This window comes from Dermacentor silvarum, chromosome 11 (genome assembly GCF_013339745.2).
Source record: "Dermacentor silvarum isolate Dsil-2018 chromosome 11, BIME_Dsil_1.4, whole genome shotgun sequence".
NCBI classification, from domain to species: domain Eukaryota; kingdom Metazoa; phylum Arthropoda; class Arachnida; order Ixodida; family Ixodidae; genus Dermacentor; species Dermacentor silvarum.
This window is the reverse complement of record NC_051164.1, coordinates 66,863,500-67,000,999: the sequence shown is the minus strand read 5'-3', so window position 1 is coordinate 67,000,999 and position 137,500 is coordinate 66,863,500. Positions and strand designations below refer to the sequence as shown.

At 48.5% G+C, this 137,500-nt stretch overlaps 1 protein-coding gene across 1 annotated transcript; it reads left to right on the top strand.

Moving 5' to 3' along the window:
- The first annotated feature begins 59,675 nt into the window (after positions 1 to 59,675).
- LOC119432637 (glutathione hydrolase 1 proenzyme) lies at positions 59,676 to 126,998 on the top strand. The gene is made up of 7 exons (XM_037699796.2): positions 59,676 to 59,833; positions 62,618 to 62,838; positions 75,177 to 75,372; positions 87,753 to 87,925; positions 96,878 to 97,167; positions 113,949 to 114,136; positions 126,651 to 126,998. Exons 1-7 carry the CDS (start codon positions 59,676 to 59,678, stop codon positions 126,976 to 126,978), a joined length of 1,554 nt encoding a protein of 517 aa, XP_037555724.2. The 3' UTR covers positions 126,979 to 126,998.
- Positions 126,999 to 137,500: the final 10,502 nt, after the last annotated feature.

Genomic DNA, 137,500 nt, shown 5'->3' with positions numbered 1-137,500 from the left:
TAACATAATAGCCACTGACGCTTCTATGAACGACGATAAGGCGGGCGTAGGCATTATCTCGATGTCGCTTCGCTGGTCATTCTCCTTGAGACTGCCAGACTTTACTCCCGTATTTGAAGCTGAGCTCTTAGCAATTATTCTTGCACTGCGTAAACTCCCTTTACATAAATCCAGCGAGGTAATTATAACAGATTCCCGTTCTGTCTGCTCTGCGCTTACAGCTTCAACAAATTCGCCGGCTCTAAAGACGTTTCTAACATTAGTTCCCCCGCAGCTGAATCTTGTAAAATTATTATGGGTACCAGGACACTGCGGATTACATTTAAATGAAATGGCCGATTCATTAGCGCGAGCATCCCTGAATGGACCAATAATATCGGTCCTTCCTGTGGTGGCACAAATAACCGCGATCAGATATCAGAATTTTTCAATTCGTAGAGATATAATTGAAACAATAACATTATGGACTGAATTTCAACACCTAAAATTTCCGTGGAATATACATTGGTGTCCATCAAGACAATCGGAAGTAACAATCACAAAATTACGCTGCCGTGTCCCGCCATTAAACCTATATTTACACAGGGCTGGTCTGGCGATATCGCCGCTGTGTCCATTCTGTCTAGAAATAGAAACCATAGAACACTACTTTTTATTATGTCGCCGGTATAAATTACAAAGAAAAAGACTTCTTAAAATTCCGCTCGCTAAATTAGGGGTAAATTTAACACCAGAAATAGTACTCTCTTTCGGTGCCTCGGTATTCGGCTTTAGCCACAGGGACGTGTTTGATACCGTTTGTAGTTTCATTCAATCAACTAAACGAATAAAATTTTAAATCCATACTTTTACAACTAGAGACATAGCATGACAGTTATATTATAAAAAGTGCAGTATAGGAAAATTATTCTGTCTGTTCTGATTACTAAATTGCACTGTAACCGTAGTTTCAAAAACCGTATCTAAAAGTTCAGGTGCCCAATTCTCGGCCAATCCCCCGGAGTGGGTACGAGCCATGTGCTGAGGATATAATCATCATCATCATCATCAGATTCGGACCTTGTGCCAGACCTTGTGTTGGCGGACCTTGTGGCTGGCGGGCTCGGTGCTGCGTGTTCGGCTCTGGGGGTTGCGGCCAAGGATTGAGTAGTTGCTGACTCTATTTTTTTTGCTTGTTCACTGTTTTAGTAGAGTATTTGTTGTTTAATAAGTGCTTTTTGGCTAATCAGACCAGACAGATGCCATTTTCGTCACCAGGGCCCGGGGCTTTCCTCTGGTCCGCCTCTATTCCCTCGCAGGATTTACCTGTGGATTTGTTTCTGCGCAACGGCGTCAGATCAGTTCCCGTGGCTATCGTCCCAACCAATGATGGCTTCATACGGATGAAAAATCCGAAAGCGATTCAGGCGGAACTGTGATCGGCGACAGCCCATTTCCTGAATATCACAGAGGTCCGCCAGTTTGGCAGAGGAGGTATTCTATGCTTTTCCCCAGACCAGCCCTGTGTACAAGACCTTCTTAAGTGTTCCACGTTTGCTTCAAATCCGGTCAGGGCATTCATTCCACCTCACTTGGCGTGTGTGAAAGGGTTGGTGCGTGGCGTTGATGTTAACATGACACCAACAGAAATATTAGAGATGTTTTCACCAGCAGGTGCAATTTCAGTTTATCGATGCGGACGTGTGGTAGACAAGAGCAAAATTTCTACTGAATCGGTCATTGTAACGTTTGCAGGTACAGATAGACCAACAAAAATTAAGGCATGGCCCCTAATCAATCTAGTGGAACCTCTATCCCCTCGTCCTCTACAATGTGTAAAGTGTTTGCGCTACGGACACACTATGAGAGGATGTAGGTCTGCTCCTAGTCCTAGGTGCCGAGTTTGTGGGGAGGAACACAATTCTAGCGAGTGCACCAGCAAGGAAGAAAAGTGCTGCCTCTGCAATGAAGGTCACTCTGCTGATGATTTGAATTGCTCGGCAAGGGCACGAGAAATACAAGTTCTAGAAATCATTGAACGAAGACGTTGCTCTCGTCAAGAAGCCATATCTGAAATGCAGGCTAGAACGCAGGGATACGCAGCTGTCACAGCCCGTCATACAATCGCCACGGAAGCGTCTCTGTCAATTGCTATTGCTGATGCAGCCGAAAGGGCAATGGAGAAGGCAATGGAGCGACTAGCTGGAAACCTTTGTGAGTCCTTGTCACAAATCCTAACTGACCAGATGGCGCAGATATTCGGAACAACAGCAGCTATTAGCATGACTTCGCAAACTACTGAGTGTCCACGAACATCAAATGAAGAGGTAGCGCCTAAACTCACGTCCCAAGATGGTCAAATTGCTGGTCCATCTGTTGAGGTAAGCAAGAATCACAGTGAAGGCATCAGTGCGGAGGCAGAAAGCTCAGATGAAATGGACATGAACCCCCGAGCGCTAAAGCGATCTAGATCCCCTTTGTCGAAAACAGCCACTTCACTTATTCACTCAAAGACGAAAAAATACCTCAAAGACAACCTTACAAAGAACGATTTCTTAAAAGACAGCATTTTAAGCAAAGCAGTGACTGAGTCAATTCTTTCGCAACCATAGGATTCATCTAAATTCTTCATTGGAATTGCCGATCCATTCAATCTGCCATAACAGATTTATTGTATTTGGCATCGAAATTCTCCCCGGATATTATTGCACTGCAAGAAACATGGCTTTCAACACATCAATCTTTTCATATAAATAACTTTCGATCTTTCCTATTAGACCGTCCTTCGAAACGCGGAGGGTTAGCGTTTTTCATTAGTAATAGAGTTAGTCTTAAGGTGAAGATTTCATATAAACATATGTCCCCTGAAAGTGAAATTTTTGCCTTAGATGTAACCTTACCGGGCTGCCTACCATTCACTTTAGTAAATGTATCTTTCCTGCGGGAGTGCAAGACACTCGATGTTTGGATTTCGCGGTGTCGTCATGGTGCAAGGATAAAATCCTTGTTGGAGATTTCAACTCCCATCACACGTGTTGGGGTTTTCGAACAGATCAATGTGGCAAACGTTTGTGGGATTGGTCAATAGATAACCATATGACTTGTCTCAACACCAGAATTCCTACATTTATTTGCAATCGGTCGCGCTCAGCCTTAGATTTAAGTTTCATAAGTTCATCTCTCACTCGTTCATCTTGGGCAGCCTTGGACTGTGCCACCAACAGTGATCACTGTCCAATAATATTTGAAATTGCTTGCCCGTTAATACCATCGTGCTCTCAGATCCGAGTATTCGTAAACTACAATAAATTTAGAAATGATTTAAAAGCACATTTGGCTCACCATTCTGAGGAGCGCGAAGAAACAAAACCTATGAAAATTTGTGCTGTAACCAAACGATCATACAAAGAAGCTGAATTTATTTTTGAGTCTGCCAAGAGAGCCTCTCATAGTCCTTGGTGGAATCCAGACTGTACACGAGACTACTGTACGAAGAAAAGCAGCTTGGAAGAAACTACTTTATAACCAGTCCCCCAAAAATTGCGCTGATTACAAATTTTACGCTGCTGTATTTAAACGCACAGTAGCTAAATCTAAAGAAGATTATGATAGGAAACACTATAATTTCCTTTCAAATCCGAAAAACAAAAAGGCGCTGTTTAGATATATGTGAAATCAAAAAATTCTGCCACCACCAATTAATATTGATTATGTAGCTCTATCATCTGATGAAATGATAAAATCACTAGAACAGATTGCAAAAGGCCTTGAGCGTAGATTCATGTCGTCTATGTCACATAAATTGCAAAAACCAGCCCTACCGTCAGACTTTAACGAAGTTACTGTGCCTGAATTAGCTCAAGTAATTCGAAACTTACCCTTGTCAGCTCCAGGTCCTGATGGAATTACAGTGCATATGATAAAAATTTTATTCGAAATATCTCCTTGTGACCTCCTAAGCATTATAAACTATTCTCTAAACAACGCCTGGATACCATACGATTGGAAACTAGCTAAAGTAATCCCGATACCCAAAAAGCAAGGATTAGGTTACACCATAGAAAATATTAGACCTATCTCTCTTACTTCTAATATGGTCAAACTCATAGAGAGGATTCTACATTACAGAATTACTGTCTGGATGTCGGATAATTTAATATTGAATCCAAATCAAATAGGCTTCAGAGCTGACTGCTCTATATGGTGTGCCCATGCTGATTTAGAGAGCCGCATACAACTCGCTAGAAAAAGAAGACAATATTCTGCTTTAGTGACATTAGACATAGCTAAAGCATATGACTCCGTGGAACATACAGTTTTACTGAGTGTACTACGGAATCATAATGTCCCAAAATATATTATTGTGTGGTTGGCAGAATTTTTGAGATCAAGAGAATTTTATTGCTTTAAGGATGGCTGCTCTTCCTCTAAATTCAAACAGACTCGTGGTGTCCCCCAAGGAGCAGTCTTATCTCCAATATTATTTAACATATTAATGAGCTCCATTCCAGCCAATCAGGACGTGCAAGTTTACGTTTATGCAGATGATATTGCATTCTTCGCGGCCGATAACGCTATATATTCTTTATACCAAAAATTGCAGAGATACTTGAGTATGCTTGAGGTATGGCTTCAATCAATTTGCATGACATTAAATGTAAGTAAAAGCGCAATATTAGTGCTCCCACTAACGGATCCGGTTTCAGTCTCTATAGTTTACAATTAAGAACCAATTCCCCAGGTTGAGTCTCTTAAATATTTAGGTATCACTTATGATGGAAAACTCAACTGGAGTCCACATATATGAAATGTAGCATCTAAGGCACAGCGTGCTTTAGGTTTACTACGCAGACTGAGCAACCGAAAGTATGGGCTACGCAGGGACGCTCTCACAATGATATACAAAATGTACATGCGTCCAATATTGGAATTCGGCTGTGTATTATTCTCAGGAAGCCCTGCTTATAAAACTAAGCCTCTGGTCCTTTTGGAGCGTGAAGCCCTGCCCCTGTGCCTGGGACTCCCTAGGTTTGTAGCAAACAATGTTCTTTATCAGGAAGCGCGCCTACCAACGTTGTCCTGCAGATTCAGCATCTTAACGATACAAACATTTCTAAAATTTTACAGTTTTCCAATTAGACGATCCGAGTATGTATTTATAAACGATACAAACTCCTTCTTTTTAGCTCATTGGCCACGTTTTCACACCCCACAGATTATTTTTGTACAAAAACAATTATACAGTATAAATGTAAAAATTCGAGACGTTATTCCATCACATGACTCAAATCAGAATTTAAAGATTGAATTCAATGAAATTTTCCCACAGAACCCTAAGTTTCATTCAGTCAGGTTATTAAATAATATATTGCAAGATTACCTTGCGCACGTACACACAATTAAGATAATAGCCACTGACGCTTCTATGAAGGACGATTAGGCGGGCGTAGGCATTTTCTCGATGTCGCTTGGCTGGTCATTCTCCTTGAGACTGCCAGATTTTACTCCCGTATTTGAAGCTGAGCTCTTAGCAATTATTCTTGCACTGCGTAAACTCCCTTTACATAAATCCAGCGAGGTAATTATAACAGATTCCCGTTCTGTCTGCTCTGCGCTTACAGCTTCAACAAATTCGCCGGCTCTAAAGACGTTTCTAACATTAGTTCCCCCCCAGCAGAATCTTGCAAAATTATTATGGGTACCAGGACACTGCGGATTACATTTAAATGAAATGGCCGATTCATTAGCGCGAGCATCCCTGAATGGACCAATAATATCGGTTGTTCCAGTGGTGGCACAAATAGCCGCGATCAGATATCGGAATTTTTCAATTCCTAGAGATATAATTGAAACAATAACATCATGGACTGAATTTCAGCACCTAAAATTTCCGTGGAAAGTACATTGGTGTCCATCAAGACAATCGGAAGTAATAATCACAAAATTACGCTGCCGTGTCCCACCATTAAACCTATATTTACGCAGGGCTGGTCTGGCGATATCGCCGCTGTGTCCATTCTGTCTAGAAATAGAAACTTTAGAACACTACTTTTTAATATGTCGTCGGTATAAATTACAAAGAAAAGGCTTCTTGAAATTCCGCTCGCTAAATTAGGGGTAAATTTAACATCAGAAATAGTACTGTCTTTCGGTGCCTCGGTATTTGGCTTTAGCCACAGGGACGTGTTTGATGCCGTTTGTGGTTTCATTCAATCAACTAAACGAATAAAATTTTAAATCCATACTTTTACAACTAGAGACATAGCATGACATTTATATTATAAAAAGTGCAGCATAGGAAAATTATTCTGTCTGTTCTGATTACTAAATTGCACTATAACAGTAGTTTCAAAAACCGTATCTTAAAGTTCAGGTGCCCAATTCTTGGCCAATCCCCCGGGGTGGGTACGAGCCATGTGCTGAGGATATCATCATCATCATCAGCTTGCCCAAAAAACAGGTGTCGTGTCTGTTCTCGTCTCTTACAATGGCGCAGTCGTCAAACCGCGTCCCCTTCGAAGACCCCAACGTCCCTGTGTTCATGAGACTCCGAAGTGGACGTACACTCTCGGACTTGCCGCCAGGGCCGTCCACGGACGGCGTCCAAGCCTCCGCGACAGCGCCGCTGCAGGACTGCAGCGTCGCCATTTCACAAGCCATGTCCGTGTTGACTCAACAGCTAAAGACATCCGGATTTGGGTGCGCCACACTCGCATCGCTCTCTGAGAACGAAATTTTATGTTTTCATGGTTTTAAAGATGACCCTACCACGTGGTTCACCTTCGTCAACTCGGTTGCTCACAAGCACTCCTGGGCAGAGACTACCAAAAAATCCGTTGCCGAAGGACGTCTTCGAGGATCCGCCCAAGCATGGCATCTATTCCAAGGCAGCGATTACACAACATGGTCAACTTGGAGCGCAGGCCGCGATTCCACCGCTTTGGAGTGCTTATGACGCGCGTTTCATGACGATGCGGTCACGCCGACAAGTTTCAACCAAAGACATAGCCACCTACATTTACGACAAGCTCTCCCTCTTACAAGCATGCGACCTGCCCTGATCCTCCCCGGCAGCCCGGCAGTACGTCATCGATCGGCTACACGACTCGACGCACGCGGCCATCTTGTCCCTGCACACACCCCAGGCCGACATCGCCACTTTAGTACGCCAGGCGCTGGAGTTGCAGGGCACTTCTAGTCGCCGCTCGTCGGTTGCAGCCTGCCTGCAGGAGCCGGCTACACCAAGACGCGGATGCTTTGCGTGTGGGCGCTCTGGCCATGGATATAAGAACCTACCCCCAAGCCCAACATCAAACCATGAAATTTTAAACACGCCCGCTCCCAACACGCAAGATCCACGTCGACAGCATCGGAGAACTTACGGCGCTTGTCGATACTGGAGCATACGGCGTACAGCGTACGGCGTTGCTTCGACGCCACGCCCCTGAAATTCTCCAGCCTTGGACTGAGGCACCCCTACGGGGCCTCGGGGGTAACATACTGCTGGTCGGTGCGCTGAACCTCCACCTCCACACCGAAGCCGGCATCAAAGTCTTGAACGCAGTGCCCGTCTTCGAGGACCTGTCTGCAGACATGGTCATACGGGCCGACTACCTTCTTTCAGGAGAAGTGCGGCTCACTGTGGAAGGAAGTAACGTCAGCTTTCGTTCCATGGCTCCGACTACGCATCCTGCTCAAGCTTCCCAGGGTGAGCAGACTACGCTATACTTACACTCTCCGCTATACTCGAAAGGCACGAGTCGCTCTTCGCTGATACTACTGCTCAGCTACCCGGAACTAGCGTGCTAGAGCACCATATTCCAACCGATAATCATCCGCGAGTGTCTACGCCACTGCGAAGATAGGGCGAACGAGAGCGGACTGTAATTGACCAACAGGTACAAGAAATGCTAGCCCCTAGCGTCATCAGGCCGTCTTCCAGTCCGTAGGCTGCCCCTGTCGTCCTAGTCCAAAAAGGACGGGAATCTCCGATTCTGTGTCGACTACCGAGAGTTGAACAGACACACTATACCAAACTCATAGCCACTGCCACGTATTGACGATGCCATTGACGCCGTACGGAATGCCAGGTTATTTTCGTCTCTAGATTTGAAAGCGGGATATTGGCAGATCAACGTGGCTGAAGACGAGAAGTTTAAGACGGCCTTCCGGACGCCATCTGGCTTATACGGATATAACCGGATGCCTTTCGGATTGCGAACAGCCCCAAGTACTTTCCAGCGCGCCATGAACACCATGTTGGGAGCATTGATAACCACGCATGCGCTGTGTACCTCGACGACATTCTAGTTATCGGGGAAACCGAAAAACAACACCTGCGAAACCTCGACGAAATACTGCAGAGGTTGCATAACGCCGGTTTTCGACTTAACCGCGATAAATGTCAGTTCGGATTGAGTACAATATCTTATCTCGGCTATAAGACATCGCGTAACGGTGTACAACTCATATCCGAACGTATAGACGCCATAGCCAAATATCCCGCACCAACCTGTCTTAAACAGCTCCAAGTATTCCTCTAAATGGCTTCGCACTTGCGCAAGTTTGTCCCGAACTTTGCTTCAACAGCTGCTGCCCTCACAGATTTGCTAAAGAAAGTAGCTGAATTTCAATGGGGACCTTCGCAAGATAAAGCCTTCAGAACCCTCAAACACCAGCTGACACAATGTCCGGTGCTGTGTCACTTTAATGAAGATTGGGTGACAGAAGTACATACTGATGTGAGTCAGATTGGCATAGGGGCAGTTTTGCTTTATCAAGGTAGTGCATTGGGCTTGGCCCCCTATCCTGTCTCCCCTTGGTTTTCCTTCTTCTTTTCCTCACGCCACAATTCATTTGTTTAGCAGCCTTGCTTCAGCTTGACACAGATGAGCGTACACAGGTTGTCGCTTATGCTAGTCGTGAACTCTCAGACGCGGAGCGTCATTACCACTCAAACGAACTGGAGTGTTTGGATGTAGTTTGGAGCGTGGACGACAAGTTCCGTTGGATAATTCCGCGATTGCATGGATGTTTCAAAAACAGTACCTGAAACACAAGTTTGCCCGATGAATTGTTTGGCTACAGGACTACACATACGACGTGCGTCACCGTGCTGCAGCACAAAATCAGCTTGCGGACGCTATATCACGAAACCCAATCGAGGAAGCCCAATCCAGGAACCGAGAAAGTTGGATCATGTTTTCTTAACAAGACCTGACAAAGGTCCAACACGCCGACAAAGGTTTGGTATCCCTTATAGACTCTATTACTGATACGGGACGCAACGCCAAGTTTGTTTTACGCGATGGTGCGTTGTATCGTCGCCATTGGGCCAATAAGAGAGACGAACGCTACCTTCTGGTTATTCCTGGTCCCTTACGATCAAGTATTTTGCGAGCCATCCACGACAACCCCGAAGGAGGCCATGTCGGCTATCGCGCAACCTTACGCAAAACACAAGAACGATTTTGGTGGCCGAGAATGGACAAGAACGTACGTTCGTACGTCGCCAGCTGTGAGGTATGCCAACAGCACAAACGGCATCCCGTAGGTCAACATGGATTTCTTATGCCCATTACGCCTTCTGAGACGGTTTTCCACACGTTGGACATAGACCACATCGGGCCTCTTCTATTGTCGACAGCGGGTAATCGCTTCATTATAGTGGCGGTGGATTACTTGTGCAAGTTCGTAGAGGTCGCTGCCGGGCCTTCGCTTGCCGCCAGCAAATATCATCCGATTCCTGCAGGACCGCTTCGAATGGAGACACGGCCTTCCAAAAAAGTTGATCTTCGACCAGTCGACCACCTTCCGCAGTCGCGAGCTCCGCACTTACCTACAAAAAGCTGGAGTTGCGCATCACTTCGCGTCTGCCTACCATCCCCAAGCGAATGGTCTGACGGAAAGGTCAAACCAGACTTTAGGAGCTCGACTCGCACCGTATTGCAAGAATCACAAGCTAGGTGAAGCGGACTAGGAAGACCATCTCCAAGCGGCTGCATACGCAATAAACACGGCTTTACAGAGCTCTACAGGAACTTCCACATACGAGATCGTGTACGGCCAACTACCAAACTGAGCGCCACATTCGCCTTGGACACGCCCATAAAAGTTGGACGTTCCGTGGCACGACAGACACTTTTTTCACAATACCCGAACCGAGGCGCGCAGGAAGATTGCACATGCGCAACATACACAAAAACGGCATTACGACCGACGCCACCGTCCGGCACCACAGTACAAAATAGGCCACGAGGTGTGGGTACAACGAGGTGCACCGTCTTCTTCAAACAAACTGCACAAAGCACGAAGGGCCTTTCATTATTACCGAGCGCCTGGGCGAGAACACTTGGCGAGTACGGTCCATGGCTTTTGACTCGCGCATCGACAAAAGAAAGCGAAATAACTTTGCTGTGCATGTGTCATGCATTAAGAAGTGCATCCGTCGACAGGCAACGTGGCATCATGTGCTTTTCTTACAGGAGCAAGCCAGTCGCAGCGTGGCCGAGTGTAATGAAGAGTGGGTCCATGGCTCGGAGCCGGGATGATAGAAGTGAAGGACGAAGTAGAATATAACAGCTTGCCCAAGGAACGGGTGTCGTGTCTGTTCTCGTCTCTTACAATATATATATATATATATATATATATATATATATATTATGCGTTTCGAGTTTTCTCTTGGCTGGCGGCGTGGGCTTCGCATTACAGAACATAAGTTAACCGCCATGAGCTCTCTGGACGGCCAGGGCCAAGCCGTCAGGCTCGGCTTGGCGGTCCCTACGTGGGACTAGCCGAGTGACACGGGGTCTCCCCTGCGTCTTCTCTGGCCCATAATTAAGGTATTTCACTCACTCACCGCCATGATGTACACCAAGTGCAACAGGGAAAGCGATTGTAGTAGCGCTGTAGGCATCTGATATCAGCTCAGCTTTAGCTGCTATGACTGCATAGAAGGCCGTCTGCACTAGACAGCCTGATATTCCCCAAAAGCTCATGGAAGAATTCGCTACTGTATTAGATGATACAACTTTCTGGCGCTGAGGGCCACTAAGGCTGACAGCCGAATTAGCTTAGCGCGCTTTCGCGCAAGCTGGGGGTCGGTAGTTGCCGAAGAGATCGCTGCGTGCTTTGTTTCTTGGCGCCGTCTTTGCCGTATGCTTCGCATCATTCCAAGGTGAGCATTCCGCGAAGATGACTTATTTTGCTTAGTTAAATGAAAACGAGATGTTTCCTTTGCCAATTGCGGTGCTCTTATCAGCCTATATTTGGAAAAATGGAAGGGGTAGGCAAAATGGAAGGGGTAGGAGAAACAAAAAGAACAGCCACATGCGCGAGCTGCAGGAGCAGGGCCCGCGATCGCTTAGAATTGAGCAGCGCGCAGAAGCAGGCGGGTGTCAAAGACTCAACGCGTGCATCGGCGCACAATTGACACACTATGTGTGCCGTGTGCGGGCATGAGGTGAAGTAGTGCGACATATCGTCGCACACTGCTCCGCACATGCACAAATTTCAAGTACGAAGATTGAATCGGTATAAATATGAAACAAAGTGCCCGCGTCCCGTAAATAGATGCCCGAGCAATCTATGCGGCGGGAACCAACCGGAAATTATATGTATGCTAGGAATCCATCAGCAAAGGCTGGTGTTTCGGCCCTCCCTTTGCCAGTAATAGTGCCACTGATTCCTCGCAATACCATGAAGTCGCGAACGCACTGTTTTTATAGAGGATATGGTTTCGCGAATCTGCCCCGACCTTGCCGCGAACTACGCAGCCGAGTCCGCCAGCTCATTCCCCACCACGCCCCAGTGGCCAAGGACGTGATAAAGGCGTACCCGGCGGCCCCCACAATCCTGCAAAAGAAGCGCCTTCTTTCAACGCCGAACGCGTGAGTTCGTGTCGCGGAGATGACATAACGTGGACAACAGTGAAAGACAGTCGGTATAAATGTGTGCCGGCGCTCCCACCGGCAGTGAGTCGAGGAACACGAGCGCCTCGGCGAAGGCGACCACCTCGGCGAAGGCGACCACCTCGGCGCTATATGCACTTGTCGCATTTACAACCTGGAATCTGCGTACTGCAGCCAAGCGTCCACGAGGGTCAAGTACGACAGAAGCCGCTCCCGCTAGGCACTCGTGAATGCGCCGTCCGTGTAGATGTGGTATATGGAAAGGGCAGCGATTCGAGCAGCCTGGCAGGACTAAGTCGCTTGAAAGGGAAGCTACATAGTTCTCGTGGATGACGGGACCATGGGTCGAACGGGCAGTCGATACCGCTTGGATAGAACGTGTCAGAGCCATAGTGTGTTACTTGTCGTAGCGTAAAGAATGAAAACTGGGCGCTCAAGCGGTCCAATTCCACTGTGGGCGGCGGACAGCTTGACAAAATATGCAGTGCCGACGTTCTGGTTGTGTGATACGCTCCGGTTAAAGCCACCAGTAGGGAACGTTGCACCGACAGCACTCGGGTGTGAAGGTGCGTCGTCGGGAAAGTGGGCCACCATACCGGCGACGCGTATGCAACCGCAGGCAGCAGAACCTGTCTATGTAAACGACGTAAAAGTACTAGACGCAGCGTAAAATGCCTGCGGATAAAATTTAGCAATCGGGAGATCAATATCTCGGCTTTAGTCTTAAGATAGTCAACGTGGGCGGGAAAGTTCAGTTTGTCATCAAAGACCACACCGAGTAGCTTAATGTGGTCCTGATGTTTTATAAAGGCGCCGTCCAATGGGATTGACGAACGGCGCTTAGAAGTACCAATGTACCCGTTGTTGAAAAAGACAAAAAAAAAAGATTTTGGAAGACTTATTTTACCTTTTTTTTGGCTGGCCCAATCAAAATTCAAGGTTAAAACCGATTCCATTAAAGCCTGCAATTGCAATCGCGACGAACCGGAAAGCAGGACGATGGTGTCATCCGCATATGCCTGGATGTGAACACCCTCGGGCAATCTAAGACTAAGCAGGGAATTAATTATTAAATTCGATAGCAGGGGGCTAAAGGCGATCCCTGCGGACTGCCAATTGAAGGGCGGGCCGAGACTTCACCTGTCTTTATGCGAAGAACCACCTTGCGGACAGTTAGGAAAGACTGAAGAACGTTCGCAGGGCAACGGTGTTTGCCTAGAAAAAATAGCACCGCTTCATGCCAGATGCTATCAAATGCCCCAGTGAAATCCAAAGAAATTAAAACCACCGGCATCTTCGCAGCCTTCTACACACAGAGTCGCTGTTTTAGGGCGTACAGGGCCACAGGGGCGCTCCGTGGATTTGTAAAACCAAATTGATTTTCATGAATTAGATTATAAGAATGGAGAAAATAATAGAGGTGGAAATTTAGAAGGCGTTCTAGAATTTTACCGAAAAGGGAATTCATAACAAGCGGACTATAGGCGGAAGGACGGTGAGAGGAACGGCCAGGTTTCGGTGTAAAAATAATGTGGCTATCCAGGCAGAAGGAAAGTTGCCCGAGCGAAGGGCTGCGTTGAAGATATGCAAAAATAATTTGGGGTGGTGATGAAAAAGATTTCGCACAAACATACCGGTGAGCCCATCCAACCCTGGTGCCGCGCGTAAAGTTCCCCAGAAGCATTGCATGTTCAATCTCAGGTAATGTAAACGGGTGGTCATCTGGGATCGCCGGACAGGGACAGCCCGCGAGCGCACGAATTCGACTATGAAAGTCGCTATCCACTGCGGGGTCATCTAGGGCAACGTGCGTGTGCAGCAAGAGCTCTGCTGAAGCCTGAACAGAAGTGGTGAGCGTGCCATCCGGGGTCTCGAGCGGGGGAAGCCGTGTTGGAGAGCGCTACTTTGCGAACGCAATTTGAAAAGGCCGGCCGTAGAGGTTCCTGGATGTCATGTCAACGCGCAACGCGCGATCAGCAGCATCCTTCGCGTGGCGAATGCCGCACTTATATGCCGCGAATGCTGGAGCGTATTGTGCCCGGAAAACCTCGCGCAGGTCCGGATCGCGTGCGCGCTGATATCGCCTGCACATCGCGCGCACCCTCGAACGCTCCTCACTCAATTGAGGCGTCCACCAAGACTTAGTGCCCTCACCAAGAGGTCTCCCCCTACGCATATACTTCTTGCACAAAGCGCGATATGCAGCATAAAAGCAATCCACCGCGGCGTCCAGCATCCACGCCGAGGAGAACCTGCAGCGACAGATGCATTCGAACCAACGGTCGCGACGAAAAACCTCCAGCATCCGAGCACGTGCGTAGTTTGTAAGTCGCTTCTCAGGCACACTCGCGGCATCCCTCAGCGAGAACTCTATGTACCTGTGGTCTGACAAAGTGTCTTCCTGAGAAATAAACCACTGATAACCATTTCTAACGAGTGAGATGGACGCAAGAGTAACGTCAATCCACGACCGCGCGTAGGGTGTCTCAAACGTTGGGATGGAGTCGGAATGGTTGAGAATGTGTAGGTTGTTGCCACACAAAAATTGCACAAGCTGCGCGCCGCGTTCATCATCGACCACAGGCCCCCATAGCGCGTGCTTGGCGTTAAAGTCTCCACCCAAGACAAAACTGGACAATGCAAAACGCATGAAAACCTGGTTTAGCTCATCGAGAAATGGCTTTATGACGGTGAGGCGGAGCGTATACAGCAATGACAACAAATGATAAGCCAGCACCTTCGCAGTTTACAGCCACTACCAATTGAGACACGTATAACGGGAATAGGTGGAAGCCCGGAGCCCGCGCTAGCAGAACCACACGCGGGTGCTCATTTGCATGGAACTGAATGCAACGCATTGAGTACATTGGGAATCTTGTGGTGGCGCAGTGTAAGAGTCTGATATGAGCGCAAACGAAAAGTCGCGCGCGAGCATATGGTGTACAAGAACCTTGGTGGCATCACGACAGCTGGCGAGGTTTGCCTTTAGAAATTTAAGAGTATGCATGTCAGCCATGACGAACATAAGGGAGCCGGCTCAAGAAATTCAGGCATGTCAGCCGCGTCCCAACCCACCGATACGCCTGCGCGCATTCGGTGCACGGGCATTCGGTGCGAATGCGGGCAAAACTCCGAGCTCACACTACGCACCCCTCGCCCGAACGCGTATTTCCATTTGCTAGTAGGTACAGCGTTTGACCGCTGGCGCCACGCTGCGCCGCTCGCGCGTACCATGTTTCGAGCCACCGCCGTTGGAACGGAGGAGGCGTTGACGGAGAAAACGCTGGGCTGGTGGTGACTTAGCCTGCTGTTGGGATCGGTGGTATTATAAACGCATCACTGTTTTGATGATCCAAATATAATCTCACTATCAGGGAGGGAGCAGTCTACCTGACTGGAGCAGTATTCCTTTATTTGGGGTGTTGCTACGCTTAGCTCCGCAACACCCCAACGACCGCCGCTTCGCGTCAAGCGACCGCGCTGGCAAACAGTGAGAGAAAAAAAAAAGGGTTAAAGCGTGATATCATAAAAAGAATGTAGCCAGAGCGGGTTTCGAACCCGCGTACGCAAGATCCCGAAACGAGCGCCGTAGCCACTCAGCCATACAGCCACGCTTCCAAGGGGTGGAAGCGTGGCTGTATCACGCACCAATGAAGCGTGGCTGTATCACGCACCAATGATATGGTTCGCACATTCGTGCGAACCATATCATTGCGTTTGAGCGCCCTCGGTGAATGGAACCACCTAGAAACGCGGTACGTGCGAACGGCGCAGCGTGGCGCCAGTGGTCAAACGCTGTACCTACTAGCAAATGTAGTGTTGCCGCCCGAACGGCGTCCACGCCAAATAGAACACGCCACAAAACGGCAGCAGAACAACAACGCAAAAAGCAGCGCGGTCCAAGCGCCAACCCGACAGCGGGGGCCATCCTTGCTGCTGCAGCAGGCGTCTCTGGCGGGCGTGGCGGCGGCTGATCTCGTCGAACACCTCCGATCGGCCACCAGAGGCAACGGCAACAGTCACGAACGCCGCGCGCAGCGAACGCGGGCAAAAGGCCGACGGCGTCGACAACGTCGTTGCTGCTGCTGCTACATGTGGAAGTTTATACAGCTGATAAAACTATTATCCTTACTCCGTATATAGCTCTCTACTAATTTGCTATCGCAATTGATGCTTCGCCTTTCAGGTGAAACTGCGATATTTTTTTTAATGAATGCCCTCGAGGCCAGCCTCTAGTCTTTTTGTGAGAACAACTCCCTGATGAGGGCCAACTTTTCCTGATGCCTTCGCTCCCTAGCTTCCTCTCGGTCATTGTGGATCTTCCACGAAACATCGCACAGTGATTGTGACGTCTTCGGCCGCTTTGCAGCAATTTTTCAAGCGGACAACTGACGCAGGGTGTACAGACGCAAAGCCGCATTAAAACATCGTAGGGTATAGCCGACACTACGGAAGCGGTCGCACGTCAAATCAACACTTCTTTGCCAGCGGCGCTAACTTGACGGCCATGGCAATGCTCGAGGTCGCGGGTTGAATCCCGACCATGGCAGCCACATTTTGACGGGCACGAAATACAAAAAACGTTAGTGCATTTAGATTTAGGTACACGTTAATGAACACCACGGTGTCAAAATTAATCCTTTCTGATCCACACCGCTCTCTCCTTTATTCTTAACGTTGCGCCTAACATTCCTCGTTTCATCGCTCTTTTCTCGCTCCTTAACATGCTCTCGAGCTTCTTTGTTAACCTCCAAGTTTTTGCCCCACATGTTAGCACCCGCAGAATGCAGTCATTGTACACTTTTTTTTTTTTTCAAAGACAGTGGTAAACTCCCAGTCAGGATTTTGTAGTGCATCCCACATGCACTACACAATCAGATGCACTGCAACCCACTTGGCGTGCATCTCTAAAGTCTCAGTGAGGTTCCATATGAAGTCCAAGTACGATAAGGTTGTGCCCCGCGCACCGTGTGCCGTGGCTGCGAGGGAAAGTGTGCGCGAGTGAGCCGAGAAATATTAAAGTCCCTATATAGGAAAAGAACGCCGCTTCTCTCTCTCTTGTATCTCCGATTGGACTATGATAGCGCGCGCTTTCACTTCTTTATATTTTGTTTTCTTCCGCCTCAGAGCCATGTTGAAAGTCACTCTCCACAGCCGCAGTCCCCGGCGGCGGCCGCGGCGGGCGCCTGGCCTGAAAGCTTCAACGAGGACTTTCTAGGCGCGCCACCGTCGACTTGCGTACGCAAGCAAAAAGTAAAGAAAAAAAATAAGCGCTTTAGGTGAGCAGACGGCGGAGGAAAAAGTAGATGGGGGTACTTTTACTATATGGGGACGTTAAGAAATATGAGCTTGATGCGCCGTCCTGCCACGCGGCCGCTGTACGAAATTGGCGGTCACGTGATCAAGTGCGCGCAAATGAGCGGAGGGGGGGGGGGGGGGCAGGAGCAAATTTCTTTCGTGCAAGTGGCATTAACCAACACGTCACAGAGTAATGAAAGGCGTAATAAATTAGTTCAGCGCACGGTAATGTTATGGAAGTGTGCGCCAGGTGGGCCAGGTGAGCGCTCGTCTCCACGTCTCCTCCTCTAGCCCAGCCGCGGTTGCGCATGGTTATCCGCATGGTGGATCGCATATGCGACCCCGACAATGGGGATAATCTGCGGCGGGTGCAATGTTTGGGCGAGCCGAGACGGTTGGTCGCTTAATGTGCGTTTCCTTCCCGCGCGCCTAGTGTTGGAGGTCGCGCAAAGTCAAGTTTCGAAGGCGCTTTGAAGTGACAGGCAACATGAAAAGTTCGCTTGCCTCTGTTTGCACTCTTCATGAAGCCAGCGTTGAGACCAGCCAGTGTTCGCGGTCATTAAGGGATATTTCATCATGCTCACCTCCGTACACACGGCACCGTACTTGTGAATTTAATTAGTATTCGAATGCTTACTACAATTTACACCGCCGATAAAACTACGACCCTAACATTCTGCAGTTGTTTAATACTTTGCTATCACTATCAGTCGGAAAGACAAACTTTATCGAACGCATTGCGACGACTTGACGATCGACCGTTGTCCGTGCAGGTGCTCCTTGAAGACCGTCCCCATCGCTCGTCAGCCCACAAAGCTGTGAAGGCACTGTTGTCTTACTTGAGGATGACTGGCCTATGTGAACGCCTTTGAATTCCCCAGGCCCTCCGCGAGCGTGCGCGAGCTCACCGTGTCCTTCCTCCCCCCCCCCTCCTCTCTCTACCTCATCTTTCTATTCCCTCTTTCCCGTCCCCCAGAGTAGGGTAGCCAACCAGACGCATTTCTGGTTAACATCCCTGCCTTCTCCTCCTCCTCCTCCTCCTCCTCCTATCACTATCAATGCTACGCGTTTCGGATGAAAGTGCCACTTTTTTCAGCCCGTCGGACCCTTGTTGATGAACGGGATGACAGCACCTTTGCCGCGCTTGTCCGTGTTCCCTTGAGCAGCATCACTTCCTACCCGGCTTCCTGTTCACGTCTAGGCGAACATTTGCCACTTAGACAGTATCTATCTATCTATCTAGCCGCCTACGTCTTCGTGCTCTCATAGTCGTATCGTTAACTAGGTATGTACCAAAATTGGCATAGTATGAGAAGACGGTATCTCGAACATAAATGATAGGTCATACATGCGTGTCACGTAGGTCATGAAACAACCACCGACGTTTAGGTGCTCTCATGGTCGTTTCGTTAACGTGGTAGGTACCAAAATTGGAATAGTATGACAACACTGTATGCCGAACATAAATGAGTGGTCATGACATGAATATCATGACATGCGCGTCCTGAAGATCATGAAACAGCCGACTAAAATGACAATGAACCAGCGAAAAAACATTAATGCTCAAAAAACACTGAAATGTGTTCGGACGTGGTTGCGAAGTGAAGGAAACACTAAAGGATGATGGTAGAAGTCATAGTCATGAGCGTGACTTAGCAAAAATGACAATGACTCAGCGAAAAAAGATTAACACTCAAAAACCACTGAAATGGATTCGGACGTGGGCACTAAGTGAAGTAAACACTAAGGAATGATCGTAGAAGTCATAGTCATAAGCATTACTCAGCAAAATTGACAATGACTCGGCGAAAAAAAGATTAAAACTAAAAAAAATGTCGCAGTTTCACCACAAAGCCGAAGCATCAATTGCGATAGCAAATTAGTAGAGAGCTATATGGAGTAAGGATAGTAGTTTTATCACCTGTAAAAACTTGGACATGCAGCAGCGCCGGCAACACGCAGAACTGTTGTCGACGCCGTCGGCGTTTTGCCCGCGTTCGCATCAAACGCGCGCGGCGTTGGTGACTTGCCGGTGCCTATGGGGGCGGCTCGGAGGTTTTCGACTAGATCAGAACGGGACACTCGTCGAGCAGCGTCGGAAGTCTTGATCACGATCTCGCCTCACAACGTTTTTATATAAAGATGCATTTGGTGCCGCAGCTAAACGTCGCCTTCCCTCTCCCCCCCCCCCCCCCCCCAACGGCCTTTCGCGCGTCGGAAGAAGTCGCGTGTTCTCTCTCTATATGGTGATTGTAAAGCAGGAAAGAGACGCTTAATTCTGCAGCCCTTCATGGCGGACGGCGCCGAACGCGCGTTTGCTCTCCGTCGTGAGTTCGCTCCCCGTGTAAGCGCGCGTCCCTCGCGCCATTTTACTCGCACATACAGCATACGGTGCGCGGCGACGATTTCATCGCCATTGACGTCATACGGAACCTCACGGTGACGGCGACGGCAGAAATCCGCTTTCGAGTGTCCATATAATTGCTATCGCAATAAAATGTCGCAGTTTCGCCCGAAAGGCGAAGCATCAATTGCGATAGCATATTAGTAGAGAACTATTCGGAGTAGTGATAGTAGATTTATCGGTTGCATAAACTTCGACATATTCGCTTACTAACTGAATTAACAAGCGTGGTGTCAGCTCGCACAAGCAAACATGAACAGTTCACACTCGATGACCGCAGACAACCACTGTCAATTTCTCAAAACGCTGGCAGCAAGCGCAGCCGCCGCCGAAGCGAGCGAAGGTTCGTGCGGTCTATCGCTTCAACGGAAACTGAGCGACGAATGCACGGCGCATACAAAGGTCAGAGCCGTGTGGAGATCGTTTGCAAGATACGGAGCGCGCGACCTCACCGGCAGCCCGTACTGGCAGGGGGGTGAATCTTCCTATACCTCCCATTGGTTTTCCTATAGCAGACGCTCAGTCGACGCTAGCGCCAAGGCGCCCTTCAGTTAGGCCCTAGCGGATGGATGACGGTCCAACGGTGGCGAAAAAAAGACAAAAAAAGAAAAGCGGTGCGATTTTTTTACCCTTCCCTTTCGCTATAGCACTTTATTTCTTACTTTTTTATGATAACGTTGTTCCGCTCGTTTCCCCTTTCCCTCTTGACTTTCCTATCCCTCTCCCATGCCTCGCCTCATCCTCCCCTCATGTCTCGCGCAATGCTCTTTTTTTATTTGTTTAGCTGTCCGCGGCGTGCTTTTTTTTTTTTTTTTTTTTTTTGTCGCGGGCGTTATCAGACGCACCGCCGGACCCAAGCGCGCGCTTCGCGCTCCTCTCCTGTCCAGCCGTGCCATTCGTGCATTCGTGCTGCGTGCTTGTGCGCAGTGGATTCTTTTTGCGTTTTCATGCAGGCAGTCACGTTCATCATTACAATCAAGCAAGCATGTGGCCAAATTGTATTAAAAAATAATTCCACTTACAACACAACAGTTCTTTGAACTCACCTTATTGTGTTCCTTTGCGAAAACCAGAATTGGAGTAGACAGTGCAACACACTATAGAATGCAACAAAACGCGAATGGCGTTTCATGTACGCACATGTGAAAAACACTTATTGTAATTGCTCTAATGGCCAATGCGCAGAATAGCTTCTCACGGCCTGCTTCTCGCTCGGTCAATGAAATCCACCTCCGTGAAGTGCGCCGAGCATATTCTGCGGTTTTTGACCTTGTCTCTGGGCAAACCCATTAGGTCCATTCTTCCAGCGTAGGTTAAAAACGCTTCCATCCTGAAGAACAGGGAAGCTTATAACATCGCAGTTGGAACATACAAAAATGAGCTCGTTTCGCGTCGCGGCAGAGTAATAGTTGTGATATGTCAACCTTAATTCTCAGAAACGCATTGTATTCACCAATTTTTACTGTAATTATGTTCTATCCCCTGTACCCACCCCTCATGTAATGTCCCTAACGGGACCCTTGAGGTATAATAAAATAAATAAATAAATAAATAAATGCTAATGCATTTCTTAGTCGGGGCATGTCAGGCGTCTGTCGGTGTCCGCGCGCCGGCAGGTGTCATCTCTCCGCTCTCACTCCCTCTCCCATAGCAACAGCTGCGGGCGCGCGCGCTTATCCTCGCCCCTAGCAACCGGAGCAGGTGCTGCGGGCGGAGTAGCGGAGAGTGAGTGGAGAGGAGGAGCGCGCTCTGGCGTGTGAGGGCGCTCGCATCGCGGTAACTCGGCGGAGCTCCCGCGTGTGTGCCCGCGATGCGAGCGCCCTCACACGAAGAGGTTCCGATGGAGGAGGAGGGCTATACGGCGGACTCTAGATTGTTACACATGTGGGAAGCGCACGCGAGTCTCTTGAGGAGGTGGAGGAAACAAAAACATAATGGAGTCCTCCGTAGGAGGATGGCCAAGCTAGAACGAGAAATCGAAACTTACACGTTGGACTTGCAGTGCAAGCAGTGGGTCTCTAGCGGGGGAGGCGGGACTCACGTGCTCTCAGCCCAAGTCCGAGCTTTTTGTGGTTAGGGACAAACCACGAGGACTACATGCGAGGCACTGTGTTCCGCCACCCCCGCTAGAGGTGAAGGTGGGGGGTATGCCGGTCGCTGAGGCCCAAACGATTAGGATTCTAGGTCTGTATCTGCAGACTAACAGGAAGAATAGGGAGGCTTTGGCAAGGCTTAAAAATACGGTCAACGCCACCGTGAGACTAATCAGGAGAATCGCCAATCGCAAAAGAGGGGTGAAGGAAAAGGAATTGTGTAGGCTAGTACAGGCGTTTGTGCTCAGTAGGATAGTTTATGCGACGCCTTATATGAAGTTGGACGCGACGGAAAAAGGCAAGGTGGATGCTATGATTAGGCAGGCGTATAAGGCGGCCCTTGGGCTGTCTAACAATGCGCCATACCGAAAGGCTGCTGAGATTAGGGGTGCATAACACCCTGGAAGAACTACGGGAGGCACACTTGGTGATGCAGCTCGCTAGGCTTTCGAAAACTAAATCGGGCAGGGACATATTGGAGAGGATCGGTATTGGGGTTAAGGCTCCTGTCGGGGACATGAAAACTCAGGTGCGGCGGGAACTCCACAAGACTTATACATAAAGCCTTTGCCCAAGAATATGCATCCGATACATCATGAGGAACGCAGGAAGGCAAGAGCTAGAGCTTTACATGCTAAGTACGGGAAGTACAACGGGGCAGTCTATGTAGACGTTGCGGAGAACAAGGACAAGGACGCATTTGTGATTGCGGTGGTGGACGGACGGGGACGCTCGATCGCCTCTGGATCGGTCAAAACCCGCTCCTCAGAAACTGCAGAGGAAGCGGCAATAGCGCTAGCTATAGCTAATACTGAATCTGACCTGATTCTCAGCGATTCAAAAACAGCCATCCGAAATTTGGCAAGGGGCAGAATATCTGTCACGGCGGCACAATTGCTGAATAGGGCCACGAGACGAGAGACTAGGGAGGTGGAAATTGTCTGGGTGCCAGCACACTCTGGGAATCCTGGGAACGAGGCGGCTCACATAAATGCTCGAGGTTTCGTCAGCCGAGCAGGTGGGCTGGTCGTTCCAGGGAGGTCCACGAGAGATGGGCTGGTGTCCTTTCACGACATTACAAACCACTATAAGCTGGAGCGGAGGATTTACCCACCCCCAGACAAGAAGATGACTAAGGCGCAGGAATGCATATGGAGAAGGTTGCAGACTAGGTCTTTTCCCAATCCATACGTGTTGAGCAAAATATACCCAGAGGAGATTAAGCCGGAATGCAGATGGTGCCAGGAACTGGCAACCTATGACCACATCATATGGGAATGTAGCATATTGTCGCCACCGGTGGATATTATGCCTGATCCTTCTCTCGAGCAGTGGGAGGCCGTGTTGGCCAGCTCAGACCCGGTCGTACAGACCAGCGTCGTGGAGTGGGCCACCCAGGTCGCCGTCAACCATGGGTTGATGGCCATCTAACACGGAATCGTCCGCACATGCTTTTTGACGAAATAAAGTTTTCTCCATCCATCCATCCCGCGTGTGTGGAGAGAGTGTAGGAGAGGGTAGGGATGCATTGCTTCGCCGCTCCTTCTCTCGCCGTTCGCTCTCTCTCCTCCCTGCGCCCCAGTCTCCCGTTCGCTCGCTCGCACGCATATATAAATGGAGTGAAGCGCGCGCTTTACTCTCGACCGTTCGCTGGCTGGGCGCCTCTCAAGGCGATGGCAGAAGTCGGTGAAGGTGAATGTCTGACGGCAACGGTACCCCTAGCAAGAAGTGTAATACAATCCAACCCGAGCATTACACCTCTCGCTGGAGGTGACGTCACTCACTACTTTGCTACTACTTTGCTCGAAGCGGCAAGGACGGCGAATACTGCGGCGTTAATCTCGTTGCTAACGTGTATGGAAACCTCATATCGCATGCCGTTGCCACCTCGCCCGTTCGAGACACGTCTCCGTACAAAGACTTCTACACCCTTGCCTACACCGGAGACGGAGTCTTTGTGGTGACCGTGTACCTCGCGCCCAACCTCGCTCGTGACGCCGTTGCCGCGCGACTGGACGCGGCTATGGAAAGTGTGTGTGTGCGCTCCAAAGTATCTGAGCCCGTCGTCTTGGTTGGTGACTTTAACGTGGACGTGAGAAAGAAGAGCGGCGAGTGGTTGGTGGAGTACATGCGGACAAAGTACTCTATGCAGTGTGCCTCCGCCGAGTCCGACAAGTGTCCGACTACCATTCACGGAAGTTGCATTGATCTCGCCTTTACCCGAAACTGTGACGTGCGCATGCTTCTCAAATACCCTTTGACTGTACACTTTAGCGACCACAAGGCTGTGATTATGGCCGTCAGGTACAATGACAACACAAACAGGTGCTGATGAATATGTAAATAAATGGTTACGGTACAAATCCTCGTCTCGTCATTAATTTACGCCATTAAAATTAGTACGCCGTGTACTCTCGGCGCAAGAAATGCATTCGCATTTCCTCACGATTCGCTTCGGGGAGGTGGGGGCAATTTTTTTAAACGATGGCGACCAATTAGCTAGAAATAAGTGCAAAGCACACACCTACGCACGTGTTCCTTGCGATACGTACATGTGGTACTATATTTATTAGGAGCTTTGTGTTCGCTGCTTGTTGATATAACGATTTACTGCATCGTTGTGGTGATTTCAAATCAGCTAGCTGCTGCCTCACCACCGGAGAGCTATGTACGACTGCGCACAATTACTATCACAAATAAAAACCGGGAAGTAAACTGCAAAGTGCTCACCTGTTCTCTTTAAGGATGCAGTAGAATTTCCCGGCGCATGGCTCACTTCGCCTTGATGTGTTCGCACACCATTGAACCACACCCGAACAGCGACAGCTGTAAGACATTGCGGGGAAAGCCGACAAACGTGCAACGGTAGGGTACCACACGGACCACACAGCTATCGCGGAAGGTGAAAACCGCAAAACTGACCGCATAATGACAGAAAAAAAATTGCTGCCGTTCTGGCCGTTATCAGCACGGCCGACGACGAGCACGCGCCGCGCCGCCGATGGTTGAAGGCGAGAGAGAAACAACAAAGTTGAGAGAGGGTTGTCAAGAAAATAAAAGGAAAAGCGATTTTGGTTTCGCATCTCATGGATGGCACTGCAATTCGCGTGGATAAAAAACCAGCGGAGTTTCCGAGGCCTGGTACTGGCGCTAAGTACAAGAACGCATTTGTTGGCAATGTAGAAGCCCCCTCCCACGCCGCCTTCCCGTTTTCCTCCTTTCGCGTGAGAGATTGCGTCGCCAGTTCCCCTTGCGCCCGGTTTCAAGATGCGTATTTGGTGCCGCAGCACAGCGTCGCCCCCCTCCCTCCCTCTTATACCCCCACGGCCTTCCGCGCGACGAAAGTCGCGTTTGCTCTCCACCGTCCGTTTGCTCTCCGTCATAGCGCTTGTCCCCCGCGCGCTTTCACTCGCACATACGGCGCGCGGCGACGATTTATCGCCCTTGGACTTTATACGGAACCTTACGGCGACGGCGACGCCGATGGCAGAAATCCGCTTGAAGTGTCCATATAATTGCTATCGCAATAAAAAGACTGAAATGGGTTCGAACGTGAGCACAAAGTGAAGAAAACACTAAAGAGTGCTGGTAGAAGTCATAGCCATGAGCATGACCGAGCAAAAATGACAATGACTCAGCGATAAAAGAACACTCAAAAGCCACTGAAATGGGTTCGGACGTGGGCACTAAGTAAGGAAAGGGCTAAAGATTGATGGTCTGAAACCACCAGCAACTCCAGATCACCCAAGCCCTTAAATAAATTCTAGGATTTTACATGCTAAAACGATAATCTGATTGTGAGGCCCGCCTTAGTAGGAGATTCCGGAATAATTTTTATTACCTGCGGTTGAGTAACGAGCACCTCAGTCCACAAGCGCTATCGCATTTCGCGCCCACTTAAACGACGCCAGGATCGAACACGCGACCTCGAGCTCAGCAGCGTAAGGCCCCAGCCACTGAGCTGCAGCGGCGGGCACATGATTGTCTTTTTTTTTCCATCCTCCGGACACGCTGCACCATCTAACGCCGCCACCGCAAAGCATGCGCGTGCAGCTTGTCCCAATATATATTCAGACAACAGTGTCTGAATGTATATGATGGCGGTTCAATTTCGAACGACACTGCAGAAATGAAAAAATAATCTGAAAAGCGGCACAAACCAATTGGCACACGCCCCATGACCCAAGCTAGCAGCAAATAGCTGCATTTTAGAGAAGCACATGTCGAGTGGCACACACCCAGCGGCCAAAGTTGACGTCACAGAAATTCATTGAAAAGCGGCACCAGTTACCAAAGTTGGCACGAAACATGGTCATTGAAAAACGACAGATGCCTAATGGCACACTCCCAGTGGCCCAAGTTGACGTGAAAGAGGTTCATTGAAGATCGGCACGTATGCAGTTTCAGATACCTATTTACCAAAGTTAGTCCGACGATTGGTTTCGTCCGTGGTTCCCTCAGGACCACAGGTACATGTGGTCCTGACGACCACATGGTCTTACCTATTAGACCCATAGTCTAATGGGTAGAGACCCATTGAACTATGGACTACCCAGTGACCAAAGCTGGTCTGAAAGACGTTAAACGTGGACAAATAAACACACAAAGACGCAGACATACCGCAAAATGGGTGCAGTTCCCCCAGAAATGCTGATCGCACTAAAAACCAGTCGCCTAATGAAGGCCACACAACGGATCCTATCGATCAACATGTTTGGCAGAAGGACGCTTTCATTCCATTCCATGTACACGCACGTGGCTAAATTGGTTCAGTCGGGTTATGTTTGTTGGGTAGGGTGGGCTCCTGTTATGTTCGATTAGGTTGCGTTTGTGTCCTTTACTGTGTCTTGTGTTCTCGCGGTTTGATATTTCTCTCCGGAAAGATTATCGTTTTGCTTGCTAAAAAAAACGATCCCTCCCGCAGCATATCCAGACCTTAGAAAAGCGATAAAGCTTTATGCATGTCGTGAGATACTGATGTCATGAAGCGCTGAACTGGACACGTATCACTCAGAATATCAGCATGCGTACTCGGGCGAGCTCCCACCGTAGGTATAAACGTCCAGTGCTTACAGAGATGTAGAAGAAGAAGAAGAAGAAGGAGCTCAATCGGCAGCCGTGAATCCTTATCGGCACCACAACAAACTGCTTATCGCCATTGGACGTGCGGAACCGGTTTTTGCATGGCGAGCTTCTGGGGGTGAGCTGCTCAAATTTTCTTTCTGCTGTCGTTTACCAAGGGTGCTTTGGTACAAGTGCACCTTGTTGGATAACTCATGTACTTCAGATGTGTCGCCAATCTCGCTTGGTTGAAACCTTGTATGCACTGCGTAATCACCATCTCCCAGTTTTTATTTTTCTCTTTTTCGCCATAGCGAAAGAATACGGTACCTTCATGTAACGTGTTCGATGTTTGATTTAATATGCCCTGTTACCTCGCCTATAAATGGATTATTGCTGCATGACCATAATTTTATGACCACCACATTTTAAGATCTGCCTATTTTTATGCGCGGTATTCTTTATACACTCGAGCCTAACAACACACCGCTGTAAATCAGTGACTTTGGCGTTGGGCGCGGATTAGAATCCCAGCCATGGAGGCCACAATTCTGTGGAGGTGAAAAGTAGAAACGCACGTCTGTTTGGAATAAGATGCACGTTAAATAACTTTAAATTAAGAAGCACGTTAAGAAAATTAATCAGCAGCCCGTCACTACGGCGTCTCTCAAAGCACTGTAGTTGCTTTGGCACGTTAAATTAAACCCCATGTTTAAATAAATAAATAAACAAATAAATAAATAAATAAAAAGTTGTCGCAGTTTCACCTGAAAGGCGAAGCATCAATTGCGATAGCAAATTTGTAGAGAGCTATACGGAGTAATGATAGTAGCTTTATCAGCTGTATAAACTTGGACATGCAGCAGCACCGGAAACACGCAGATCTGTTGTCGACGCCGTCGGCGTTTTGCCCGCGTTCGCACAAAATGCGTGCGGCGTTGGTGACTGTTGCCGGAGCCTCTGATATAAATAGGCACTTGGTGCCGCAGCTAAACGTCGCCTCCCTTCCCCCCCCCCCCCCCCCCCGGTCTTTCACGCGTCGGAAGAAGGCGCGTTTGCTCTACATATAGGTGATTGTAAAGGAGGAAAGAGACGCCTACTTCTGCAGCCCTTAAGGGAGCACGGCGCAGAACGCGCGTTTGTTCTCCGCCGTGCGTTCAGTCCCCGTGAAAGCGCGCGTCCCTCGCGCCCTTTCACTCGCACATACAGCGTTCGGCGGCGCGCGGCGACGATTTCATCTCTATTGACGTCATACGGAACCTCACGGCGACGGTGACGCCGACGGCAGAAATCTGCTTTGGAGTGTCCATGTAATTGCTATCGCAATAATAAATAAATAAATAAATAAATAAATAAATAAATAAATAAATCTGCGGCATCGCAGCGTGTGTACATGTACAGTGCGCGTTCAACGATGCATTGCATTTATTATTTATTTATTTATTTATTTATTTATTTATTTATTTATTTATTTATTTATAGCTCAAGTACCCATTCGGTGTCTTACATGAGGGCTGGGCATACCTAGCAGGTTATATTTTAGATGAATGCCTTGAACAATGAATGACGGGAGTGGTGCACCGCTTCGGCAGGTAGATGGTTCGAGTCTTTCGCTGTTCGAACGAAGAAACAGTTAAGATGAGCGGCGGTGCGAGCTGCAGGGTGATAAACAGCCTTTGAATGGCCATGAAGGCATCAAGTGCGACGCGCAGGCATGATGTCGGTCTGGTGAAGCAGCGAGTGATCAAACTTCTAAAAGAGGCATAGCCTTGCTGTCTTGTGGCGGTGCTCGAGGGTTGGATGGTTCAGAGATGACTTAAGTGACGCTAGTGTGGTAAGAGTTGTCGGAGTGAATGAACCTTGCTGCGCGATTCTGTATAGATTCTAGTGCTGTTGCCAGGTTAGATTGGTATGGTGCCACACTGAGCATGCATATTCAAGTTTGGGTTGGACGAGTGGTAAATATGCAAGTAGTGTTACTGAAGGGGGAATAAGACGAAGATTACGGTGCAGGTAGCATAGAACACGATTGGCATCATTGCTAATGTTGCATATGTGTGAAGACCAACCGAGGTTACTGGACAGGTTAACACCTAAGTACTTATAAGAAGTGACGGTACATATTTCAGCACCAGCGATAACGTAATTAGCTGAAATAAATGATTGGCGGCGGTGAAAAGTAAGTAGTGACGTTTTCTTGACGCTGAGAGGACAGTAGCCAATTAGTTACACCAGGTTTCAGTGATGTTAAGATTGGACTGGAGAGAACGAGAATCAGCGTCGTTAGTAATAGGACAATAGATTACGCAATCATCAGCGATTAAACGATTTTTCGAAGCACAACCTCTCTGTAAGTCGTTAATGTATATTAAGAAGAGTAGTGGTCCTAGGACAGTGCCTTGCAGCACGTTGGAGATAACGGGTGATAGTTTAGACGAGCATTGGTTAGCGAAAACGAACTGTTGACAGTTAAGTTGTGGATCCATTAGAACAAAGGGGTTAAGATTTAGACGCCATAGCTTTAGGAAGAGCCTTTCATAAGGTACCTTGTTGAATGCATTTTGGAAATCTAGTAAGAGGGCATCTATAGGTACGTTTTGATCAAGATGTGAGCTTATGTCATAAATGAAGAGAGAAAGTTGAGCCTCGCAGGAAATGCCTTTCTGAAAACCAAGTTGATTAAGATTGAAAAAAAACTTGCTGATGTTAGCAACTTTACAATATGAGAATAGATTACATGCTCCATTAGTTTGGAACAAACACTGGCGAGGGAAATTGGACGGTAATTGTGGCACCATGACGATTATCCTTTTTTGGCACTGGAATTATCTTACCTATTTTCCAGTCCTGCGGCAACCCTCCAGATGATAATGATTGCTGAAAGGTATGACACAAAATTACACTACAGATGTGTGCAGTGTCCTATGTACGATGTACGATGTTAATTTAAGGGATTCTGTTAGTTTGGTGATACCGTATGCTTCAAGTGTCATGTCTGGCATGTTGGGTGGTTGGGCAGGGACAGTCTGGGAGGTCAGTGTTAGGTTCATAATTGAAAACGGAAGAGAAGACAGAGTTTAGTACTTCACATGATTTACGGTCAGGAACACGGTTATTGTCGTCCTCATACAATAATAATGATTTATAGTTATTTGGGTTAATGTATTTCCAGAATTGTTTGGGATTGTTTTGCAGCATGCTAGGGAGCGTTGTTGAGAAAAAAGGTTCGTTTCGCTGTTGCGGCCAAAGAGTCAAACGCCTTTTCGCTGGTGTGATATTTTTTCCCAAGCACAAGCGGTGTTGGAATGTTTGGCTATGCGAAATAATCTTTTCTTTTTATTGTTTAGTCGTTTTAATGCGTTGTTGAACCATGGGGACGAATGTCGCTCGGTTAAGGTGATAATTGGTATGTAAGTTTCAGCCAGTTTGAGCATTATATTTTTTTAAAGCGTCCAGTTGGCGTCTACTGTGCGCTTCTGGAAATCGATAATACACCAGCTGTAAAACTCGGTAAGTTCTTTGTTAATACTGACGTAATCACCTTTATCGTAAAGCGTTATTTTTTTCTTTCTTTTTTTTTTTTTTTTTTGCTCTGAGGTAGTTGGCAGGATAATTCTACATGCCGTACTGAGTGATCACTTAGTTCTGGTAGGTGTAGTACAGAGGAACACTGTCGGGATGGGATGTTAAGATAAGGCCGGGTATGTTAGAGCACTGTTCGTTTCTTCGCGTTGGGATATATACTAGCTGCGTCACACCAAAGGTGAGGCATGTGTTAAGGAAATTACTTCCGAGGTTATTTTTAGACAAAGTGGCAGACGACATGGCGCTGCGCTCCGCCAATGCAATTACGCTTGCGACAGTGTGCCTCTTCAATTAGTCACTCCCGGACTGTCCGCAAAACATCTGCGGCTTCCGGTCTGACTCGCCTTGATACGTCACAGTCACGTGATCCAGCTTTCTGGGACTGTCAGAGGTTTGGTTCTAAAGTACAGTTACCGGAAGTCACTCTCCCGGCTGTCGTCATCTGCTCGTCATCATCATCATCAGCCTATATTTATGCCCACTGCAGGACGAAGGCCTCTCCCTGCGATCTCCAATTACCCCCATATTGTGCTAGCTGATTCCAACTTGCACCTAGTTTTCTGCCGTCCTCGACTGCGCTTCCCTTCTCTTGGTATCCATTCTGCAACTCTAATGGTCCACTGGTTATTCATACTACGCATTACATGGCCTGCCCAGCTCCATTATTTTCTCTTAATGTCTATTAGAATATCGGCTGTCCCCGTTTGCTCTTTTATCCACACCGCTCTCTTCCTGTCTCTTAACGGTAGGCCTAACATGTTTCGTTCCATCGCGCTTTGTGCGGTCCTTAACTTGTTATCGAGCTTCTTTGTTAACCTCCAAGTTTCTGTCCCATATGTTAGCAATGGTAGAATGCACTTTTCGTTTCAACGGCAGCGGTAAACTCCCAGGCAGGATTCGGCAATGCCTGTCATATGTACTCCAACCCATTTTTATTCTTTTGCAAATTTCTTTCACATGATCAGGGTCCCCTGTGAGTAATGCATTTAGCCATTTTTTTTCTTTTTCTATTGACACTTCTCTCTGTAATTCCTGTGCGGCCTTGAGAGTAAATAAATGAAATGAAATAAAATTGACCTAGATAAATGTACTCCTTTACAGACTCTAGAGGCTGACTGGCGATCCTGAATTTTTGTTCCGTTGCCAGGCTATTGAACATTATCTTTCTCTTTCTCAAACCAACTCTTACAATTTCTCGGTTAAGATCCTCAATCATGTGCCTTAATTCGTCCTCATTTTTGCTGAATAGGACAATGTCATCTGCAAAGCGGAGGTTGCTGAGATATTCGCCGTTGATCCTTACACCTAAGCCTTCCCAGTCTAAGAGCTTGAATACTTCTTCTAAGCATGCAGTGAATAGCACTGGAGAGATTGTGTCTCCTTGCCTGACCGCTTTCGATGATAGGTATCTTTCTACATTTCTTGTGGTTAACCAAGGTTGCTGTGCAATCCTTATAGATATTTGCCAAGATATTCACGTATGCCTCCTGCTCTCCTTGATTACACAATGCCTTTATGACTGCTGGTACCTCTACTGAATCAAATGCCTTTTTATAATCTATGAAACCATATGGAGAGCTTTATTGCATTCCGCAGATTTCTCGATTACCTGATTGATGACATGAATGTGATCCATTGTAGAATATCCCTTTCTGAAGCCAGCCTGTTCTCCTGGTTGACTGAAGTCAAGTGTTGTCCTGATTCTGTTGGAAATTATCTTGGTGAATATTTCATACAATACTGAAAGCAAGCTAATGGGCCTATAATTATTCAATTCTTTAACGTCTTCCTTCTTATGGATTAGTAAAATGTTGGCATTCTTCCAGTTCTCTGGTACACTTCAAGTCATGAGGCATTGCGTATTAAAGGCTGCAAGCTTTTCAAGCATGATATCTCCTCCGTCTTTTATTAAATCGACTGTTAATATATCTTCTCCAGCAGCTTTTCCTCGGGTCACGTCTTCCAACGCCCTCCTAACTTTATTACTAGTTATAGAAGGAGCCTCTGTATCCTGGTCATCACTACTTCGAATGACCGTAGCTTGGCTGCTCTGGGTAATGTACAAGTCAGCATAGAATTCTTCCGCTGATTTTACTATGTCATCGAAATTGCTTATGATATTGCACTGCTTATCTTTCAGTGCATACATCTTGCCTTGTCCCATGCCAAGATTTCTTCTCACTGATTTCATGCTGCGTCCATATTTTACGGCTTTCTCAATCCTTTCCACGTTAATATTCCGATATCCCTTACTCTCTTGTTGTTGATCAGTTTCGACAGTTCAGCGAATTCTATCTGATCTCTCAAGTTCGACACTTCCATGTTTTGCCGTTTCTTTATTAGGTCCTTTGTTACTTGGGAGACCTTACCTACTGGTTTCCTTGGTGCCTTACCTCCCACTTCAACTGCTGCTTTTAAAATCAGCCAAGTCACGGGTTTATTCGTTACCTCTCTGCTTTCTTCATCTTTCTGTTCTAAACCTACATATTTGTTTGTGAGCACCAGCCTGAATTGGTCTGCTTTTACCCTTACTGCTTCTAGGTTCGCCTGTTTCTTCTCAACTAATTTTTCTCTTTCTCTCTTCAAATTGAGAAAAATCCTAGACCTCACTAAGCTATGGTTACTGCACTTTACCCTACCTAACAGTTCTACATCCTGCACTATGATGGGATCGGCACAGAGTAAGAAATCCATTTCATTTCTTGTTTCTCCATTAACGCATTTCCACGTCCACTTCCTGTTGCTACGCTTCCTGAAGAAGATGTTCATTATTCGGAGTTTATTCCTTTCCGCGAATTCTACCAACATCTCTTCTCTAGTGTTCCTAGAATCTATGTCGTAGTTGCCAATTGCTTGCTTACCCGCTTGCTTTTCGCCCACTTTTGAATTCGCCCATGATTACAATATACTGAGTTTGCACCAGTGCTGTACACGTTCCTCTGAAACAGGAACGTCGTTCCTCATTCCTTCCCAATATTGTAACGAGTTCCCGTTACAAGTTCCTTTTGTGCGAAAGGAACGCGTTCCAGTTACAGTTCGAACATTGGAAAGTGTCGTTACATTAACGTTACATTTTATGATTCTTTAATTAAAAATATATAGTGTCGAATAATCCTCAGGCGCAATAAAATGAGCAATATAAAACTCACATCGAACTACGTATTATATGGATTTGAACATCGCCGGCAGCAGATTATCTGGAAATAAAAAGAATCCAAGGAAACGCTTCTATAAGAATTTTTTTCAGGGAGCACCTGATATACTCTAGAGATGTCTAACTGCAACTTGCTCGCCTATTACAAGTGCAACACATATGGCACTTTACACTTCGGTCTTCAAATGCGCAGTCAGGATACTGCGCTTCAGATGTGCAAATAGAAAGTTACTCACATGCACCAATATAATTAAATTTGTTGCACAAGAAACACATCGAAAGAAACAATACATAGGCGTTTAATGAATGCTAATTCAATATTGCAGTATGAGTGTAAAAAGAAAATGTCCAGAATACACATTCGCAACTTAGTTAAGTTCCTTGTTTGAACTCAGCAAGAGTTGCATCTCGATGTTGGTGCCTGACAGACGAACCCGTTTTTCAAGCGAAGCTTGTATTGCCTCACACGTGTTGGCGGTGGTGGCGGTGGTGTCACGCTAAGCCCCTATCGAAAACATGTTGAAAACTTGCGCCTCGTTCCCTTGGTATATACCAAAATTGGCATGGAAGGGTACGAATGTATGACTAAGGTCATATCATCAATAACATCATTATTATCGTTATTCGTGACGTCAGTTACGTCACGAATAACGAGAATAAAATCACGAGTGGCGCATATCCGCATTGGATATGTGCGTACGAGCCAGCGACGAGAATGAAAGGAAGGAAGGACAGAAAAAAAGAAAGAAGGAAAGAAAGAAAGAAAGAAAGAAAGAAAGAAGAAAGAAAGAAAGAAAGAAAGAAAGAAAGAAAGAAAGAAAGAAAGAAAGAAATCACGTGCGGCTCATACCGGGGCCGCACATTTGAGCTCCGCTCCCAGAGTAGAGCAGGTGCGTTAAAAGCTGCGCCGGCGCCGGATCACGTGAAGCACTCGACCAATCGGGGTCGTCTGGTGTGTCGCGGGGAGGGAAAGGAAAGAAAAGGGGCTTTCAGCGTGCTCCGCCGGGCTTCCCTCGCCTCAGATCAGTTTCGGCGTCTGGATGGGAAGGCCCGCGCGTTGTGCGTTCTGCCGAGGAACAGGCTGCTTTTGAGCGACGCTGCCGCGTACTCGCTCGTGAAAGGCTCGTCGTCGACGTGCCGATTTTAGCGGGAGAGCTTCCGAAGCCCAGGCGAAACGTCAGCGAAGAGGCGCGGATACCAAGTTGCGGCAGCGCGATGTTGAGGCCAAACATCAGCGAAGAGCCGCCGACCCTGAGTTTATGGCAAACGAAGCGGAACACCTCGGACAGCGTCGTCTGGCCACAATTACCTTCGCTTACTGCCAGGTTCTCGACAGGGGAAGGGCTGGTGATTTTTTCGTTAGCATTTCATTGGCAATGTTGAAGAGCCGTTCCACCGAAGCGCTTGAGCGCACTGCCGTGTTGTACATGAGGAAAAATTAGTTCAATCCCACGAAGTCCTTCATCTGCGACAGCGGGTAGTCAACTGGTACCAGAAAGTACCGCGACAGCTCATCCTGTGCCTCGGTTGGAAGGGTTCGGTGCCCGTGAAGACGTGAGGACTGCAAACTTTCCATCCACCGCGAAATCCGCCGAGTGGCGCTGCGATCCTGACGTCATGGTTCTTTTGTGGCAGGCCGGCATGCTGGCATGCCGGAAAGGAACTACAGGAGGGAGCGTCACGTGACAATCTTAAAGCACAGAATAAAAGCATACAACAAAGATCTCACCAAAAAAATGCACCACAGTCACGTGACAGGCAAGCTGTAGTTCTTTGCGCCTCACGTGGTCGCCCATCCGCCCTGCGTGCCATGCTGCGTACGTGCGTGCGTCTGTTCAATGCCGTGGAACGTTTACAGAAGGCCGTTCGCTCTGCCATTCCTTCATAAACGTAACGAGTTACCGTTAACGTTCCACCGACCAATAATGGAACGGTGGTGTTACTCAGTTCCCCCCAAAAGGAACTAGTTCCAGAAACGCCGTTCCTTACAACATGCACTGGTTTGCACCTTTCCCATCGCTAATTCAATATCTTCATAAAACCGCTCTATTTATTCATCATCGAGACTGGAGGTCGGGGCGTAGGCTTGTACTACCTTTATTCTATACCTACTATTCAGCTTTATGACGACGACTGCTACCCTCTCATTAATGCTGTGAAATTCATCAATGTTGCCCGCTATGTCCTTATTGATTAGAAATCCTACCCCGTATTCGTCTGCTCGTAGCTACTTGTAGATAGCCCCCTAGCCAGCGAATTCATTAGCGTCGCATCCGAGATGATGCAGTCTCAGAAGCCACGTCGCCGACAACCACAAAGCTTGCATAGTAGAATCGGGCCTATGCGCATAGAATGTGTTCGCAAAGCGTACTTTACCTCGCGCTCTCACTGTTCGTGCCACTTAAGCGTTGTAATTCCCTGCTGATTCCCTGCGGGGAATTTGAGGGGAGTTCCCACACGAACGTAAGCAATATCGCAGCCGGGCCACGTCGCTGTTCATTCAGAGAGCGTCCAACGATATCTTCCAAGCTCGTGAGTCCATCTACGGAAATACCCGACGCTCTGTCTAAGACAGAGCGCGTGTACACCGTCTACTAATCCTGCACGTCAAGAAGCAAACGCTCGAACTTGGCAACGGAAGGGTTCAACGTGTGTGAGCAGCAATCGGCGATACTCCCCCGGCTACCAGTGTTAAATAGCCACATGCAGTATGATATGCTTCCTGGCCCACCAGTTTCTAACCTGAAAAGCGAGATTCACCTGTTCACTACACATATAGCAATCTACGATGGATCATACCCATTTCATAAATCAGGTAATAGAGAAATCTGCGGAGTATAATCTACCTCTCTATATGGCTTTCCTAGATTATGAAAAAGCATTTGATTCAGTAGAAATACCAGCAGTCATAGAGGCATTGTGTAATCAAGGCGCACAAGAGGCATACGTGAATATCTTGGCAAATATCTACAAGGATTCCACAGCTGCCTTGGTTCTCCAAAAGAAAAGTAGAAAGTTACCTATCAAGGAAGGGGTCAGGCAAGGAGACACAATCTCTCCAATGCTATTCACTGCATGCTTAGAAGAAGTATTCGATCAAGCTCTTATATATACTTGGAAGGCTTAGGAGTGAGGATCAACGGCGAATACCTCAGCAACCTTCGGTTTGCAGATGACATTGTCCTATTCAGTTAGAACGGGGAGGAATTACAGCAAATGATTGAGGACCTTAACCGAGAAAGTGTAAGAGTGGGGTTGAAGATTTTAAAAAATTTGTCGCAGTTTCACCCGAAAGGCGAAGCACCAATTGCGATAGCAAATTAGTAGAGTGCTATACAGAGTAAAGATAGTAGTTTTATCAGCTGTATAAACTTGGACATGCAGCAGCACCACCAACGCGCAGAACCGTTGTCGACGCCGTCGGCGTTTTGCCCGCGTTCGCATCGAACGCGCGCGGAGTTTTTATAAAAATACGTATTTGGTGCCGCAGCTAAACGTCGCCTCCCCTCCCTCCCTCCCATCCCCCCACAGCCTTTCGCGCGACGGAAAAAGTTGCGTTTTCTCTCTATATATGGAAAGGAGGAAAGAGACGCTTAATTCTGCAGCCCTTCATAGCAAGCCCTGACCTCAGCTCAGCTAGGTGGGAGGCGGCTTTCCGCAGCCCATTCCTGGCTGAGCAACGTTGGGCTGTCCAGCAGGCCCACGATGCGGCCGGCAGGCTAGGCCTGTCGGTCCCGACGTGGGAGCGGCCCGCGACGTGCTAATACGCGTTCTGCAGGACTGAAACAATAAAAGTTATTCAATCAATCAATTCAGGGAGCACGGCGCAGAACGCGCGTTTGCTCTCCGACGTGCGTTCGCTCTCCGCGAAAGCGCGCGTACCTCGCGGCCTTTCACTCGCACATAGGAACGCTGTGAGCGCTCGGAGTGGATGGTCGCACTCCACGTCGGCTCCTGCGATTTTTGGTGTTTTCGCCGCCCCAACTTCTCCTACTTGTATGATTCTTGCACGAGTGGGTGCGGGAAGGTATCAGGACCACGCAGACATCATCCTCTACGCTGAACCTTCGGAGATTCTCCCAGGAGAGTTTTAGTTTCCCCGAACAACGCCGCTCGCCGCCCTAAGCCTAACGGGCTTAGCGCGAGCAAGGCCCCAGGTAGGCCTCGCGCCACCGAAACTGCTCCCTCGACGTGCCCCGGTCGCCCACCGACATGGAGTCCACGGTCGAAGGAGAACTGATCTCAGAGGAAGAATGGTCGGACGACTCCTGGAAGTCACCCGGCTACATCGCTCAAGAACGACGCCGCCGCAAGCTCAAGGCTCAAGGCAAGGAAGTTCCCAGCCTCAGTGCGACGGGAGTGAGCTCCTATGGCAACGGACGGAGCACATCGAACCCCAAGCCGCGCCCGCCACCCCAACGCAGACGCGCACCGCTACCTAGAATGCCAGCAGACGCTATCCACATCGTGGGACGCCCGCAGTCACCCATTGACCTCACCAAGGTGCCACCGTGGCAGCTACACGAAGCCCTGCTCAAGGCAGCCTCGTTGCCCGATCAACCACCAGCGACCCGGGATCGCTTACGGACGCATCCCACCAACAACACTTTCACGCTGAGCGTCGTGGACTCTCGGTGTGCCCAAGCCTACCTCTGCATCAAATCCATCAACGTGGGCACCCGCACCGTCGACCTCCACGTGTATGCTCCCCCTCCGGACGACGCAGTGCGAGGCATCATGTTTCACGCGTTCGACGATTTCTCGGACGAAGAGATACTGGCAGACCTCCAAGCCAGCAACCCCGACATGCCTATTGTGAGCGGCAGACGCATGGGCCAGACTAGGCACCTGGTGGTCACACTCACAAGTAAGGACCTCCCGAAATGGATATTCTATCATGGCACCGACATCAGACTCTATCCGTTATACAACCGGGTGGAGTCGTGCTACAACTGCCGCAAGGTTGGCCATCGCACAGACGTCTGTCCCTTGCCACGCAAGCAGCGATGCCGCCGTTGCGGCGAGGAGCACCCCCCACCCAAGGAGGGCGAAGCTTCAACATGCGCGCCACGCTGCATTGTCTGCGGAGGGGCACACAATACCAGCAGTTCAAACTGCAAATACCGCTTCGTCAAGAAGACGCCACACACCCCACAAACGACGCAAGCACAAGGACCTGCCCGGGTCACAGTGCGTCTCACAGCGGCAGCTCCAGCAGCCGGTCGCCGTCCCTCCGAGCACGGTCGTCGTCGTTCCCGCCGCTCGACTCCAATGGCCAACCTCAACGTCGAGCCAGCAGGTCCCGGTCCCGCACCCGCCGCTCAAGATCTCGGTCAACCCAACGAGCCCCCTCGGCAAGCCGGCTCCAGTCGTCTAGCCAAGGCCACGGAGAGCCACCCAAGATGGTGGCCTGGCAACATGGACCCCCGGCGTCGCTGGCATCAAACTCACAGGTGAGGGAGATGGCCAAGGAGAATTCCGCCTTGAGAACCCAGATTTCGACCCAGCAAGCCCAAATCTCCGCTCAGCAGTCCCAGATAGCTAAATTAACTACCTATATCCAATCCCTTGAAGCTAAGATAGACAGGGTCCTCGCCTCTCACACATCCACACCGACATCAACACCTGCATCGCATACACGGGTATCCTCATCCGCCTCCACTAGCACGGCACCACAGCCCCAAAGCTCAAACAAGCGCAAGGCAGCCACATCCACTGCCTCGCTCCATACCGAAGCGGACAATGCCACTGCCGTAACGGCGGCCATCTCCGCCCTAGAAACTAAGCTCGAGGCACGCTTTAACGTGATCAGTGAACTTATAGCCACACACCTTCAGGAATTTCACGCGTTCCGCATGGACACGATAAACACATACACTACACTCAAGAGCTCTGTGGAGGCTACACAAGCCAAACACAGCACACAGCTCGCCGCACTACAAGAAACGACAGACACCAGCCAAAACTACATATTAGAGGAAATCCGTAAGAAGCCAGCCACACACCAACGCCAGCCCACCAGGCAGGGCCTCACACAGCCACAAACGTAACATGGCCCCACGAACAACCCTGACAGTATGGCAGTGGAACTGCAGGAGCTACCGCACTAAGCGGGGGCACTTGCAGCTTCACATCCAACACAACACGCAAGACACACCAGACATCATAGCACTACAAGAGACGAACACTCCCGTAAAACTACCAGGTTACACTCCATACAATCAGCTAGGACCGGCCAACGGGCCTCACCCCAACACGGCCATCCTTGTACACCGCAACCTTACAGCCACACAACACGAAATTGAAGGTACAGACATTCAACACACACTCCTTGAAATACTGCCGAGGAGAAGGGGAGACAGCCCGCTCTTCGTCCTCAGCATATACAACTCACCACGAGACAAGGGCACTGACATCCCACTAGTCCTCCGCAAAGCGTCTCTGCTGGCCAAAGGAGCGCAATTACTGATTTTGGGCGACTTCAACGCCAAACATCTAGAGTGGGGTTACCCAAAACCCGACCGCAAGGGCACCCGATTATGGGAGACCGCTCAAGATCTAGGGCTTACTTTACTCAACGACCCACAACAACCAACACGGGTTGGTAACAGTGTGTACAGAGACACCACGCCAGACCTATCCCTTTGCAAGAATGTACCGGGCGCCCGGTGGCAGAATACAGGCCACACGGTCGGCAGCGATCATTACATTTTGTCACTGTCTTTTGAAACGGCCGCCAGCAGGGCGAAGACGGCCAAGGCCCGCATTACGAAGTGGGATAAATTCCGTCAGCTACGCGAAGAAACAGCACCCGACTCCATATTGGATCTCAACGAATGGATCAGGTCACTGAGCCGCGACGTGACTTCGACGACGTACGATGTGGTAGCGCCTCAAGAGCAGCCATCGACAGATTCCCGCCTCTTGCACATGTGGGAAGCACGTGAAAGCCTCACGCATAGGTGGCAGCGCCAACGTCACAACAACAAGCTGCGACGGCGCATAGCGAAGCTCGAACGGGAGATCGAAGCTCACACCTCTACACTGGAGCGTCAGCAGTGGGGCCAGATCTGCAACAGCCTCAACGGCCAGCTGGGCTGCAAGAAAACATGGCACCTGCTGCGACACCTGCTGGATCCCGGCAACACCAAGTCGGCGGCACGTAATCAACTGACGAAAATTATACACCAATACCCAGGCACCGACGCGGAGCTGCTTGCGGATCTCGCCAGCCGGTACATTAACACCTCGAGCCAGAGCGATACGCACTTGCCACACTACGTCGGAGCTCCCAACGAACAGCTGGACGCTGACATTTTGGAGGCAGAGGTCTGCGCTGCGCTACACAAGCTGCGCACGACGTCAGCGCCGGGCCCCGACGGGGTTACGAACAAGGCGCTGCGTAACCTCGACGCGAAGTCCGTGAGAGCAATAACCGAATACATGAACGAGTGCTGGCATACCGGCCGTTTACCTCCTGAGTGGAAACACGCACGGGTGGCGTTCATACCAAAACCGGGCAAGAAACTGAACCTAGAGAATCTTCGCCCCATTTCACTTACCTCCTGCCTAGGCAAGCTCATGGAGCATGTAATATTCTGCCGCTTACAGAACTTTGCAGAGGAACAGGATCTTCTACCACCCACGATGCTCGGTTTTCGGGCACACTTGTCTACACAGGACGTCCTCCTTCAATTACACCACGACCTCTTGCATCCAGACAGTGGTTCGAGCACGAAAGCTTTACTGAGTCTGGACGTCCATAAGGCTTTTGACAATGTGCTCCACGCGGCAGTGCTCGAGAGCTTAGCCGACTTGCAACCCGGCGAACGAACCTACAACTATATCAGGTCGTTCCTCACAGGCAGGACGGTCGAGCTCGCGGTGGGGGACCTGCGCTCCGCTCCCATCCGGCTCGGGAACAGAGGCACGCCGCAAGGCGCAGTCCTGTCGCCATTCCTATTCAACCTCGCAATGCGCACCCTCCCTCCGAAACTGAGTGAAGTCCCGGGACTCAGACACACGCTATACGCCGACGACATCACGCTCTGGACGTGTGAAGGGTCGGACGGCACAGTTGAAGAAACGCTCCAACATGCCACCGACATCGTCGTGCAACACCTGAAGGCAGCGGGATTAGAGTGCTCCCAGCACAAGTCGGAGCTCCTCCTTATCCGACCACCCGACCGAAGCAAGCACAAGTCACCCCCACCTCACATCACGATACGCGTAAACCAGCAGCCAGTCACCCACGTCGAGAACATACGAGTACTGGGCATGATACTGCAGCAGAACCGGCGGAACGGCATCACCATTGACCGGCTCCAGATGACGGTGAACCAGACCATGAGACTGCTGCACAGAGTGAGCGCGCGTAAGCAGGGCATGAAAGAAAAGGACCTGCTCCAACTCGTCCAAGCCTTTGTCGTCAGCCGTCTCACCTATGCACTACCATACCTACACTTACAGAAGACAGAACGAGCTCGCCTCGACTGCATTATACGACACGCATACAAGGTAGCCCTCGGCTTACCAAGACACACCTCCACCGAAAAACTTCTTCAACTGGGAGTTCACAACACCATCGAAGAACTCATTGAAGCACATCGCACATCACAGGTTCACCGTCTTCAAGGTAGCAAGACCGGCCGCTGGATCCTCGCTCGAATGGGCCTCAGAGCGTCCCCGATGGGCAGCGACCCCGCCACCATCCCACCACACATCAGGCGCATGTTCATCATCAAACCCCTGCCCAAAAACACACTCGCCGGCCACCACGACGGCAGAAGAAGAGCGAGGGCCCAGGCACTACACAAGACGTACGGGACCAACTCCGCTGTGGCGTACGTCGACGCAGCCCAGTACTCTGATCGACCCCACACCTACGCCGTTTGCGCCGTTCCAGGCCCAGGACTCAAGGCACAGACAACTTCAAGCTCGCTAAGCGCTGCCACACCCACCGAAGCAGAAGAAGCCGCCATTGCGTTGGCTGTGGCCTCAACTGACGCCTGTATAGTTATGAGCGACTCCAAAACCGCCATAACAAACTTTGCGCGAGGAATAGTGGCACACACTACACTAAAGCTCCTACAGTCACTACAAAACAGTGGAGAACCACGCTCAGTAGAGTTGATATGGGTCCCGGCTCACGCGGGGAATCCAGGGAACGAAGCGGCCCACCAACATGCTCGAGGATTCGTCAGCCGAGCGGTGGGCCTCCCGTACCCGGAGACCTCAAACGAAGTCCTGCACTCATATCACGACATAACCCAGTACTACCGTCTTATGCGACACACTAGGCCCGCACCACACAGTAAACTAAACAAGCGTCAGGAGGTCACCTGGCGCAGGTTACAGACATACTCATATCCGAACCCCTACGTATACTCTTACATTTACCCAGATAGATTAAGTCCGTACTGTCACCTGTGCGGCGAGTTAGCTACGCTCAGTCACATCCTCTGGGACTGCGAAGAGGATCCCCCTCCACCCGCTCTCCTGGCCTCTCCCTCACCTTCATCGTGGGAGGAAGTGCTGCTTAGCTCCAGTCCGGACGTACAACTCCGAGCCGTGGAGCGAGCCGAAGAGGTCGCCGTCACGCATCGCCTGGCGGCCATCTGGCCTTCCTGAGGAGCCCATGAACTAGCTCCCCACTCTGACGAATAAAGTTGTCTCTCTCTCTCTCTCGCACATACAGCGTCCGGAGCGCGGCGACGATTTCATCGCCGTTGACGTCATACGGAACCTCACGGCGACGACGACGGCAGAAATCTGCTTTGGAGTGTCCATATAATTGCTATCGCAATAATATTGCCACCTGTTTTGAGTCAGCATACGATCATCATTGCTTGCCCAGCAAGAACGACGAAGAAGATGACGAAGTCATCCGTCGCCAGCTGGAGAACCGTCCCTTCGTGTCTGGCATTCTTCGTGTCTGGCTGCTGGTACTGTTGATTGCTCTCGCCTTAGCGCGTGACAAACTGGTGGAGGTGCTGGGTAATGTAATCTATGCACCAAAACCCTCCGAGTAGCAGGAGCTCCAGTCCTGTACCGGTGGTTACGCCTGTACATCGCGCCAGCAGAAGGATCCGTGGACAAGCCCCTGAGTTTGGACTCCTCCCAGAGACAATGACTGCTCCGACCACCCCAACCGGTATAGAAGGAACTACGCCGATTCATTGTACGCTACTCAATTCGCGAACGCTGAATCCCTTCCACGGTGCCATGCATGAGGATGTTGAAGACTGGCTGGTGCACTATGAACGTGTTGCCTCGTTCAACAAGTGGGACGACGCAGACAAACTGAAAAACGTATATTTCAGCCTTAACGATGGCGCACGTGTTTGGTATGAGAACCGTGTAGATGCCCTAACTTCCTAGGAAGAATTCGTGCGCCGTCTTTTTGAGACGTATGCGAGCCCTGATCGCCGAAAACGAGCTGAGTTTGATCTCCAGTCCCGTATACAAATGCCGAACGAAGGTGTCGCAATGTATGTTGAGGACATGACGCGTCTCTTTCGACGAGCCGACCCCAGTATGTCGGAAGAAAAGAAGGTGCGGTACCAGATGCGCGGAGTGAAAGAGCAGCTGTTCGGCGGTCTCGTGCGCAGTCCTCCCAAGGCTGTGTCTGAATTTCTTTCCGAGGCCGTCACCATGGAACAGACTCTTCGATAGCGGGCACCATCATACGAACGCCAAGTGAACGCTGCCTCACCTACGGACTACTTCGGAGCTCTCGGGGGCCACGTCGATTTCTTTCGAGAGCTCATCCGTTCCGTAATCCGCGAAGAACTCCAGAAACTTTCGGTACCTTCACAGCCGACGCTCAGCTCTTTGTCCAGCGTTGTCCGTGACGAAGTGCAGCATGCGCTAAGAGAACCACCCTTCAACACAGAAGCTCAACCGCTAAGAACTGACAGCCCCCGTATGTCGTATTCGCAAGCTTTGCGGCAACCTGCCCCACCTTCCTCCCCGCTTCGCACCACGTCCCCGACCATACTACAGCCCGACCAAGCGGCCTCGTATTACCACGACCACCGACCGACTAGAGCACTGCACGGGCCGATTTTTTCAGCCCGGGCCCGGCCCGGGCCCGTTTTTACGTTGGGCGGCCCACCCGAGCCCGATCAAAACTTTTATGGTGAGACCCGGGCCCGGCCCTGGCCCGGAAATAATCTACGTTACCCGCCCGGCCCGGCCCGCCACCCCTTTACCTTAGGCCCGAGCCCAGCCCGAGCCCGACTCGAAACCTGCCGGAACCCGGCCCGAGACCGAAAAATAATGTTTTTCAGAGTTGAGACGCCCGAGAATAACTCGCTGCCCGTTACATGCACACCACCAGAAAGCCCGAGCCCGCGTCAAAAAACCCGAGCCCGGCCCGGGCCCGGGTCAAAAAGCCCACGCCGTGCCCGAGCCCGGCCCGAGCCCGTGAAAAAGCTGTTCTACCCGGCCCGGCCCGTGGGCCGGGCCGGGCCGGGCCCGGGCTGTGGCGAAGCTGGGCATGTCTACCGACAGTGCTCATATCAAGAGCTGGGACTACGCGGATTCTCAGCAAACTCGCCACGACCTAGGTTCGGCCAGCGTCCTCCTGCAATTGAAGAATACGTTGCCCAGCAGCGCGGATCCTCATCAGCTCGACACCAGTCACGATCCCCTCCGCCGCGGCGTTTTTCTCCGACTCGCCGTACGTATTCGAGCGTGGTGCAGGGTCGGTCGCCCAGCCCGCACCGGGAAAACTAACCACAGCGGCCTTCGGGGGCGAGGCCGCTCTGTCTGACGTGCTCAAGGACCCCTGCTGACGCGTACGCGGACCGACGATACATCGACGACGACAGTACCTGCTGATTGCGGAAGAAGAATTTCCTTGGACATTCCTGTACTGCTCGACGGTCGTGAATTGACTGCTTCAGTGGACACTGGAGTGGATTATTCAATAATCAGCGAAAAACTGGCCGCCCTTCTAAAGAAAGTGACGACGCCTTGGAATCAAACGCCAGTTCGTGCAGCTGGCGGGCACATCGTCACACCACTCGGCATATGCACGGCACGAATACAGATTCGCGGCTCTACGTTTGTTGCCCGCTTGAGCATTCTCCCTTAGTGTTCTTGAGACCTAATCATTGGCATGGACTTTCTCAGGGAGCACGGAGCTATCATCGACATTCGCCAACGCCTCATCACTTTCTCGACAAAGAGCGCCGCAGCGACGACCAACACCACCCACCCTCGAGCACCTCTTCGTGTCATCGACGACGCTGTTACGTTACCACCGCGTGCAAGTATCGTGGTTCAAGTGGCATGTGACAGACTCTTACACGGTGAAGCGGTCGCAGAAAGCAATCACTCTCTCCTGCTTTCTAGAGGTGATTGCGTAGCAAGAAGCCTTATTGATCTCCATGATGTCCACTGTGACGTTCTTGTCACGAACTTCAGCTACGAACACCACCACCTTTTCCTCGGTACTGTCATCGCCTACGCCAACCCGATCGCCGATGTCACTGAATGTTTTGCTTCCGAGGCAATCGATACTGCTGAAGCACCTCTACGCAACGTCGACATTAGTGCAACGCTTCCTGAAGACAACAAACAACCCCTGCGTGAGCTGTTGCTCGAGTTCAACTCTTGCTTTGCACGGTCGTCGAAGATACGTCAAACGTCGATTACGAAACACCGTAGCATCACCTATGACGACGCGCAACCCATACGGCAGCAGCCTTATCGTGTTTCCACGACCAAAACTCGCAAAAACACATTTATGTGCTCGTATTGAGCAACAGAAAGCGGTATCGGTAGTTTTTCATGTTGCTCTACAATTTTCTCATTGACACTTTGATAATTAGAACAGTACTTCTCGAGTTAGATAATTATTTACAATTACGTAATTAAATCTCAGTAACGAAAAAATTACTGGCGGCTACTATACTGTACAGGAAACAATACGCACTAGTTTTGCTTCGCGTAACGCCGTTCCTTATTTTTAAAATCATGCTGCGTGATAGCAGGGACACCCGGTATATATATAAATGAGATGAAAGCAAACCGAGGGGCCCGATTTCCAATCATATCATAAGAAGCCAACGAACAGTGACACCAAGGACTACATAGGGTGAATTACTTGTACTTACTAATTGAATTAAAAATGATAAATTTATAGAAATGAAAAAAGACGAAAAAACAACTGGCAGCAGGTGCATCGGGAACGATCCCACGTCTTCGCATTACGCGTGCGATGTTCGTACCACTGAACTACCGCGGCGCCGTTTTACAACTAGAACTAACCCTGGAAGTGTTATATATATATATATATATATATATATATATATATATATATATATATATATATATATATATATTGTGAAGACGAAGTGAACTTGGCCTCGGGCACTCGCAAGACGGGCGCTGGGGAAGAAAACGAGGAGGACGAGGAGAGAATAGAACAGCCGGCCCGGGAACGGGTGCTGTCTCTGTGCCTCTCCTTTACAATGGCGCAGTCGACGAAAGCCCAGTCTTAAGGCGCTCCAGCCTTCAGCACCGTGCTGCGGAGGCCTTTCGTCCTGTGGCATCTCGCCGTCCAGGGTCCGTCTGGCGAGGGAACGCCGTCAACGCTTCTCTTTTCATGGATGTCACACCTGGGACTACCTGGATCCCCGAGCTGCCAAGGCATGCCGTTCACGCTGCCTTGGGCATGGATCCTCGCCGTCGTGGGTGCCTCCTGCGGCCAGGGAACGCCATCCACGCTTCCCATGCCCTGGGTCTCTGCACCACGACACCATCGACAACTACGCCAGCACGGGACGCCGTTCACGCTCCCCTGGCCATGCTTCCGGCTACAGTGAGTTCCGCGACCGCCCCCAGCCTTCGCTCAACGGATGCCGTGCACGCTCCCTTGGCCACTGGTCTGGCTGGCCCGAGTACTGCGGCCGCTGCCGCCGCCTCAGGGTGCGCGGCTTCCGCCCTTGGCTCAACGCACGGCTCAACCGGCATCTTAACCGACATCATGCGAGCCATCTCGCTGCTGTCACAGCAGCTTTTAAAAGCGGCACACCGCCACCTCCGAAGAATACCCCCTGAAGAAGGAGCCGAATTGGTTCCGAAACGTTGGGCTAGTAAATTTCCTTATTTGGCTGGAGTCAATCTCTAATTCTTAATCAATTTTCCCAACCAGACAGGTAATTCTGTCGAAATGTTTAGCTTCAAGATATGGCTGGTTGCGGCGGGGCGACTTCGAGGTGCCGCCAAGGCATGGGAGAACTACGAGGGTATCAAACAGCGATCCTGGCCTGAATGGAGTGCAGCTCTGATCGCTGCTTTCGCCCCGCTCACGTGTGCGTGCGACGAGCCCGTCAAGCACTGCTCAGCGACGCGAGCTTATGAGATACCCAGCTTTGACGTACCAGTCGTACCCAGTAACTCCTCGCCAGGGATGCCCGCAGGCTGCCCCGCCGCAGAAGCCGGCTCCCTGAGTGTCGTCGTCGGCCCCATCGCAAACGATGGGAAGCGCACGGCGACTACCGCTCCCGCTTCGAGTCACCACCGAGCGGTAGATCACAAACCGGCATCATCGGCTCCACCACAGCCCGTAAACACATGGCAGACCACGTCAACTGCGTTGCTGCGACGACAACCCGGCTACGCTCGGAAGCAGCACCATCTTGCAGCTGCAGCTTCACCCGGCAAGGTTTTAGTAGGCAGGTTCGCAGCCTGCTCCGTGATAGACCGCGAATGCGAGTCAATTTTTCCACCGCGGGTCTCGGTCTCTGCGTCAGCGTCCGACACTACAGCATCACTCTTAGAGACCGTGACCGCTTTGCGTCCACAGAAGTCGGTGAAGCGGCTCCCGAATTCATCAATGCCGGAGCAGATGGAGGCAACGGCTCCTGTTGTGCTTGAGCAGCTATCCCCCCAGCAACCCGATATGTCCATGGATTGCAGCAGGCAGAACCGTCCGGACACGCCAGATGCTCGAATTTCAACGCAGTCATTGGCCGAACGCGTGGCTGTTGGCCCCGCGCCTCGCTGAAGGGACCGAAGGCGCGTAACACGGCTGACGTCAACCTCATCGAAGAACTGCCCGTACGCGAAAGACACGAAAGACGCACACCACGCCCAAGACGCCTTAAGACGCTAAATAGACCATTGGAAGGTACACTCGGCCACAAAATATTGCGGGGGGCGCAAGCACGTGGCGAAGCGGTCCTCCTCTCCTTCTGGCGGCGCACCCCTGGTGTCGAGACTGACGCTTGCGCGCATGCGCGTGCTTCCGTGACTGCAAGCGTGCATGTTTCCGCGCTTGTATCTTGCGCGCCGGCGATATCCGAGTGTAGCCGCGAGGTGCGCTGTGGCGACTTCGACAGCCCGCGCGGGTGCGGCCGCTTTTTGTCGAAACACGACAGGCATCACCATTTTTTTTTTTGTCGCCTGTCATTTAAAGGCATACATATGGGCGAGAAGTCAGCACAGTCTTTGCTAGTCCGTATACTAGGTTCATTACTCTGCCACGCTGTTATGCGGGAGAACGTCCCGTTTAAAAAAAAAAAAAGAACGAAGATTGGCCACGTAAAGGCGCATCGTAGAAAAGAAATGTCACAGTTTCGCCCTAAGGGCGAAGCAATGAATGCGATAGCAACACAGCAATGTCATACGAAGTAAGGTGAGCGGCTTTGGTAGCAATATGAATTGTAGTAAACATGAGCTGATTAAGTAAGCAGGTGTGCTGCGGCGTAAGTAGACCGACATGAAGAGAGACTCGATGACCACGAGAAGGCACGTGTGAAACGGTGGTGTTGGTGAGAAGCGCTGCCCGTGGGCAGCGCGTGCGAAGGGACAAACCTGTAGCGCTGCACTGCCGATCCGGGCAGCATTGCATGTGTAGCGTGCGTTGGAAAATGTGGCCCGACTATTACTAACTGTGGTGTGAGCGCGCACAAACAAACATGAATAGATCACACTGAATGACTGCAGACAACGACTGTCAAAACGCTGGCAGCAAGCTGCGGCGGCGAAGGTACGTGCGGTCTATCGCTTCAACGGAAACTGAGCGGCGAATGCACAGCGTATAAAGGTCAGAGCCGTGTGGAGATAAGAGACGGTGCGAGCGAGCGACGAGCGCGGTTGTTGGCAGAGTAGAAATGCGCCCCCCCCCCCCCCGCTCCCACCGGCGCTCGCTTCCCGCTTCCTTGCTTGCACGTGGAAGATTGAGTGCGTTCGCTCTCCGTGACAGCGTGCGTCCCCGCACGCTTCCGCTCGGGCATACGGCGCGCGGCGAAGATTTTATCTATACTGAACCTCACGGCGACGGCGACGACGACGGCGACGCCGACGGCAGAAATCCGGTGGAAGTGTCCATATAATTGCTATCGCAATAAAAAGAAATGACTTGTTGCGTTTGCGACCGGGCGAGATATATCTGTGCTCGTGTTCCGACAAAAAGCGGCCGCAGCGGTGCGGGCTGTCGAAGTCACCACAGAGCCAATCGCAAAAGGTGCACCTCGCGGCTACACTCGGATATTGCCGGCGCGCAAGGAACAAGCGCGGAAACATGCACGCTTGCAGTCACGGAAGGACGCGCATGCGCGCAAGCGTCGGTCTCGACACCAGGGGTGCGCCGCTAGAATGAGAGGAGGAGCGCTTCGCCACGCGCTCGCGCCCCCCGCAATATTTTGTGGCCGAGTGTACCATCGCAAGATACCGCAAGGGACACAAAAGGAAGCAGATGCGCAAGCAGCCATCGGCTTCAAAGCGCACTACCCTTACACCACCTTCGAACAAGGGCAAATCAGCAGCAGTTTGTATTTCGTTGAGCTCAGCGTATTCGAGTACATCCGTGAGGCTTGATAAGCCAGCGGCAACAGTGCAAAGACGCACGCAACAGCTAAGCAGAGCAGCTGTGCATTGGACAGAATATCATGCGATACGTGCCCATCGGCGCCGGGATAATCGTCGGCGAAACCTGCGACCCTCGCGCAACAGTCAGTGCCGCCCGCCAGAACAGCTTATTGCGCGCTGGACGGCTCACCAACGACGACCTGACTGCCTGGACAAGTTCCTTGGTTGTAAGCGTGCCGGAAACTTGCAGCGTGGCTGAGTGTGAAGACGAAGTGAACTTGGCCTCGGGCGCTCGCAAGGCGGGCGCTGGGGAAGAAGACGAGGAGGACGAGGAGAGAGTAGAACAGCCGGCGCAGGAACGGGTGCTGTCTCTGTGTCTCTCCTTTACAATATATATATATATATATATATATATATATATATATATATATATATATATATATTGTAAAGGTGAGACAGATATATATACATATACAGACATATATACACACAGACATATTGTCTGTGTCTGTCGTCGTCCCAACCGAGACGTCACAAGTGGTGGAGTGTGCTCTTTGGTCCTACGTCCTCTGGCCGTCCGGTCTGCCTCCCGGAGCTTCGTTCAGGTCGCCGCTAGCGCCCACCGTCAGCTAGCATGCCGCAGGACGTGCAGCCTGGCGCCCCCATTGCCACCATTCCGACATCACAAGTGCTTCCTTCCTTTATCAACAGCCCCCAGCGTGACCCCCATCTCTTCGCTGGTCTTCGCGGAGAGGATGTCGAAGACTGGCTGGTTGATTATGAGCGAGTCAGTTCCGCCAATCACTGGGATGATGTTCATAAACTCCGCCATGTCTCCTTTTATCTGTCTGGTGGGGCGAAGACGTGGTTCTTTACCCCCGAGACCGACTTGACCAACTGGACTCTCTTCAAGCAACAGCTTCTTGAAGTGTTCGGCACACCGGCCGTTCGGTCCACTCTCGCCAAGAAAAGCCTCGATGCTCGCAAACACCTGGGCGAGTCGTACACCTCGTGCATCGAGGACGTCCTTGCACTCTGCCGACGTGTGAATTCTTCAATGTCGGAATCGGACAGGGTACGTCACATTCTAAAAGGCATTGGAACTCTTGCCTTCGATGCCCTCCCAACTAAGAATCCCGCTACCGTCGCTGACGTCGTCACCACTTGTCAGCGCCTCGATGAGCTCGAGTCTGTCCGCCTACAGCCCGACATTGACGGTGCCCATTCTACGGTGGACCACGATCTACGTACACTGATTCGCGCGCTCATACGCGAAGAGTTGCAATCTATGGGGTTACCCAGCACCTCCACCACTTGTGACTTCCCGGTTGGGACGACGTTTATTAGGCCCGGGAGCTCGTCAGCGAACCAGCGCAGCATACAGGCGATGATGATGAACACATATACAGGCGAAGAGGAGGATAGGTAAAAGTGTGAGGATGATGATGATAACATACAGATGAGGAAGATGTGCGTAATGAACGCCCACAATATATATATATATATATATATATATATATATATATATAGAGAGAGAGAGAGAGAGAGAGTGCAATTGACAGTGGTCCCCTCCGGTCTGCTCAGTTGAGTCAGGATGTGTGTCGAGTGCGCTCCTGAACAACACTTTGCAATGCGGTGAACGCGGTTTAAACCATGTATCCCGGACTCTAAAGAGGTTTGACGTAATGCTAACGCATGCCTCTCGCATTTACCGCTAGATCACCACATATTTTAGTGCGAAAGCTCTACCATGCCATGTCTCACAAGGTCATTCATGGCGTCGCGATGATCTTGAGCCGCCGGAGCGCAAGTGTGGCAGGTGTGACATCACGCCACGTGATCCGCTGCGGAGAGGCGTCGCAGCTGCGCTCGCTCTTAGCCTCGCCGCTGTGGTACCACGTGACTAGGTGCGGGTTTTGTAGCGCCAGCGACATCGATGCGATCGCCCTAGGAAAGAAGACGAGGTCAGGCGATGCCACGAACGCCGCGGGAGCTTCGTTGGCTGGAAACCGAATAAATAAAAGATCAGTTGAGTTTGAGCTCCGGTGCTGGAACAACTTCTCGCTGTCTCTCTCTCGTGTGCTCTACAGTTTAACGGCTGCTTCGCCGGCGCTTGGTCGCTCAGTCTCGCCATGGATGGCGCGCTGGCTGCGCCGTCTGTGCGTGCGCTTCACCGCAAGCAACAGGCTGAATTTAATCATCCAGTAGATATAGCTAGACGGCAGGATGCGAAATCTCAAGCAAAGGCTAAAGTTGGCTGCTTAAACACCGCAGCAGAGGGAGGCCAGATTAGCACGTTATGGAGAAGTTTACCATGCGCAGAAGCGTGCATTAATGAAACCCTGTGTGCATAGTCTTTGCAAAACCAAGCCAGACAGACCGTTCGCTCATGATAACTAGATTTACACGAGTTAAAACTCAGCCAATGTTTTTATGCGCGTATTTGACATGCGCACTTTTTTGCAGAATTAAGCGCCATTTCCTCCCCAAGATCATTGTCTACGCACTTTCTCTCGCAGGCACGTGCGGATCGTCCTAACGTGGCTGCTGCCGGTGTCCCTGGCAGCAGTGGTGTTGGTGTTGGTGGTGTTGTACGTGGTCAGACAGGTTCCCCGAGTCCAACGGCAGCCACGCTTCATTTCGCAGTCACCCATGGGCGTCTATCACACCTGGGCGGCTATCACTGGCGCCGAATATTGCGCAGGAACACCCAGGTGCGAGGTTATTTATCACAATTCAAGGTTGTCATTACGACATAATTAATCGACATTAAGCAGAAATTCAGAGTTCTTACACTCTTCTCGAATGCGCTCCTTACTAGTACCGTTGCGAGGCACCAGCCACCACAAAAAAAAAAAGAAAAAAAGCCAGAAGGCAGACTTGCAGTAATACTGTTTTGAGCTTGCGTTGATAAGATAAGGCGCAACGCGATGCCTATCTGCCTATCACGCTTGCACAGATACACCAACGACCTTCCTTCAATATAACCCTCTCTAGACAGACGTCACGGGTCTTCAATCGTAGAGTGGACCAGATCGTCCGCACCCACCAAATGCACAACGCACCACGTTCTTCAACTCGCGATTGCTCTAACAGCATATGGTATATTTGTTACATATGAAACAGTTGTAAAATATGAATTTGACATTACGTGGTTCACAAATACACCATTGCAATAAAGAAAAAGAAGAAAGAAACAGCGGTGGCCTAGTGGTAGAGCATCCACCTCGTATGCGGGAAGTAGCGAGCTCAAATCCCGGTGCGGCCGGAAACCTACCGCTTTTTCTAATGGGTAGAGTTGTTCCCTGGCCTGGTGCTCGACTTTCGAGGAGGTTCGCATCTCGGGGGGTGTAAGGATGCTGCTAAAAAGCGGGAGTTCTTTAACTGTTGCTCAGAAAGCTTGGGATCGGCGTTTTCCTTCATCCTGGTCTCGCCGAACGGAACAGCTGCAAAGAAAGGGCAAAGAAACGGCTAGCTTCATGGAGCCGATGACCCTTGCTTGACGAGCGAAGCACAATGGGATAGTAGGTTGTCAGCGGCGGGTGCCTATCGCGGGGACGGCACAGAACGTGTAAACCCGTATTCATCTTGCACAGCGCGTACCGTGCCCATTGTGACCGTTGTTAGGAAATGTTGTGTGTTGGGGAGTGACAGTGCACGAAGTCAGTGTTGTAGATAAAGGGAGCGGTGCGGCAAAGACAACATCGAGAGCGAATGGGTAAGCGCAAGAAGCCGACGACGAAGAAGCTACGTGCGTGAAATCTGACGCGCCGTCGCAACAAAATACTAAGAAGAGGGCGACCATTAAGGGCCGTACACTATGGTTGACGTAGAAGAAAGGAAGGAAAAAGAAGAGATGAGGGAGAGACCTTTGAACGGCGTGGTGGTGCTGGGACACAAGTGAGCACCGGAGAAGTCAGCGTCCGCCGGGAGCGGGAATGAGCTGTCGGGCCACGGGCCCGAGCTTCCAGATTCCGGCCGAACCTGGACTGTCTAACCTCTTGAGCCAGTACAAGGTCCCATCTCGTGACAACCTGGAGTTCGCGCAAGGAGCGACCAGTACCTTCCGTCAACGACGGCTCGGCGTTCTTCACCTACGCGACCATGTGCCCGAATTGTTAGTGAGCCGCTCCCCGCTCTCATTCCACTTTCCTTGTACATTCGGACACACCTAAGAACTATAGGATTAGAATTACGGTGACCTTAATAATGAGAACTGCGTTTGTTATAAGCATTACAGAGTGTTTTTTATCCTTTGTTTGTTTAAGTATGAATATATGTAAGTATGTAAGGACCTGTGCAAGTATGTAAATTTAAGTAAGTTTAAATTAGTAAGTACAAGTGATTTCCCCTAGGTTGTCCCTGGTTTCATTGTTTGTTGGCTTCTTATGATATGATTAATAAAAATCGGGCCCCTCGGTTCCCTTTCTTCTCATTCATTACATAACGAGGGCTCGAATCTGGCAACATTGATGCCTTCAGGTAACATATGTGGTTTTATTGACCAGTTGCCATCACCCAAAAAGATACCGTGCTCGTGACGCCTGCGGCAGAAAGGATGTTCCACATCCTCCCCTAGGTTTGTGAGTGGTGGCGCTGGCTAACACTCCCAGGGTGAGTTCTAGTTGTAAAACATAAATACCCCAGAAAGTGGATAGGAAAACGGCTCCGCGGTAGCTCAATGGTGAGAGCATCGCACACGTAATGCGAAGACGTGGGTTCGTTTCCCACCTGCGGACAGTTGTTTTTTCATCCACTTTAATTTCTGTTAATTTATGACTTTCTTTAATTGAATTAGTAAGTACAATTGATTTCCCCTATGTTGTCCTTGGTTTCATTGTTTGTTGGCTTCTTATGATATGATTAATAAAAATCGGGCCCCTCCGTTCCCTTTCTTCTCGTCCTTTGTTTATGCGTACGTTTTGTTTCCATTTTCTATATGTAAATATACATTCTTCCTTCACTTCTTAAATCAAACGCTCTCATCCTTCGTTTGAAAATAAAACATGGATAGTGATATTATTTATAGTCGCTTTCCATAAACGAACTGTTACAGGAAACCATTTCTAAGACTGTAGCCAAGTCGCCCTAGCTTGGTTGTTTACATCGCGGGATACCTTGCTGGTTTACTCTTTCAATGCCAACCAAAACTGTTATCGCCCGCGGGCACGCAAAAGAATACAAGTCGCAAAAAATGGTTCAATCAAACACAATGGTGATGCATCAAGAACAGTAAACCAGTGTTTAACTCCACGTATAAAAAGAAGTATCACAAATCAAGCTCCATGGCCTAGTATACGACATGACATGAAGTATAGCCCCTAATTTTTCGTTCATCAACCGAAACAATCGTAAGTATTTCAATTTCAGGGTCTCTTCTAATATAAAACTAAATGTCCTTAAAATGTCTTGCACTGGATGTTCTTTGAACAGTCAGACGTACGTCCTTGAAAAGTCCTTCTAAAGGTATTTTCAGGATAAAACAATCGATATAATGTAGTGTCAGCAAACGCCACGAGCACGTGCGTGAATGCCTGAGTGACATGACGTCACTTAAACGACGAACTCAATAAATCTGTGTTCATTCCTCTTTCGGCGTCTGTTACTTCAGTGGCAACGAGGATAGGATTAACCCCCACGACCAGGGTAAGGCATGGCGACGCATGCCAGGTCTCCTATTTTGGACGAAGGGAACGACAAGTGGGGAGCATATCATGTGCTATCAGATGCGTTCTTCGAAGCTCATGAGATTGTCGAACCGAAAAAGCGTTGGACCTTACTTGTTGCCGCCCTTAGTACCAAGTCGGTAGATCTTCTGGCAGGCCGTTGTGCGTCTGACAAGATTCAGTATCTGACGTACGAAGATGCAGTTCAAAAACTCGCCGAGCACTTTGCACTGAAAGCCAACGAGATAGTGGAGTCTTATCGGTTTTTCACAAGGAATCAGCAAGCTGACGAGGCGACAAGCGATTTCATTGTCGAGCTACGGAAGATGGCTAACAGGTGCAATTTTGGCCAGGCGCTAGAGAGAGTTCTGCGCGACAGGCTTGTCTGCGGTCTTCGGGCTGCTGGAGTGTGTCGTAATCTATTAGCAAGGCACATGCTCACGCTGCTGGAAGCAAAGGATGCGGCACTAGCTGTTGAGGTGGCAGCACGCAAGGTACAATAGATGGGAGATGGACCAATCAGAGAGGACGTACACGCAGTACAAACAAAGCAAGAGCGGCAGAAGTTATCCTGAAGGCCGCAACCAGGTCAGATGGCAGAGTCCATCAACGAGGACCAGGCCGGCTGCCTTTGCTGCGGAAGCGACTCCCACAAGACCACCAAATGCAGGTTCCGCCACGTTGAGTGTTTCTCTTGTCGGAGGAGGGGACACCTGGCTTCAGTGTGCAAATCCAAGCCACGCCAAGAAAACGTATCTCACTGTGAGGAACCATCCTCTGAGAGCGAGGACTATGGACAGTTCCTGTTACACCTCCGTGAATAATCGACAGGACTGGCCGGGCCGATATGGCGAACGTTATAGTAGAATAGGGTGCCAGTGAAGGTGCAAGTGGACACAGAGTCACCAGTGTCAATAGTGACACGCCACCGTCGCCGTTGGCCCATGCTCGACAATTCGTCGTTTCAACTGAGTTGCTTCCTCGGGAGACTACCGGTGAAAGGACAGCTGAAAGTTCCTGTCACCTACGCTTGGAAAACCGTCAATGAGACGCCAGTGGTGCTCGGCTGCTCAGGCCCGACCCATGTGGGCGCTCAACGGCGACCTCAACGACGGTAAGCCGCCAGCTGCTGACGAAATTACTATTGCTGCTACGCTGAGGGCGGAATATGCTGATTTGTTTTCGCCAGGGTTATAGGATTAATCAAGGTGTCTCCGGTTCATTTACAGTTCCGCGAAGGAACCGTACCGCGATTCTGTAAGGCCTGTTTTGTAGTGTATGCGCTACAAGAGCCTGTAAATAAAGAAATCGGAAGGTTGGTTGACACGGGCATACTGACACAGGTCTCCAGTGCCGAGTGGGCGGCGCCACTCGTTCCCGTCGTCAAGAAGGACGGCTCCATCCGCTCGTGTGGCGATTTTAGAACGACAGTCAACACAGCATGCCACACGGAACAATATCCGCTGCCAAAGATAAGGGATATATATGCGAAGCTTAGCGGAAGTAGCTGATCTATTGTACTACATTCAGTACAACAGATTTGAAGGATGCATACAACCAGCTACCAATAGATGACGCGGCAAAGAAGCTGCTGGTGGTAAACACGCCGAAAGGATTGCATTGCTTCAACCGGCTACCGTTTGGGGTTGCGTCACCGGCGGTTTTTCAGAAGCGAATGGAAGCGATATTGCAAGGTCTACCGGGTGTACAAGTATACTTGGACGATGTGGTGGTCGCCGAGAAAAGAGGAAATTGTGACACGTTGCGCAAGGTGTTCCAGCGGTTCAGGGAAGCCGGTGTTAAACTGCACCCGCTCAAATGCAGATTTCGCCAGCCGGAGGTGGAATTCCTTGGTCATCGCATTAGCGCAAAAGGCCTGAGGCCAAAGACAGAAAACATCGACGCGCTCTTACGAATGCCTCGACCTACGGGTGTGACAGAACTACGCGCACTACTAGGTCTGGTTACGTATTACAACGCATTCTTGGGGAACTTGGCTACAGTACTTGCGCCGCTATATGAGTTGTTAAGAAAAGACGTGCCTTGGCAATGGGAAGCTAAGCAAGAGGAGGCATACGAGGTAGTGAAGCGGTTGATAAAGGAGGTGCAGGTTTTGACCCACTATGACGCAACCAACCCCACATCTTGGAAACGGACGCATCCTCATGCAGCGTCGAGGCAGTCTTGTACCACAGAGTGGACGTCGTAAACCAAACAATCGGCCGTTTCGATCTCGCACCCTCCATCCGAGCGAAATTATGCTCAGATTCAGCTTGAAGCCTTAGTGGTGGTATTCGGCGTGACGAAGTTCCACGAGTATTTGCTCGGAAACAAATTTACATTGCTCGCGGATCATAAGCTACTGTTGCGCCTTTTTAGTCCCGATAAACCAATACCACCCTTGGTAGCAGCAGGGATACAGCCTTGGGCTCTTTTACACGGTGGTTACAAGTACATATTTCAATCAGTACAAACCGGGAAAGGACATAATTGTTGTCAACGCTTTGAGCCATCTTGCCGCGCAAGTTCCACGTCATGACAGGACAGTAAAGTTGAAAAACGAACGAGATTATGTGCTGCTAGCAGACCATCTGGACACCGGACTTGTGCCGTCGCACAATTTGGCCGAAATGACGGCACGTGATGGCATGCTCAGGCCGGTCATGCGTTATGTTCGTTATGTTCGGGAAGGCTGGTCAAGGAAATTGTTGGCAACACAAAAAGCATTGCGGCCTTTGTTCTAGAAGAAATACGAGCTGACATGCAGCCACGCTATCGTTTATTGGGGCCATCGGGCCGTGATACCCGCCGCAGCTCGGAAATCAATGCTGCAGCTGCTGCACGATACCCATCAAGGCATGACTGCGATGAAAAATCTGGCTCGGGCACTTTTCTGGCATGGCAGACTCCACAAGGATATCCATAATACCGTGCACACATGTGCAGTGTGCCAGCAAAACTGCAGCATGCCACGCGCGCAAGAGCCGGTTCTGCGGCCAGACACATTTGAGCAATGAGAATCCATGTTGATTTCGCTCGAAGGGCGAATGTTGATGATCGTAGTGGATTCACATACCAAATGGATCGAGGTTGTTCCACTGAAAATAACCAGCGCAAATGACACTGTCGAAATCTTGCGGGGCATTTTCAGCAGATTTGGGTTGCCACGAACAGTTGTTTCCGACAATAGGCCCCAGTTTACAAGTAGACAGTGCCGCCAATTCATGGGAGATAATGGCATCCTGCACCTAAAATCCCCTCCATATCATCCGCAATCCAACGGGCTGACAAAGAGAGCAGTGCGCGCTATTAACGAAGGACTGCGCAAAAACGTGCATGGTACCCTCGAAAGGTGTCTGGCCCGATGGCTACTGCGCTATCGGCGCACCCCACTCCGAAACCAAAATACACCAGGCTTCACGTTTCTTGGTTTTTAACCACGATCGCTGTTAAATAATGTGGTGTCACAACCTTTTTCTGCCGCAGGTGCACTTCCTTGCAGACATTCGCACGGAGAACCTGTATGGTGCAAGAACTATGGGACAGTTGCCAGCTGGAGACCAGCAGTGATACAGAATACCAGAGGCGCCCTCGTGAGCATGGTCAAAACGGAGGGTGGCGAACTATGTGAACGTCATGAAGATCAGCTAAGGCACCACTCGGAGGGTCGGCTACCAACATCGTTGGGCGAGGAAGGTACCGATGAAAGTGTTGGCCCCGACAAACGAAAATGCAGGCCCTCTGGGGGGCTTTTCGGGTACCAGCTCCATTCCCTCGGCCATTGAAGAGCACGAAACAGGAGCTGCCAACACTAGAGTCCCGGAAGAGCATGACACGGGTACTGCCAATGTGGACCTCTGGCAATTCCAGCTCGCGGATCAAACCGGCGTCGCAAGGCGTTAGACCGTTTCTAGAGCTAGAGTTGCCACCCTCTCTCTCTTCCGTTCTTAATGAAACTTTTGCGCACACAACACGAAACCACAACGAAGAAGTACACAAGGACTGCGCTAGTCCTTGTGTACTTCTTCGTTGTGGTTTCGTGTTGTGTGCGCAAAAGTTTCATTATGATGCCAAACCAACTAGCCCGCCTATCCGTTTTAATGCTCTTCCGTTCATTTTTTTACAGCTCCCTAAACCACCCACCGTACATCACGCCCCCTTCATACATCGCACCGGTCATCCTCTTCAAGTTGCACGCGCACGTGCCCGGACCACCACTTTTCAAGCATCATTTTTTATTCGAGCATCAAGGGACTGGAACGGCCTTCCACACGCCATCGCAGCCATCACAAGCCCATCTGCCTTTACCGAAGCTGTTATCACATATCTCAAAATGAACGCCTGTATCTAATGTTCATACATTTTTTTTAACCACCCCTTATGTAATACCCCTCCAATGGGGTCTTTAAGGTAATAAAGTGAAGTGAAGTGAAGAGCTGCCCTTAGGGAGAAGGAACTGATGTAGTGTCCGCAAACGCCACAAGCGCTTGCGTGAATGCCTGAGTGAGATGACGTCATGCCCGAGTTGACTACTTAAACAACTCGAGAAACCTGTGTTGATTCCTGTTTCGGCGTCTGTTACTTCAAATATCGTCCTGAGGACGTACCGAGGAGGTCGTAAAAGCAGTCAGCACGTTTGCACCATATGAGGACGTCCTGGGGACGTCGAGTGCTGTCCGAGGCAATGGTTATGGCACTGCGCTGCTGACTTCGAGGTGAAGGGTTCGATCCCGGCCGTAGCGATCGCATTCTAATGGGAACCGAATGCGAAAGGACTCCTATACCATGCATTCGGTGCAGGTTAAACTCAAGGAAGCCAAAATTATTCCGGATTCCCCCGCTACGGCGTGCATCCTAATCAGATCGCGGTTTTCACTCGTATACACAAGAATACAATAAAATTTCTAGACGAAAACCCCAGTTAATAAAGTGAAGTAAAGCTGCCCCGGGTTTGTTGACCGTGGAAGCTGGTGCTGTTTTGCTGAAAAGGTTGCCAGAAAGAAATAAATACTTGCCAGAATGCGGGATCGAACGGATGGCTTTCTCTCTTTCTGCACGAGAGCCCGATAGTTGTTAGGCGACAGTGGGCAACACGAGCTAATGCTTTTGAAAAGTTTGTCAATATGCAACCAGAGTGAAAACCGTCGTCTATATTTTGTAACAGTTCGTGAAAAATTAAATGAGCTGGCTCTCGCGTGAAAGCTTTTTCTTGAGTCTCCAAGCTCATTAGCAAAAAGACGTGGCTATCTTCTAAAAGTTCTGCCATGTTAGAAGCATTGATGTGTTTGAGCCTTTTGCGTGGTAAGGTCTGTAGTTATGAGGGAGCTTTAGCTCCGGCTTTAAAACGGAAATCAAGTTGGTGAATGTCAGTTAGTTAATGGTCTCGGTTAGTAAACACAGCAGTAAAACAGTTATTCCGCATACTCGAACAGCTTTCAAATGCGTACCTATCGTCATTAAACAATAGTGTCATCACGTGTGTTCGAAGGACTGGTAGTCCTCAAAAAATGCTGGGGGACATTAATAAGGTGCGGCAACATCTGAAAAAGAAATAAAAACAAGATTTAGTGTTACAAATGACGTTAAAATAATCCCCTTCCAGGTTCTAGTGCTTTCCAAAACTCTTCAGTGCCGGAGCGCTTCGGGGCTCTGAAAAGGCGCTTCAACATTTTCTTTGTATTTCAAAGTGTCCTGCGGAACAACCGGTTTGATAAACTAGTTCTGCAATGAGGGCTTGTTGGTCAATTCCGTCGATAGCTCAGTTGGTAGCGTAGGAGTGCTATTGGAGAAAGGGCTTGTTGGTGCTATTTTCCTATTGTAGCACATGCTATTGTGCTATTGCAGTGCATGTGGTTGAGGATGCATGAAGGCACACGAAAGACACAGCACCGTGTCTGTGTCTTTCGTGTGCCTTCCTGGTCTTCGTAATATATACGCTACAATAGTACTCCTAAGTTAGATACATTTACGCAGGATTAAATGTGGGGCGTCTGACTGCAGAAAAGTTATTGTTTTCTTTTAGCGTAATTCAGTTTCTTTCAATGACCAAAGCGAAAAGCTCCCATGGAAGCACTCGCGAAATTGTCACAGGCCTTCATGAAGGGCGTCAACGTCAGCTTTAATATAATTCAATGTGTATTTAGGTGTAAATGGCGTATGCTGGACGGTATGTTGATTTTTAATTGAAGCCTATGGTCAATAGGCATATCGATCCAGGTTATTGGAACAACAGTTTCTTAACGCGTAATTTATTGTGAGCCTTGTGGCTCACATGCAGTCGTCAAGATAAGGCTACAGGATTAGAATTGCGGTGACCTTAATTAATAAGAACTGTGTTTGTTATAAGCAGTGTAGAGTGTTAATCACTTGGCTAACACTTGGTGAGCCGATTTTATAGTCTAAGCTGTGGTCCTTTTTTTTTCCTTCAAACGTTCTTAACGAAGACCTCTATGAATTGTAAGGTTGACGAAAGTTCTGAAATCACCATACACGAAACATTATCTTGCCACGAGTAAAATAGCTGGTAGTTTTGGCTGTCGTGCCTTTGTGTCATTGCACGTAACACGCCGCGCAGGACAACTATGTGGATAGCAGAAGTCCTTGCGGCTCCCAACATTTTGTGAGCAGGCTCGTTAACTGCGCAGGCGCATTCTGGAGATGAACGGGACCATCGCTGACGTGACGGTGGCCAGCCTGTTGTGCCAGTGCGTGATGAAGGTGCACCAGTGCGGCCTCGGCGGTGGCTTCTTCTCCGTCTACTACAACCGCGCCACTCAAAAAGCGACGGCCTTCAATGCACGCGAGTGGGCACCCTTGGCCGCCTGGTCCAACATGTTTCTGGCCAACAGAACTCTCTCATCCTACGGTGCGCGCCACATCTTTCTATACTTTATGCACGACAGTCGCGAGTTTCGTACAGCAAAACACCACTGTATAAGGACTGTCCACCCCGACATCTGTCCACAAGCAACAGGGCCATTTGATTCGTCTGCGATTCCTCAATTGGTTCGGGAGGTGCTGCACCTCGTTATAAGCCCGCTGTTCGTTTCTGCAGTACAAAATGACGTCGCCTCCTCGTCGTCATTCGTTTCACTTGGCGCAGGCTTCGTGCAGAACGAGTTCACGGCATTCTTTGCACTTGCGCTGGAGCTAGCACAGGGCTCGTGCCGGAGGTGCCGGGCCGGCACAGTTCAGTGCCAGCACGAATCTGGCACCGAACCGTGGTGGTCTATTTGACGAAGTGCAAGGCGAATTGAATGGGTGTGACGTTGTGCGAATATTCAAAAATTTGAAGTGTGAATTGAATATATATTGCTTCTCCCTTTCTTTATTATTCGTATTGAATTAGTAAACAGTATATTTGATAAGATATTCGACAGGACACGAATATTCGTATGTAACCAAATAATCGAGATTGCATTCGCGGGCTTTCGTTCTTATTCCTTAACCAGGCGGTAGAGCGCGTCGTTAGTTCCGCTCGTCTTCGTCTAACCTGCCACAAAGCCCGAGTTTTCACAGCTCCGGTACACTCGTGTCATGGCGAGCGGGCGGCACAATTAGGGCGCGCTTTCCGCAGGTTGATTACAACGATAGAAAGGTCGGGCACGAGACACGTGGCAGCGCAGAGAGCGCGAAGAGTAAAGCGTAGGAGGAGGGTGCAGCGGAAGCATGAGGAAGAACATAGTTAAGGCGGAAGGTGGGGCTAGTTGGTAACGATTTGCATAATAATACATCATTACTAGCGTAACAAGACAGAGACTAAAGAAAGAAGACTCGACCACGCTGGTAAGGTCCCGTATTCTTTCTTTAGTCTCTGTTTTTTTACGCTAGTAATGATGACGATGACCGTATGTCGGCGATGCAATGACGACGATGGTTTGACAACTGCGACATAATCACGATTGAATGACGACAGCATGAGTACGATGTAATGGCGTCGATCGAACTGCGAAGGCGGTATATGACGATGAGGGTATAACGATAATTTGATGACGTTTCTGAAACGATATCAATGGTACCGCAGAATTATGAAAACGAGGTGATTAGAACAGGATGATAATGACTTATGACGACGTTGGTACTACCATGAATGACCCCGAGGCCATACGTAGTGGTTCAAGTTAATAGGCAACAATTGGGGCACATGGTGTAATATAGATAGATAGATAGATAGATAGATAGATAGATAGATAGATAGATAGATAGATAGATAGATAGATAGATAGATAGATAGATAGATAGATAGATAGATAGATAGATAGATAGATAGATAGATAGATAGATAGATAGATAGATAGATAGATAGATAGATAAAAGGGCCTGACGTAGCCAAGGAATGTTGATCGCAATAAAGAGTGGGGCGTACAATGTGTGCGGTTGATCACCGCTACCGTTTTCTTCGTGGCCGAAGAGCCCCCCGCAGTAGCACACCCAGGATCTGTGCCAGGGGGGGGGGGGGGGGGGGGGGTGACAGTTTGCCAATACCATTTACACAGCACTAACTTCAATTTATTCACGGTAAGTTGTCAAAAAATCCGCTTTTTGCGAATGTGCAGACGATTGCGCGTCTTACATCTTAGTTGCAGTACTGAAATGCGCAAGGAAAGAAAAAAGGTTAAACGAAAGGGGGGGGGGGGAGGTTAAGTCGGCCTCAGGGGGGGTTACAACCCCGAACCCCCCCGTCGGTGCACCACTGGCCCCCCGCTAATGTACACTAGTCTGTGCAGCGTACAGCTGCTATGTCGTAGCCTGCCTGCCTCCACTATCCCATAAACTGACCCACACCCCTCACTAAAATTTGCATAGGGCTGCAGTTTCTATAGTCTTCAGTTTTGTGGAGGTGCAAATAGCATGTCCGGGACTAATCATCGGGGCCTAATCCTGGCCCGACCCGAGCCCGCATTATATATGTAAATATATATATATATATATATATATATATATATATATATATATATATATAGGGAAACCAGAAGCACAACTTCGCGGTTATCTTAGATTTATTATTTACCCAACAGTTTCGGTCGGTGGACCGACCTTTTTCAAGGGATACAGGAAATTCTCGCAACAGTCTTTTTATATCTTCAGGTAGAGAAAGAAGGCGCCAAAAAAAGTGAGAAAGGAGAGATAGAGAAAGCAAACAACAACAACAACAACAACAACAACAACAACAACAATAAATAAATAAATGAAAATCCCAGAGAGAGAGCCAATGGCAGGGAGATTACTTGTTGGTAACGGGGTTCTTCACGACGCGAGCTTGTCATTATTGGCAGTGGACAAGTGCTTGATATGGTCCCCATTATGGGTCGCTGTTAAGCGTGTTTGACATGCACATTTGTCGGACACGCCTGTAATGTTAAGTTGAACATGCCAACAAAAAAAAAGAGAGAGAGAGAGAGAGAGAGTTAAAGGAAAGACACCAAGACCTGGTCGTGCCAGACAAAGCAAAGGGCAAAACACGAGAAACACGAAATAAGAAGAAATAACCTGCAAATATAATAGTAACAGCGTGGCGAAATCAGCATGAAATTGAAAAGCAAGGGCAAAACACGAGAAACACGAAAGAAGAAGAAATAGCCTGCCAATATGACAGTAACAGCGTGGCGAAATAAGCATAAAATTAAAAAGCAAGGGCAAAACACGAGAAACACGAAAGAAGAAGAAATAGCCTGCAAATATGACAGTAACAGCGTGGCGAAATAAGCATGAAATTAAAAAAGCAAGGGCAAAACACGAGAAACACGACAGAAGGAGAAGTAGCCTGCAAATATGACAGTAACAGCGTGGCGAAATTTCGCCACGCTGTTACTGTCATATAGATCTGCCGAGACAGCCCCTCTGCGATCCGGTACCGCTTCTGAGGTCGCTGATTTTTTCTTGCGCTCCATCGTCTTGCGCCACGGGGCTCCTCGCGTTCTTCTGAGTGACCACGGCAAGGCGTTTATTTCAATGTTCTCGAGGGCCACTGATACCGTGCACAAATCTATTTCTACCTATCATCCGCAAGCCAACATCCTTACTGAGCGCTTCCACCGTACGCTGTCTGACATGATTTCCATATGCAGTCTGTTTCACACGCAGGGGAAAACTCCTAGCGCCTTAATTCCAAGGCGCTCGGAGTTTTCCTCTGAGTGTGAAACAAACTGTACATCCATCCTGACCACATTGAATGGGATAAAATTCTTCCTTTTGTGATATTCGCCTATAATACAACGGTATTCAACGGATTACCGGGTACAGCCCTTTTTTCCTTTTGTATAGACGATCTCCTTCCACCATATTCGACAAAGTTCTTTTTAGCTCCTTCTTCACCTAACACGTCCCTTCCAGAAGAGTTTGCTGCCCGAGTTGCACATTACAGTCAAATCGCCCGGCGAAGCACAGAAGCTACCCAAGCTGAGCGCAAGCGTCGCTGCGACAAGAAACGTCACGACCCTGGAGACCAAATCCTGCTTTGGACTCCCGTCCGAACTCCAGGCCTCTGTAAGAAGTTCCTGCAACGCTACATTGGCCCATACACCGTAGTGCAACAAACATCTGCAGTGAACTATCACGGCCCCCCAGTACACTCCCTCACTGACCGGCGCCGCCGGAATACAGAAATTGTTCACGTCTCGCGGTTGAACCCCTTCACTACCCGTTTGGATGATCTCTAAGCTGCGCTGCGGCCAGGCTGACCCCTTCCATGACGGGGGGAAGTTAGTGTAAGCATTATTAACCTACTTCGTCGTTTTCATCTGTACATAGCCGTCATCATCCCTGTTCTTCTGCTTCTTCGCGCATGAGCTGGGGCGTTGCCTTTTTGAAATAGAAAGCACTTGACAGCTTCGTCGGTCTTGGCCTTACAACTATATATATATATACGGTTTCAAAGCAAAAGCTGCTTAAGAACCTGATTGACAAATTTTCACCCATCTCTATATATAACGCTCGCTGTACTGTGAAGGTCCAGGGCAAAATATTTTAAAGAAGGTAAAGAAAATGACAGTCAAACCATCCGTCAAATCATTTTATTACAACAGCAATTTAATGACACTCCAGGTAAATTTCCGCCGCCACCGCCGTGGTCGGGGGCGTAATGTTCCGTATGAAGTCAACGTGCGATAAAACCCTATCGCGCTTCGCAGCGCCGTTTGCTGTAGGCGCGAGGGAAAACGCCAGAGGGTGAGCCGAGAAGGATGGTGGCTTGATGGGCGCTGTCTTCCCGCTCACCCAGTGTTGTGAGCGAAATGGATGGAGAAGAAGGGGGAACGGTGACCGCGCTAGCCCGGACGCCAGGGGTAGCACACTCTCAAGTTCAATTAATCGCCACAGAAGGTGAAAAGTTGACAGCGTGGCACTTTTAATAAAAAATTCATAGTACATCCACTCAAAATATTCCTGCGTGAGCGCAATATCTCCCGCTAGAGGCGCCGTTATAAGCGCAGTTTTAACTTACAAACTTTCTCCCGCACTAATCGAAGCGTTTTCATTACAGTGCAACGAGTACAAAATAATTATTCCTAATTATACATTGTACTCCTGAGTACAAACTTTTTTTTTCATCGTAAACACAAAATAACATTCAGAATCATCGACATCCCACGTGACCTTGGGCCTGGATTTATCATTTTTACCGTTACGGCAGGCACGGAGTCATTGGTTCGTACTCTTATGCTGGTTGTTTATTTTGTGCTAAAACCAGTGTATTGCGCTTAGATATCTGGCGCTATTTAACTTTGGGTGAAGTGACGTGTTTACGAGCGGAGATGAAAGTCTGAAAGCTGGGTTTCGAGCGTAAGCGATGCGGAACACGTCTGCATTTAAACGGGAGCCGGATTCTGCTGCGACTGAGGACGGCAATGACGGTGAGTCGTTTAACGTCACTACCTGAATCGCTATGCAATATTCGTTTCGTTAGCTTACAGGCGAAGACAACTTAACGAACTACATTCCGCATTACATATCGGCAGTCAGGACCCTCCGTTGCTGTTTCTTGTCGTTGCGAGTTGCGAGTTTGTCGTTATAGGTCGTTGGGGCGCCGTCATTATGCACACAAAATTAGGAAACCAAGATAGCGACATCAGAACTCGCGTCACATGTTTCATCTTGTAGGCGACTGAGTAGCCTAATATATATATATATATATATATATATATATATATATATATATATATATATATATATTGCATCCGCCGGCAACTTCTTTCGCGCAAGAACCGAAAAGCCCTCTGATAAATTACAGTGACAGTACTGAATTTAATGTAATAAAGAGTTGCACGCATGATAATTCCACATATTTCGTACTTGTTGTTGCCAAATGTTCTTGATATTCAGTTTGGTTTACCTTAGAGTACTTATTTTTACAGTAGCAAAACGGCGCACCACGTTCGTGCACAAAAATGCATCAGTTCTAATTGCTTTATGTATTTCATGCATTTGCTTGTGGAACCCGCATGGTGATGTCTTCTAATGTATAAATGAGCGCAAAAATATTCTCATTTGTGTTTGTAATAGTACTTAACCTGTTGACACGTATTGTAGTTATGCAGACATCAATGTCATGGACAGTAGCACTATTTATTTAATTAACATGCTGCTTAACCACCCTAGAACAAACAGTCGACATTTGCATGTGTACTGCAGTCATAAACCATTAGGTTATATATGTCACACCTTTTTGCCTTTGGTATTGCAAAATTGTGCTTTTTCAATGCAATCAAAATTTCTGTTCCAGACATGCTGTAAACAGGGTGGCACCAGTGTAAATCAAGACACTCCAAGCACTAAAGAGAAGCGTCTGCCTGATACAACAAGGCCATTGTGTGGACTTTGGCTGCTATAACAAGGTAAACAGCACCGGGTTCAGAAATAAATATGCTTGATATGCACTGTATTGGCTTGCTAGTCTTTGTTATTAGTTTGTGGATATGATCTGAATGTTTGTTCATATTTGCGGTTAAGCATTATTGGTTCAAACATTTAAAAAAGTTACATGAGTTTGGATAACCTGTGCTGTATCTCATGTGTTACTGTTCTGCCCCAACTGAGCATGCGCCAAGGCCATCTTATTCCACATTACAGGAGCCGCCATCTATACCATCAGGAAGGAGCCTGAGCCATATTGGCAAGGCTTTTACACCACGAAGAAAGAAGCGGATGCAGAAGTAGTTGGATGGGGCATAATGTCTACGGACATTATGCCCATCAGTCTATGCCAAGACTGAAAAAAGCCTCAGCCATCATTCCCCCAGAAGGGATATTGCCTAAGTCATCCAGGTACCTCAACAAAGACTTTCAAGAAATTCATCGTGTTCAGATGCACCTGCAACCCCTGAATAAGCACAGACGACATGGGCCAAAAGAGTTCTGTCAGTTTCCCCTTAACCTCTCTTTCAGTAGCCCAAAAGTGTAAAGGTACATAGCAGGAACGCTGAGCCTTCCAACAGTAAAAACGTTAAGAACCTGGTTGTTGGCAGTGTCAATCAAACCTGGATTGATACCAGAGATTCGGGATTTCGTAAAAGGAAAACAATGGGATGACTGGGCATGCGTCCTCATCTCTGACGAAATTTCTCTAAAACGAAACCTGCAGTATGACCCTAAGCATGATGTTGCTGGTTATGTTGATAGCGGCACTGAAAGTTATCTTCACGTAGCAAACACATCACTCTTGTTTCTGGTGTCAGGCAGAGAAAAGTGGCTCCAGCCTGAAGATTTCATATGTGAAAGCTCAGTTCATTCTGGACCTGTTTTGAGTTTACTGAGAGAACTAGTAACAAGCTGAAGTACTGTGGTCATCATTAGAGATGGGCAAAACGGCTGACTTCAGTGAGCGGCTCGGAACGGCTCAGCTCACTGAAATGAACCGGTTCATTTGAACGGCTCACCTGTTCACTTAAAAGTGTTACCTGTGTTATGCATATCCTATAGTTATCTGGCTTTGAAAAAAATGATATATGCATAATTTAATAACCGTGTTATTGGTATTTTCGCTATGTTTAGAGAATATTTTTATGCGTATTAAAAGCGTGAATTTTTAGTTGTAATGAAACTTTCTTTTCTGATATTGGGGATAAAATGCTTATGATACTGTGACAGGCAGAATGTGACGTACTTTTTTCAGAAAAAAATATGTAACTTCATCGTCATTACAGAAGCTTGTCTGTTTTTGTGGTACTTTCAAATCAACTTTTGTCAAAATAAAAACACAATATGATTGTACATTATGTTTCAACTTTATTCATTTATTTACATATGTACGTTCACTATAATATGAGTAAGCTGTAACGCCATGCAAAATTAATGTAGAAATCATTTCTTGAAGTACAATACAAAAATCATATGAAAGATCCACAAAACTGCCCCACGTACCTGTCGTTTTTTTTTTCTTGAGTGCACGCGCGATACTGGCGATCATGCCATCATACGCCAGGACAAAAAAAATGAAGTTCTATTACAACACAACAGATCATTGGCCTCGTTTTAATGACGTTCTAATGATACACGCTCAGAAAATGCACTGAAGTGGATGTCATGGGCGACATTTTTATGACTACACTAATTAGCACAAATGAAGACCAGGACGTAAACTGTACGCTCACCTGTTGTCTTTAAAGACACGGAAGACCATCTTCGAAGTGTTATTGAACCAGTCACGATGTGCGATCGGTGAGAGTCGTGAGACATCGTTCGAGCAACGAACGGTACCATCCTTTGCCAATTGAGACTTCTTTACTTCTCCCCTCGGTGGCATTGGGTGCCACACCATAGGACGCACCAAAAACCAACGGGACTGCTGCTCGCACCACACACTGCGAGCGAGTGCCAGTAGCGCGAGTCTGCCCACACCGGCCACCATTCGTCGGTCAGAAATCGAAACCTCGAAACCCAGCAGAAGACCCGGCTCGGACGCAACGGTTCGGCACGGCTCATTCAAGGAGAGAGAACCGGCTTCCTCACTCCGAAAGAACCTCCGCTCACTTACTGAACCACGGCTCAATCGCTCTTCAAAAGAGCGGCACAAAAGATCCGGCTCGTTCCTGAGCGCTCTCTAGTAACGGTTCCTCACGCTCATTGAACGAGAGAGAGCCCAGCCGGCTTCCTCTCTCCGAAAGAACCGCCGCTCACTTACTGAACCACGACTCCCTCGCTCTTCAAAAGAGCGGCTCGCTCCTGAGCGCTCAGGAGCGAGCCGGATCTCTCGAAGAGCGAGGGAGCCGTGGCGAAAAGAGCGGCTCTCAGGAGCGAGCCCGATCTTTTCAGCCGCTCTTTTGAAAAGCGAGGAAGCCGTGGTTCAGTAAGTGAGCGGCGGTTCTTTCGTTCTTCAGCCGAAGGCGAGGGGGTGAAGGCGACTCTTGCGAGGAAGGGCGGGAGGGCAGTTGCTTTCTCGTGCCGCTAATAGATGGCGCGGAAGTCGCACGCAGCAGAAGACACGGCTCTGACGGAACGCATCGGCACGGCTCTCTAAACGCGAGAGAACCGGCTCCCTTTCTCCAAAAGAACCGCCGCTCATTTTTACTGAACCAACGCTAACACGCTCTTTAAAAAGAGCCGCTCACAAGATCCGGCTCGCTCCTGAGCGACCCATCTCTAGTCATCATGTTAAGGCATATTGATCTGCGATCAAGTTAGCAACAATTCTGCAGTTGCGACACCACTTGGAATAACCCCACAGGATCCCTTTTGTTGAATATAATGGGGGAAAATTTTGATCCATCACACTTGTTGAAATGTACTAAGAACAACTTGCGTAAATATGATATCCACATTAGCAAGGATGTTGTTTCATAGAAACACATATTCTGTACGAGTCCAGCCATCACCTCAAACTGAAATATCTACCAGAAATCACTGACAAACATTTTAACGAAACTCCTTTCTGCAACGTGATCGTAAAATTTGCCTCGCGTGTATTAAGTAACAGTGTGTATTTGGCTGGTCTTCATTGCTTTCAACGTTCTCCCTCGTACTGCCTCACAACAGGCAGCTTTGTAGAAAGGATGGACAAGCTATTCCATGCCTTGAACAACTCTGTAGTACACAAAAAAGAGCGGAAAATCAGACACGCCATTACCTCGTCCACAGAGAACATTGAATAAAGGCTTGCGTGTTTTGTATTAAGCCCTGGAAGTTCAACTGCCCTCGCCAACTTATAATTATATTTGGATGGTGGGTCACAATCAAAGCAACCTTATTGTTGTGGAAACACCTCCAGCAATCCTTTAATTTTCATTTCTTGTTGACACAACTGCTGAATCAAGATCCCCTTGAGAATATATTTGGGCTCATCGGCAGTAGCACGGTTGCAATGAAACTTAAAATGTCCACTAATTTTCTGGCATATGCCTGCATCAGCCGATTGCTTCGCAATGCAAGTTTCTTATCTTCAACGCTGACTGTCGGTGCAAACAGGTGGGACACGCCGCCCAATCTATTTACATTGCTGGTTCTCGCTCATGACCGGACCACCTTGTGCGACAACGAACGTGAGCCGTTTACGAGCTCGCGTTATTATCTTCACCGTATCTCGACATGCAAATGTATTTCTGGTTTTGTACGAGAAGGTACACTGCTTGTATTCTGTCAATAAAGTCGCACGTTCTATTCACTCACATGTGGCTTCTTTGTATGGGCGTCAGTAGAGTCTCTTTGGTTTCTTGGCAATTAGAACGCATCGGCTACGCGGTAGCCGAGACACCGAAGCATGCTACAAGGCTAGCAGGGGGAGAGCGAAGCGTGCAAGCGTACGCTACCGTTAAAAGTGGCCATATTAGATTTAACCTTTAAAAAAGTCGCAGTTTCGCCCGAAAGGCGAAGCATCGGTTGCGATAGCAAATTAGCGACAGCTATGCAAATTAAGGATATTGGTTTTATCGGCCGTATAAACAGTTTCGCCCGAAAGGCGAAGCATCGGTTGCGATAGCAAATTAGCGACAGCTATACAAATTAAGGATAGTGGTTTTATCGGCCGTATAAACTTGTAAACATAGACACTAACTAAATTGACAAGCATGGTGTCACGCGCACACAACCAAACATGAACGCGTCTCACTCGATGACCGCGGAAACTCGCTGTAAAAACGCTGGAGTGAGTCAGCGCGGGTGCATCAGCAAGCGCATTGAGCTTCGTGCCGGCGCTCGCATCAACGCAATCTTAGGCGCGAAAGCACAGGGAGAGCGGACTCAGTAAAGCGCGGCCCCTCCACCTCCAGGGCGTTGTGCGCAACTGAAAGACTGCGCGCTTCCTTCCCGCTTGCCGCCCTTGCGTGCGCGAGCAGCGATTGCCGGCTCACCGTCGCATGCTTTCACTCGCGCATACAGCGTACGGTGTGCGGCGACAATTTTATCACCCGTGGACTCAAACGGAACCTCACGGCCAAGACTACGGCGGCGGCAGAAATACGCCTGGAGTATGCTTATAGTTGCTATCGCAATAAAAGTTGCAGTTTCACCCTTAAGGCAAAGCATCGATTGTGATAGAAAATTACTGGACAGCTCTACGAAATAAGGATATTAGTTTTATTAGTTTTATCAGAAACTTGTAAACATAGGCGTACTAACTAAATTAACAAGCATGGTGTCACGCACACAAGCAAACATGAACGAATCTCACTCGATGACCGCGGAAACTCGCTGTCGAAACGCTGAAGTAAGCGTGGCACAGCAGTAGCGAATAGACCTTCGTGCTGCCGCTCGCATCAACGTGAACTAAGCCGCGAAAACACAGCACAGGGTGGACTCTCCCAGGGGCAGATGACTTTCAAGATAGAGAGGCCCAGGCGGGGGGGGCATGGCGTAGAACGCTCCCTCCCTACCCTCCTACCGGAGCCTTGCGGCCAAGGCGGGCACGCGTGGCGGCTTGGGCCACCTGGAGTAGAGCCCCCCCCCCCCCCTCCCTACCCTCCCTCCGGAGCATGGCGCGTGACTGGAAGACGGCGCGCTTCCTTCCCGCCCCGCCCCCCCTAGCGTGCGCGCGATTGAGCCGCGATCGCCGGCTCGCCCTTGCACGCTTTCACGCGCACATACAGCATACGGCGCGCGGAAGCGATTTTATCGACCTTAGGCTTTATAGGGAACCTCACGGCGACGACGGCGGCGATGGCAAATATGCGCCTGGAGTGTCCATATAATTGCTGTCACAATAGAAACAGAAAATAAATTCATTTCCGGTTCATGTTTGAGCAGCGCCATCGCCATTTGTGAAATTACGTCTTATTCTTACGTAAGTTCCATGCGCTTCCACTGCTTATTTTTGAACCACTGAGGAAGGTAGTTGCCCGTTCTCCAAGGAGGTTCTTTATTCTGTGGCGTGGCTGAGCGCGGCCGCGCGCCCTATCTTGGAGGTAATTAGCGATGGGTACGAAGCCAGGAGCTGAGATGGCTTGGGGCGTCGTGTGCGTTTTGTTCTCGCGCGCCGAGTGTTGGAGGTCGCTTAAATTCAAGTTTCAGAGACTCGTTGACGCTAGAGGTAGCACGAAGCGTTTGCTAGCTACTGCTGACATTCTTCATAACGCCAGCGTTCTGACAACGAGCTTTCGCGGCCATTGAGTGAGTTATTTTCGTGCTTCCCTGTGCGTGCGTGGCGCGCCATGTTTGTTAGTTTAGTTGGTAAGCGAATGATCACTGCAATTTATAGTGCTGATAAAACTAGTAAATTTACTTCGTACAGCTGACTAAATATTTTCTATCGCAATCATTCTGCTTCGTTTTTTGGGCGAAACTGCGGCTTCTTTTTTTATAGTGCACACTAGTACACTAGTGCAACCCTTATTTTAATACGGGAAGAGTGACAGTGTGCCATACTATATTTATGCTATATTTTATACTATCTATAACATTTTTTTCTGTATAATATTTGTACCATGGACGACAGATTTCTTGTTCTGCAAAAAGCCGTTCGTCACAATCATCTAAGATGTAGCACCTTTTTTAATGCTTCGTTCAAGTTGCATGAAACAGACAGTGCATTTTATATCGAATATACGTACGTCGTTGTTCGCTAGAGGTCTCCACTGCACGCCATAATGCTTATTGTAACCCGCTTCCTGGTTCTTCCGCCGGACATGCTTACTGCGATGCGTGCCTTTTGCCAAGCAAATATGCAATTTAAGCACTTGCGGCAGCGCATCTACCGATTCAGACGCCTCGCCTGTCTTGACGAGAATCATGCCCTCTATCAGGGCTAAGTCTTGCCGCACTGACGCGTGGCTGTGAACGCAGGCTTCCTTGCAGCAGCTGTGCCTGGAGAGCTCATGGGCTACCGCAGTATGCTGGACAATATTGGCTCACGCGTTCCATGGCCAGAACTGTTCAAGGATGCCGAAGCACTTGCACGCAATGGATTTCTAGTCGACGCCGACTTGGAACGCTTACTCAAGGAGAATGAAAAGGCCATCATCGCTGACGAGGCGCTCTGGTAGGTCACTGTAATGGACGTTTTTCTAATGCAGCTATGCGCATACGCGTAACCTCGCCCCAGCTGCATTCCATGGCTGCGCCGTCATTACCGCAGGGCTAGTGTGCGAAACAAGTGCGTGATCCCGTGCGTGACCCGCGGCCATTTTCTGACCTTCAGGGACTGAACAGTAATAGTTTTAGCAGAGCGTTGCTTACGCTCCGCTCCGCTAACATTTCACTCACACCGCGGGCTGCATGAACTGCGTTGATTTGGCTTGTTTGACAAGCGCGTGGCCGTCTTTTGCACAGTTTGTAGTTTGTTTGTGCTGGATCACTATTGACTGCATTTTTAGATGCGAAGTATGCTCGGGGCTATGTCCCTCCCTGAATCCGTCGTGCGGCGTCCACACCCGCACTGCGCATGCGCATCCTCCTCCCCCTCCCCTGCTTGTCTCATCTCCTCTCCTCTCGACATTCCTCCTCTCCGCTCCGACGCTCCTCTCCTCTGCGCATACGCATCCTCTTCCCCCTCCTCTCCTTGTCTCATCTCCTCTCCTCTTGGCATTCCTCCTCTCCTCTCCGACGCTCCTCTCCTCTCCGGATTGCGCAACGAATGGCAACACCTGCGGCTCCATGCGCGATAATGCGAAGCAGCTTAGGTTAGAGGCGACAGTCACCAACACCGGCAACAGTCACCGACACCGCGCGCATTCGGTGCGAACGCGGGCAAAACGCCGACGGCGTCGACAACAGTTCTGCGCGTTGGTGGTGCTGCAGCATGTCCAAGTTTATACAGCTGATAAAATTACCTTGAGTCGACCCCATGGCTGCTTCGCATACTACTCAGGGCATAGAGTTTTACACTATAAAACCTAGAGGGAAATGTGGCGCTGCTGCGCCGTGGTATGTAAAGTCCCTAAATTTTTTTAGGAACTTTAGTGGTATGCAAGGGAATGCCGGTATATTGTGGATTCGGATTGGCATCGTTCTTGGAGAGCCAGAACGCCTTGAAGACGCGCCTGGCTAGCACCGTTCCATCTGTTACAATGATTCTTTTCCTGATAAAACAGGACGTAAAAAACTGCTTTAGCTTTATTATTACCCAAAAAACATGTTTTGTTTAATTTTGGGGACATACTATTGGATGCACAATTCTAGGAAACGTAAAAAGTATCAGCTGGCCGCTAAAGTTGGAGGGCAGACGACAAGATTCTCGCTCGCTTTGGAACAACTTGTCATCTGTTCTTGCTTTTCTTCGCTTGATGCTGCATTGTATGTGAGTAAACTTTATTGAGAGATGTAATATGGGTGAATGAAAGCCTTTTATATATATTTTATTTGAAGAACGCGTTATTTGTGAAGCCATATCCACGTTTTAGATGAAGCCTCGTACAACACCAGCCAACACAAGCCTCGCAGACACATATCCCGTCATTCCCATGAGGGCACGGCAGCCCTTTAAGAAACTCGCATAGACGGTGACGCCAGTTTACCCTCTAGGCGTTATAGTGAGAAACTCTATGACTCAGGGGTTCCCTATGGGAAGATGGCGTAAATTTTTTTGGTTAACAATTCGCAAGAACAGTGAGTCCGAAACCAAAATCTGCCTCCAGCAGTTAACTAGCTCCCATCAGTTAAGTTCGACTTGACCAGGGTGTCAACTGCCTCGCTTAATTTCACATCTTCTGAAGAAATCGCACAGCAGCGGCTGCGGAAGCTACAACGTGGCTCCGCTCCGGGAGCTGCAAGCGCGATGACCAGCATGTGAAGCCTGTTCTGTCAGCCCTACGCTACCAGTTTCCGACTTGAAACTTTGTGCGCCCCCCCCCCCCCCCCCCCCCGCAAGGCGACGACGTGTGGGTCGTCTCCCTCCCCCGTGAAAAAGGAGATACTACGCCTCTGACCCAGATGCATTGTGTGTTGAATAAACCAACTTGTTGCACATAATATGGTAGACATACCAACTATTGTATTAACGCGAGCGTGAAAGAACACAATTAAACACGTAAAAATAAAGCCTGGTTGTACAGGAGCGGCGATAACATTGAATAGGGATGAAGTGTGTCGTGACACTCGGACATAGACACCCAAAAGAGCGACAGACTTTTTTTTAGTTTAGGAAGTTTTTTCAATGGCATAAACAATTAAATATACGAATGCAGGCCGGTAGCAGCGATGTACATCAGTAAGGCTTGATGATTGGGCTCATAGAGCCTAGAATTATAGCCCCGCAGTCTCGTGAGATGAAGATTCACTGCTTGCAGGTAGCGTCGTGGGAGCTGGGGCGGCTTGCACTAACATTTAATAACGAAAATAATAACGAATTTAAGAACGCCTTCTTAAATGTTCCCTAGACAAATTCTTGTCCGCACTAGAACGCGTGCTCAAATTCGTTATTTTCGTTATTAAAATTATTGTTCGTGCAAGCCGCTCCTGGTTGAGGCCAGGGCGTGTCTGCAAGAGGTGTTTGACTGTAGCTGCGGGGCTGCGAACTAGTCAAGCTGTTTTGAAAAACAGATTTTAACAGCGGAGCTGTTTAAGCTTATCGTTTCCCCGCGTAGCGTTCGCAAAAACCTCGCTGAACGATGACGTCACCTGCGTTGCCTTGCAACCACCTACTACAGCTGCGCCTCGCTTAACCTAGCTGCGGCAACTATATAGGGAGCCTACATGCAACGCCGTTTAAAACGGCGTTGCATGTAGGCTCGCTAGCGCAACGCTCCTCCGCCGCCGCGCCACTGATGTCATTGCAACACCGCGTTCCAGCAGACTCGCTCCCTCCATGCGGTCGCCTAGCAATCACTTACCCAGCTTCCAAGCCATGTCATTGCTTCGCGCTGAAATTCTTGCTTTGCTCAGTCATGACAACACTTTGTAAAGCTTGGAGAAAGAAAAATACAGGAGGGAGCATTACGTTACGCAGCCAGCCTTGGCAAACGAACGCTTCTTGTAGCCAGCAGTGGTGGCCCAACACGTGACCTCTTGCGTCGAGATCACGGAGAATCGAGATTTGCCGAGACGTTTGGTTACCGGTGGTTTTATTCAGTGCGCGCTCGGCCGGCAGCTGCTCACATTCAGGAAGGGAAATAACTTTTTCTTGTTTTGTTTTCTTTCCTTGGCTTTGTTTTTGTTTATTTCAAGAGTTTCAAATGGTTTCGAATGGGCATTGAAAAAAAATCAACCAGGAGTATTAAAGCCTACCACGCGCTCTGACGTTCCCTCCGTGCTCTGACGTTTTCATCACGTGTTGGGCCACCACAGTAAGCATCAATCGCGTTGCGGTAGGCTCCCTCCTATATTTTTCTTCCTCCATGATGACAACACACTGATTTTAAAGATGATGTCACCGCGACAGCGACACGCACAACTCTCGTAGACTTCGCACTGAGTACAGCCCGACCCACATGGAGCGAACTTTCACAGCGAAATTCGCGCGGCCCGCACCAGCGCGGCGGAATACCAGCGTGCCGCCGTCGTGCGGCACCCACAAGTGGCGAAAAACAGGCGGCTGCCACCGCCACGATTTCAGTATTGCTAGCAACAGCGTGATTCCATTCCCAGTAAAATGCTGGGAAAAAATAGTTTTGTATCTACAACTCAACCATTATTCTGCAACTGAACCATATTGGTCGCGCCTGGACAGCTGTGATCAGTCGATCATTGTAAGCAATGCGAGCAGCTTTTGTCGCCATGTTTGCTCTAGGCTCTTTGGCTGGCTAGCCAATTCAAACGCAGTGTCAGGAAGTCGGACGCGACCGCGCCCTGATTGGTCCGAGCTGACAGCATTCATTCGCCGCTTCCGGCTAGCGGTTGACCGCCAGCGAACATATCTAGCCCGCCTTGATCGAGAGAGAACAGCCGCCGGCCACCGGGCGGACGCCACGCGAGGCCGTTCGTCAGTTTATCGTAAAATAATCGCTCCATGTGGGTCGGGCTCGCAGAAAATCTGGCGTCGGCATCGGTGTCGGCGTAAGCATCGGCGTCTGGCAGAAATAATCATTCAGAATAACATCATCCCGAACGACCCCGACCGGGCGGCAGGCCCTTCACGTGGCGCAAGGTGTTAGTGAAGAAAAATTGAATTTCTCAAAGTAAAATCCGTCAGAAAAATCGTAAAGCACGACTTAACCACAACCTGCAGACGTGATAGCGTCGGACTGTAATTTGAATATACGAGAAAAAAGCCTGATAAGCAGCCAGGAATCGTCGCATGCTATCGCGTTCCACTCTTAAAGGCGAAGCTTAAGCGTCCTCCAATTCTGATGGTGTTTCGCTGTACTTTGATTCTAGGCAACATTCAGGGGAATGTTGAAAACCGAGCCTTTCTAAATTTTGTACACGCGCGCGCCTCGGGGCAACAGCAAATAACTAATAAAACAATAAACAAAAGTTCCTAGGGCCTTCACATTTTGATATAAAACGGCTTAAATTTCTCCTGTTAAAATGCTTCCCAGCGATGCATTTGTGTTTAAAAGTGAAGCCGAGTTTAAGGGGATCAGTGTAAGCTTGATCTTTCTAAGCTGGCTTTCCCATGTTATGTGTTGCAGTGAAGCCTACTCATAAAGAAAAAATTACACCATGTTCCCGTAGGGGAACCCTCAGCAATATAAGCAGCCATGGGGTCGACTCAAGTTCCCATTAGTTTTCAGTTCATCGTTTCCGTTAGGTTGAGGTACGTAGCTACCGTAATATTTACCGTGCGTTGCGGGAGGAGAATGAGAGGAGCGGAGCGCGAGCGCGCGTCATTATACCGCGAGCCACAGTGGCGCCCCCCAGCGGAGTATGCAGCGCCTACCGTCGCGCCTCTAACCTACCTAAGCTGCTTCGCATTAACGCGCGCGGAGCCACAGGTGTTGCCATTCGTTGCGCCATCCGGAGAGGAGAGGAGCGTCGGAGATGAGATGAGGAATGCCGAGATGAGAGGAGATGAGACAAGGAGAGCAGGGGGAGGAGGATGCGCATGCGCAGTAGGGGTGTGGACGCCGCACGGCGGATAGGTGGATGGATGGAGGGAGGGAGGGAGTGGCATATCCCCGACCATAAGCTGCTTTGCATCTAAAATGTGATGCGAATGGTGTCCGATAACGCTACCGCGTTCCACTCTTAAAGGCGAAGCTTAAACGTCCTCCAATTTTTTCTCTCTCGTTTCACCGGCAGCAGTTTGTAATTAAGCTGACAAGATGTTATTTTCCGGTGTTTATGTTTTCAGTGCTTCCTCTTAGGTAGGAAAAGAACGCGAAATTTTCATGAGAAAGTGCTGAGCGCTGGGACAAGATGCCAGCACTTTTTGTCACAGTCTTTCTTTCTGTATCTTGATAGAATAAAATAAGATTGATTTATTGATAGATGTATTCATTGATTTATTGACTGATTGATTGATTGATGCTGGAACTGAGAAAAATGGGCAGGTATCCCCGAATGAACCACGGAAATAGTCAGGCATCGGTGACCGATGGGGTAAGTGCCGCCCTCACACGGAGTCTCCGCAACTCTTCCTGGCGGGTAAGACCGCCTGAGAGGTTTCGACCACACGGTGGGATTAAATATCGTGTGGCGCAGCTGAGGAACTCACCCTGGGGGTCACTGGGGAAGCAGGATCCAAATCACATTGTAGCCCACCGTGGGCAGTGGTGTCGGCTTGTATGTGAGCGGAAATAGGAGCTACAGACACAAGTAGGGCGATGTGGAACGGGGATAGCTGGTGTTCGTTCATGTTAAACTGCACCGAGTGACATTAATCACTGTGAATGGCGCACACCACACAGGACGAGCGAGCACAAACTACCAGGTGGTTGTTTATTGTCGATGAAACGTTGCCCTTGCATGGGCTCTAGTCAATTGAGCATATGAAGATGCCAAAGCTAGTGAGACAACAAAAAGATGTGAATAGCTTGGAAGTGAAGTACACGTTGGTGAAACAGCGGATGCAATGAATAAGTATCGCTAGGTATTTAATTTTAAAGCGAAGCTTTCTTTGCCTCTTCCTTCGACTTTCCCGCCGCCGCCCCCCTTCCCGAACAAGAAGCGGGAGGGGGGAATGTCGGATAGCGAAAAGGTGACGCGAGAAAGCAAGGCAATGCAACTACTTATAATGGAAAAATAAGACATCCACCCAATCGTAGCAATTGCTACAAAGGAACCCACACGGCTTCCTCCAAAGAAAAGCTTCTCAGTTGAAAAATTCGTCCTGGTCCGGGACGAATTTCTTCCCTTGCAATTACTTCTCTCCACCTAGCGGGTTTCCGCTGAACTATTACGTCAAACGCTACTACTATAGACACGACAGCGGTTGCCGGCAAACAGGATAAATATAAATTCAAGGTACGGTACTGTGCGTTTCTGCTATTTCTGAAAAATAAGCACAATGTAAGTTTCCCAAGTTAACAACTTGGGAAGGGCGTGCGGAAGCAGAGCTGCATTAAAGCGCACCGAGGGAAGCGACACTACGGAAGCGGTCACATGTCAAATCAACGCTTCTGTACCTGCCGCGGTAGCTTTGCGGCTTGGCATTGCTCGAGGTCGCGGGTTCGAACCCGAACCATGGCAGCTGCATTGCGACGGGGGCGAAATATAAACGCTCGTTCACTTAGATTTAGGGAAACGTTAACGAAAATTCTAGTGTCAAAATTAATCCGGACTCCACCCCTACGGTGTGCCTCATAATCCGGTTGTTGTTTTGGCATGCACAGCCCCCTAATTCATAATGGTGGTATTGCATAGAGCGCGAAATGTAGGAAAAAAGACAGAGAGAGGAGCAAAGAATAGCGCTATATTTACCCTTCTCTTGATTGATGTCTTTTTGGTCCTTTTGATTGGTCCTTTTTCGTACATTTCGTGTACTATGAAACACCACCGTTATGAACCACGACCAACTCGCCCAAGCTTCTACCCTAATACCCCTAATTCAATTAAAGTTTACTACTTCTGCCACGATGCGATGTATCATGTGATGCAATGAATATGCTCAAACTATCAGATGTTCCCAGGCAGCATATCACATGGGGCCAACTAGGGCCGATGATGGTTTTCAGCCGGCACTGGCTGGGCCGCGAAGGCCCGCCGTTGCCTCTGTAATGCCAGTGCTGGCAAAGCCACTGTAACAGACATCCAGCGCTGGCCCTGCTTTGCCGGTGAATGCCCGTTAATGGCTAGGCCGGGCGTCGCAACTGGCTATCCCGGGCCTGCTTTGCCGTGGGAGTGCCGTCATTGGCTATACATCTCTAAACATTGGTTAAGAACGTCCGTTCAAAGCTATAGGCATAGCCACATTGTTTAGCAGTTCTGATAGACCCGTAATTATCGGCCTGTCAAACAGAACGGCATTTGAATATTACTTTTCACGCAGCATTCGCTGGCCAATCCCGATTATATATGTTATACAGCCCGCAATATTTATTTCCATTTTTCACCGCACACGCCAACTGCAACGAGATCACTCTGGTATTTTTTTTTCTTATTAAGTTCTGCACATTTTTTTTCGTTTTATTACAAAGGCTGTTAACTTTCGCGTAATTGTATTTATTGTGTTGAATCATTCGATCGGACATTGTTAACAAGTGGCACAAGGGCACTCCATTATAATGCGTCAATGCGCGCTTGCCGTGTGCATCCTCGATAGGCGTAATAACAAATGCAAGGGGGTATATAATTAAAAAGCATGTGCGCTTAGATGTGCGTCGTTTAAGTAGTGTTGCGGGTAGTGAATTTCAAAATACTGCATAACCTTATGGTGCAATCATCTATACCAGTACAATAAAAGGCATTTTGGATGACTTATCCCTATATTATTTTTCTGCATAAAGTGCATATCGAACTGTGCAGTTATGTCTCCTGTGGCCAGCTTCAATATAGTTATTAAGAACAGGAATGTTCGTGGCCCGTCGCGCCATTCCGAGCCTTTCCCGGAAAACTCTGTCGTGCGTGCTTTTTTTTTTTTTTTTTTTTTAATGCCAGATGATTTTTTTCAGACCAACTGGCACAGTAGGCGTAAATTCCTTCCCGCAGAAAGAACCGGGGAAAAAAGGAAATGGCGCCATGTTGAAGAAGAGGTTTCTGCTGGGCTATTGGTGCATATTTCTAAAACAAAAAACAGCCAATAGAAGAGACAAGCCCAACGCTAACTTACAATGAAATGCTTATCGTGCACGACGCCAAATATATCTACACTGAAGAGAAAGGGGAAGGCGGAGAACAGAGACAACGCCACAAGAGATATACGGGGGTGGGATGGGGGGAGTGAAGAGAAAGGTCTTGGTCAGGCGCTCTCCGTTGGAAGGGAACAGAAAAAAAAAACAGGAATGTTCGTGGCCCGCCGTGCCATTCCGAACCTTGACGGATGGCTGAAAGAGTTGAAGTTACCGACCTAGGACTGCGAACGAAGAACGAGGCTAAGATTAAGGAGAATACAGGAAATTAGAATGGGAAAAAAAGAAAATGAACGCTACTGGATAAATATGTAAGCTACTGAATGAAATTAATTTCTGATTAAAAAGTGGCACAAGTATAAAGAAAAAAAATACTCAATGTATATACGTTTTTCAAGTAGGTGAACTCTTTTTGTGAGAGCAACACAGATTTGAATAAATTTTTGCTGACGTTTGCATCTTATATGAGCTAATAAATAAATCTATCGTTGTTTTGACTTTGCAAGGAGGCATACATAAGCTTCCTTATTCCTTATTAAATTCAGGCTCCCACTTGCACCCTCAACGACACACCTCTGGTAACTTCTTCCTCTTGTAGATAAATATCTCGGTATACACATCACACATAACATTTTTGGAATATGTATATTGAGTTTTCAATTTACCAATGCCAACCACATGTTTGGTTTCTTGCGCCAAAATTTTCTTCATGGGAAGCTTTTATAAATCTATGGTGGGTTCTCAGATCTTCGAGTACACCAGTTCTGTCTCGCAACTCTCGAAAGTGCCCAAAACCTTGCCGTCCTTGTTTTGTTACATATAATTACTCACGTGTAGCCAATGCGGCTTCTACAAAATCATCGCTTGGTTTACCTTGTCGCCATATGCGATCTCGCTTGTGTTTGTTTATTACGATTTATTTTATTACTCCCGCTGCTTAAAGGACATATTTTTGAACCTCTCACCTACGTTTCTTCTCGCAGCGGCCACGTTTGAAGCTTTCTTGTTTATGAAAAGAAAAAAAAAACTACCCGCTTTTTTATGTAAAGCCTTCGGGCTTTGATACTATACTAACATAATTAAGTAAATTAATATGTCGAACTTGAACGAGATCCTTGTACTCGCTTTTTGGGCTTCACTTATATGTTATGCGCCGCGTAGTGTATTGTCGCGAGGTTTCTTAGATACGGCTGCCGCTCCTATGTGTCTATTCATTTTTTTTTCCGAAGGGGGGAAGTTGTATTATTTAACTAGAAGCAAGAAATCCATGGGGGCATGTTAGCAAGTGATGCTGTGCGCCGGACTACCCCTTTGCGCACATGTTGTCTTGCTCTACCGTTCTCCTGGGATAATGAGTGCAAAAAAAGAAATAACGATGAAAACATTCATTGATCACTTTGAGTTGTTCTACAGGTCCATTTGTCATGTTTTACATTTCAGCTATAATATATAATAAAATCAGCACAAGTGCTACTGCTCCTTCAGCCGCAGCAGCTTTTGGGAAAAAAATGAATAAAAGAATAAAAAAACGTGCGCGTGTCGTTCTTCACTACTATCAGGCGAAGTGACGTCAAAATACCAAGAATGTGTTTCACTCTCACCACGTGTTCCCTGCGTCCCCTCGCTTTGCAGTGTCGAAGGTACGCACGGTCTATAATGCGCACAGCCGAGCCTGCGTTGCTAATCAGAACCGGATGGGTGCACAAAGAAGCGTGAATAATGCCCTGCCAAATTTGTTGCTCCCTGCGCGGACCTCGCCCGCTTCCAAAAAAACGTGGTGACTCTCGGTCTCTTGGAGGACGAAGGACCCGTACACATTCTGCTTCTGCCTGTGAGCTGTCGTAGCCCACATTTCGTGCACCATGTTTTGCTTGCGAAGCATGCATCAACTTGTCCAGCAACGTGTTCAGTACCAGCGGCTTGGTCTTCGCCACTACAAGCTTGGTTCCACACTGCTATTGGGTGAAACATGAACAACTAGCCAAACGTTGCTAAACTGCATTTACTGCGAAATAAACTCAATTATCGCAAGGTAAGTACAATTGTATTCTTTTTATTCTCAAGTATAGTGTTTCAACTAAGTGCATTTCCTACGTGTATTTTCTTTTTTTACAGAGATAATGTACGGCCACTTTTTACTATGCAGGTAGACGGTGCTGCACCGCTTCAGCGTCAGCTGAAACGCACTGTCTGTTTGAAAACACGCAGCACGGCACATTTCGGCTGGTACACTCAAGACGACCAAAGTTGGATTGTCGTAATTCCTTACTCAGGAAGTACATTCTGCGAGCTGACTGGTGTTGAGAACTTCCAGCAAAAGTATAACCTGTTGTATTGCAGCTTGCTTAGGTGTTTATCATGAAACAATGCACCCTTTCTTTGCTACCTCTGTTCTAAAAGCTTACGCATTGCCAAAGGCTAACTACAGCTACCCACAAACACTTACGAGAAGTCTTGTGATGAAGGCATAATTCATCATAATTGGCTAGTTAGAACAAATGTCGCATATTTTGATGCAGCGGCATTTCGTACCTAATTTTTGCGTATTTCTGCTTCTTTTTTTCAGCTTCTACAACTTGTTTGGATGGAGAAATCATATCTGTGGGAGGTTGCCTTCAATATAATGAACGCCATCATGGGCCATGCAGAGTGGGAACAGGTGATATGCATTTAATTTCTCAGTTTTGTGCCTTTTGCTTATATTATGCACTGCTGACAGTGTTTGGATAATAAAGGTATATGTGTTGTATGCAGATGGTGCCTGAGAGACGCAGAAATCGACATCAATCAAGCGCAAGACTTCATAAGAATGTGGCTGCCAGGCGCCGTCGACTATGCTAATAGCAGAAGGCGGCACTACGCCGAAGCGGCTCAACCCCCCGTAGCGTCATAAACAAAGTTTTCGTAGGTGGCCCACAGGATTGGGGATACGAGCGACAGTCTGTATCAACCTATTTTAAGACCAATAAAGAAATTGTGTATATTATTTGGTGATTTTATAGTAGATCATGGCATGTTGCATCGAGCTACCATGCAATATTTGCGTAATTTAAAATCGTAATAAATAACGGCATCGCCCACATACATCACAATCTGCCAATATGGCCATGCCAGTGGGTAATGCGGGACAATAAATTGACTAAAAGCGGCAGAGCCGGCTATTGACCAATACCGGCGCTGCCAGTAGGCAAGGTGGGACACTAGAATGGCAATGAACGGCAGAGCCGGCTATCTGCCTGTATTGGCGCTGCCACACAATGGCCGAAATAGGCCCTTTAGTGGCATTGCCGCGCTGGGCCATTCTTGACGCGGGTAGCGCTGCCGGTTTCGGGCCTATATTTGTGCCGGTGTTTGCCGTGATATTGCCGTGCTGGGGCCAGCCTGGTTGTGCTGCCTGGGTTATGACGTATGGCGCACAACAACGCTTCAAGCAAACACATCCCCCTGTACTACGCAAACAGCAGTGGTGCAAGCAAGGTAACATTTAACATCAACTCACAGCACTCGTGTTGGACTAAACGTTGAAGAAATCAAACATTCGCCGTCAACATCACCGCTACATATAATCAAATAAATCAAACAGCACAGAAAACTTCACTTACATCGATTCGCTTACATCGATTCTTGGTCACGGCTCTTGCTCTATATTGCTCACGGCACCCCAGGTAGAGCTGGCCGTTTCTATTTACATAAAAAAAATCATCTTTTTTCGGTATGCGCCTTCATAAAAAGTTGAGATGCATTTCCTTGTAGCAGAGACTGGTATGTCTCCCATCGTTGCCGAAGCACTGTGGAGAATTTTAAGCTCTGCCGAGGGCATTAATAACATGCGTACCGGCTGACAGCTACAATAAAAACTGCCTCAGTTAAATCGTTCCTGCAAATCAATCAATCAAACTTTATCTCTAGGGTCAAAATGACTTTAGGGCCGGGCTTATTCGCAAATGTGTAGCACTGTAGAGCATGTGAGCGAAGCAGAGGAAACGGCAGGCGCCACGTTCTCCCCCTCACAAGATGCGCGAGCCATTTGTATGAGTTCGCGAGGGGCGACTTCACTCGCTCAACCTACATCCATGTGGCGCAGTAAGGCAATAACGTCTTCCCAGTGCCGTTATCCGCGATTGTATGAATGCGATGCGTTAACGACATGACGGGACGTGCTAGTGTCGCATTCATGTGAAAGCGGTTCCCGTTAAATCGTCTCTATGTGCTCTGAGAAAAGCATCCATTCAACAGCTTTGTGGCGTATACGCAGCGAAGTGTTCTGCAGCCGATTGAACCCCGAGAACAGGACGACGATGGTCATCAACGAGACCCTCCGGATGCCAGTGCTGGCCGATACCTTGGCTACCATTGCTCGGGAAGGCCATCAAGCCTTCTATGGTGGCTCTGTGGGCAAGATGTTTGCTGATGACATACAAAGAAACGGTCAGTAATATAGACGATTATATTGTGTTTTAAGATGTGGCACTGTTTCTTATCTGTACTAAGCAACGCTGTTGCAATGAAAGTACATTGATCGAAGGTATACAGCTGTAGAAAACAGTTGCCCCTTTGCAATTTTAACACCGAATGCGTCCCTAGTCGACATATCACAGTCCTACCTCACCCTCTCATATGTTGGACACAGCTATGCTTTGAGAAAATAAACATGCGAATAACAGATACGATAATGTAGTCACAAGTTCATTGACAGTGAACACGAAAGCGACCGCTGGGTACGGGCACAGCACTCTGGCGAGCGCCGAGCGTACTCTCGTATTTTTGTGCAATGACGAGAGCTAAAGTGGCATGGAAAGGAAGATGAATACAAAAGAAGCTCACTTGCAACTGAGGTTTATCGAAAAAAAGATATCCACCCACGAGCTTTATTGTGCACGCGCTGACAACGTTTTCTCTTTAACAAAACCGAAATGATAAAGAAAATGAGGCAAGCCTCCGTGCCTTGACTTGCCGCCAGATGGCGGGAGCGCCGAATGTAGCTGGCGACTTGCTGGTCGTGCAGTTGCTTCTTTAGGGGGCCCACAGGCGCTCAGGACGCCAGGGGGAGCAGTAATGAAGACGGTCCCTTAGGGGAACCGCTGACTACCATCACCGGCAAAAACAGAAAAACGAGAAAGCGTTGGCTGTGCTATAGGTTACATAAACATGCAGGGCGGCAGAAGAAAGGAGTTGTTAGAGATTGAGAAACAGCTAAATAGAAAACAAATAGGTGTGTATGCAGTTATGTTAACACACCTTAGAGGCTTAGAAGAGCCACCAATGATTGAGCATTATGTCTGGGAAGGGTGCAACCGAACTAAATTGGAAAGAAAGGGAGGGGGAATCGGAATGCTCATACATCAGGGGGCCAAATGGGAAAGAATAAGTTCAATGTATCAAGAGCACCTTTGGCTATCAGGCACACTCAGTGGAAACAAAACTTGGCTGGGCGTGACGTATTACGGGCAGGTAAAAATTGCAAAAATGTCAAGAGTTAGTGGAATGCCTAAGTGCGGATATTAAGAATTTCGAGAATGAGGACGAAATTATCCTGTTGGGTGACATGAATGGATCTAGGCGGTTATACCGACAACAACGGGAAGTTAATGCTAGATCTCTGTGAGCAACATAACCCCGTTATCGTGAATACGGGGCCTAAATGTGATGGCAAGATTGCGTGGGGAGGCGGAAATAGACAATCGGCCATCGATTACTGTCTGATGAAAGAAGGAATTTATGATAAGTTGAAAGGGGAAATTCTCATTGACGAGGAAGGGCAAAGCAGCATAGGGAGTGACCATAAACGCATCATTTTGAAAATGGGATATGTAGTTGGGAAAGAGAGAAAGGAACGAATAATGACCAGTCCAAATTTGGACGCTCAACAAATAGCAAATACAGTCACAAGAGTCGAGAAAGAACTTGACAAATGGCCAAGCAAGTAGTGGGAATATAGAGAGCTTGTAAGTGTAATGATGAGAGAAATGAGAAAAGAAAAGCAACATGCTTGTTGGAAAGTAAAAGGGAAGCCGAAAAGCTGGTGGAGGTATGGGAGGCGATCGACGAAAGAAAGAAAGCATCACGAGAACACGGGCAGGCAAAAAATGCACAGTTGCCGCAGGATGAAATATACAGAAAATGGGAAATATACCACGGGAAAAACGCCATGGCTCAAATATTAGTTCAAGCAAAGATAAAAAGGTCGAAGTTAACGTTGGCTGTCAGTAATACGTGAGAAAAAGAAGGCTGCACCTAGAATATTTTGGAACCACATTAACTTATTAGTAGGAAGTCGGGAACAGTACAACAACATATCCTTGACGAAGATGGAAACAAGCTAGAAGGGATTGCGGCATTACATTATGTTCGAAAAATAACAGCCGAATGATTTCACGGGAATGGCGAGGTGGTCTCTGGGGAGAAAAAAAGGAATTAACGAGAACCAGACGGAAAAGGAGCTGGAGCTGAGTAATTTCCACTGGAAGAAACAGAAAGAAAGGAAAATTCCTAAACGCTCAGCCACGCGTTTAGACGAGGTTCGCGTTAAGGTGATTAATTAGCTAGGACCAAAAAGTAGGGATGCTCTGTTGAAAGCAGTAGAAAAATGCTTACAAGATAAGTGAATACCATACAGTTCGCGACAAAGTAAAATGAACTTAATTTATAAAGATAATGGGGAAAAAGATAGAATTCACTCGTATGGACCGTTGACCATTACATCGGTAATAAACAGGTGCAAGCATGGGCAGAACAAAATGGCAGATTGGGAGACCTTCAGAATTGCTTCAGAATCGGTAGGCGTCTGGACGATGGCTTATTTGTTCTCCCTCAGTGCATAGAAATTTCCAGAAAATAAAGGAGACAATTACATGTGGCTTTTTCGACATCACCGGAGCTTATGACAACGAAGAGCGCAAGATTTTGTGGGATATTGTGGAAGGGGAAGGTATAGGCAACGACTGTATACTGCTTTTGAGGGAGATTTGCCCAGATAATGCAGTCTGCGTTGAATGGAAAGGGATGAGGAGCGAGGATAAAGTTGATATCAACAAGGGTTGCCCTTATCCCCGCTGCTGTTTATGGTGTACATGGCAAGGATGGAAAGGGCGCTAGAAGGGATCAATGTCATGTTTATCCTCACATACAAACAAGCCGGCACAATAGTTGAGCAGCAGCTTCCAGGTTTATTTTATGCGGACGACATTGTGTTGCTTGCTAACAAGCAAAGTGATATGCACCGTCTGGCTGATATCTGTGGAGAAGAATGTGACAATTTAGGGTTACAATTTAGCGTTAGAAAATCTATTTTTATAGTATTCAATGAAAGCATTGAACAGACTGTTAATACAGGGCCAGGAAATACCTCGTGTAAACGAATACAAAACGAAAGTGATAGATATCTGGAGACACAGGAAAAAACAATAATCGCAAAATGGAAGATAAATGCAGCCATAATGAAACACAGAGCGCTATGGGGATACAATAGGTACGAGGTGCTCCGGGGTATGTGGAAAGGTGTAATGGTTCCAGGGCTTACATTTGGAAATGCGGTTGTTTGCTTGAAGTCAGGGGCACAATCAGTACTCGATGGCAACCAAAGGTCAGTGGGACGCCTCGCATTGGGCGCTCACGGGAAGACTACTAATGAAGCTGTGCAGGGTGATATGGGCTGGACAAATTTTGAAGCAAGGGAGTCTCACAGTAAAATTGATTTTGAAGAACTACTGAGGAAAATGGAAGAAAGTAGATGGGGTGCAAGAGTATTAGGTATTTGTACAGGCAAAACATTGACTCACAGTGGAGGAAAAGAACTAGGAAGCTTACCAGCAAATACGCGACCGGTATGGTCAGCAACACGGCAACAAAGAGCGTCAAATCATAGAAAAAATATAGGAGGCTATGGTCAAACGCAAAGTGAGGGAGGCTGAGACAAGATTATGGGTGGCGGCAATGGAAAAGAAACCTGCTATGCCTAACTACCTCAAAGGAAAAAAACTAAATCAGGAAAGAAACAATTCATGTTAACTCAAAGTGAAGCTCCTTACTTTTCGAAGCGAGATCAGGATGCCTTAGAACGCGTAGTTATAAAGCTAGGTACACCAAGGACGAATCCGCATGTGCGGGCCGGTAAAGCTAGAGACACGATGGAAGATGCTTTATTGGAATGTGAAGATATCTACCCAGCTGCCAATTTAGGCTCCTCTGGCCTCCTTAAAGCCCTTGGGTTCAGGAATAGCAGCTGGAAAGTAAACATGTCCGCTATAGAGATTAGTAAGAGGCGATTGGAGGTTTGGTGGCAGAAAAGTAGGGAGACCACAAACAACGGAGAATTACAAATACAGAGTTCCCAGTAAGGGTTCAAAACGTTTGATGCTTGAAATTCTTTGCACTGTGTGTTTTTTTTAATGTAGGTAGGACATTAGGCAAAATAAAAAAGTTGTCGCAGTTTCACCTGAAAGGCGAAGCATCAATTGCGATAGCAAATTTGTAGAGAGCTACTACGGAGTAATGATAGTAGCTTTATCAGCTGTATAAACTTGGACATGCAGCAGCACCGGCAACACGCAGAGCTGTTGTCGACGCCGTCGGCGTTTTGCCAGCGTTCGCACAAAATGCGTGCGGCGTTGGTGACTGTTGCCGGAGCCTCTGATATAAATAGGCACTTGGTGCCGCAGCTAAACGTCACCTCCCTTCCCCCCCCCTCCCCCCCCCCCCCCCCACGGCCTTTCGTGCGTCAGAAGAAGGCGCGTTTGCTCTACATATTTGGTGATTGTAAAGGAGGAAAGAGACGCCTACTTCTGCAGCCCTTAAGGGATCACGGCACAGAACGCGCGTTTGTTCTCCGCCGTGCGTTCACTCCCCGTGAAAGCGCGCGTCCCTCGCGCCCTTTCACTCGCACATACAGCGTTCGGCGGCGCGCGGCGACGATTTCATCTCCATTGACGTCATACGAAGCCTCACGGCGACGGCGACGGCAGAAATCTGCTTTGGAATGTCCATATAATTGCTATCGCAATAAAACAAGAGCTTGGTGGCGCAACCCACCACCCCGTTTCAAAGAAAACGCTCATAGCATCTATCCATTCATCCATCTATATATCCAGCTCTACGTGGGTGCAGCTCTGCGTTGGCGAAGGCGCTCGGATCCTTCGACATCGCAACTTGCGAACGTCTTTTTTAAAGCGGCAATACCGACGCCTTTTTTAAAGCGAGGCTTTCTATGTCTTACTGAATCGTCCATTAGCGCCGAAAACGCACTGTACGAAAGCCAACTTGCACAATTGAACTATCTGCGAACACAATAGAACAACGGCGCACGACATGCGTCTCGTAGAACACAACAGTTTACACTCGCAGTTTCACCGCTAACAACAATGGGAACTGCGACGCCACGCTACCCAGGCGAACTGTATAGATTGCATTATGCGCGTCACGCAATGCATTCCCGGCCGTCACCATGGGTAGGCCACAGGTGCAGTTCACGTAGAAGAGGCTCCCGTACGCGAACGTAAGCGCGAGCTCGATCGGGCCCGTAAGGCCGATCTCGTTTGTCGGCAACGGCAGAACCTCTGACCGTCTACCATAGAGATTGCAAGGCAATACGGTGCAAGTGTGGATTTGTCTGTGAATGTGTGAGTGTGTGCGTGTAATCAGGCTACATGATCTAAAATAAAGGCTATGGAACTTAACATTATGTGCCTTTATTGAACTTCAACGTCCAAAAATGCAATCGTAAACAAGCAATCTAATCACGTGCATCGCATCGGGTCGCTCAGCATTTCTTGGGTTTGTTGCGTGGTCGTTGGCTTTGGACTTTGATTCAGTTTGCATGGGAGAAAGCTTCGCATGCAACCATCTTTAAGAAAGGTGCTTTGATTTTTTATTGCGATAGCAATTATATGGACACTCCAAAGCAGATTTCTGCCGTCGGCGTCGCCGTGAGGTTCCGTATGACGTCAACGGCGATGAAATCATCGCCGCGCTCCGGACGCTGTATGTGCGAGTGAAAGGGCGCGAGGGACGCGCGCTTTCACGGGGAGCGAACGCACGTCGGAGAGCAAACGCGCGTTCTGCGCCGTGCTCCCTGAAGGGCTGCAGTAGTAGTAGAGGTTTAGGTTGGGAAAAGATGCGTATTTCTGCCATCGGCCATACCATGCTGAATACGCCGGTTCTCGTCCGTTCCTGAAGGGCTGCAGAATTAAGCGTCTCTTTCCTCCTTTCCATATATAGAGAGCAAACGCAACTTTTCCGTCGCGCGAAAGGAAGTGGGGGGACTGGAGGGAAGGAGGGGAGGCGACGTTTAGCTGCGGCACCAAATACGTATTTATATAAAAACGCCGCGCGCGTTCGGTGCGAACGCGGGCAAAACGCCGACGGCGTCGGCAACAGTTCTGCGCGTTGCTGGTGCTGCTGCATGTCCAATTTGATACAGCTGATAAAAAACTACTATCCTTACTCCGTATAGCTCTCTACTAATTTACTATCGGAATTGGTGTTTCGCCTTCCGGGTGAAACTACGACAATTTTTTAATGTTTGGATAGCCTCGCGTTTAGCAGATTGAAAAACTTACTGAGCTGTTAAAATAATGCTGCGCTCCCCCGGAGTGCACTGTTTTGGAGTGCTTAATAGTCCAGGGCCTCAGCAGCCCTGCAGCCCGCTGCGCTCTACTAATCAGGTGTTGCTCATTAATACTATTTATTCATTATATTCATTAATCATTATAATTACACTCAATAATTCGTACTAATAGTTGCTACTAATCAACAGTTATGGTAGTCAGCAGGCCAATTGGTGCACTTCTTTTAGAATAGTTGGAATAAATCTGCCTTCTTGATATATTGTCCGGGCGAGATATAATGTCCGGCTGGGCGAGACGTCCGCAGCGGACGTCTCGCCCAGCCTGGGAACATGCATCCAGTGGCAGGCACCGCGTCTGCAGCTGCATCGCCGACTACGCAGACCCAGTACGTTGCTCTACCTCAGCCGCAAGACCCCGGCAAGTTCAACGGCCTCAATGGTGTTGACGTAGAAGAATGGTTGAAGATGTATGAGCGCGTCAGCAAGATGAGCAGGTGGGATCCGGCCATAATGCTGGCCAATGTCGTGTTCTACCTCGACTAAACACCGCGAACGTGGTATTACACACACGAGGAAGAGCTCACCAGCTGGGAGTTGTTTAAAGAGAAGCTTTCCGACGTTTTTGGCAATCCGACCGGTCGACAGCTAGCCGCCAAGCAACAACTCGCCACGCGTGCCCAAACTGCCACCGCGAGTCGTATGTCTCCTACATTCAGGACGTCCTCGCCCTCTGTCATAAAATTGGCACGTCAATGCCAGAGGCGGGCAAGGTTGGGCGCATTATCAAGGGCATCGCGGACGACGCATTCAACCTTCTGGCCTTTAGAAACTTATCGACCGTCGACGCCATCATGAAGGAATGCCGCCGTTTCGAGCAGGCGAAGAGCCGCCGTATACATAATCAGTTCACACGGCTTCCAAATACTGCCGCGACCTCTTCTTGCACCGACCCAACCGACCAATCTAGCGTGCCACCACCAAGTGAAAATGTGACCCGCATTGTGCGCCGCGAACTCGAAGCAGCGTTTCCTGTCTCGCCTCAACAGACGTTTTTGACCAATACTGCTGAGACGATATTGCTGATCCAGTCCGTGGTTCGCCAGGAGATCGCTAATATGAGCCTCCCCAGCGCCTGCTCCTTGAGTCGTCCTGACACCGGCCCTGCTCCTATGCCTCGGTCCTATCACAGTCCACCCTACAGTGCCTGTTATCCCTACAGTGCGCGGAATCCATCGGACTGGCGTACACCTGATGACAGGCCGATCTGTTTCTGCTGCGGCCGAATGGGTTACGTTTCCCGTCACTGCCGTAGCCGTTGGCCGTCCCCGCCTCGAAACACATTCTGGAATTCAAGTTATCCCCGCAGTTCATCACCCCGTCGCTTCTATACGACGCTTCCGACGCCGCTACCTCTCCTCGCCGCTATACTCGCTCGCCCTCGCCTCAACGTCGCCAGCCACGTGCGCCCCAGCTTCACCGCTCGCCCTCGCCGACCTACCCAGCACCTCCACCAAAAATGTCACGGGTATAAACTATTTACAAGGTGTATTTACAGCAGATAGATAAACAGCAGCTGAGAATACAGAGAGGCTGTTTCCACGAACAGCACTTCGTCCTCTTCTCCGTGGTTGACATTGTCTGCTTTCCTACCGTAACAATATATTACAGACTCTGAGCAAGCACTTTATTTCGGGATGAAAAAAAAATGCTGCTAGCATTTTTTCTTTCATTAGAGCGCCGAAATCACAAGTGGACTGCTCAAACCTGCATGAGCTTTGCTCGCTTGCGAGCAGACTTTACTTGCACGTTCAAGGCAGTTTCCCGCTGCAGGAACAGCGCTTCAAAATGCATTCGCGTCGCCAAATAAAATTTGATGTTACATGCCGTAAACTCCTCAAAATGCACATGGCATCCAACGCACACAAGAGTGTCGCAAAAAGCACCGAGACTGCAGTGAAACGCGCATGTATACACACCGCCAAAGCACGTGAACAGCCGCGGAAAGTGCTTCGCCGCCCCATCCGCGCTGTGCGGACCGAGCAAAATGCGACAGCAGCGCCACGGGATGCGAGAATCGGTGGCGGGTTCACGCAGTCAAAGAAGTTTGAAAACTCAACATATTTTCGTAACGTTTCCACTGGCAGCATGGTCGCCCCGAGCGGTGAAAATGGAAGGAGAGGAAGCGTGGCAGCATGGTCACTGGGGAACGATTGGAACGATTCCGATTGCAGCAATCGGCAGTGATTGCTCTGGAACGCACACATACAAATTGTGGACACACGTCACCCGCGAGTAACCGTGCTCACCGCAATGGTTGTGATTTGAGTGATTAAAAATTTCAATGCCGGAGTTCTGTGTGTCAGAACCTCGATATGGTTATGAGGCACGCCGTAGTGGAGGACTCCAGAATAATCTCGGCCCCCTGGGGTTCTTTAATGTGCACCCCATCCCCGGTACACGTGATTTGGGTGTTTCTGACCTGTCTGGGGTCATGTTCGCACACTGGTAAGGAGTTCGACACGTAACGCACACTTTTGCAACTGTTTCTGGTTCCTCACCGTCACTCTACAACATGAAGCTGTAAAACACTGTCCCTCTCAAACGACAGGAATTACAAACGAGTATAGATACGAAAGAAAATTATGAGACTAGCAACAATGGATGAATCCTAATATCGGGTTCATTATTCAGGACAAGTTGTTAATGTTTTAATTGTGTTTTTTCCACGTGTATGTGAAAAAAACGTAATCGCGCGGTTGGATAAGAATGCAAAGATCATTTTTCACACGATGTCAGACGTTTGACATGTGTGGACCCAGGTGGTGTGATCACGCTCCAGGACCTTAAGTCTTACACCGTCAGGGTGGAGGACGCTATCCGGCGTGTACTCCACGACAACATCACCGTGTTGGTGCCACCACCTCCTGCCGGTGGCATCTTGGCAGCGTTCATGCTCGCGGTGATGGATAGCTACCGAAATCCCGAGGCGCCCACTGTGAAGAGCTTGCCCGACAACGACGAGACCTTCCACCGGCTCATCGAGGTCACCAAGTTCGCCTTCGCGGGGCGTATGGAATTAGGAGACCCGGACCATGTCGATATTGGGGCCGTAAGTATCACTCGCTGTATTCTTTCCTTGTCTTAATTGCCCGTATGTGCGGCGCAGTATATTTACTGAAACGTAATGAAGCAAGGAACTACAAAGGATCTTGGGTCATTGATTTACCCATAGTTCTGCTTCACTTTGTCGGAGTGATTTTAGTAACTGTTGCAGCGCGCGTGCCTGTTGTTCTTACGCCACAGCTTTATCGCCGGCATAGTTACTCTTGTGCAGTTCATACAGTTTTCTTTTTCGACGCTGTGCCCCTCTCTCGCATATTCTCTCCGTGATTATTTTCTCATTGCTCGCCACCATTCAGCTGTGTGCAGAGAAGAAAGGCTAGACCATTCCTTTATATTCCAAAAATAGAAAATAAACAAGCAATTACTAATTCTACTACCGTTTACAACACGGATTCGCGCGCCTGGTCAGCGTGTTCAAATAGCGCCCAGGCAGGCCAACGCGTCATCAGTGGAGTCCAGTGGAACTAAATCTACCAGAAATGGGAGAAGCAAACAGGACAGGCCCTGGCTGAAGGTTTATTCAAAATGCAGTCTCCCAAAAAAGAGTAGGGGGCGGAGGCGTGGGGGAGTTGGAGGCGCGCATGCATCAAAAGCTGGAATGCGATACGAGAAATACCAGAAATTGAGATCACGTGGGGTACTATAACGCTGCACCAGCGCTTAAAGGGGTCAATGTTATTTCGATAGCAACTATATTGTCACGTAGTAGTGACGGTGAAGCAAACAGTCGTAAAACTGTGTATGACGAAACTGATTCGTTATTGGGCAAACCTGTGCCCACAAAAGCAAGCTACACTCGAAGCACACCGATAGCGGCGAACACAGCCGGCGATCGTCGAAATCCGATCAGCGGCGAAGCGCGTCGGCTTTTATACATGAGTCATCGAAGGTTCCGGAGTAATCCCTGGTGCCCGCGTGTCTTCCAGAAATTACTAGGCAATTTGGGTCGGTCCTACAGTCAGATTACGTAAGCATCGCTGACAACAGACAACGGATAGAAGCATCGATAACGTTCGACAAACGTCTGATACATGCAGGCGCGTCCTGTGCCTAGCGATAACGTTTATACCCCTGACACACGGGCACTCTAAAGTCCATTAGGTAAGGGGACATCTACCGGAAAGGCGTTCCAGCGCAGTGACGCACGACAAAGGAGTATCTATCTCCCTCCCGGCAAAGTTCCTTTGCGGGAAAGTAGATCGGGCATCTACTTTTCGAGCGGAAAGGTGTACTCTCGCATACAGCGTGCACAGCTCATCAATATACGAAAACGTGTTACGTAACTTCGGTGCCCCGTAAGTATATTTTTACAATGGAAAATGTAATAATCTTTAGCGGTAATGTGATTTGTCAAACAGTAAAGATTTACTGTAGCTATGCTCTCAAAAGCTCGGCACACGTCGCTAGCGCCGCTATGTTGAATTCCGAGTAAGCGCATTTTAAGCCATCAAAAATGGGGGGAAAATGTTCTTAGGTTGTACAGTCACTAAATGTACTCTACATGTGCAGCTTCTTGTAAATGTTTTCTCTCTGGCTGCTTTAACAAGCAGCGCTTTTTTTGTTTGTTTTTTTTTTTTTATTTGCGGCGTTTGTTTGAGGAACCACCTAAAGCAGTTAGTGCGCTGCCGTGTGTCATCAGCGCAACTGCTTTCTGCAAAGAGTCCTTCAGAGTAACAAAAGGGGTTTCCTGCAAAGGACTTTACTTTTGCCCGTGTGTCAGGAATTAGGGTGAAAAGCGGTCATCGCTGAAAGATAAGTATGTACACGTGTCAATACCCTCCCCGTAAAAAGCATCGTCCCGATGCTACAAACACACACGAAAGCTAAAACAAAACCACGCATAATAAATAAAACAACAACAAAGAAACAAAGTCCCTAAGTTCGTCAGAGGGCGCATAAAGGCTAAAGACGCACCACGTGGATGGCTTCAGGTCGTGCGCGGCGCCGCTGTGATTGCGAAATGCCGTCTGGCACGACCTCATAGTCCAATGCACCAATACGTCGGATGCTCTTATAGGGTCCGAAATAGCGGTGTAACAGTTTCTCGCTAAGTCCCCGTCGGCGTATCGGAGTCCAGACCCAAAACGGTCGCCGGGCTGGTATACTCGACGTAGCGTCGTCGAAGATTGTAGTGCCGGCTGTCGGTCCTCTGCTGGTTCTTGATGCGCAGGCGGGCGAGCTGTCGACCTTCTTCGGCACGCTGCAAATAAGTGGCAACGTCAAGATTGTCTTCGTAGATGCCGTCCGGTAGCATGGCGTAAAGCGTCGTTGCCGGGTTCCTACCAGGTTGAACGGCGCCATGTGCGTCGTTTCTTGCACGGCCGTATTGTATGCGAAGGTCACGTACGGAACGATGGCATCCCACGCCTTGTGTTCGACGTCGACGTATACGTTGCCAGCATGTCGGCGATGGTCTTATTTAGGTGCTCAGTGAGGCCATTCGTCTGCGGGTGGTATAGGCGGTGCACCCGGTGATGGCTTGTTTGGCTGTATCGCAGGATGGCTTGAGTTAGATCTGTCGCAAATGCGGTGTACGTACAGTCAACCACAAAAGTTTGCGGACCACGCGAGCGCGTGGCCAAGAGCCTCTTCGCGACACTTCCGCTACGTCACCAGCGATCGACAGCAGCGCTACGTTGAAGACGCATCCCTCCTTAAATCTATGGCCTGTCTATTTTCGCACTGTGCGCAAATATTTTCTACCTATCTCTTTCAACGTGACGCGCTCTTTGTTAGCCAGGGCTACTTGCTTATATTTTGAGAGCAGAATATCAGTACAAGTAATCAGACAGCGTATTCTTCGGCTGTTATCAGTTCTATTTTCGCGTAGCCACGCTGTTTTTTTTTTTTTTTGTTTTTTTTTTCGTGAGTGCGTGAGTGAGCGGTGAGGCAGCCATGGGACACAGATGCTTAGTCAGTAGGCAGAATTTTTCCGTTCCTCCCCCATCGCTAAGTGACAGTAGCGGCCGGGATTTGATCGCCTGCGCCCAGGTTTTGCTGCGCAAAGCCCGAACCACCGCGCTGCTATAGTGGTTACATTTAGAAAAATAAGAAATAATCGGGTGCGATGACTCTTTTTATAACCCTTTGCGATACGGCGTCCTCGTTTGGGGACTCGAACTTCGGAGGCGCGTCCCACGCCACGTGTTTCTTCAAATGACCTAAAACTCAGTGTGCACATTCGTGTCCGCTTCCTGATGGGACAACTAGCGGTCAGTTAACTTCATTGTCCTGCGTATTGCTGCAGATGATCACTTTGCTGGAGACACTACCATGTTAGACAATCGTTCGACGTGCCGCGTTCCAAGACCAACGTCAAGAGTATTTTTTTTTCTCCGGTCGACACGAATACAACCGAAAAAGCAAGTGTGCATGCGTTTCGGGCCTAATAGTTGATTCTTTTTATGCAAGCATTGAAGCTGACGGATTTCAGAATAATTAGATAATGAGTTATACGCTAATTAATTTTTTTTACTGAAACTCGCACAAAACAGCACATTGCTTCGTCTTCTTTCTTGGAATGTAATAGTGAGCGTCTTGAAATGATGCCATGCGCACTTGACGCATTTGCAGACAGTGCATCATAATTCGTGTCTGAAGGGGATGAATTTATTCACAAGACATTTACAGAAGTGTCATGAAACATAGGTCTCTCAATGATCTAGTAGGAAGTGAAATGTCCGCCGTTTTCTAGCACGTTATTGACGCGTGTGGGCATCGACTCGTACAAAGATTCAGTAATCTCCGGTCGACCGCGCAGGCTTTCCCATTCTTGTGCGATCGCTTGCCACAGCGTATCGGCCGTGCGGCCGCGGTTGGCTCGTGTGGACAGCTGTTTCTTCAACATGCCCCAGACATTTTCTATGGGATTCAAGTCGGCGCCACATGGAGGCCACTCAAGCTGGCAAACAGCATGTTCTTCTAGCAATGACTGGACGACACGTGCTTTATGGATCGGGCTGCGGTCGTGTTGAAAAAAATAGCAGCCGTCGCTGAAGGGACCGTCCAGCGCATACGGAACGAGGTGTCTAGTGATGACGTCGCAGTACCGTGACGCAGTGAAGGGCCCTTCCAGACGCACAAGGGGACCAAGGCCATCTTTGCTGATTGCTCCCCACACGCTCACGGAACACCGTCCACTGGATAGAACACTCTGTGTGTAATTAAGCAGATATCTGCAAGAAATAGCATACAATTGGGTTCCAGCGGCGCGTCTAAAAATGTTGTGATTCCTCTTGCGTATGAACTTTATAATGCTGTTATAGAGTTGCAATAGAAAACGTGCAAACATCATTAGATAGTACTGAAAGACCCACTGGCAGCTTTTAATTAGCTTCAGAGTAAGTAGTACTATGAAACAATCGTTAATGTTTTCAACATAATACCACTACAGAAAAATCTCGTAATGTCCAAAAGCTCATTTTACGTGAAACATGTTGTGATGCAGAATTAGCTTCGTGAATTAACTGCCAATACACTGTAAACACACCTGCAGTTTAGTGGACGCCAAACCCGCTTCCAATCTTTCATTGCTGTAGCGAACATGAGTCGTTCTTGTAGCTGGCTGTCTGAGAGGCAGGGCTTCTGTGCTGCTACGAAAGACTGCAGGCCAAGCTCACTCAGCCTTCTTCTTACAGTCTCAGACGATACCGTGAGCGAGAGCGCTTCTCGGATATCCTCTGCACTTTGAAAAGGATCAGCCACGATGGCGGCCGTAATCAGGCGGTCCTCTTCCTCAGTCGTGGCCCTTGGACGCCCACTGCGCTCCATATCTGTGAATCTGTCATCGTCGCGGAAAGCTTGAATAATCCTATTCACGGCAGTCCGGCTCCTGTTGGTTCGGCGGCAGATTTCGCGCTGAGGTATTCCCTCTATAAATAAACGCACAATGTGCCTTCTTTCGTCAAGTGGAACACGCAGCGGCATCTTTCCAAATAGGCAATCACCACGTGGCCTGAAGCAAGTCTGCTACGTTTTCAGCGACTGATGCGAAGATGCGCCTATGTGTGAAAGAAAATTTTCTATGCATCCGCTTTTTCTTTATTTTTGATGACAGTGAAATACCTCCCTACCCTTTCTCTCAAGACGCAGAAGCAGCAACACTCATTGGACCAAGATGCTGCCAACCAAAGTGCGCCAGTAAACGTCGCGTAAAAAAATCGTCGCAGCGCTTCGTGAAACTTATCTACCCACTGGCACACCAGTCGACAAAGGTTGCAGTGATTGCTCCGATACTGCTATCAAGCCAGATATGTGGCGGTCTTATCGCAGACAGCGCTCTGCGTCAACACAACGAACTAACAATGTCATGCACGGGAATAAAAAATTAACAGGCAGGCGAGTACCAAGAGGGCTCATATCCGGGAGAGCGCCCCTGTCGCCGCTAGGTGGCGTACCGCTAGGTGGCGCGGATAGGCAGTCTGGCACGCGCTCGCGTGGTCCGCAAACTTTTGTGGTTGACTGTACATGTGTATATGGCACATGTACATGTTTAACTTTAACCGGCTAAGAAATGTTAAACGTTATCGCTAGGCACAGGACGCGCCTGCAGGTATCAGAAGTTTTTCGAACGTTATCGATGCTTCTATCCGTTGTCTGTTGCCACCGACGCTTACGTAATCTGATTGTATGACCGACGCGAATTGCCTACTACTTTCTGGAAGACACGCGGGCACCAGGGATTACTCTGGAACCTTCGATGACTCATGTACAAAATCCGACGCGTTTCGCCGCTGATCGGATTTCGCCGATCGCCTACTGTGTTCGCCGCTATCGTTGTACTTCGAGTGTAGCTTGCTCTTGTGGGCACAGGTTCGCCCAATAAAGAATCAGTTTGGTCATACAGTTTTACGACTGTTTGCTTCACCGTCACTACTACGTGACATATGGTGAATATACAGACAACTATATATACGTTATCGTGCGTCAGGAATTAGGGTGAAAAGCGGTCATAGCTGAAAGATAAGTATGTACACGTGTCAATACCCTCCCCGTAAAAAGCATCGGCCCGATGCTACAAACACACGTAGAGGTAGTTTTCGCTGCCCCCGTGAGTGCCACCACGGTCGCCCGCCGAGCTATTCCGAAAAAAAAAAAAGTCCAAGTGCGAGCAGAATTCGTGGCCCGCGCGGCCTTTGTTGATTCTCAAGTGATCTACTACGAGTGCAAGCTGAGAACGGTAGTCTTCCCGTGCGCCCAATGCTTCAGGTCACTTGATTTGACCTGCGCTTCTGCAGTGCCGAGCTAGAGAAAGAGAGTGCGCGTCTACTCCTCTGCGCGGTCGTGGCTGCGCTGGCGCCCTTTTCATCAACTACTTTGTTCACTATATATACTATAGAAACGAGGTAGCGCTTCCAACTCGCCCAGCCATTTCTTGCCTCAAGACCCGCCGATGGCGACTGCGTCCGCGTTCTGATAGGAGTTGAATGCAAAATGCTCCAGCAATTAACATCAAGTCATTGAAATAAAGCCAGGCAACGTCAATATGGCGTCTTCGTAGTCTGTGTGTTGTTTCGGGACGCTAATTAGCATAATTTTATTGATATGTGATTATTTGCACTGTGTACTGTGTATTCATTTGTACATGGATACACTGCCACTTCCCCAAGGCCTCTGTTAAAAAGATTTGTTCCTTGGAGGAATCCTCTATAATAAAGACCCGGTTTGCCGTTTGAATTCAGGGAATTGACACACCTGTGTAAAATAATTTCGTTACTGCAGCCCAAGAAAGTACAGCCCAAGGAACGCTTCTATAGGTAGAAGCCATACTTGTTCTAACATTCAATGCCAGGCGTAAACGGGGTCTACAGAAATGTGCTAAATGTAACCTGATAAAGTGGTGGTGGTGGTGGCGATGATGTTGAAGCAGGCGGGGCTAGCCTGGCATACATAGCAGGTAATTGTTCCACCTGATCCTCCTATATGCGTTAATTACATGCTTGCGTAAGGCTGCTTCCTAGTTAATGATCTTGTTAAAACATTCCCCGACGATACTCCCTAATGAGAAATTTGAGGGCAGCTCTGTACGTGTTTTCATTTCGCGATACATTGACTGGCACGGACAATCTGTCGCGTGAGTTACGTTGGAAACGTAGCGAAGTGTGGCTCGGCTGCCTCGCTAATCGGGAGATCGCGAGAGGCCGCCCGTGGGTGACGCGTGGGCGCGATTCACAGCAGCCGCCGCATACTGACCTCCGCTCATGCAGCGCTTTGTTACGGTGGCTAGATGGGTAGGTGTGCCGACCGGCGCGTCTGAGCGTAGTTCACCACTTCTCCGCGCCATGACGCAAAATTGGCGCTGCGGTCAATAAAACGGTTCCGCAGCACGCGCCGTCTGCTACTCGTCGCAGATGGCGCGCAAAAAAAAAATGAAAGCCCGTATTGAAATAGTTGTATGTTGTCTGTTCCTGTCAGTTTAAAAGGTAAAAAGCTCCGTGTCTCTCGTACTGTTAGCAAGTTGCTAAGCGATGTGGAATGTTCCAGGTCAGAAAAATAACCGACGAGATTAGCGGCGCCGCATTGCTCCACCAAAGAAGACCACCAAGGAAATTTACTAGTAACTGCAAGTCGGGCTCTAAATCTCTTAGAAAGAGTACTGAAATTTACGAATCTGGCAAGGACTCCTGACAGCGGAAGTGTTCGCCCCGGGCTGCTCAGTAGCTTGCTCAGTATCGGCGACGCTAATAAGCAAGCGGTACACTGAAAAGCGTACGTCGATGAGCTCCTCGACGTTGGGTATTTGCAAGCCGCAGATGAGGTGCTAAGCGCCTGCGATATCGAGCAACGCTGCGCTGCTACATGGAAAAGTGACTCTAGGCTGATATTCTGTACAGCAGGCTATGTAACAAGGAAGTTCCTGCAAAGAACCAAGTGCTCCGATTGCTCAGGGACATTACGGAATTTCACAGAATCAGCTCCTCCTCCTGAGTCGTCACTTACGCTGCACATGAGTAGGTCTGAGTTGGTGCTCCCTTCTGAAGCCCTAACAAACTTGTAGCATCGCTAGAAGACGCCTTCACGCTGTGTTTCAGATTAAATGAGTTACGAAGGAACAGTATCGCCGACTTTGCGTCCTTTCTGCAGATGAATACTTCGAATTTGATCGGCTGTGACCGGAACAAGAGCTGACAAACAATGTTGTGAAGTTCTATTCAATTACACGCTTTTACTTTCTTGTCAAGAGCAAGAACATGGCGCGGGAAATCAACAAGGAGAAGAGGAAGCACCTGTATCTGAGGCGTGTGGTGTGAATACTGTGATGATGCGGTGGACCAACGTTGCTACTTTGCTGGCGCAAGGCTATTTATGTTGGTGTGTCTAGTGACTCAAGTTCCGAGAGCTTTTCTTAATGTATTTTAAATATATTCATGAATCTAGCCCAAGAAGTATTGCTTTATTTTATTGCAACCAAACAGTGAACCATATGCACTTACCTACACAATTCTTCTCGTAACAATTTAAATACCGTAACTGATGCAGCAATAAAGTACAATAGCTGAATTTTTCGATATTGAAACATTAGAACTCACTAAATATCGCGTAAACACGTTTCCATATTGTAACGAAGTGACGCAGGAGTTTGTTTTCGGACGCATCAGCTCACCAGGGAGACGACGATGAAAGGTGATGAGCTCTGGCAGCGGCAGGTGCAGATCGGCAGGTACGACGACAACAAGAAGTAACATTTGAAGAAACTAGATTTATTTAACATGGCATTAACTTGGTTCCTTAAAACTGTACACACACACATATATTATACATGAAACGATGTCATACGGATCGTCGACGGCCTGCGCCTGACCGGCCTGGTCTCCCATGGTGAAGTGGCGCTGTGGGCTGCTGTGTCCTCGCTCTCCCCAAATGACTCAAAACCCCTTCCTTAAATGCGTTTCTACAGCATTTAAGGGGCCCGCGGACCCGTGGGAGACGCAGGCTTCTGCACCAATCGCCTATTCAAGCCAATCAGGCAAGCCGTCGTGCTCCAATAGGGGCCAGAGTTTTCGCGACCACGCAGACATGATCGCGACAATAGACCGTGAACAACAAATTTCGCCATGCCTAATGACTCCCCCCCTCCCGATACAGCCGAGCGTGGAGCGACCGCGCTACACGTGCACTCACTCGTTCAAACCCGTTTCGGGATTCATCAAGGTCGGCCGCAGCGTACGTTCTTCGCGACAATATACTGTATAAAACCAGTGCAGTAATGTTTTATGCATGGAAGAAATGCATCTACGTCTTCAATGCAATGGGTGGAGCGCCACGTTTATACCAATAAGTGTGAGCATTTGCCAAGCTAGAAAATTGACTTAAGCATTTCGTGTATTTCTTTCTTTTTTTTTTTTCAGACTAAGCGACAACAACAAGGCTTGGCCTACACTGCTCAGAGCACTATTATAACGCGTACTTCAAAGCTATGCATTGTTCAAAGATACAATCAGAGGCAGTGATGCTATCAAACACGATGCACGTCTACACAGCGCAGCCGACGCTGCGCGCAGCTACTGTCCGCAGCGCCACTTCTCCGTCATGATGCGGAGAAGTGGTGAACTACGCACACCTACCCATCTAGCCACCATAGCTTTGTTTTGACGCGCTCGCCGCATACCTTTTCGATGGCGCCATCGGTGAAGAGAACACGCGCTCTACTCTGGCGCCATCTCGTAGCGACATCAGTAGTAAGTGGTTCGTGTGGAAAGGGAAATGTTGACGCTATCTTCTGCAGCCCTTGAGGGAGCACGGCTCAGCGCCAACAGGGAAGGGTAAGTGGGAGAGAAAGGGGATAGGGTCAAGTCGTCACCATGGCTGGGCGTGGCAAACCATCGGGCTGTGGCGGCACGTATCAGGCCGAGATGGAAGGCCTTGGAGTGCTGCTTTAGACCGCAGGGGTTTTGTTCCGGGCCTGAATGGGTTGGGCGGCCGCGAGGCCTTCCGTCTTGCAGAAAACATGACTTAAAGGCGTGCGGAGAGCCCTGACGAGTCAAGGTACTCCACAACGCCTCGAAGTGCTGAGAGGTGATGTTGGCTGGGGAAGAGGAGATCTTCCTCTTTGCCAGAGGGGAGGCCCAGGCGGCGGAAATCCTGCAGGAGTGGGCCCCGCTGCTGGATAGCGACATAACCGCAATACACGTCTTGCGCGGCCCTCCACTTTCCTCCTCACCCTCTCGCCATACTTTCCACCTCTGCTGTTCTCTTCGCTCTCGCCGTATTTCACCTCCCGCTCCGCATTCGCTTTCATCTTTCGCTGTTCTCGTTCGCTCAGTTACGCCAAGGTAGGACGATGGACGCAGACGCTCAACGAAGAAACGGGCGCCTCAAGCCCAGACCACACGTACGCTTGAAAACGTGCGCAAGCTCGCGTTCGCGCGCCCACGCATGCGCAGACGGTGCGGCACGGCTCGTACGCGTCGAAACGCGGCGCGATCTCGGTGATCAGCTCCTCTCAGTTATCGCGCGCCTGGCTACGCAGCGACGGCGCGGTACATTCAACTCTCAGTTAAGCAGAATTATACCATGCAAGAAAGTGCTTCTTCTTCCCTTTTTGTGCTGATCTAACAGCTACAAAAAGATAACAATTACGGTTATAGATATCGAAGCATTTTGAAGCACTGCCAGTGCCAACAACGAAATACGAAGTGGCGTCTGCCAAGGTTTAAACAAGTTAGGTCAGTGAGCGCGCACTGTCGTGCGTATTTGTGGATGCAAACCGACATTCGTCGCTAGGCGCGGCAACCGCAAGGCGCGTAGACGCGAGCTTACGCGCATCCGCAAGCGTACGCGTGTTCTGGGCTTAAGAGCTGCGCTCAAAAATGAAGCAGTCACTGACCAAGGTCAAAATAAAAATAAAGTGACTTCTCCGGGATCCGATCCCTTGTTCACAATGGAATGTGGGTTATGCAGAAAGTTCATGAGTAGCGTTGAGCGCAAGACGTAAAGTTCGGGAGTATACGTGGTTTAAAGTGCCGACTGATCTATTGATTGTGTTACTGGTCGTTTGAAATATTAGTGATTCGAGATTGAGCCTCGTTGTCAAGTTCTTCTCTGTGGCCACGATACGCGCATTGTCCGAGCTTACCTCGGGACCCGTCTTCTCGGCATGCCCTGCGAGGGCACTGGTCACTGTAAGGCGTTTGGTGACTTCATTCCTGTGCTGCTTGAGAAGCCTGCAGAAATTCCCGCTTTCACTAATATACACCGATTTGCAATCGGCGTACGGAATCTTGTTTACCACGCCAGGAAAACGTGCCCGAGGGAGAGGATCCTTCACATTCATCAAGTCACCTTTATGCTTGCTTGCTGCCACATGCGTGACCATGTTTCCTAAGAACACGAGCTATAGCTTCGCCGACGCCTCGAATGTATGGGACAGCGGCGCTCTCCTGTCTTGATGCTGATGCGATGCGATGCTGCATGCTTAGCGGACATTCCATTGAGAACAAGTGATCCGTACGGATCCCGAAACGTCACTTTTTTATTGTTATTGTGAACTTGCTTAAAATAATACTATAAAAATAAAAATAAAACAATTAAATGAAAGAAACCTGCTTTATTTTTAACAATGATTTTACTGACCAGACGGTTTTGTATCGAACTCTTGCTATATTGGTTAGTGAACTTACAGCTGATGGACATTGTCAGAAAAGTTCTTGTGTTAGGAACTGAGTTTGATACCTCAAGAACTTCATTTGAGCATTGGAATTTAACTCACAGCAAATATAGTGTTTTTACTACGCTGGAGCAAGTCTTCGGCTTTCGATAATTCTGCGAAACAAATACTAATAAATATTTACGACACTAATTATATAGATTTTAACCCAAATACTATTGGTTTTTTTTTCCTTTTATAAACTTGCTCTCCATGCCAAAAATAAAGGTAAACAATTTCAATATATTTTTTGTGTGGAAATGCGGATATTGCACGGAAATTTGTGGCGACACTGCATTACGACCGAAGTTAAACTCAGCAAAGCATGTCACGCAGGTCTCTATGAGAACACACAGAAAATAAACAACAGAAATATGAAACGCACACCGTGACACTACTGTTTCATCTCTGTACCTGGAAAAGAGAACGCATATTTGTCGGCGTTATGTCGAAGACGGCCATCTAACTGCTCGGCTGGCAATCAATTGGCGTTTTTGCTTGCTACTAAACCATACAGCTCGTCGGCATGCCGGCAGAGGTGTCTGACCGAGATAATTGAACCTGCAAGGCTTCCGTTATATATTTTTCTTGCGCTTTTTTCCTTTTTTTATGTGTGCAGGGCAGAGGCCGAGGACTCGCGTTGCATCAACATTCTATTTGATGGCTTCCCTATAGAGCCGTTGTTTTGCATGTTTTAGTTCGGGCTACAAAAAGGTTTCTAGAATATAATTTGCAAAACATTTGTGAATATATCGGTAAAGTCTTCGTTTGCTGTGTGGAATATAGAAAGGTACGAGTGCATTAAAATTAGAAAATGGTACAGCCGTGGCGTGATAAGAAATTCGAAACACTGCAGGAGCGGCAATACTGATGCTACCGAGTGCATTACAGAGGAAGGCTTTTTTTTTTTTTAATGTTCGGTATACAACTGAAAGTCCATTTCCAAATAACGTGTGACCAATTTAACGAAATCAATTTTTATAAATTCTGCCAGTTCCCCGAAATGAAATCTGTCGAAACAGCGGAGCTGTGGTCGTTCTGTTTCTGCGATTGTTGCGTGTGTTTCTTTTTTTTTTTTTCGCTGCGGTAGTCTTCGTTTTAGACCGAAGGAACGACAACAGCACCGCTGTTTCGACAGATTTCACCTCGTGGAACTGGCTGCATTTTATTAGTGAGGCATGAACGTCAAGGTGCGACCAAAAGGTGTCCCTCAAAACATCTCATTTCTTCTTAGGTGTGAGACAGTGGGACAAAAATTAGTAAGATAATACGCACCGCAGTTTAAGGTGCACAACAGCTGATTTGACGAAACTTACGACGTACGTGGGAAAAATAGACCACACTCTGGCGTTCTGGACGGGTTTCGAGGCGACAGCGCTGGCAACTCCACTAACCGCGGTGGCAAGCGCAAGTGACGCCTTGAAAATTTTCCGTCTTCATGAGTGAGGCGCCGCAGTCTCGCGCCACGTTTCAAGGCATCGCAGTAGCAGAAAACCACCACCCGCATACGGGCATCCAAGCCTGTGACGGCAGGCGCCACTAAAAGTTACCACGTACCAAAGGATCACGAATTGTCCGGCAACCTTGTGGGCCTATTCCTACCCAAAAGGCACAAGGCCCCAGAGAGAGGGAGGGGCGTCTTCAGAAGAGGTTGGCTTGCCGAGGCTAGGGGAATCACATGACGCTCCCTGCTAGTTTTTTCCTTCCTGCGTGTCTAGGCACCTCACCGGAAAAACCACTGGGGTTGCCTTTTAATATATGTACATTTTTAAATTTATTAAACGTCTTTCTCTCTCTCTCTGGATGTGGCTTGGCGGCGGCTGCTGAGTTGCTACTGCTTCGGCGCATGCGCGGCTAGGCGAGGTTGAGCCCGGTGGTGCGCAGCTGTGGCTTGGTTGTTGCTAGGCAACGGCGCAGAGTTTTCTGCGGACTTCGGACTTTTCTCCTCCAGCTTTAACAGCTTCGCTGTTAAAAATCTGAATTTAGGTTCTGACTGATTCATCAGCTTGCTCGTGCTTTTGGAATGTTGCAGCCACACGAAAAAAGATTGGTCCCTCCTATCAGAGTGTGCACGATCTCGAACTTGACCACTTACCTTCAGGTAGTCTAGAAAGTTCGATGACAACCCTGTAAATAAGGGATAACCCGATAGCCCCTGCATTGAATTCGGTGACCACCACTAATTTTACTGAAATTCTGAGAGCATCACCTCGCCCAGGTAAGCTGTTTGTTGTTTGTTCTCACGTCTTTTTCTTTCTTTGTGCCACTTCCCTGCGCACAGCCACATAACCGCGCCACAACCATGTAACAATATAGCTTAGCATGATGTACTACCAAATCTAGCACACTCAATTATGATGTTATAGTTAACATTACCGTATGTCATTCTGCATCGCACAGACGGCGCCTGACAATAGTTTGCACGATTGCTGATGTTTCACATGCGCCACCATTGCGATAACACGACATAGACGGACGCCCCCAATGCAAGCCTGCATTGGCTCGATGATATTCCAGGCACCGCTCCAGGCTAGAAAAACTCGTTACCGTTTAAACAGAGGTCGTATGTTTAGTGGTATTTGCAGGACTCTGGTGTGAGTTAGTTGGTTCATGGTCTTGAAGCAAACTTTGACCAGCGAGAAGAAAACGAGACGAAAGACGAGGAACACGAAGAAATAGCGCTCGCCTGTGTTTCTTCGTCATTCGTCTCGTTTTCTTCGCGCTGGTCAAAGTTTGCTTCAAGATTTAGTTCACGGGGCACACGCGCGGGGCAGTATTTTACGACCTGCAGAGGCGACTTAGAAAATAGAAGCAAGCACTTCATTTCCTTTCGCGGGTGATCACACGCTTTCTACGGAGTTCCTATGGAAACCACTGTTCCTCCCATCCCCTTTTACAAAAGCGACAAGGAGCAATGCACAGCGTCGTGTCTTGTGCTCTCTAATGAAGAGAACGCTTGTACAAAGCAAGCACCGCTTCGTATTCTTTTCCGGCGACCGAACGGTACCGGCGCAAAGTGAACGCGGTACATGATGGTACCGTCAGCTACCAGCGAGACCAACTTAGGCAGAAATACTCTTACAGAAAAGATGTGCGCAAACTTCTTTCTGTCAACAGCCGAGGCCGCGAGGGCACTAAACAAGTGACGTTGGCGACGACTAGGGAGCCTATATATGCAACGCCGTTTTAAAACGGCACTTGAATGTAGGCTCCCTAGCGAGGACTTGTTCACGGACGCCGAACAGCACTCCGTATGCGTGATAAACGCTTTGTGCAATCTGTTGATTTTACATAAATGTTTTATGTAGCCCATTTTCGTCGCGGAAAGCCGTCCGATGTTCAGGCAGCAGCTGTTAGTTTTCTCTACCGCTTGCTCCTGGTGTCAGTGTACTGCAGAAGTCAGGAGCAGAAGCCACCAGCAGCGTTTGTCCGTCTCCGTTTCGCACGTAGACACCTGTAAATCGCAGGACACAAATCTAGCGCGCTGTCAGCGTCCTTTACATATTGCTGCGTTCCACCCGGCACAGTGTCTTTGATTGCGTTCTTTAAGCCATCCGTGCAACCATCCTCCATACACAATCCGTGAAACCACTTTCCAAACCCACATTAACACCGGCTAATGAATGGGATAATGCCAGGAGGAAGCTGGGGAGTAAAATATTACAGGTATATCTATCAATTAGGCAGAGGACACGCGCGTAATCGTAGCTTCCGTAGCCTTTCGGCATGAAGAGTTCATTGTAATTTTAACTGGGATTACAATGAAATGACAATGACCTACCAACACGCCCAAACTTCTTCCCTGCTAGATGAAGAGTTCAACTTGCTGCTTGCTTAGTTTCTGGTAGAAGTTTGGGAAACAGGAAACAGTCTGCTAGCGCTAGGTCCGGAGAATTCGGTGGGTGGGTCACAACGGGAGTGGGATATTTTACTAAATAGCTGCGGGCAAGGAGCGACATGTGAACCAACTCATTGTCATCATGCAACATCGAAGTCTGGTTTTGCCACAATTCAGGTCTCTTACTGCACACAGAATTCCTCAAATGCGCTTGAATTCCTTGGTAGACTTCCGTGTCTACCATCTGACAACGTGGTACAAATTCCTGATGGACAATGCCTTCGCAGTCAAAAAACACAACCAACATCACCTTGATCTTTGACCGACTCATGCGTGCATTTTTGGACGAGGAGAGTCTTTGCCCACCCACTGCGAAGACTACACCGTCGTTTCAGTATCATAGCCATAAACCCACGTCTCATCGCCTGCTATGATGTTCTTAAGGAGAAATAGAGAAAAAAATTATTAAAATAAAGGTACACCGCAGGGTCCATTGTCACTTTGGCACCAATTCGGCGAACAGCTTGTGCACGTGCTCACTTCAGCGGCTGTAGCTCGCCAACTAACGGTCAGAGCGAAACACCGCAAATGGCAGTTTGTTGTCTAAACCTGCCGCTCCGTGCGCTCAGTAGCCGCTGCGCGCTCCCTCTTCCGGTTGGTGCGCTACTTAAAAAGTTCGGTTTCTTTTTGAACACACCTTATAATACCGCCGGTTGCGGTTTCAATAAAAGCAGAGTTGGAAGCAGCGTATCGTTTTGTGCATTCGTTATAGTCAGGCGTCTCCACGTTCCGTCATTTCACACTAAATAACGTGAGTCTCATACTGCGAAAGTGTGTCGTAAAATTCATCTACGTTAATACCTCTGTCTAATCGTCGACGCATTGCTAATCTTTAGCGTAATCGCATGTTCTTTTACAGCACCCTTCGATCATGCACCCTACATCGTACCCTCAGCAGCGTATCTCTTACCGCACCAGTCATCCGCATGCAAGTCACACTCCCGCGTGCCCAAGCTGCTCGTTTTATGCCTCGTTCCTTCATTGACTGCCAAAGACTGTAACGGCATTTCTCTGAAATTGTCATCACTTACCCGTCCTCAATCTAACAGCGTGTGATTGATCACCTTGTATATAGTTGATGATGTGCAAATTTAGAATATACATAAGCCAACCCCACACATAATATAAAACCCCCTCGTGGGGTCGTTGAGGACTGAGCGGAACAGAAATTTGACGAAAGTGAAGGATTACTATAGCGGACGACTGGTTCATTCTGTCTGGACAGGTACTGAAGAACATCTCCTCTTCCTCGTTCCTGTCTGAGGTACGCTCGAAGATCAAAGAATACCCGGTAAGCGACCACCGCTACTACGGGCTGCGCTACCAAGGCAGAGAGAGCCACAGCTCGAGTCAGTTTGTCATCATCATGCCGGACGGCGACGCGCTGGCTGTAATGAGCACCCTCAACAGAGAGTAAGCACTTTACGATGTTTAGGCCGTGGTACTCGCTACAAAAGAAAATCGACGAACCATATGTCTCGCATGTTGGCCTAAGAACCGCAACTTGTTTTCGGTCTTTCATGCCCGCAGACAGTTGCACATTTTATGGATACTAATGGGGCTTTCTAGATGCCACAATGATGCTGATGCTGCTGGGACTTATATTGCATCGTAAAACCGAAAGTGCAAAAAAAAAAAAAAAACACGGACAAAGTTGAAAGTACACGAAAAGCAAATACTAACTCGGGTTACAGGATAGAATAGTGCTCGAAAACGTTTAAGGCGTCAATAATACAGACAACAGAGCTTCAGCTAGCGAGAAACGTAGGAAAAATTCAGAGCCCTAGCTTCCACTACTGTGAAGATTGAAGCCAGCGAAGCTGTGACTATGATGGGCCTGGTGTAGTGAATACTGCTCCCACGATGAGAATGGGCGTATCATCGTTGAGCATCACCCAACCGAACACGTCTGTCATGAACGTTTCGATGTCTTTCGTAGGTGTTGCACGGGGAATGTACAAAGTCGCGATCACCGCACCGTCCAAGCGTTTTGTTAAAGACAGCTACGCCAATTGCGGTGCGCACACAAGCGTTATAGCACTCACGTGGTTGCCAGGGTGATCTACGTCACTAATAGAAAAGCAAACGTAAGATCCAGTGAAGACCGCAATATAATGCACACTTTTTTTACAATCCTAAGTTTGAAAACGCCGCCAACCCAGCGTTTTCATACGACTCCACGAGGTGGCGCGACGTATCCGAAACATGGCGCGAAATCAAGATGAACTAGAGCACTGCACGGGCCAATTTTGTCAGCCCTGGCCCGGCCCGGGCGCGTTGTTACGTTGCGCTGCCTGCCCGAGCCCGCCCGAAAGTTTTATGGTGAGACCCGGGCCCTGAAATAATTTGCGTTACCCGCCCGGCCCGGCCCGCCACCCCTTTACCTCAGGCCCGAGCCCGGCCCGGCCCGACTCGAAACCGGCCCGAGACCGAATAAGACCACCGAGCGGCATTAAAAAAATAAAATAAAGAAGAGAATGAAAGTAATTTATTCTTAAGGCATAAATACATGTCATATGCAATTATGAACACCATTTGAGCGGTCTGAACGCAAATACCAGCGCGCAAAGTAGTAGGAATGACAGTGCCGAGGAGTATCGCCAGCAGTTTCCAACGGCGCATTCTTGATGCGGCCCAATCCACTTCTATCGCCCCGCCGCCACAGTATTTTTCCACGTCGGGCGCCTCACTGCAAAGCATGCGCCGCCCCAGCCGCTCGTCCCACTCAACCGTATTCTAGTAGACTATAGCCGAAGTGCAGCCACGGCCACTGATCTCCACGCCACGACAGGTCCTGAGCGCAGCGCATGGATAGAGTAAATGGAGAAAGAAAGCTTCTCGTTCCTCCATGGTGCAGCGTAATGCACTGCTGCTAGGCGGCTGTTTGAGAACATACGTGCAATCATGGATGGACGCAGTGCCATATTTCAGCCGCGTGACGAATTATCTTATCTTACCAGTCATCGTTTTACCAATTCGCCTTTCAAGAATCTGGAAGTGGCGAACGCGCTTTCACTGCGCTGAAAGCATTAATTACATTGATTTAGGTAAGCAATACAAGGGCGTCCTTTGGTTTGAGGCGACTTCGGTCTTTCTGTAATTTTACATTCTGTTCAAACAGCGCAAAATACGACGGAAGAAGAAAAGGCAAGTACACAGGAGTTGCACTGCTAGCTTCCAGCTGCGCCGGGGCAACATTTTAAAAATTTTTTTATTCACAAATTCTCCAGTTTGCTTACAGAAAACCACAAGGGTCAGGACTAAAGGCGCTAGCATGCGCCTGACTGAGGCCCTGACCCCTGTACAATCTGCGCTCCAGCGACGCAATCAGGACAGCGTAAGAATGAAGAGAAAAGGGACAAAGAAAGGGGGGGACAAGGAATTCATCAGACAAGTTCGAGAAAAGGAATTATACATGCAATCTAAGAAAAACAAGCACAACGATGTGCAACCATAAAAAAAAAAACACCATGAGCAACACAGTTTGGGCGAGTAATAAAAAACGTAATGAACCATATTTGTAGTACTGCTATTCCAGTTCTTGACGTCACAATTTGCTACAGTACGCATTCGGGAACAAATATAGGAAACAGGAAACAAAAAACAGCCATAGTTCATAGTTCCTTACTATGTCTTACATATAAAAGCGCTACAGTATTCATTGGGCTCAAACTAGCATGAATAAACATTTAGAGCGTAAAAACACACATAATCCACATGAATACCGCACATCACACCAACGAGCTATGTTCGGTAACATATATTTCTTTTATACAATTTTATTGAAGACGATTGCTTTATTAGGTCTAACATTTCCTTGTTTTCATTTAGGAGCTTAGGAATTTTATACCTCAAGCTTTGCATCCCATCATTTGTTCTAATCTTAGGTAGTTTATAGCTATTCACACGAAAGTGGCGGTCTGTGGTCGTTTGAAGATAGATAGACTCAAAATTTACCCAGTTTTCTTTAATCTGCCTGAACTTATAAAGTGAGAGCTTCTCTGTATAAAGATGATTTGGTGGAACTAATTTATACCTCATTTTATATGGAGATGTGGTATCATTGAAGCGGACGCGTTCAAGAGCACGAACAGCTCTCTTCTGTAAAACCTCTAGTTTATTTAAATTGGTCGTCGTTGTAGAGCCCCATATCAGTAAGCAGTATTGTATATGGGAGTGAGTTATTGCATGATATATAACCGGTTTTAATCTGTTTGGAATTAAAGAACCTATTTTCCATAGTGCGCCAATTGTTCGAGATAGCTTACTTTGGAGATGGGATATGTGGTTATTCCACGATAAATATTCCTGAAAAAATACACCTAGGAACTTTATACTGCTCGTCTTTTCAAGCACTGCGTCTTCAAAACACAGGTTGAAACTATTATGTATATGCGAGTTTCGAGCTCTGAAGATGACATATTTCGTTTTACTTATATTCAAATGCAACTCATTTGCATCTAACCATAGTGATAATTCTCTTAGCCATATATTAGCTTTTAATTCGGCCTCTTCCAAATTTTTACTATGGAAAAATACATTTGTATCGTCGGCGAAAAGTACTATCTCCTCAGTATGGGGTATGTTACAGATGTCATTCACATATAAAAGAAATAAAAGGGGACCTAATATCGAGCCTTGTGGTACTCCCGTTGTGATTATGTTGTAATCTGAAGAACAGCTGTTTAATGTCACGTACTGTTTGCAATTTTCTAGATAACTTTTGAAGATAAGAATGAAGATTTTTCATATTTTTCAGATTCGAGACGCGCGAGGATAACTCGCTGTACGTTACATGCACACCACTAGAAAGTCCGAGCCCGTCCCGGGCCCGCGTCGAAATACCCGAGCCTGGCCCGGGCCCGCGTCATAATACCCGAACCCGGCCCGGGCCCGGGTCAAAAACCGCATGCCATGCCCGAGCCCGGCCCGAGCCCGTGAAAAAACTGCCCTACCCGGCCTGACCCGGCCCACGGGCCGGGCAGGGCTCGGGCTTTCGGGTAAGCCCGAGCCCGTGCAGTGCTCTAAGATGAACCTCAGCTAGAAAGGCAAAAGAGATAGGGATAAGACAAGGACGTACAGGCCAGTTACAGTAACGTCGGTGATATATAGAATGGCAATGCAAGCCACAAAATTAGAACTGTCGATGTGGTTGGAGAAAAACGATGTACTGGGGGAACTACAGAATGGGTTCAGGCCAGGAAGACGCTTTGATGATAATATGTTTGTAACTTACTCAGTAGATAGAGATTTCAGTAGCTCAGAATAGACCGTTATCGATAGCATTTCTAGACATTAAAGGACAACGTAGACAGGGAATTGTTATGGGATATTCTTAAGCACGAAGGCATAGATGACGATTTCGTGGAGCTGCTGAGGGAGATATATAGACACAACCGAGTAAAAGTTGTATGGGAAGGTCGAAAAGGTAATGAAGTGCTGGAAATTCGCCAAGCACTGAAGCAAGGATGTCCTCTGTCTGCATTGTCGTTCATGCTTTATGTTAAGCGCATAGAAAGAGGACTGGAAAGCAGTGAATTAGGGTTTGATTTATCCTACATGCTTAATGGACAAATGGTGCAACAGAAGGTCCCTGGACTGATGTATGCGGACGACATAGTGCTACTAGTGGACAATAGAAGAGATTTACAGACACTTGCGAATATCTGTGGAAACGCAGCGACAAATCTAGGCCTTAAGTATAGCACAGAGAAATCAGGAATTATGATCTTTAATGAAGAGACGAGTATTTACGTGGTGTCAATTCAACAAGGCATACCCATAGTCAAGCAATATAAGTACCTAGGCGTATACATAAACGAAGGAAAGACTTTCTCAAGCATCCATCAAGATAACCTCAAAATAAAGGGGAAGCGGAATGCAGCAATAATTAAACACAGAGCACTGTGGGGCCACAATAAATATGAGGTGGTGCATGGAATCTGGAAAGGAGTAATGGTGCCAGCGCTAACGTTCGCAAATGCAATTCTATGCTTAAAATCGGATATCTTGTCGGGGTTGGAAGTTAACAAAGATCAGCAGGCCGGTTGGCTTTGGGAGCCCACGGTAATACCACAAATGAGGCAGTGCAGGGTGACATGGGTTGGGCCTCTTTTGAAGTCAGAGAAGCACAGAGCAAAATTAGTTTTGAAGAAAGACTCAGGAACATGGATGAAAATAAATGGGCGGCTAAAGTGCACAAGTATCTGTATCGCAAAAGCGTGGACACAGAATGGAGGAAGAGGTCAAGAAAGTTGGCAACCAAGTACAGGATAACTCTAACTGTAAAGACACAGCCAGGAGTCATCTGAAAGAAAGTGAGAGAAATAGAGACAGTGAATTGGATGCAAAGAATGGAAACCGAAAGGACACACACAATAGATATTTAAAAGAATGAGAAGAAAGAAATTAGAAGGGAAAATGTGTACTTATATTTACTAAGTACAGATTTACTAAGTACTGATAAATCTGTACTTTCGCATTTTAGTGCGACAAATATGGACACTACAGGTGCATTTTTGCCGTCGCCGTGATGTTCCGTATAAAGTCCAAGGGCGATTACACGTTCGCCGAGCGCCGCATGCTGTATGTGCTATTTAAAGCGTGCGAGGGGAGGCGACCATCGCGGCTCAATATGGCACTCGCAAGGAAGGAAAGCGGGGAGGAAGTGCGCCGTCTTCCGTCGCACGTGAGTCACGGGGAGATGGTAGGAGGAGGGGGGGGGGGGGGGGGGTTACTCAGTCAGCAACAGCCTATTGCGCGGCCACGCGCGGTGGCGCGGGCTCTATCTTGAAAGCAATCTGCTGGAGGCAGAGTCTAGGTGCGCCGACGGCTCATACCTTTTTGCGTGCGGTGTTCTCGCCGCTCAGTTTGCGTTAAAGCGATATACAGCATGAAGGTCACTTCGTTCGCTACTGCTGCCGCGATTCCTCACCACGCCAGCGTTTCGACAGCGAGTGCCCGCGGTCATCGAGTGTGATGTGTTCACGTTTGCCTATGCGCGCTGACACCATTCCTATTTAAATTACTTTGCAAGTTTATACGGGCGATAAAACTACTATCCTTACATCGTATAGCTGTCTACACATTTGCTATCGCAATCGATAGTCCGCCTTTCGGGTGAAACTGCGACTTGTTTGAGGAGGCCACGGCAAAAAATGGCTCAAAATTTTACCCCGCATAATAAAGGCACCCCCCAACTTGGCGCATAGTTTTCGAAAAAAAAAGGGCTTTCATTATGCGAGTACTACACTGGCGCAACGGGGGGCCATTCGGGTGTTGTAACCCCCCCCCCCACCACGCGTCCAGCTACATCAGTCCAACGTGTACCTTCAGTGCTTGTTCACATTGTCAGTACAATTCAGGAGCTGGCTTGAGGTCAACTTTTCCTCATTAACAAAAACACTCTATATCACTGTCTTGCATTTTATTCATTCACACAACCTAAGCCACCTCAGATATTTTTTGAACATTTCAAGTAAACACGCGCATCGAGTTCAGAATGCCGTCACGATCAACGATGCCAAACGCTGCAGCGCTACGCGCCGCGGGCGCGCCACGCGGCACGCTTGGAATGAACAAGGGCCGGCACCGCAGCAACAGCGGGTAGCCGAAAAGCGCTGACTCCACGTCCCCGTTACCGGCACGGTAACTCGCCGCATACCGTTTGCCATTCGCGGGCCGCCGTTCGACGGCGGTTTTCCTCGCGAACGCGAGATTTCCTTGCCGTAGAGAGGATGACACCGGGACCCATTAGTGCGGTAGCCTCACCGCCACCGCCGCCGATCGCTCGACGGCGCCGATATCATCGCTAGGCCTTTTCCGGTTCACTTCAAAGCTAAAACGGACGGCGCTTCGGAATGAATTACCGACGCTCACAAGCCGCAATGTTTTCTTACCGTTGTTATCGCTCTTCGCAATAATTGTACACAAAGAAGAAAATACGCTTATATTAGCGTCGCCGTCGGCTGCGATGCGAGCACAGCCGAGCCGGTCGTCTCCCGTCGGTAGCCGTGCACTGCAGCTGATCTCGACAAGTATCGGAGCTCTCGTTCATGTTTAACCTTTGACAGTGGATATTGTTCTTCAAAAAATGTACAATTTACGCATCACTTTATCTAGGGAAAATTAGTTTGCTTGGAACAGAAGCTGCAGCCCACGTTTTCGTCGCCGGTGGCGGAGGCACATAGCTTCGCAGTCGTCGATTGGCCCGTTGATCGTGCTGCGGGCGGTGCGCCGGCCGAACTGCCGTCTACTTTGGACACCTCTCGCGCGGCAGACGTTCTACGGTACTGGAGGCCGGTTCGCCGTCGGTATATGTGCCACTAGCGTGGACGTGCCTTAACCGGAAGTAGGCAGTGTTTTGAGAAGCGCGTTGGCGATGAGGTATGTCACGTGACATTTGGAGAAGCACTCGGCGAGGAGAGGAGACCTGCCGACGAGGAGAGTAGCGAAGGAAAGAGCGAAACGAGCGAGGGCCGTTTTTCGACCATCAAACGCGTGTAACTCCGCTATTACGGCACCATTTCGCAAAATTCTTGCGGCTACATGTTCGTTGTATACTCGTGCACAACTGCAACTCCACAACTAAATATCGACCTCTGGGTAGTTTAGGGGCCCTTTAAATTACTTGAGTAAAACGCTGAAGAAATAAACATCGTCATCATTCTTGGTGTCATTACTGGTATAATTATTAGGCATTTTATTTGCGGCAGTATGCAAGGAATTGCATACTATATTGAATTGCATAGGTATCACGAGCCAGCGCTGAGAAATAAGTTGTGACTGGGACGCGCGCTCGGCAAGAGGCGGGCGCTGAAGTAGAAGTAGAGGCTGAGTTTTTGCACGCCATCTTATACAGTTGTATGTCTCGCCGACGCCGGGTACATCTTCAATTGTCTTTTCGTGACAAAACTGGTGGAGGTGCGGGGTACGGTTCATCCGATGCCACACGCCCCTCCTGGTAGCAGGAGTACCAGTCCTATATTAGTGAACACACCTGCTCACCGGGCCAGCAGGAGAATCCGAGGATTGCCTCCGCAGCTTTATCATCTCCTCGCAAGAAGATCGACGCCCCCACGGACCGGTATGGAAGGAACGTCGACGTCTCTACCGACCATTGTGCAAGGTACGGCCACAACGGCAACTCAGTACCTGCTGCAGAATCTCCGAGTGCCGAAAGTGTTCCACGGGGATATCTTCGAGGATGTAGAAGACTGGTTAGCCCAGTTTGAGCGCGCTGCCGAGATAAACGAATGGAGCGACGCGGCGAAGTTGAGAAACGTCTACTTCAGCTTGGAGGACGGTGCTCGCACTTGGTACGAGAACCGAGAATGGCTCATCAAATCGTGGCTCGAGTTCGGCCGTGCTTTGCTGGAGACCTACACCAATGCTGATCGCCGCGAACGAGCCGTACGGGCACTCCAATCCCGCATTCATCTGCCGAATGAGAGCGTGACGTCGTACGTCGAGGATATGACGCACCTCTTTCGTCGGGTGGACCCAACCATGTCGGAGGAAAAGAAGCTGCGCCATCTAATGCGGGGAGTTAAAGACTGGCCTTGTTCGAAGCCCGCCGAAGACCGTGGCTGAATTCTTGACCGAAGCCACCACAATGGAAAAGATGCTACACCAGCGCTCAGCTTTCCATGAAAGGCAATTGAACGCTACTTCACCTTCGGGCCAAAGCTCAGCTCCGTATGGCAGGCAGGCGAACGCTGCTTCCCTGACGGACGCGATTGCCTTTGGAAACGTGGATGTTCTCCGAGACCTTATCCGCTCTGTGGTGCGTGATGAGCTTCCACGGATCAGCTGCCCGCCTCAGCCCACGCTGGGTTCCATTTCTGCCCTCGTGAGAAATGAAGTGCATGCAGCAAGCGATCCAAGGTCCCGTTCCAAGCAGTAATGCGCCGCCTGTGACAGCACAGTTGCAGCGGCCGTCGTATGCGCAAGTTTTGGGGCGAGTCCCTGTCGCCGCTCCGACCCATTTCGTCCCCGCCACGTCTTACGCCGCGTCATACGTCCCGCCGCTCCCATCAGTGCAACCGATCCAACGTATGGAGGATCGGCGCCCGCTCGAAAGGAAATCTGACGTCTGGCGTAGCCCGGACAGAAGGCATCTGTTCTATCACTGTAGAGAAGTCAGTCACGTATAACGCGAATGTCCATACCGCCGCCTCGGACGGCAAGGTTCTGCCGCGGATTCACCAAGGCCCAGATATGGCGAAAGGCCTAGTGCGATTGAAGAATACCGGAACTAGCAGAGTATGCCTCTGAAAAGATACATGTTATCTGAAATGATATTAAAGATACATTATCTGAAAAGATACATGTTGCACATTTGTTTTGCTACATTGTAATTCTATATCCTAACAGATGAAAAAAAAATTATGGAGTTTTACGTGCCAAAACAACGATCTGATTATGAGGCACGCCGTAGTGGCGGACTCCGGAATAACTTGAAGCCCCTGGGTTTCTTTAACGTGTACCTGAATCTAAGCACACGGGTGTTTTCGCCCCCATCGGGATGTGGCCGCCGTGGCCGGGATTCAATCCCGCGACCTCGTGCTCAGCAGCCCAACACCGTAGCCACTAAGCAACCACGGCGGGTGCCAAGAGATGAATGATTCACATGTTGTACGTATGCTGCCATGTGAGTACCTTCAGGCACATTCAAGCTGTATGTCGCAGCTTTTCGCCTAGAGGACCCCCAACAATGACGACGGCATGACGAGAGATGACGAAGCTGGAATGCCGACGATACAATGACCATGACGGCATCACGACCACATACCCGGTATACACCGGCATATGAGGTATTGTCACGTTGTAGTGTCTGAAGAACACAGAAGCAAAAAGTGTATTGCGAAACGAACTCTTTATTGGGCGAGCCTGTGCCCAGAAAAACAGGCTACACTCAAAGCACAACGATTGCGGCGAACACGGTCGGCGATCATCGGAATCTGATCTGCGGGTCAAACACATCGCCTTTTACAGCGAAGCTGTACATAGCTAGGTTCTGACCAAAAGTGCGTGCGTCCACAGTGTGTGTAGAAAAAAGTCGCCTCGACAAAATTGAATCCACAATAGCCTGCTGCGCACCGGCGGTGTTCCATGGCTCAGGTGTGGATGGCGGAGTAATAAAGCGTCATTGTGTACCCACCAATGCCTATACCTCGTTTTATTGTGACATCGCTATAGCGACGTTATCAGCAGTTGTACTTTGGTCTTGTTATGGTCAGGACGCGCGTAGTCCGTACTGAAGAAGAACATGCATGGAAAGAGCACCGGCGTGAGCAACCACGTGAATGAGCGCGAAGGCGATGGGAAACCGCTTTAGCCGAACGCGTGTCGTCCGAAGAATCCGTAACATCTGATAGCCGCTCTGGGACCAATGAATAACAATAGCGTGCCAGTGAGGATCGCCTTCGCCAACAGGAGCGGGAGTGGGCGCGAAAGAATCGGTAACCAATTGCAGTACATCACAGTGACCACAAAGCAATGGTTACCATGGTGACAAAGTAAAGAGAGAATAAAAGACGATAAAAACAACGAAGTTATATGTATTCAATCAATATTGCAATTAAACATATATATATATATATATATATATATATATATCAGTAGAGTTATCCGCAAGTACGACTTCGCTGGTCTTGCTTCTTCAGATAGTGGAAGGGCACCGAATTTTTTATATATGACTCGTCGACTGGTTCCAGCGTAATCGCTGGTGCTCTCGTGCTTTCCAGAGAGTACTACTCAATTCACGTCACGCATGCAATCAGATTACACAAGGTTCGGTGGCAACAGACAACGGATAGAACTATCGATAACATTCGGGAAACTTCCGATACATGCAGGCGTCTCCTGCGCTGATCGATTACGTTTAATATTTGTTGGCGGGTGAAAAAGCGGTCACCGGAGCAAGATAAACGAGTACACGTGTCAGCATAGAGGTTTTAAGGAAGAGAGAAAAGATTAAGACATAGAGAAAGTGCTAGATAAATAAATATCTATAGATTACTTGATTAGTTCAAGCAGGCTAGGTGAGTATTTGTCACCACCCCATTTCGAAGGAGATGCTGATAAATGATCATCACCATCGTATTAACGTGATTAACCTTCTTAGCTCACTTCCCCCACTCAAATTTTAATAAAGGTCATTTCATTCCTTGAATGCATAATAGCATTAACGCTGACGTTCATGGTGAGATGGACTTTACCAGAATATTTACCATGAAATTCTTACCCTCTTTAATCCATATTCCTAGGTATTTATACTTTTCAACCCTGGAAATTTCGTTTCCCTGCATTGTGGTCATCTTATCGCAAGCTTCATTCAACAACAAAAGGCCTGATTTCTTTCCACTGAACCTAAAACCTAGAGCAGTCGCCCTCCTATCTACAAGTATCTACCAAGAAGCTCAATAACATTCTGACAATGTGCAAACAAAACAATGACATGCATTTATGTATATATGGAACATGTTTATATATGCTATATGTATCTATGTTAGAAGCCGGGTGTTCTACCTCTGCTGCACGCCACCACTACTGAGCATACCACTGTCGTTGAAAAGAAAAGTGTGCAATCATTGCATCCTACCGGTGCTAACATATGGGACAGGAACTTGGAGGTTTACAAAGAAGCTCGAGAACAAGTTAAGGACCGCACAAAGAGCGATGGAATGAACAATATTAGGCCTAATGTTAAGAGACAGGAAGAGAGCGGTGTAGATCAGAGAGCAAACGGGGATAGCCGATATTCTAGTTGACATTAAGAGGAAAAAATGAAGCTGGGCAGGTCATGTAATGCGCAGGATGGATAACTGGTGGACCATTAGAGTTACAGAAGTTACATTACAGTTACAGTTACCAAGAGAAGGGAAACGCAGTCGAGGACGGCAGAAAACTAGGTGGGTTGATGAAGTTTGGAAATTTGCAGGCGCAAGTTAGAATCAGCTAGCGCAAGACAGGCGTAATTGGAGATCACAGGGAGAGGCCTTCGTCCTGAGGTGGACATAAATATAGGCTGATGATGATGTATATATGTTATATGCATTCTTTGAAGACGTTCCTCCAATTTCACACTGACTCGTTTTTATACGATAGGTTATATGCCAACTTACTTGCCTTTAGCCTTTTTTCCGTGCCTATCATGTAGTACATGGCTGTAACTCGCGCATATCTCATCGTACTACGTAACTATGACACCGACTCCCTCCGCCACATGTATGCTATGCGTGGACGTCCTGTCTCAGGAGACACGAGTCATGCACGAAACACGTCAGGGATTGCGAGAGACTCGAGCATCCCTTCTCCCTCATAACCTCACACACTTCCGCATGAAAGTCACGATTTTCGTGACTTTCGTCTCTGTCTCTCTCTATGATGGAAACGTCTCTCTGTGTATGACGAAAAAAAGAAGTGTCTCAGACTTCTATTGCGCCTAGGCAGGATTATGCCGTGCGCATCATCAGCGCCGGTGGCGGAGCATTTTACGCTTAAATTGTTGTCACAGCTACTGTCCGAAAGCCCAGTAGATTTGTGGCTGCTAGTGATAAACGAAATACTTGTACTTGCATTATTTGTTTGTTACCTTTCTGTGCTTGCTGTAAACGGTTGCTGCTCAAACGTTTCGGGGGTGAGAACCCGTCAAGCTGCCTTATCGGCAGCTTTTTCTTTTAACCCCCCCCCCCCATGTACACTGATACATGAATAAATGATTGATTGATTGAGTACACAGACTAAATACAGATTATTCGAACGTACTTCAAGAATTTTTAGCACTGTAACTTGAGATAGAATTTGAGCACTGCGAAGACTGTTCGTGTCCTTTCGTATTCGTCACATTCCTTTTTGTATTCGTCACATTCCCATCTTTTAAGCAATACGAGATCCTTGACCGATGGTTACCTACCAAATGCAGTTTTGGGGCGCTGGCCATCTCACCGTCGACTGGCGTGATGCTCAACAACGAAATGGACGACTTCGCGAATCCTGGCACCGCGAACACGTTCGGCCTCGTGTCCAGCTCCACCAATTACATCCGGCCCAAGAAACGACCCACATCTTCGATGTCGCCACTCGTGATAACAGACGCCGACGGCAACGTCATCATGGCCACCACGTCCACCGGCGCCTTCTTCATTTGCACCGGACTGACGCAGGTGCGCCTTATAAGGAAGGGGGCAACCGCCGCGAACGAAATGCCTTGGGTGCAGCGCAAGTCAGACAAGTTTTGTGTGTTTTGCTAATTAGATAATTCGTTATTATTAATTAACTTCTCACATATTATAATCAAAGCAGAATTGTCAACCAGAAAATTGTAGGACATCATTAAAAGTTCCCGATCCATCTTTCTGTTGCTGAATACGTGCTACATCGAAGTTATTTCCCGCAAAAGCAAGCGAAAAGTGGCCGCGCGACGTGGCACGTCTCGCATGCATTTGCGGGCTTCTTTCAGACATGGAAAACATTTTATGTAGCACGTATAGAACATTAGAAAGACGCATCGGGAACCTTTGATGATCAGTCGGCTGCTGATAAGGCACTCAGACACCTGCAGACACCAGCCATAGTGAGACGGCTCATTTCTGTCTGCTGTGTCTCGACTCCAGCGGCGCGGAATCATAAATCAGGCTGTTGGCTGGGGAAATCGACCGCCTTATATCTCGATGCACACAAGTCCAACAATAAATATGTGGACTGCTGGCTTTGTTTGGGGCAAGTGTTTTTTGAGATATTTAACTCTTTTTTACGTTCATGCAGTGCATCACAGTGAGAGTCCGCTCAGGTGCATTATTTACCATTAAACGTTCCATGATTATATTGATGCTGTTCCACAGGCCAAGTGAGGCCCTCTTATAAAAATACTTCGAGCAGCCCGTACAAAATTTCCCGTACGTTTCAGACGTCAGCTGCGAAGAGCAGCAGTTGGCACAATTACGCCTCTGTGCCACCACTTGTTTACGCTTCCTCCTATTACTGGTATCGGCGATAAGAGAGAAAATCGCGGGCTTCACTGACTCTAAATGCCGTTTTTCTTATCACAGTATTTGTCATTAGACAATACCATGATGACTGGTTGGAAACAAGAGAAGAGGGTAACTTGAAGAGAGGTGATAAAATCTCTATATATGCGTAACGATCTTTATTAATTGCGCTCTTTAGAGTAACAAAAGGCAGCGATATTTTGGATTTAGAAAGCTCTTTATGCGATAGCCGTCGAATAGATATCGATTATTCTCCTGCTATTGTGTCGTACGAAAAATACTGTTTAAGAGGTGTAGAAGAGGCAAGGTGTACTTGTGATGGTCCTGCACCTACGGTCCTACGAATTCAATATTTGGGTATTTTGTACTCATCCCACACTCTGTTCCTCCTCCATGGTGATACTTTCCACCATCGCCTTGCTAACTGCGACGGTCCCGATCTTCTGCTCGTACTGCCTACGACCGCTGTTCTCCACCAGCTTCACGATCACCCAACAACCGGATACTCCGAAGTACCCCACATTTGCACCAAATTGTGACGAGGATAGGGCAGGCGAACATTTACGGATATATTTTCACGACGTAAAGGTAGGAGGTACAGCCTCGTCGACAACTATAACGCCTTTCCGGCCATCACCTTTGTCGCCGATGTACGGGAATGGCCTGTAACAATATTCCTATCCACATAATGGAGGTGTTGCCAAAATGCTGCAGTAATAAAATTGATGCTTTGAAGTAATCTCGTATGGTCGGGTAGTAGATTAATCTTATCAGAAGAAAAAAAAGGAAGCTGACAAAAAATGGGGTGTTTACAAATATTATACGTTTCGGCTTGTGTGCGGAAGCCGCGGGTAGCATACGCTGTTGTGAACATCTCAGCCAAGTTCTGCTGTCGTACGCAGTCCGTGGAACTCGCAAGCGGAGCGCGAAGTCACCTTTCTCTCAAACGCTCTCCTTTCAAAAATCCCGTGATCCTCGCTCTTTTCTGTGTGCTTTATTTCATAATAAAGCACACTCCAATACGCGGCTGCTATTGGTCGCTGCGGTCGGCTACACCGCGACCTCCGCGAGGTGCCGCCACGAGTCCACTGGCTAAGCGCACTGCGGCTCGCTGAGAAGCACCGCGTTTGGCTTTCGTTTAGCGCATGCGTAGGCACCGAAATCGGAAGTCCAAAATGAAATTTGAACTGCGCGCCACGGTGACGTGTCGGAGGCGGAGCGTTGTGGCCCCGCCCCGCTTCGCCGTAGCCTTCGCAGTGCAAGGCATTGAAGGAGGTAGGGGAGCACAACAGAAGCCGTGCTTTATTGCCAATATCACCGCTTCAGCGGAACGCATTGAAGTACTTTTTGTGGCAAAGGCATTCTGAAATAGCCTATTTTCACTTCAAAAGTCTTTCTCCACTTCGATAAAAAGTGGTTCAGGGCCGCTTTAAATGCAACAAACCTCGTCAAATGTAGTGCAGTGGTTGCCGAGAAAAAGAATTCTCCTTTTACATGTATTCAGATAGGATCACCCGAGCTAAAGCTTCCTCTTGAGAATGAAATAAAATGGCAAACACCTCCTAATTTTCGAACAAGCACAAAGATCAGACTGTGTTTTGAAAACGTACTTATGTTTCTCCGAAATCTTTCTTTTTTTTGTCACGTTTGTATTATTAAATGGCCGGTTCCTGTGACAACGGGGAGTGGTATTGTGCATTCTAGAGACGCTAAAAGATCTTTATATACGTATTTTAACGTTAAAGTTTTTTTTAACACGTGGCACATAGCACAATTGAAGTTCTTGGGCTTGAAGCGTCCTCACTTCTGTTCGGAGGCCCAGAGCAGTACGTCGCTAGCCACAAACACCATGAATAAAAGGACTAGCAACCACGAAAACATATTTATTAAATAAACTTAGAAATTGTATGAACTCAGAAAAACGTTAGGGCAGTCCAACGCCTCAGCGCGACACAAGTCTCGCGAACGCGCGCTTTCTGCACTGGCCCGCCACGGACTCTCCCGTGATTGCAAGTTCCGTCGACTTATGATGCCTTGTCCACGGAAGCGCTAAAGCCCGCACAGCACCACCTGGCCACCGTCACAGCTGAAGCGTCATGTAGCAGTGGTTGCTTACCGGTTGTTGTGGTGAATAATTGATGGAGTATCGGTAAACCCCACAAGCTACATTACTCTAGAGGTGGACATTGATTGCACCAGGATTCATAATGAATATTTCATAACTGAACGAATGTTTCTTAAATTACTTTTTATCTAATTACTTCACGGCTACAATTAGTAAATCAATATGCGCCATAAAATGTTTAATGAAAAAGTTAATTGGTGAATTTCTGTTAATTAGTTAGATATGTGTCTAGATTTTTTGTGCAAGTAATGTCAGCCTCTTCGAATAATCGAGTTCAAGGATAAGAATTATCCGAGCGGGAGAGATCTCACAGGATCCTGACGCTGCCGTGCAGTGTGCCGCGGCTATGAACGCTGTGGCTCATACGCTAAGTCTATGACGATGGGGCGGACTTGGAGCAGCAAACGCACTACTTGGCCATCGCGCCGGGCGATAACAAGACGCCGGTGTCCTTGCTCTTTGACGAACATGCCGAACACGCTCAAAATAGTCCATAATGAAATATATAAATTCACCATAGCAATATTCACCACAGCACCATAGTCACAGCTTCGCTGGCTTCCATATTCACAGTAATTGAAGGGCTCTGAAATTTTTGATCCATATTGATGTCATTTAGGTGCAGCATAAGCCATGCATAGCAGAACTGCTGCAGCAGGTCTATGCGACACTTATTAGAGCAAAGTATTTCTTGTTGTAGGCTGCTGTATAGCTTATATTTCAGTACAGTAGTCGCGCCACACAAGTGCGCGACCACGCTAACGAGGTCCAGAAACCATTTCTCCATGTCCCTTTCCTCCCTCTTGCAATAACGGAGCGCCACCTGGTTCCCAAAGAGCTGACAGAACACTGGACTCCCATGATACATCAACTTCTCTAGTGCTTCCCCGGTGGTAATCTTTCGGCAGCTCTTTAACTTCGCTGACTAGCGACACCTTCGTGTATCTTTCCTCAGTCGTTTGGTGACGCCTGCGATCTCTGCTGTGTATATTTTCCACTTTTGGCCTTCCTGCAGCAGTGTAGAACCTGTAAAGATAAATAAGTCATTAAAACAACTTGTTGGACTTGTTGAAAAATGTTGCACGCTCCGGAAAGGAACACTACACACAGGCGCACCAGACTAGCACAGCCTCCTGTCTATTCTTGAATGACAAAGCGAATTCAAATGGCGACAAATGCGTGCCATACGACATCGCTTCACATTTATGGAAGCACGACGTTAAAAGCTCGTTCATTATCAAATTTCTAGTGCACGTGATAAAAAACGCTCTTAATATGCTGTTAGGTACCTCTAACGCTTAGTTAGATGCAGGTAGCTGTGCTCGATACAAAATGCAGCTTTGTTATCGACAGAACTTAATGCTATGGCCTCTTTTCTCAAAAGTAGCATGAGACGTTCAGTGTTGCCGTATAGGATATTTTCACTCATTGTTTACACCTTTCAGCCCCACATATATGCACGCAACTCCACATATAGGACATGTGATGTCGCTGGATGACTTTGTCGTGTAAATAAGCTAATATTCTTTATAAAAAAAAGGACAAACGACCCTCTGTTTTATGTTAGAAGCAAAAATAGCTAACAGAATTACCGTATCTATGAAAAATCGTCAACAAAACTGGTGTACTTCCGTGGTCTTTCCTGGCTGAATGCTTCCGGGGACGCTAAACGCACCTCCACACTGTCATCTGCAGTAAGGCCAAGTGGTCTAGGCAACGGGTAAGCACGGCAAACTGGCCTTTGGCTGGAGTCTATAAAAAGACAAAACATAGAGTGCCAGGTATTCATATTTGCTCACATGACATCCGATAGTTCTGGGCAACAGCACCAACATGCATACAAAGAACTGGTGCAAAACTTTTTTGCAGTAAGTGTGCAGGTTACGGGAGCTGAATACTGACACAGTGCTTATGTGAACTCCTGATAAAGTGTTAAACATGTTCCTCTTCTCTTGAAACAAAGGCTGGTTACAGCTTCTTTCTACACTGAACCCCTATTCTCGCTACTTTTCTTCGTTAATAAATAGGGAACTGATACCTTGCGACATTTTTTGCGTTAGTTCATTCCGCTGCACCCACAAAAAAAGAAGAAAAACACAGCCCTCCATGCATGCGCAGAGAAGGTCTCGGAGTAGCGAAAACCAAACAATGCTCGCCGTTTACATGCAAATAAGTAAAGAACTGGCATGTTATGCTATATATCACACATTGCTAACACTAGCCGTGACACAGACGAAACAGCAATTCAGGGGAGGCGGAGGTGGCTGCACAGGGGCTGCTTTCTGGTAAATACGGAAGAAATAAGTAAACTGAAGCTTGTAACTGTTTTCGTAAAATGGTACTTTCAATCCATGCTGGTCAGTTCTGATTATGTTTGGTTGCAGGATTTCAACTAGAAATATGCCTCCAAAATTTAATAAGCTTTAGCGCTGCTATATATTCATCTAACATGTTAAGCACTGCTGGTTTCTCAATAGGTGGCTGGGAATACTAGACATGAGTTTTTTAGAGCTAGTTTTCTTGATCGATGAAAGTTTTTGATTCATATTGTTAAGGATTAGGTAATTGAGCGCTTCATGTACTTTGGCTTCGTTTTTCTGCAAAATACCCATAAGAGGAAATCTAACTTCCAATGATTTAAAGCTGTTGGGCAACTGAGCATTAGAATTTTTTCACGGGAAGAATTTCTGCTTAAAGCGGCAACCAAACTTAGGGAGAACACGGCAACGCGCGACAAGAATTGGCTTCGCCGTATCGTATGCTGTAGCGCCAAGCGCGGCGCCATCACACCGCAGATGAGCAAGCAATAAATAGAAACTTACAAGCACGCGGTGCCCTGGCGCACGCGGAGCAAATTTGCTGCGTAACGTAACATGGCACCCGGTTCCGTAGCAGTCGACGTGGAAAAGACAGCGCTCGCCGTGCTCATGACACTTGCGCCGTGCCCTGTCAATTGGTTTCTGTGCGAAAATATCTACAGACGCACAGATTCGCTGCCACTAATAACGTTTCCCTTACCTTCATCGATCAGGGAACGTTCTTACACTCCAACAGTCGGCACTGCCGACATTAACAGTCTTGTTTTGGCCGGGTCGGCGTCGTCCCTTTCTTTGAAGTGGTCCGAGCAGAGGTGGTAGCCGTTGTACACTTGCTGCCAAGTCAGCCCCGCCAGGACTCCGCATTTAGCGTAATGTCGCCATAGGTCATATCCGAAAATGGGTAAAATACCGCGTGGTCGTGAAAAAGCGAGAACGAAGTTGAGAGTACGAAGACGCGAATGAAAAATAGTCGCAGTTTCGCCCGAAAGGCGAAGCATCGATTATTGCGATAGCAAATTAGTAGACAGCTATACGAAGTAAGGATAGTAGTTTTATCAGCCGTATAAAATTGTAAATATTCGCTTTCTAACTAAATAAACAAGCACGGTGTCACGCGCCCAGGTAAACATGAACACATCTCGCTCCATGACAGCGGGAACTCGTGAAAACGCTGGAGTGAGAAAGCGTGCCAGCGGCAGCGAGCAAATTGACCTTCGCGCTGTCTCTTGCTTCAAGGCGAGCTAAACGTCGGAAGCAGAGCACATACGATGCAACCGGCACTCGACGCATGCACTTTGTCCCCATTGCAGATCGCTTTGAAGATGAGGCCTCAGCGGGCGCACACGCGGCAGAATCAGGCAGTAGAACCCCCCCGCCACCTCCCCGTCGCCTCCTCCCCATGCCTCGCGCGCGAACGCAGACCGCGCGCTTCAAGCCACCTTGCTCTCTCGCGTGCGCGGGTTTAATCTGAGGTTGCCGGCTCACCCTCGCACGCTTTCACGCGCACACACAGCGTACGGCGCGCGGCGACGATTTTATCGCCGTTGGACTTTATACGGAACCTCACGACGACGACGGCGACGACGACGGCAAAAAAATGTCGCAGTTTCGCCCGAAAGGCGAAGCATCAATTGCGATAGAAAATTAGTAGAGAGCTATTCGGAGTAGGGATAGTAGTTTTATCGGCTGCATAAACTTGGACACATTCGCTTACTAACTGAATTAACAAGCGTGGTGTCAGCGCGCACAAGCAAACATGAATAGATCACACTGAATGACCGCAGACAAGGACTGTCAAAACGCTGGCAACAAGCGCAGTCGCCGCAACGGGGAACGGTTCGTGCGGTCTATCGCTTCAACGGAAACTGAGCGGCGAATGCACAGCGCATCCGTCCCCCGTCCCCTCATGGCGACGGCGACGCGAACGGCAGAAATCCGGTTGAAGTGTTCATATAATTGCTATCGCAATAAGATACGCTTGGAGTGTCCACATAATTGCTATCGCAATAAACATTCTGCCTGCACAGGTTGAAAAGTGAAGCACACCTCGGTCGTCGCGCAGGTAACTCGAACTTCTTGTAATTCAAAACGCAAACGGTGACTGCTACGTAATTCCTTTTATTGCGATAGCAATTATATGGACACTTCAACCGGATTACTGCCGTCGGCCTCGCTGTCGCCGTGAGGTTCCGTATAAAGTCCAAGGGCGATAAAATCGTCGCCGCGCGCCGTATGCGCGAGCGAAAGCGCGCGGGGGACGCGCGCTCTCACGGAGAGCGAACGTACGGCGGAAAGCAAACGCGACCGTCGCGCGCAAGGCCATTAGGGTATGGGAGGGAGGGAAGCGGAGCGACGCTGTGCTCCGGCACCAATGGCGTATCTTGCAACCAGGCGTAAGGGGAACTTGCCACTCAATCTCCCACGCGAAAGCAAGAAAGCGGGAAGGCAGCGCGGGAGGGAGGGGGGGGCGCAGCTTCTACTCTGCCAACAACTGCGCTCGCACTTTGCCCGCGGCTGTGGCGGTCGCCCGCACCGTCTGTTATCTCCACACGGCTCTGACCTTTGCATGCGCTGTGCATTCGCCGCTCAGTTTCCGTTGAAGCGATAGACCGCACGAACCTTCGCCCGCTGCGGCGGCTGCGCTTGCTGCCAGCGTTTTGACAGTCGTTGTCTGCGGTCATTCAGTGTGATCTATTCATGTTTGCTTGTGCGCGCTGACACCACGCTTGTTAATTCAGTTAGTAAGCGAATGTGTCCAAGTTTATGCAGCCGATAAAACTACTATCCCTGCTCCGAATAGCTCTCTACTAATTTGCTATCGCAATTGATGCTTCGCCTTTCGGGCGAAACTGCGACATTTTTTTAAAGCGAAAGCTCTACTACGCCATATCTCGCAAGGTCATTCGTCGCGTCGCAATGACCTTTAGCCGCTGGAGCGCAGTGTGGCAGGTGTGACGTCACGCCACGTGATCCGCTGTAGAGAGGCATCGCATCTGCGCTCGGTCGGAGCCTCGCCGGTGTGGTACCACGTGGCTTGGCGAGGGTTTAAAGGCCCATCCAAAAGGGAAAAAAAAAAGCTCCGATGTATTTCCGTCGTCGGTGCCAACCGGCATCACACGGCGGTGTTGAGAACAATGCATCGCTGGTTTACGCTCACTTGGCGCCTCAAGACCGAGCATGCTAGAGTGCCTCGATGCGCGTGCCCCCGGAGACGAGTGAGTGCATCGAGGCACCCTAGAGCATGCTAAAGCCGAGCATGCCAGACTGCAGCGCCGACGGTGGAAGGAGCAAGAGGCAAATAAACAATGGCCTCCGAGACGGCGCGACGCGCCATGTGAGCGAGCTCGTAGGCCATTTACAAAGCGTGCTTCCGGCGTTGCCTTCACTGAATGCTTCGTCCGCGTCCCAAGCAGCCGATCACTCGCACGTGCTCCCGGCCATGGCAAATGGTGCAGCTTTGGACGGTATCATAGGTGCACTCATTTCCAGACAGGGACACGCAAGGAATACCGAAGTGCACACCAGCGAGCACGGCTGCTGCTGGTGTCACTGGTGCTACGTGTTTCAGTACAGACAACCAGCAAAATACTGTATATAGTTGCGCTACAGCTACGGACAATTTTTATGAAATTTTATAACTACAAGAAGTCGTTATGAAAGTAAGAAAATGTCACAGTTTCGCCCTAAGAGCGAAGCAATGAATGCGATAGCAACACAGCAATCTCATACGAAGTAAGGTGAGCGGCTTTGGTAGCAATATGAATTGTAGTAAACATGAGCTGATTAAGTAAGCAGGTGTGCTGCGGCGTAAGTAGACCGACATGAAGAGAGACTCGATGACCACGAGAAGGCGCGTGTGAAACGGTGGTGTTGATGAGAAGCGCTTCCCGTGGGCAGCGCGTGCGAAGGGACACACCTGTAGCGCTGCACTGCCGATCCGAGCAGCATTACATGTGTAGCGTGCGTTGGAAAATGTGGCCCGACTATTACTAACTGAATAAACAAGCGTGGTGTGAGCGCGCACAAACAAACATGAATAGACCACACTGAATGACTGCAGACAACGACTGTCAAAACGCTGGCAGCAAGCGCATACGCTGCAGCGGGCGAAGGTACGTGCGGTCTATCGCTTCAATAGAAACTGAGCGGCGAATGCACAGTGCATAAAGGTCAGAGCCGTGTGGAGATAATAGATGGTGCGGACGAGCGACGAGCGCGGTTGTTGGCAGAGTAGAACAGAGTAGATGTGCGCACCCCCCCCCCCCCCCGCTCCCTCCGGCGCTGGCGTCCCGCTTCCTTGCTTGCGCGTGGGAGAGATAAGAGACCGTGCGGGCGAGCGACGAGCGCGGTTGGCGACCGCCAATGGCAGCCGATTTGTCATTTCTGTATGAAATTATTTTTAACTATCTCAACAGTATGCATTTTGTAAAAATCAGCAGCTGTTTTTGGAAGCGCCATCCGCTATAGCTTCAGAGTAGAAGCTGCCTGAGGGCGCGAGATCGAATTCAAGCCGCTGCGTCCGCATTTCGATGGGGGCGAAATGCAAAACACCCGTGTACTTAAATTTACGTGCACGTTAAAGAACCCCAGATGGTCCAAATTATTCCGGAGTACCCCACTACGGCGCTGGGCAGGCCATGTAATACGTAGGATGGATAACCGGTGGACCATTAGGGTTACAGAATGGATGCCAAGAGAATTAAGGGAAGCGCAGTCGAGGTCAGCAGAAAACCAGATGGGATGATGAAGTTAGGAAATTTGCAGGCGCAAGTTGGAATACGCTAGCGCAAGACAGCGGTAATTGCAGATCGCAGGGAGAGGGCTTCGTCCTGCAGTGGACATAAAATATGTAGGCTGATGATGATGATGACCCCACTACGGCGTGTCTCATAATCATATCGTGGTTCTGGGACGTCAAACCCCAGGATGCAAAAAAAAAAAAATACGCGAAAGCTGGAAAGGTTTCTAATCGCCGTCGCCCACCTGCTAATAATTGGAAATCGCTATTCAAAAGGCATTCAATATAGTGCGGTTTTATATTAACAGATCTGTGCGGTTTTTGAAATGCCTATATCACCTAATTATATCCAAACAATGGGCGCTATAACGTAAAATGATTCCAAACTGTTTTGATTCCAAACTCCTGACGTGAAATTTACGTAACCACTTACGCAAGCATAGGGCGGTGACCCGCAGCGTTGTCTGATTAACCCAATCAAACACTCTCCTCGTTTATAGGAGGTCACCTTTGTTCGCTTTCAAAACCAATAACATTGTCTACACTCAGCGGTTTGTCTTATCTAATTGGCTGACAAGAGGCGAGGAGCACGCTCTATAGTGG

What these genes read in the sequence shown, in the direction of transcription:
- LOC119432637 (XM_037699796.2), top strand. Translation starts at nt 59,676, where the DNA reads ATGAAAGTGTTGGCCCCGACAAACGAAAATGCAGGCCCTCTGGGGGGC. An exon ending in ACTGCCAATGTGGACCTCTG is followed by an intron (nt 59,834 to 62,617) that starts GCAATTCCAGCT and finishes TTAACTGCGCAG; the next exon opens with GCGCATTCTGGAGATGAACG. An exon ending in ATGAGCACCCTCAACAGAGA is followed by an intron (nt 114,137 to 126,650) that starts GTAAGCACTTTA and finishes TACCAAATGCAG; the next exon opens with TTTTGGGGCGCTGGCCATCT.